General features: G+C 36.9%; 7 protein-coding genes and 2 pseudogenes across 7 annotated transcripts; 2 read left to right on the plus strand and 7 right to left on the minus strand.

The window, feature by feature from the left end:
- The first annotated feature begins 598 nt into the window (after positions 1–598).
- On the plus strand, positions 599–1,558 carry LOC101428575 (olfactory receptor 6K6-like). Its single transcript, XM_004474244.2, has one exon. It carries the CDS (start codon positions 599–601, stop codon positions 1,556–1,558), a length of 960 nt encoding a protein of 319 aa, XP_004474301.2.
- A 10,436-nt stretch (positions 1,559–11,994) lies between these two features.
- LOC101434996 (olfactory receptor 6N1-like) lies at positions 11,995–12,936 on the minus strand (annotated as a pseudogene).
- Positions 12,937–36,905: 23,969 nt separating this feature from the next.
- LOC101435429 (olfactory receptor 6K3-like) lies at positions 36,906–37,853 on the minus strand. Its single transcript, XM_004474259.1, has one exon. The coding sequence runs from the start codon at positions 37,851–37,853 to the stop codon at positions 36,906–36,908; it is 948 nt and encodes a 315-aa protein (XP_004474316.1).
- Positions 37,854–51,528: 13,675 nt separating this feature from the next.
- LOC101435858 (olfactory receptor 6K3) lies at positions 51,529–52,500 on the minus strand. Its single transcript, XM_004474260.3, has one exon. It carries the CDS (start codon positions 52,474–52,476, stop codon positions 51,529–51,531), a length of 948 nt encoding a protein of 315 aa, XP_004474317.1. The 5' UTR covers positions 52,477–52,500.
- Positions 52,501–56,109: 3,609 nt separating this feature from the next.
- Positions 56,110–57,003, minus strand: LOC101429017 (very long chain fatty acid elongase 5-like; annotated as a pseudogene).
- Positions 57,004–59,639: 2,636 nt separating this feature from the next.
- On the minus strand, positions 59,640–60,587 carry LOC101436273 (olfactory receptor 6K3-like). Its single transcript, XM_058275385.1, has one exon. It carries the CDS (start codon positions 60,585–60,587, stop codon positions 59,640–59,642), a length of 948 nt encoding a protein of 315 aa, XP_058131368.1.
- A 16,265-nt stretch (positions 60,588–76,852) lies between these two features.
- On the minus strand, positions 76,853–77,800 carry LOC101436682 (olfactory receptor 6K3-like). The gene has a single exon (XM_004474262.1). It carries the CDS (start codon positions 77,798–77,800, stop codon positions 76,853–76,855), a length of 948 nt encoding a protein of 315 aa, XP_004474319.1.
- A 15,815-nt stretch (positions 77,801–93,615) lies between these two features.
- LOC101437104 (olfactory receptor 6K6) lies at positions 93,616–94,569 on the plus strand. The gene has a single exon (XM_004474263.4). It carries the CDS (start codon positions 93,625–93,627, stop codon positions 94,567–94,569), a length of 945 nt encoding a protein of 314 aa, XP_004474320.2. The 5' UTR covers positions 93,616–93,624.
- An 11,009-nt stretch (positions 94,570–105,578) lies between these two features.
- On the minus strand, positions 105,579–106,517 carry OR6N1 (olfactory receptor family 6 subfamily N member 1). The gene has a single exon (XM_004474264.2). It carries the CDS (start codon positions 106,515–106,517, stop codon positions 105,579–105,581), a length of 939 nt encoding a protein of 312 aa, XP_004474321.2.
- Between the last annotated feature and the right edge of the window lie 15,780 nt (positions 106,518–122,297).

A 122,297-nucleotide genomic window follows, 5' to 3' on the forward strand; every position in this document is an offset into this window, starting at 1 on the left:
CACATGAGATAAAGATAGGCTATTATGAAAGAAAAAAACACACAAATAAACACAGAGAGAGAAAGTTGAATATTCTAGCTAGCTTTATCAGGTTAGATAATGGTCTGGAAGAAGTGTGAATATCAATAGAAAGAAATAGAAGGGTTCCTGAGAGTTCCTCTATATTTTAAAAAAGTCTCAAAAGGTCAGAAGTGGAGAATGGTTTGAAGGAAAGGTACAAGATTTAAGGCTAAACTTGGGGAAGTGGCTAGAGAGTGGAGCAGAAAAGGGCTCAGAAATTAAAGAATTGGACCCTCAGAAAATATTTCCAAAATGTTAAATTTGTATTGATCTTGTGATTTCTTGGTGTCAATTGTAGCTCTTTACATAAAGACCATTGGGAGAGCCAAGAGCAAATATTTCAGATATTTCTGGCATGGGGGTACCACTTGAAAGATGTTTCTAACCGGGCGTACAGCTTGAAAGATATTTCTAACTTAGGATCCCAGAATCATCTTAAGTGGCTAATTACAGAAAGGAGTGAACCAAGTTTAAATGGGCAAACATGATCCAAATTCCAGGAGTTTTTTTTTGTTGTTGTTCTCTTCTCCCTTCACAGATGACATGGTTGATGTCACATGGGAATCAAACAATAATGACTGAGTTCCTCTTCTCTCTGTTTCCACATCTGCAAGAAGGTGGTCTCTTATTCTTTATCCCTTTGCTTCTCATCTATGGTTTTATCATAAGTGGTAATCTAATGATAGTCCTTGTTATCCAGCTGGACACGGCATTGCACACCCCCATGTATTTCTTTATAAGTGTCCTATCCTTCCTGGAGATCTGGTATACCACGACCACCATCCCCAGGATGCTCTTCAATCTCGTCAGTGAGCAGAAGACCATCTCTCTAGCTGGCTGCCTCCTGCAGATGTACTTTTTCCATTCACTTGGTATCACAGAAGGCTGTATTCTGACAGCAATGGCCATTGACAGGTACATAGCCATCTGCAATCCCCTCCGTTACCCAACCATCATGACTCACAGACTCTGTATCCAGTTGACAGCTGGCTCCTGTCTCTGTGGCTTTCTCCTTGTGCTACCTGAGATTGCATGGATTTCCACCTTGCCCTTCTGTGGCTCCAATCATATCCAGCAGATCTTCTGTGACTTTACTCCTGTCCTGAGCTTGGCCTGCACAGATACATTCCTGGTGGTCATTGTGGATGCCATCCATGCAGCAGAGATCCTGGCTTCCTTCCTGGTCATCGCCCTATCCTACATCCGGATCATCATGGTGATACTGGGGATGTCCTCAGCTGAGGGCCGCCACAAGGCTTTTTCCACCTGTGCTGCCCACCTAGCTGTGTTTTTGCTCTTTTTTGGCAGTGTGGCCATCATGTATTTGCGCTTCTCAGCCACTTACTCAGTATTTTGGGACACAGTAATTGCTGTCACTTTTGTTATCCTTGCTCCCTTCCTCAACCCTATCATCTACAGCCTGAGAAACAAGGACATGAAAGATGCCATTAGCAGGCTTTTCTACTCTCGGAAGAGGGTTGGTAGGGCTGGGAGATAGATTTTAATTGTAGAGATTCTGAAAATCCTCCTGGACAGTCAGGATTTTGCTGTTCTTTTTTTTGTCCATTATTGTGCTCTTTTCTATGGTCATAGCTCCTTGCTCTATTATCATTTACAAGAATGAAAAAAATATTCTGTCCAGGTCATTGGTGATAACTGGATATCCTGTTTACATCAATGAGCCTATCATGCTTGTGATAGCTAAATGTACTATATGTGGATTCTCCAGCTTTATACAGCTGGTTGGTTTCCTCCACCAACTCTACCAGTTGGGCCCTACCCATCTTTTCTGTAGTCCTACATACTGGTGGGACTAGAAAGCAGGGTAGAAGATAAGCTTATGAAGGGCATTTTTGTTCTGAAAATTGCTACTGTCACTTTCCTTCCAGTTTCCTTTCCAGTAATAAGTCTCTCTATATTCTGTATCTCATCTTAATAAACAGTTTCCTGACCCTAGATAGAAGCCTTCTCCATTTTCAACCTATTTAGACCACAAACTCAATTAAGTAACCATGGATTGTTTCTATAAATCACATGTTTATAGAAATCTAGGCCCAAAAGAGGTGAACAAAAATTAATAATAGGGAAGCAGACTTGGCCCAAAGGATAGGGCATCTGCCTACCACATGGGAGGTCCACGGTTCAAACTCCAGGCCTCCTTGACCCATGTGGAGCTGGCCCATGCACAGTGCCGATGTGCGCAAGGAGTGCTCTGCCATGCAGGGGTGTCCCCCGCATAGGGGAGTCCCATGTGCAATGAGTATGCCCTGTAAGGAGAGCCGCTGAGTGCGAAAGAAAGTGCAGCCTGCCTAAGAATGGCGCCACACACACACAGAGCTGACACAATAAGGTGACGCAACAAAAAGAAACACAGTTTACCGGTGCCACTGATAAAGATAGTAGTCACAGAAGAACACACAGTGAATGGACACAGAGAGCAGACAACTGTGGGGGCGGGGGGGAAGAGGAGCAAAATAAATTTTAAAAAATAAATCTTAAAAAAAATTAATTATAAATAGTTGTGCACTACATTTCTAACACCTTACTATTTAAAACGTTTTCATATATGTGTTCTCTCTTGAAATCCAAAATACTCTAAAGTCCATCAGGGACCATCATTATTTAATTGTCAAAGCTCAAGCTCAAAGAAGTTTAATAAATTGCTTAAGTTTATGTAACTATTTAGTTACAGAGTTGGGACATAAACTCAAATAATTTATTTCATTCCCTATCCCCAATAAACATACAATTTCATTTAATCTTTTTGGTATTCAAGAAAATAAATATATACAATTATTTCCCAAAAAGTTTCATGAAAACTTAGCAGTTCTAAATGAGTCATAGGAGTCACTAGCTCTTTCTTTCATAAATTTTCCAGGCCACAGGTGTTTATGGAATCATAGAAAGGCAGTTTGAGGACCAGATTCTATATATTTTATTTTTGGCCATGAACCTGTGCCATTTTGGATGAGTCACTGAATCTCCTGGACTTCAGCTTCCTTATGTATAAAATCTTGAGGTTAGATTGGATCAGTTGGTCACTCAGCTGATTGATCAACAGAACTTATGATTTTAAATATCTGAGGGTGAAGCCCAGGTTTTGCATTTCTGAAAAGTTCTCAGGATAATTCTGATGATCAGAAATTCATTAGATGACCCCTGGAATCATTTCTAATTCTAGGGCTTACTGATATTCATAAAGCTAACATTTTTGGAAAATGTCCTGACCTAAGCTAAATACTTTACATATATTGTCTCATTTATCCTCACAGCAATCCTATGAAATAAATAGTATTACAGTATTTTTTTCTAATGAGAAACATGAAACACAGAGTTTCAATAACCAGTCCAAGTGAATGGAGCTGATTGTTAGAACTCCAGTATTGATGCCAGGGCCAGGTACTTAATTGCCATTATCTTCTGCCCACTGCACAGAGCATTCATCCTAGACCAATCACTGATCTCAAGAAGAGTTCCAGCACTCCCTCATGTGAAACTATCCACTATGTAGGTACCCAACGAATATCCGAACATATCTGTATACCCTATATGCATGCCCTGGCAAATTCCCTCCCACTCATGCATTCCCCCTTCAATAACACTCCACGCCAATGCTCCTCCCCTGTCATAGTTGAACCTCTCTGTGATCCAAAACTTCTTCAAAAATGAAGCCTAATAAACTGCCAAATTCAATTAGTAGGAAAATTAAATAGTAATGATATGTTTAAAGATTAGAAATAAAATATATAATTAATTTTTAAAAAATAAAATAAAAATAAATTGGGGAATTAAAAAATGAAAAATATCATTAAAATTTTGTTTGATGTTTTGCCTTTCATCACTGTAATAGGTGTTGTCCTGTATGTATAGTGGCAAGGCAATCTCTGCATTTCTTCCTCAGTGTCTTACATCTTTTTTCTTTATTATGTCTTCAAAAAAGTTTAGGTCACAGTAAAGTCACATATCCTGGGGAGCACTATCACATTCCCCAATGGAACACCAATAATCCCCTGAGTGCAAGAGCAAAGAACAGTGAAGAAAGATGGTCCAACAATGGGCCCTTGATACTGATGACTATGTTTATAAGCCTGTGTGCTTGAAATTCCAGCTTGGCCTAGAGCTGCAGTGTGCCTAACAGTTACCTCCTGAGGGCCTCCATATTGCTCAGGTGTGGCCATTCTCAAAGTCAAACTCAGCATATAAATTCATTACCCCCCCCCCCCAGCATAGGACATGACTCCCAGGGATGAACCTCCCTGGCACCAAGGAATTACTACCAAGCTTCAGCTGGTGGTGCAACTAGAAAAAAGACCTTGAATAAAAGAGGAAAATGGTAAAGACAAATGAGTTTATATGGCTAAAAAACTTAAAAATGTGTTGGGAGGTCATCAGAGGGGTCATACTTATGCACATCTCAGCAGGATTTCATAGATGTCACCCCAGGTAGTGGTGCTCCTGAGGGCTATGGAGACACCCAGATCCTATGGTCATGGCAGATAGCTTTGGACTTCAGTGCCTTTCCAGTGGACCCTACTTTGGAATTTGTCTCCTGAGTATGATGGAGTTGGACTCAGATATGACTTCTCTACACATGCCTCTTCTATCCCTTTTATTTAAACTGCAATTTACACTGGGGTTGGAATATGACCAGGAGACTTGAATCACTGGACTGTCCATGTGCCAGTTGCGCCCTGAGCCTTAGCTAAGTTGCAAAACCTACTCTACAGTTCATTGGACTTACCCAGGTCAAGGAGGTTAGAATAGTCAACCATCACACCAAGGAACCGAGAGATTCTAAAACTGAAAGCAGGAATATCCCATCCATCAGCCATGTGGGATCTAAACCCCCTTTCAATTTAGAGGTGGAATGGGCATTGCCATCCCAGTGTCCTCAGGATGGAGAAATAAAATATGGATTAGAGTGGACTTACTGGTATTCTACTATGGAATTATTGTGACTAGCAATGGAAGAAATTATATCATCGATGTCAAAACAGTTGAGTGAGTGAAGCAGAGGAAAGGGACAATCCTCGTGAAGACATCACAATTAATGTCCATACCAGAAAAGCAGTAGAAGAAGAAAGAATGGAGGGAGTATCTGCTATCCAGGTGGTGATGTGGAATTCAAAGCAGTCAAACTAAAATAATAATTCATTCAAATCTTTAATTGCTTTATTCCCAGTCCCCAACACTGAAATATTCCCAGCCCTTACCATAGTGCAATACAGGAGCAGCTCCTATTACTAATGGCACTCTTGGTGTTTACTCAAGGCCATCAGTGCAAGAGACAATCCATTTTCCCCATTTATTCTGAGCTTGAAGTTACCTAAGAAGGCAACTAGTTCTTTCTACACCTGATATAGGAACCCTTTCTCAGCAGATCTGAAAAAAGGCAATCCAGCTTCTGCTTGAACGCTTCACCAAGGCAACCTCATTCAATGTGTTTTTTTTAGGTTTTTATTACCCCCACCCCCATTGTAGTTTGCACTCACTGTCTGCTCTCTGTGTCCATTCACTTTGTGTTCATCCGTATCTGCTTGTATTTTCTTCTCATCTTTCTCTTTAGGAGGCACCAGGAATCAATTCTGGGACCTCCAGTGTGGGATAGAGGTGATCAATTGCTTGAAGCACCTCATCTCCCTGGTCTACTGCATCTCTTACTGTCTCTCCTCTGTATCTCCCTTTGGTGCATCATCTTGCTGCGCCAGCTCTCCACAGCTCAAGCCAGTTTGCATTTACCAGGAAGCCCCCTGGGAAATGAACCCAGGGCCTCCCATATGATAGATGGGAGCCCAATTGCTTGAGCCACATCTGCTTCCCTCATTCAATTTTGAATAGTTCTAATTATCAGGAAGTGTTTCCTTATTAGAGTAAATATAACATGGTCATTAAGTCAGAGGTCTTTGAAATTAGGTTATCGAAATACAAATCCTAGGTTTTCCACTTAGCATTTGTACAACTTTGGAGAACTATTATAGGTGTTCTGACCCTCAGTTTCCCCATCTGTAATAAGACCCTTTCCAGTATCTGGAAGATTAAATGTGATAATCTACATAAAATGTTGAGTACACTGCATATAATGTGTGACAAATATTAGTTATTATTAGCTAATACTTTTGTTATTTTTGTTATTGTTCTGCGCTGAAAATTATTTCCTGGGACACTGTGTTTTACAACCCTAAGAGTGCCATTCAATCTTTTTTTTAAATTTTTTTTAATTTATTAATTTTTCTCTCCCCTTCCCCCACCCCCAGTTGTCTGCTCTCTGTGTCCATTTACCATGTGCTCTTCTGTGACCGCTTCTATCCTTATCAGTGGCATCCAGAATCTGTGTCTCCTTCTGTTGCGTCATCTTGTGTCAGCTCTCCTTGTGGGTGGCGCCATTCTTGGGCAGGCTGCACTTTCTTTCGCTCTGGGTGGCTCTTCTTATGGGGCGCACTCTTTGCGCATAGGGCTCCCCTGCGCAGGGGACACCCCTGCATGGCAGGGCACTCCTTGCGCGCATCAGCACTGTGCGTGGGCCAGCTCCACAAGGGTCAAGGAGGCCCGGGGTTTGAATCACAGACCTCCCATGTGGTAGGCGGATGCCCTACCACTGGGCCAAGTCCACTGCCCTATCTGTATTTTTAAATAAGATTCCTTTAAAAATAATATCAACTTAGGTATGCCTCATGTGAAATAGAAAAATATGTATTTCCTCTTTTTGTTTGGTGGGGAAAGTATACACACACACACATGATTAAGCTTGTTAAATTTGATTTTTCCATATCCTGAATAATTATTTGCTTAATGTTTTTATCTCCATTTTCCTTTTAAGATGTTAAAATGTATTAATCTCTCTCTCTCTCTCTCTCTCTCTCTCTCTCTCTCTCTCTCTCTCTCTCTCTCTCTCTCTCTTCTCTCTCTCCCTCTCTCTCTCTCTCTCCTCTCTTCTCTTCTCTCCTCTCCCCTTCCTCTTTCCCTCTCTCCCTTCTCTCTCTTTCTCTCCTTTCTTTCTCCCCTCTCTCTCCATTTACTTGTGCAAAGTTGAGTCAATAAATCCAGTGACCTGTATTTTAGATTCATCTGATTACTTCTTTATCATACTGTTTATCTTGTTCCTCTGTCCACTATATTTCCTATAAAACAAAGAATTAGATCTAGAGTCTTGTTTAGATTTGGATCATGCTATTCTTATAAGAGTATTTCACAAATGGTGTTGTGTCCTTTATACTCCTTCAAATCAGAAGGCACTCATGTCTAATTTTCCCACTTTTGTGGTGGGAAACAAATTCATCCAGGATGTGTTTTCTCTGAGCACGTAGCCTGTGGCATCCTGTGAATATTCAAGTTGCCCTTAACTTTTCACCTATTGGTTTGAGCACCCATTGATTATGTTTAAATGGTGACTTTTTTTTCTAATTCAAAAATTCCTTTTATATATATTATGTGAAATTCTTATGGTAAAGGAAGAAATTTCTCTCACCTACTCAGTCTACTTGGCTACCTTGGAATATAGTTCATATAGATGAGTATATAATTCTTTTTCTTTAATTACCAATTTTCTGAGTAAAGAGTTGGTATTCTGTCTACTCTCAGTAGTGACAAATGAGGAAGCTTTTTGTTTTGTTTGCATTCTCTCTTTCTCTGTAGTATATCATTTTGAACTCATGGAATTTTATATTCAAAGTGTTTTGCTCAATAAAGTCATTTTTTCATACTCAAAATTTACTTTACAGATTGGGGAGCCCTCCTGTTTATATCCCATATTCTTTTAACTTCACCCTATTGATTTCTGATAATTTCATTCTTTCTAGCACATAAGAATTCTTAGGTTTTTATTATATATTTATTCTCCATATCAGCCACTCCACCAAGGAGCCTGAATTCCTTTTGGGGAGAATGGTATTTAAAGACTAAAGTCTGGACCTAAAAATGCTTATTATTACTGGGTTGTCATTGCTTCTTGATTTTTTCAGCAAACAGAAGAAGGAAATATTCTTCCGAAATCAAGTTTGTATTGCAATTTAAATTCAAATTTTACATTATTGGATTTCACCTAATATACTTGATTTTATACTTGTACTTCTTTTTCCTCTTCCCTGAAACCCTTATGTCCTAACAAAATTAATGTAATTACTTACACTAAAATACAAATAAAATAGTTTTTAAAATGAAAATACTACAGCTTCTAAAAATTAGACCATTAACTGAAGTTTATGGTGTTCTTTTGTGCTTAGAATATACCACTACATATGTTGTCAAAACATAGTTTTTTAACTCCTCTGAAATAATTATTATCCTTTGTATACTATTAGCTTGATAGTAAGTATATTTACTTCAGTTTTATTCTCCAAATATTACTTTTATTTTAGATTTTATTTTTTAAATATTTTTAAAATATTTACATACCTCCAGAATGAAAAATATATTCTAAAGTCTTGTTTCCAAATTGTCTTCAACACTTCATTTCCTCTTTCTTCTCATAGCTAGCCATGTATATTTGGGGGGATTATTTTTCTGGATTCATGCACATGTATTTTAAAAGTAAATCTGAAAATTGGTAAGAATATTTCTAAAAATAAATAAATATAATTGTATTATTTCCTTTATACAAAATGTGTTATACAAGAATCATTGTTCTATATTTTGATTTTCTCACTTGACAATATTTCTTGGAGATCATTTAATATCAAGCTATAGGGAGTTTGCCCATTAGGCTTGATTTTTAAAAAATATACATGATTAAATGATAAATATTTTTAACAAAATTCTAAGTTTCTCAGTATTTCTATACTTTCCCAAAATAAAATGTAACCTAAGATTTTATAACTCTCAGATAACACCACCACCTATTGCTACTATTTAATAACATTTTACTTTTAATATTTTACACAAAGTTTGTAAAATAATTAATTAAGTTGCATATGCTCTTCTTTTCTCTCTAGTAGATTTTAAAGATTTCCTCTTTATCCTTGATGTTCTGTAGTTTCCCTATAATGTGCCCAAGTATGGATTGTGGATTTATACTGCTTTTTAAGTACAGAACATTTTCATTATGAGGACACATGTTTTATTCAAACTGAATGAGTATCACCTTTATCTTTAATGTTACTTCTGACACTGTACATATGCTATAATTTCCCTTTAGATGAATGTTGACACTTAGGTTTTCAGTCTTCTACCATGTCATTTAAATGCTTCTTCATAATTTTAAATTGATTCATCTTTGTTTGTCCTGAGTGAAATTCTTTGGACAATCTTCTAATTCCCATATTTTCTCTTTTATTGTAGCCTTTGAGTGGCTTTTTTTTCTTTGCAAGATTTCTATTTGGTTCTGTTTTATATTTAACTAATCACTTTTGTGCTATATTTTTGATTTATATATTTTTCATTATTTTCAATGGGTGTTTTTCTCTCCTTTAGGTTTCTCAACATTTTAAAGCCCATCAAACAATTTCTGAAATTAATTGCATTTAAAGTAAACTTATGATTTTATGAAATATCTTTCAAATAACTAAATTTCTTCATATGCTTTAGAATTTTAATTTGAAGAGGTTTCAGGGTTCTTTGCTTTGTTTTGTTTACTCCCCTGGGCCCTTTAAAGATTGGCACTATCTATCCAGGCAGTTTGAAGACCTTGTTTTCTTATCCAGAGTCCGTGACTGACTTGTTTCACACAGTTTTGGCAAATTGTTCCACCAGTCTGGGTCCAAATTTCTACTTCTGTAAATAAGACTTCATCGCTGTTCTTGCTTTCATAAGGCTAGCTCTCATTCATCCTTCAGGTTTCAGCTTAAATATAACTACCTCAGCAAAAGAGTATACTTTTTCTTATTAGCAATGATCATAATTGTAATGAACTAATTGTAACTAATTGAAATTTAATTGTATTGCAATGTCTATATCCTCAATTATTTAAGATGATCCTAAGAACACGGAAGGACAGTATCTTGTTCATCACTTTATGCAGTCTCACTGCTTCTGATATATTGTAAGAGTTAGATATACATGTACTGAATTTATTGAGCAAATGAATGGATAGATAGCTTTACAGTGATAAGAATAAAATGCTTAGAGTTCTTACTAATAAGTTTTATAGAAATAAAAGATTTCTTATATTCAACATTTGACCTTCTCCTCACTAAGGCTATTCAGATGCATAAATAATCCCTAATACCAGATTTCCCATAAATTAAGCCTTGAGAATATTTTCATATTCTTTCTCATATTTAAAAGAATTAATTAACTTCAAGTAAAGTGTAAAGGCCATCCTATTCCCAGCCTCTGTCTCAACTCTCACACTTTATACTTGACATAGATATTAGGACTTCTAAGAGTAATGCATGGAACTGATCAGAATAGAAATGCTACAAACTCTAATATTCTTATAAGTAGTCTCTCTGGCTGACTTGCTCCTTTCCCTGGGGAAAAGTGCCTGGGAAGTAATTTTGTTTAATTATATTTTCCTGTACATTGTTTTAAGTCTCAGAAAAATGATGAGACATCTGGAAGCATAAAATAAAGGAAAATAATAATACACATAACATTCTTTCCTATTTTATATACCAGACATTGTGTACTATAGCTTACAGGTCTCAACATTAACTATCAAAACAACTGGCAAGAAAATATTTTAGCAAAAGTTGAAGTTAAGTCTCAGAGAGTTTGAGCTATTTTCCTGAAATCACAGAATTAATAAATGCCTGGCTGAACTGTGATTTAAATCCAGATATATCTGATATATATATATATCATAATATTCATTATATCAATCATATGTATCTTTTCTCTACTACACAATTGCTTTCCAGTGTAACATATAAATAATTGATATACATGAAATGATTAAAGGTGGTAGATTAAAATCATTACTTTTCCTTCCAAATATTACATATTTGAGTGGGGAGGAGTATACAGGAACCTCTTACATTTCTTTTTTTTAAGATTTATTTATTTATTTCTCTCCCCTTCCTGTGCCCCCCCCCCCCCCCCCGCCCTGGTTGTCTGTTCTCTGTGTCTATTGGCTGCGTCTTCTTTGTCCGCTTCTGTTGTTGTCAGTGGCACGGGAATCCGTGTTTCTTTTGGTTGCGTCATCTTGTTGTGTCAGCTCTCCGTGTGTGCGGCGCCATTCCTGGGCAGGCTGCACTTTCTTTTGCGCTGGGCGGCTCTCCTTACTGGGCGCACTCCTTCCGTGTGGGGCTCCCCTACGCAGGGGACACCCCGGTGTGGCATGGCACTCCTTGCGCGCATCAGCACTGCGCATGGGCCAGCTCCACACGGGTCAAGGAGGCCGGGAGTTTGAACCGCGGACCTCCCATGTGGTAGATGGACGCCCTAACTACTGGGCCAAGTCAGCCGCCTACATTTTTTAATGTAATATTTTTTGTGTGATGTATATATTTTCAAAAACATATAATTTACAAAAATGGTGTGGTGGGGGGGGTGGGAGTAGGTTATATGGGAACCTCTTATGTTTTTTGTTTTTTTCTTATGTTTTTTAATGTAACGTTCCTTGTGATCTATTAACTTTAATTTAAAAATACAAGCAAAAAACATTATATATTTATTTAATAAATGTTATATAGGACAAGACTAAATGTATTTACGTTAAATCAAGTAAGTTGAACACTAACATATTATTACTACAGGTTACACACATATTTGACAAAATTCCTAATTGCTGCACATAAATGCATGAGACTTAAAAAAAACACTGCACTATAACCTGTTGCTGGAGAAAAAGAGTACCTTTTCAAGTCCCTAGCCTAAAAGCTGTGTGTGACCTTAGCTGAGTATTATTGTCCCAGTTACACATTTGAAAGTCAGGCAACACTCACTTCAGCTCCAGTATCCCCTGTAGAAAAGCAGTGAATGCCTGATTCCCCATCTCTGAGTCACCCATAACCCTCGCAGCTTTCCCCATTCTCATACCCACAACTAAACCTGCCCCTTTCACCACAACATCCGGGTCCTCTCTAGCTGCTTCCTCACAGCATCCTTGACCTCCTTGTTGCGCAGGCTATAGATGAAGGGGTTGAGAAGGTGTGTGAGCACCGAGTACACCACTGCCAGGACCCGGTTATAGTCCAGTGAGTATCTCCTCTTCAGTCGCACATACATGAAGAGGATGCTCCCATAGAAGAGGAGAACCACCGTGAGGTGGGAGGCGCATTTGGAGAAAGCCTTCTGCTTGCCGGCAGCTGAGGGAATCCTGAGCACGGTGCGGGTGATCTGCACATAGGAGGTGTGGATCAGTAGAAAGGTGACCAGGATTTTGCAGGAGTTGATAATAAAATCCACCATGACATTGGCAAAAGTGTCAGTATAGGCCAAGCTCAGCACAGGAGGGAGATCACAAAAGATGTGCTGAATGTGGTTGGAACAACAGAAAGGGAGGCGTTAGACCAAGGAAATTTCAGCCACTGACCCAGCCAAGCCTCCCAGCCAACAGGCAACAGCAATCTTGATACAGAGCTCTGGGGTCATGAGGGTGGGGTAGTGGAGTGGCCGGCAGACGGCTAAGTACCTGTCATAAGGCATGGAGGTGAGGAGATAGCACTCAGTAGCCCCCAGGTAGTGAAAGAAATAGATCTTCAAGAGGCAGCCAGAGAAAGAAATGGTCTCACTGAGCAAGTTGGCCAGCATCTTGGGGATGGTGACAGCTGAATAGCCAAGCTCCACAATGGAAAGAATGTTCACAAAGTGGTACATAGATGTGTGGAGTCAGGAGTCCAGGAGGACCACAAGGCATATCAATAGGTTTTCCAGTGTAATACTGAGGTAAATGACAAATAGTAATAGAAAAAGATAAGTCTGGACATCCTGGAGATGGGGGAAGCCCAAAATGATGAATTCTGTCAGGTGGCTCCAGTTCCAGTGTCTGTTGCCCACCATTTGTATCCCTAAAATATGAAGTATGAAAAGATGGAGAAGAGAGTTGAACCGTAGAAGTCCAAACAAGAAGTTGACCCTCAGTACTTTTGCCACTCCCACCCAGATCTTCCTTAGTTAAGGTCTCTTAGTAAATACTTTGAGAGGTCAATATTCCAGTTTTCCCCTTGACAGACTCCAAAGGAATATCTACCCATTTCGGCCTACAAAATCCATTCTCTAACCTAATTGTCTTCCTTAGTGGAATCCAGGTAGGTTTTAGAAATTTAAGTATTCTTAATCCAAGGTACACATTATCATTTATACATATTTCTGCCTAAGGGCTAAATTATCATTTATACCAGTGAAATATTGAGAGTGTATTGGATAATGGATATATAATTGGTATTACATTTTCTGATTTTAATTTCAGTTTATTTTTTCCTTCAGTATTCTTCTAGCAAAGAATCAATTTATTCATCTCCTGGTTGATCCCGTTTCCTTTATATGAACTCAAGGTCATGTAGACCAGAGTTTGGACCCCTTTTGGGCACTCCTGAGAATTCTAGTCAAGGTTAAGGGTGTTTGGGTAAATAAAGGAGCCACAGGAAGCCAGGAGGTAAATCTAGCTCTTTGCATTTCTACTCCAAATATTTCTATTAATACATCCTCAATCCCTCCTACCACTTTCCCCCTCCACCAACCACAAACACACTTTTATTTTTTGCTTCCTTAGATGATTACTATTCAACTTCCATGGTATCAAAGTTAATGAAACAGAAATTTATTGAGCACTTTCTTTATTCTAGGCATTATGCTTAAAATATGGCCTAAATACATAGAATATTATTCATAAAGTTAAGACACTAGCCAATATTCTAATTGAGAAAATAGAGAGTAACTAATTACTCTGCTACTCTTTACTAGAACATTTCATCAGCATAGAAGCATGCTATTATTCTTGCAATTAAACAAAAAAAAAGTCCCTATTTTTCCTCTTGATCCACTTTCTCCATAGCCATTGCTCCTTTTCCTTCACTTCCCAGTAGCAAAACTCTTCAGAAGAGTTGCCAGTATCCATTGCCTCCAATTCCTCTCCTTCAGTTTCCTCTTAAATCCATTCTAATTAGACTTTCACTACCAACACTCCATGAAAACCTTCTTTCTCATAGACTTACTAAGTCCAATGGTCATTTCTCATTCTTCAGCTTGTTTTAACTATCAGCAGTGCTTGAGAGGATTAATCCTTCCCCTTTCATGTACACTTGGTTTTCAGACACCTAATTTTCTTCCTACCCTACTGGTCACCCTTCTATGTCCACTTCATAGTCCCTTCTCTTTTTTCTACCCTTTTAATATCATCCATGCCCAGAATTCATTCTTTTTCTTCTCTTTTCTACTCATAATGACTCTTTCATGGATATCATCCATGCCATGGTTTTAAATACTGTAAATAAATGAGGACTCCAAATACATTTTTCAGTTATCATTTCCCTTCCCACTTTCGGAGTCGTATATTCAAGTCCTTGCTCACATCCCCACTTGGGTATCTAAAGCCTTCCCAAACTGAACTTCTGTGAGCTCTGCCCACAGTCCTCCCCATCTCAGATGATGGGAATTGCAACATTTTAGCTCTTGGTCTAAAGTTCCCATAATCATCATCACTTCTATCTTTCTCTCATATATCTAGGATCTATTTTTGAGCTGCTCTCATCTCTGACTTAAATTATTGCAATAGACTTTGAACAGATCTCTATTCTTCTATCCTTGTCCCACTATAGTCTAGTCACAACACAGCAACTAGAGAGATGTTTTTAAGTTGTAAATCAAATCCTATTTCTCTTCTGCTCAAATCTGTTTAGTGGCTTCACATTTTACTTAGAGTTAAAACCTATAAGGCTTTCTATGATCTTCTCCTTACCCTGTGACTTCTTTGGGCTTCTCTTATGCTATTCTCCCTTTATTCCTCCTCACTCCAGACACACTGGCTTCCTTTCTGTTCCTTCAACATGACAGGTATGTGTTTCTCTTAGAGCCTTTGGTGTCGCTGTTTCCTTTTCCTGGAATGCTCTTCCACCAAGCATCCCCTTAGATGACTCCTTCACTAAAGTTATGTCTTTTCACAAATCTCACTTGGTCCCAGGCCTTACCTGGGGCCTACATAGTACTGAAATCTGTCCCTGCCCCCACCATCCATATCTTATACTACTGTCACCTTTCCCTACTCTACTTTTTTTCCCCATAGCACTTACCATCTTCTAACATACTGTAAATTTTACTTATTTTTTAATGAACAATAGCTAACTTTAACTATCACTTGATCCTGAAACATTGATTTCTACAATATTTTAGAAATCCATTCACAATGTCCATTTGTTATCTTAAAGAAATCCTTGGGCATTGTTGGCATCACACCCATTTTCCAGTAAATTTAGTAATTGAAACCTTTACATTTTGTATTAATTAGCCTTACGATGCTCTTTCCTAACTCCTCCTTGTTCAAAAGCTTTCCAATAGCTATTCACATCTACATGCTCACCGGAGCAGTCTAGAGTTTTGCAGGTATGTTGCTCTTTCCTTGGATATCTCCCACTCCCAAAAATTAGTTTAATCACTGACCTTGTTGCTATTGGGTTTAAAAAATGGGATAAACATGGGTGAAAACTCTATCTTCACCTACTCAGAGGTAAACAACCATGCAGAGATACTGAGATAAACAGCCTTTGTTCTTCTGTTATGTTTCTGTCCTGAGTTCCCCCCATTTAAAAGAAGCAACAGGTCCCATAATGGCTCCAATTTGGAATAAGAGTTCAGGCTGATAATTAGGAGAACTGCAATCCTAAGGAACTCCAATAGAAAACAAATGAGATAACTAGGAAACTCCAGGCAATGGGATAAACATACTCTTCTTTGCTTCTTTTTTAGTTCCTTGTCTGTTGTTGTTGTGGATGGATAGGCTTCTTAATGAACCAAAATTTTGAATATTCAATACTGAAATTTGAGGATTGCTGATATATGAGAGGGGAGGACAACAGGAGAATAATGAAAGAGGGAGTTGAATTTACTTCCTGCTTTGTTTCTAGACCATTCTGTCTAGTTTGTGGGAGAACTGGCATTCCACATGGTCTACCTGCTAGTTACATACTGAAGTCTGTGCCAATGTTTTAGCTAATAATGTATGATTTTACCTACTTTGTGCATATACCTGAGAGACACCAGAAAGAGAAATGTTTGGTGCTTTTTCCCAGAGGCTAAAGCAAATTAGCTGCTTTGTATGGTACCTCCATCAGCGTTGTTTCCACATTTTTTCATTCATTCACAAAAGAATTTCTGAGAATAAAAAGTTGAGTGGGATGTGATTCCTTTTCTTCCAAAAAAATCACTATCAAATTTAGACAATAAAAGTGGTTACAAATCAAATTGCCACAGCTGGTAAGCTCCCTAATTTACATAAGAATAACATGCCTGAAGAAGAGGGGGTACATTTAGTCTGCCTTAAAAAATTAAGAGAAGGCTTCACTAAGAAGAATCTAAGTCTAAAAGGATGTAACTTGTCCAAGGTAACTAACTTAGAAGTGGGAGAGTGAAGCTTCAATTCCAGCTCTGTGCCGCTCTTGAATCTTACACTTTAGTGTAGAAAAGGATTTTTAGAATACAAAGGGGAAGCCTCTTTCCTAAACCAGCAGAATTTGTTCTCTTTCTGCTCTTCCCAGAACTATCAATGAATTGACACTTACTGTCTCATGAAACCAGGATCAACCAGCTGGTTTTACTCTTCATTTTAGAGTCCAAGCCCGACATTACTTTCCTCAGCTCTCCTCTACCAATTGTTTTTTAACTCTAGAAGAGGTTTCTAATATCAAATATCTAAGATCCAATATCACAAAACCAAGGTCCTAAAAGGAATTTTGGTATTTGTTTTTAACTAAGCCCAGTTATTACTTACAACTATATCTGGTAATAGAGCACTTCCATACTTTTGGTTAAGGGTTTTCATGTGTGTGATTGGGGATGGGGGTGAGCGTGTGGAGAGCAGGGAGAGAGGAAATGGGAGAATTTCTGTGAATTGAGATGAGAGGGATGACATTAGAATAGTAGCGATAACAATGCAATAGTTAGCCAGGAAGCTCTAGAAGGTGGAGGGTGATATCCATAAGAAGAGAAGAGTAAATATCAGTGGTTAGAGACATCTTACAAATACATTTGTAGTTTACTGAAAGGAACATAGGCAAGCAGATTATTATGTAGATATGGCCGTAATAATAAAAGACAAAATTCATTGTTCACTTACTTTGGGGCCAGGAACTACTAAAAGAGATTTACATGAATTAACTCACTTAAAACTGGCAAGGACTATCATATATTTGCTTTCCAGATGAGGACACATGGCATGAAGAGGTTAAGTAACCTGCCCAGGCTCATACAACTAGTAAGCAGAGCCAGATTTCACCCTTAGAAGTCTGAAGTTAGAGCCTCTGCTACACTTGATTGTCAAAGTTTCTGTTATTTGAAGTGTCTCTTTTCAGCAGAGGAATAGCTACTCAGCTGGCACTATTACTTTATCTCTGTGTCACAGAGAAATAGAGTATATTTCAAGAAAAATTCTTCTCTGTTCCTTGGGGGAGAAATGATTACCTATTTTCTCTTCTCAGAGGAAAGGTGATTATAAGAGTCTCACTCTGTATCTAAACCAGCTCTCCAGTGGCCAAGACTAAAGATAGTCAATGTTAGATATTAAATTGATAGTTTTGGCTGTCTAGCAATCTGAGGAAGAGCTGGAGTTGTATCATTAAACTAAGCAAATTTAGGGATTCTTGTAGACAGTCTTTCTGTCCTATAATTATATTTTCTGACCTTGTCTGAGAGGTAACTTGGAGTACACCTTGATATGAACTTAATTTGTAGACTATATAGATAATAGCATGGATTATTCTGGTCTTTTAGCAGAGCTATACATGTCTGTGAGTGAAAAGCTTTAAGACACTTCTGCATGTTTTGTTATAATCTACTTTATGATTGCCCACTATATTAATAATGTTTAGTTGGGCAGTCACTTGATGTAACTGAATTTCTCAAGGGTCTTCCAGAGTGCTGTTCTCATTCTTGAGGCTATTGTCCCAGGCATTATGGGATGATATGGCTATGAAGATGCAAATGAATATGAAAGGCATTAAAATGCTTTTACAATTAAGAATAAATATTGTGTCTCTATTGGTAATAAAAACCTGGAGTTAATGTCTTTTATTTGTTTTTTCCCTCTGATTGTAAATATGCTTGGATAGACTTTTGTTCATATTTTTGAACATAATAAACATATGAGCTATATTTTTTCTCAATCAACTTAACTCAAATATAATACTAGTTACTTAAACAGAAATATATTTCAATTGAATGACTATTTTTGAGAGAGTTTATTATGTATATATAGATTGCATAAACCTAACTTTTAATTTTTAATCAAAGATGTATTTTCAAAATTCTCATTTATCTTTTTAAATGTTGTACCAGAACCTTTTGAAAGGAACCTTGCTTTCAGGCAACTAAATATTCCACTCTTTCCTTGGATTTCTCTTGCCCAAAGGTATTAACAAACTTTTCTTTGAAAAGTCCTAGTAGTTCCTTTTAATGAATATAATTATTAGAAAAAAAAGATCCTAGCATCAGGAAAAAAGTGATTTTTTTCCTTGAGTACTATTTTACTTGGGAACTAATGATTGGAAATAAATTTTTTTAATCAAGTATTCACAATGACAATTTTAACTTAACACAAACATTTTATTGCAACATACATAACTATTCTATTCTTTAAGTAAGGAATAATTTACACTTATTAGTTATTTATATTGTAATACATTTGTTTGTAAACTTATTATTGCATTTTAGTTCTATATACTCAATTGCAAAATCAGGTAATGACAACTTTCAAGTATTTTATCACGTCATACCTAGGAAATTTATATAGTTGCAGCCATTTGAGAGTCATTGAAAAAAAGTTCAATGATTTCATAGATTATAATTTGCTATGTAACATTTTAATATTTTTTACATTTTTCATTTACTGAAATACTATAACAAGAATGAAATATAGTTATTTTTCAATGAATTAAAATTTACAAAACAAAGAGTTCAATAGAAAAATTGACAACAAATAACATGGTGATGATTAATTTCATGGATCAGCTTGGCTAAGTGATGGTGTCCAGTTATTGGATCAAGCACTGGCTTGATTATTACTGTTAGGGTAATTCATAGATGGATTTATATCATTAGTTTAAGACTATACTGTCAGGGGTCATTTCTATAGTTGGTATATCATTAGTCAGTTGGTTTTATCTACAGGTAATTGCATCTGCAGTCAAAAGAGAAGATTGCCTCAAGCAGTCAGGGGAGTACCCCATCCAATCAGTTGGAAGTCTTAAAACAGGAACTGAGGATTTCAGAAATCAGAAAGAATTTCTGCCTTTTCTTCAGCTAGTCACCTTCTCCTGAGAAACACAACTTTGCCTTCATCAGAGTATTCAGCTTGTGTCCTGCCCTACAGAATTTAGCAAATCTCTCTTTACTTCTTCCGCTCTTACACTTGCTCTCACTATCTCTGTCTCTATATATATCCTCTTGGTTCTCTTTCTCTGGGAACCCTAATACAATAACCAAAAGGCTAAAAACAACAGCAAAAGGAGTTATAATTGGCTATTAAATATATGTGAGATTATTCTACTCCAGAAATAGCAAATACTTGTCAATTTTAATTTATTTGGTTTGCCTATTTAGATTGACAAAAAATATAAGGAATGTATTCATTATATGAAATAATGGGTCAAAATAGGTACTTTGGATTAACGTTGAGAGTATAAGTCTTTACAATGTTTAGAATGGTGATTTGGTATTATCTGTTCAATTATTAAATCATTAACACTGATGCTGCAGTTGTATTTCTGGGAATTGATCTTACAATAATATTAGTGTGCAAACAATAAGATAGATTTTCACTGTGGCCTTTGTTATGATGGTAAGTAACTGCAAAACATCTAAAATTTCATCAATAGGGAATAAATAAATAATACAGGTATAAACATAATACAGAATATTATGCTGTTGCTATTTATATAGAAACAAAAGATCATTATGCTGTAACTTGGAATGATATAAACAAATGCATTGTTAATTCAGAAACCAAATTTCAGGACACATAACGTGATCTTTCTTTTTGTTAAAAATTACATGATTACAGAATTCATATTCAAAATTTATTTTGTATTTATTTCCCTTTATTTCCATTCCTCTTCTATTTTTTCCTTCATACGCAACCATTTAATATATTTGACATAAATCTTCTCTAAGTATGAGTTTGTATAAAATGCATATTTTATTTTATATACATGTACTTTAAAAAAATTCACTGTGATGACATAGATATAAAAAATTTGCCATTTTAATCATTTTTAGTGTACGATTAGTGTCATTAATTAAATTTGTAATGTTGTGTTGCCATCACCACCAGCCATACCAAAATTTTTCACCACCTGTACATATAAAGCAATAACACCTTATCCCCCTCCTTGTCCCCAGTCTCTTAGTAATCCCTAATCAACTTTCTGTCTCTATGCATTTGAGTATTTTAGATATTTTATATGAGTGGAATCATACATATTTTCCTTTTGTGTCTGGCTTATTTCACTTAGCTTAATGTTTTCAAGGTTCACTCATGTTGTAGTATATATCAGAATTTTATTCCTTTTTATGACTGAAAAATATTCCATTATACACACACATACCACATTTAATCTATCCATTTATCTGTTAATAAATAATTGGGTTGTTTCCATCTTTTGATGATTCTGAATAATGCTGCTATGAATACTGACTGACTTATCTGTTAGAGTTCCTTATCTGTTAGAATGACTGAAATTGCTGAGTTGTGTAGTAATTCTACATATAGCATTTTGAAGAAGCAACAGACTTTTCCACAGTGACTGTACCATTTTATATAATTGCCAGCAATTCGTGAGGGTTCCAATTTCTTCATAATTTCTCCAATGCTTTTTATTTTCATTTAAAAAAATAGCCATTCTAGTGGATGTCCAGTGGTATTTCATTGTGGTTTTGATTTGCATTTCCCTAATGTCTGGTGATGTCAAACATATCTTCATGTGTTTATTGGTCATTAATATATTTTTTTAGGAAAAATATCTATTCAAATCCTTTAGCCATTTTTTAATCGGGCTGTATTTCTTTTGTTTTTGAGCTGTAAGAACTTATTAAACATTCTAAATATTAAACTATCAAATATTTGATTCATAACTATTTTATACCATCCTGTAGTTTGTCTTTTCACTTTCTTGATAATGTCTTTTGACACCCCAAAGTTCTAAATTTTGATGAAGTTCAGTTTATCTATTTTTTTCTTTTGTTGCTCTTGCTTTTTGTATCATATCCATTGTTAAATCAAAGTTAAGAAGCTTTGCCCCTAAGTTTGCATCTGATAATTTTATGATTTTAGCTTTTATATTTAGGTTGTTTATGCATTCTTAGATAATTTTTGCATATAGTATGAGGAAGGGTTTCAACTTGGTATTTTTACTTGTGGATTTCCAGTTTCTTAACAGCAGTTTTTTAACAGGCTCTATTTTCCCCATCCTTTTGATCCTTTTGAAATCAATTGGCTATACATGTGTGGGTTTATTGATGGCCTCTCAATTTTATTCCAATAGCCTATATGCTTTATGTCAGTATCACACTGTTTAATTACTATAACTTGATAGTAAGTTTTGAATTTGGGAAATGTGGGCTCTCAATTGTTTTTTTCTTTTTCAAGATTGTTCTGGAGCTATAGTCCTTTTGGAATTCTATGTGAATTTGAGGACTGACTTTTTCATTTCTTCAAGAAAAGGCTACTAGAATAGTGACAGAGATTGTGTTGAATCTGTAGGGTGCTTTTAGTTGTATTGGCATCATCAATATTGAGTCTTTCAATCTATGAAAACAAGATGTCTTTCCATTTATTTAGGTCTTCATTAATTTCTTTCAACATTGTTTTGTATTATTCTTTTGACTGTACAATTCTTTCACCTCCTTCATTAAATTTATTCCTAGATATTTTTTCTTGTTGATACTGTTGTAAATGGAATTGTTTTCTTGATTTCCTGTCCAATTATTCATTGCTGGTATATAGAAACACAACTAATGTATTTTACCATATTTTTATTAAAGTATATCATTCATACATGAACATACATCGACAATAAGTGTATAGTCCCTTTAATATGGTGTTGTATTTGGTTTGCTAGTATTTTGGTGAGATTAATTAGTTTTCCCTTATTTTTTTATTTTCTAAAGGTGTGAAGATAGATTATTTGAGTATTTTTATTTATTTATTTATTTTTTTATTGACTTTGTAATAATATTACATCAAAAATATATATGTGAGGTCCCATTCAACCCCACTCCCCCACCCCCCCTCTCCCCCCCAAAACACTCGTTCCCATCATCATGACACATCCATTGGATTTGGTAAGTACATCTTTGGGCACCTCTGCACCTCATAGTCAATGGTCCACATCATGGCCCATATTCTCCTCCATTCCATCCAGTGGGCCCTGTGAGGATTTACAATGTCCGGTGATTGCCTCTGAAGCACCATCCAGGGCAGCTCCATGTCCCAAAGACTCCTCCACCTCTCATCTCTTCCTGCCTTTCCCCATACCCATCGTCCACCATGTCCACTTTTCTCAATCCAATACCACCTCTTCTATGTGGACATTGGATTGGTTGTGTCCATTGCACCTCTATGTCAAGAGGAGGCTCAAATTCCACATGGATGCTGGATGCAATCCTCCCATTTTCAGTTGTAATCACTCTAGGCTCCATGGTGTGGTGATTGTCCTTCTTCAACTCCATCTTAGCTGAGTGTGGTAAGTCCAATAAATCAGATTGTAGGTGCTGGAGTCTGTTGAGGCTCAGGACCTGGCTATCACATTGTCAGTCCAGAGATTCAAATCCCCTAAATATATGTTAAATCCCAACGTTAACTGCACCTCCAGCACATTAGCATGAAAGTCTTATGAAGGGAGATCCCATCTGAGTCCAGATTCATCACACATAAACACCATTTCCAATGAGGGGCCATCTGCCCTGGTAGTTAACCCCATCGGCCATGGTCATAACTCTCATGGGTCTCTTTAGCCTTCAAAGGAACCAATATCTGGGGGTTGTATCTGCTTTATCTGTCTCTCTGACTCTGCTCAGTTGTGCATGAGGGAAATCCTTCTGCCAGCCTCCAGACTCTTTTTTAGAAACTCGTAGCCATATAAACTCATTTCTCCTTTCCATTTCCCCCTTACTTTAGGTCAAACAGCATTTTAAAGTCATGTTATTTTATGTAGACATGGATATTCTGCTGATCCGTATTGAACCTTCCATATAAGGTCCTTTTCCAGTTGCATCATCAGTTAGTATTTGATAGTGGTCCCTCGTTGCCAGGGAGGCTCGTCCCCAGGTGTCATGTCCCACGCTGGAGGGAAGGCATTGCATTTACATGCTGAGTTTGGCTTCGAGACTGGCCACATTTGAGTAACATGAAGGCTGACAGGAGGAAATTCCCAGGCACAATGTTGCTCTAGGCCTTGTTCTTATTTTAGGTTTATCAGCTCACAAGCATAGTCATTAGCATCAGGGGCTCACTGTTGAACCCTCACTCCCTCCAGGTCCCCGCCGCTGTACCTGGGAGACTGTCGCTGCTCCCCTAGGGACCGCGACAGAGCACGACTGGCCAGGAACCCAGTACCCCCCCTGCTGTGGTTTTTAGTTGTTGCCACTATGAGTATATCCAATCATTACGATGCCCCCTGGATATATGTTCTGTACAGCTCCCTGTCAGCCATATATCACCTGTCATTGGTATCCCATACCAGTATCCCTCCATTGCCATTGTTGAGACACTCTGTGGTCCAGAGCTCCCCGAAATTTGAAGCCCAATATAATGTCAGGGTCCCTTACTAGGGAATGGCATATAGCGATGGGTTTAAAGGATAGATAAAGAACTTGGATAAAGTTAGATAAAGAACTTAGATAAAGAATGTTGACTTGAAATAATTCCACATCCTATCCTTTTTCCCCCCCCCCCCCCCCTAATTATTCAGCATTTCTTCACAGGAGTCCTAGACCACAGCAATGCATATATATAATATACAGCACTCCCATACATCCACCACAAAACCTTTTTCCTTCCACAGCGATACTCTTACACCCTATTCACATCATATTCACTTAAGGTGATGTACAGAGTCTGAGATATTAGCTTTCTAACAAGGTAATATCTGTGCTTACATTATGGTGCATACTTTAGGATACACAGTTCTTTACATTTTTAGTTATCCTATGTTTTACATTATGGTTTACATTATCAGTCTGTCATCTCCTATATGTTATGGTGTAATATTACATGTTTTATATCCATCCTTGTGTACTCTCAAAAAACTCCTCTCTTGCCCCCCTTTTACTTTGGTTCCACACATTTAACGTCCATTTTCCCTTCCACCTTGGTGCCCACAGTGACAGCCAACCTCCGTTTCCTGAGGAGCCACTTCCAGAAATAGATGGAATAGTGTTCAGGGCCTAACTTGCTCAACTGCCCCAATGCCCTGGGAGCCACCCTTTCTCTCGAGGGATACATTTCCCTCTATTTGGTGGCATTAGTCCTCCCCAGGATGTGGGTCCACCCCCACTCTCACTACTTGAGATTCTACCCCATGGTGTCACCCACTCTGGCAGAATGAGCATTTAGGCATTCCCCAAGAGCCCGTCCTGCATCAGACCCTCCCCTCCGAGCATTCTAAACAGGTAACCCTCTTTATTATATTTTGATATGATTTTCTCGGCATTTTACTCTCCACCACCTCCTGACCCTCTCCTGTGTTCGTATGCTCCCCCTCCCTCCCCCCACTTTTGGGCAACGTTACCCAACCATCCCTCCCCAGCCACCCTCAAACCTGTAAAGCCCCAACCAAAGGCAACCCCTTGCCCCCATTTTATCTCTTCTTTGTGTTCATACTTACCACCATCTCGTCTTAAATTCCACCCCTGCAGACATCGGCTCATATCCTTCCTCCACCCTCCGATTTCCTGTAAGCCTATTGTTCAGTCTCTTGCTATCTAGGGCAGCTTTTTTATTTCATATCATTGAGGTCATGTAGTATTTGTCCTTCAATGTCTGGGTTGCTTCACTCAACATAAGGTTCTCAAGATTCATCCATGTTATCACATGTGTTTGTAGTGTGTTTGTTCTTACAGCCGAGTAGTATTCCATTGTGTGTATATACCACATTTTATTGATCCACTCATCTGTTGATGGGCATTTGGGTTGATTCCAACTTTTGGCAATAGTGAACAATGCTGCTATGAACATTGGTGTACATATATCGGTTTGTGTCCTTGTTTTCAGTTCTGCTGGGTATATACCCAGCAGTGGTATTGCTGGGTCATATGGCAAATCTATGGCTAGTTTTTTGAGAAACCGCCATACTGTCCTCCAGAATGGTTGGATCCTTCCACATTCCCACCAGCAGTGGATGAGTGTTCCCCTTCCTTCACATCCTCTCCAGCACTTGTATTCTTCTGTTTTTTTTCATAGCTGCCAATCTTATGGGTGTAAGATGGTATCTCATTGTAGTTTTGATTTGCATTTCCCTGATAGCTAGAGATTTGGAACATTTTTTCATGTGCTTTCTTGCCATTTGTATTTCTTCTTCGGAGAAGTGTCTGTTTAAGTCTTTTTCCCATTTTTTAAATGGGTTGTTTATCTTTTTATTTTCAAGATATAGGAGTTCTTTATATATGCAAGTTATAAGTTTCTTATCAGATATATGATTGCCAAATATTTTCTCCCACTGTGTGGGCTCCCTTTTTACTTTCTTGACAAACTCCTTTGAGGTGCAGAAGGCTTTAATTTTGAGGAAGTCCCATTTATCTATTAGTTCTTTTGCTGCTCGTGCTTTTTGAGTATTTTTAAATATAAGCATCTACAGCTATAAACTTCCAGCTGAGTATTGCATTTACAGCATTCGTTCAGATTTGTTATGTGGTGATTGCATTTTCATTTACTCTATGTATTTTCTAATTCCCTTGTGATTTCTTCTTTAATCCAATAGTTGTTTAAAAGTGTGTTGTTTAATTTGCACTTCTTTGTGAAATTTTCAATTTTCCTTCTATGATTGACTTCTAGCTTCATTCCATTGAGACCATAGATTACATTCTTATGATTTCATTATTTAATATTTTACTGAAACCTTTTAGTGACCTAATATATAGTCTATCCTGGAGAATTTATTTCCTATGTACTCTCAAGAAGAATGTGTATTCTACTGGGAGGAATATTCTGTATATATTTGTTAAGCCTAGTTGGTTTATAGTGTTGTTCAACACTATTTGACAAAATACAGCATTCTTTCTTCTTTTTTTTTAAAGATTTATTTATTTCTCTCCCTTCCTCCTGCCCATTGTCTGTGCTCTGTGTTCACTCGCTGTGTGTTCTTCTGTATCTGCTTGCACCCTTGGTGGCACCGGAAAACTGCATCTCTTTTTTGTTGCATCACCTTGCTGTCAGCTCTGTGTTGTGTGGCGCCATTCCTGGGCAGGTTGCACTATTTTTCACGTGGGGCAGAAAACATTTGAAAAGATAGGAATAGAAAGAACCGTCCTTAACATGAGAAAATGAATATATGGAAAACCCACTGCTAATGTCATATTCAATGGTGAAATGCTAACGACTTTCCCTCTAAGATGTGAAACAAGACAAATTTGCCCATTGTCACCACTCTTATTTAACATTGTTTGAGAAGTACTTGCTCAAGCACAGGTAAGAAAAAAGATATAAAAGGCATCTAAATTGGAAAATAAGAAGTAAAAATTTTACTATTTGCAGATGACAAGAGCATATGCATAGAAAGCTCTGAGAAATCTACAACAAAGCTTCTAGAGCTGATAAACAAGTTCACTAAAGTGCCAGGATTTATAAGATCAACATACAAAAATCAGTAACATTTCTTTATACCAATAATAAGCAATCTGAGGAGGAACTCAAGAAAAAAGTCCCATTTACAATAGCAACTTACAGAATCACATAACTATGAATATATTTAACTAAAAATGCAAAGGACTTGTGCATAGAAAAGTACACAACATTGTTAAAGGAAACCAAAGAAGACTAAATAAATGGAAGAATATTCCATGGTCATGCATTGGAAGACTAAACATCATTAAGATGTCTGTCCTACCCAAATTGATATACAGATTTAATGCAATCCCAATAAAAATACAACAGCATTTTTTTTATTGGAAAAGCTAATTATGAAATTTGTTTGGAATGGTAAGAGGCCCTTAATAGCTATAAACATACTGAATAAGAAAAATGAAATTGGAGGAATCACACTACCTGACTTTAAAGCACCCTACAGAGCTACAGTGATCAAAAGCGCATGGAGGTAGCTGCTGATGGTAGGGAGAGGGAAGAAGAGATATGATGTGGCTCATTTTCAGGACTTGGGAGTTGTCCTGGGTGGTACTGCAAGGACAGATGCTGGACATTGTATGTCCTGCCATGGCCCACTGGGTGGACTGGGGGAGAGAGTAAGCTACAATGTAAACCATTATTCATGTGGTGCAGCAATGCTCCAAAATGTATTTACCAAATGCAATGAAGCAGACTTGACTCAACAGATAGAGTGTCTGCCTACCACATGGGAGGTTGCGGTTCAAACCCAGGACCCCCTTGACCTGTGTGGAGCTGGCCCATGTGCAGTGCTGATGCACGCAAGGAGTGCCATGCCACACAGCGGTGTCCCCCTCATAGGGAAGTTCCATGCGCAAGGAGTGCACCCCATAAGGAGAGGCACCCAATGCAAAAGAAAGTGCAGCATGCCCAGGAGTGGTGTCGCACACACGGAAAGCTGACACAGCAAGATGAAGCAACAAAAAGAGACACAGATTCCCAGTGCCTTTGACAAGAGTAGAAGCGGACACAGAAGAACACAAAGCAAATGGACACAGAGAACAGACAACTGGGGGGGGGGGGGCGGGGGAGAGAATTAAGTAAATAAAATAAAATAAAATAAAATAAAAATCTTAAAAAAAAAACCAAACACAAATGCAGTGAATGTGCCATGATGATGAAAGAGGTTGTTGATGTGGGAGGAGTGGGGTAAGGGAGGTGGGGGGTATATGGGGACCTTACATTTTTTTAATGTAACATTTATAAAAATAAAGAGTGAAAAAAAAAGTGCATGGAATTGTTCCAAGAATAGACATACTGACCAATGGAACAGAATTGAGAGTTCTGATATAGATTCTCACATATACCATCAACTGATATTCTACAAGACCACTAAGACCACTCAACTGGCAGAGAATGGCCTCTTCAACAAATGGTGCTTGGAGAACTGGATATCCAGGACTGAAAGAATGATAGAGGGTCACCATCTCATGCCCTATACAAAAATTAACTCAAAATGGATCAAAGATCTAAATCTAAGAGCCAAGATCTTAAAGCTCCTAGAAGATATAACAGGGAAGCATCTACAAGAACTTGTAGTAGGAAATGGTTTCATAAACTTTACACCCAAAGTACAAACAACAAAATAAAAAATAGATAAATGGGACTGCCTCATAATTAAAAACTTTTTGCACTTCAAAGGAGTTCATCAAGAAAGTGAAAAAGCAGCCTGTTGAATAGGATAAAGTATTTGGTAACCATCTATCCAATTAGGCCCTAATATCCAACATATATAAAGAACCCCTACATCTTAAAAATAGAAAGATAAACAACCCTTTTTAAAAATGGGCAAGAAATTTGGATAGACACTTTTCCAAAGAAGAACCACGAATGGCTAAAAAACATCTGAAAAGATTCTCAACATCATCAGTTATTAGGGAAATGCAAATCAAAACTACAATGAAATATCATCTTACACTATTGGACTGGCAGCTATTTAAAAAACAGAGGAGGGAAGTAGATGTGGCTCAACTGATAGAGTTTCTACCTACCATATCGGAGGTCCAGGGTTCCTTACCCAGGGTCTCCTGGCCCATGTGGCAACCTGGCCCACATGGAGTGCTACCGCACTCAAGGAGTGTCACCCCACACAGGGGTGTCCTTGCACAAGGAGTACCCCCTGCACAACGAGTGCAGCCTCACACAGGTGTGCAGCCCACCAAGGAGATGTGCCACCCATATGGAAAGCTGATATGGCAAGATGATGCAATAAAAAAAAGGGACACAGAGAAGAGACAATATGAGATGCAGTGAACTAGGGACCTGAGGTGACACAAGAGAATGATCATCTCTCTCCCACTCCAGAAGGATCAGGATGGGTTCCCAGAGCCAGAGCCACCTAATGAGAATACATCAGACACAGAGGAACACACAGTGAATGGACACAGAAAGCAGACAATGGTGGGAGGGGGGGGGAATAAGAAAAAACAAACAGAGGACAAGTGTTGGAGAGGATGTGGAGGAAAGTGAACACATATCTACTGCAGATGGGAATCCAGAGTGGTGCAGCCATGTGGAGGACAGTTTGGTGGTTCCTCAAGAAGTTAACTATAGAACTACCATGTGATCCAGCAGTCCACTTCTGGGTATATACCCAGAAGAATTGAAAGCAGAGACACAATTGATGCATATCAATTATTCACTATTGCCAATAATGCCAATAGTGGCATTCACTATTGCGAAAAATTGGAAGCAACCCACGTGTCCATCAACAGACGAATGGATAAGCAATACATGGTATATACATACAACAGAATATTACTCAGCAATAAGAAGGAATGCAGTATTAACACATGGGATAACATGGATGAATCTTGAAGACCTTATGTTGCGTGAAGTGAGACAGTCACTGAAAGAGAAATATTACATAGCCTCGCTGGCATGACTTAAGTAAATTGAGCAGACTCACTGAGCTAGAATCTGAAAAATAGGGTAACAGGAGACAGAAAGTGAGTAGAGGTTGGTGAGCCTATGCTTAATATGGGTAAAATCTATGATAAGGTGGAAAGGTGTTGTTGGGCAGTAGGTGGGGGTGATAGTGGTGTGCAGTGATGTGATTATGTTCTTTGGTGCAGGAATGTGAGGTGAAGTAGGGTGGGAGTGTTGGGTTGGAAAATCCATGGAACTTGGAGGATTGGAGGAAGACATCATATGGACTCTCAGGATTTACATGTCTGTGGTTAAAACTACAATAGTGAAAATATTCTTCTGGTAAATATGGCAGGGAATGGTTACTGGTATAGGTGTTAGGGTTGGGAGAATATGCGGATAGAGCATATCTGGGGCGTGCCTCTATGGAATATGAGAGTGGTTATATTGTCATAGTGTGTTATTTCAGTGGGAGGAGACCCATGCAATAAACAAGAAAATGTTAAACTCCTATCCTGGGAGTCCTGTTATGTACTCAACAGAGGGGCAAGAATATCTTGAGTACATAGGCAGTGCCTAATAAAAGAAAACAGACCAATATGTCAAGTCCTCAATATTATTGCATGTAATTAGGAATCTTATTCTTCAAAAATTGAAACTTCACGGTTACCATAGGTCCTGAGAAGGAGGGGGAGGGAAAAAAAAAAAAAGAAACATAGGGCATTTTTAGGGCATTGGAATTGTTCTCCATGATCTTGCAATAACGGATAAAGACCATTTTAAATGTTGTCAAAACCTATAAAAGTATGTGGCGCAAAATCTAAACCATAACGTAAACTATCGACCATGGTTAGTAGCAATGCTTCAATATTCATATATCAGTTGTAACAAATGTACCACCCGCATGTAAAATGTTATTAATAGGGGAGAGTGGGAGAAGAGGAGGGCATTGGGTATATGGGTATCCCCTCTAATTTCTATGTGAATTTTCTATAACATAAAGCTTCTTTGAAGATAAAGCAAAAATATAAGAAACTGGAGGAATATATGGATGAAATTGTCACTGTACATAAAAGATGACAGATTGTACAGTGATGAAAAACACAAGGAATAAAATTTTTTCTTTTTGTATTTTTAAAATAATAATTATTAATTTTATTTGGGGTTTATTGACTTTGTTTATGGGGAGTTCTGGATTGCAAAAGAGTCACAACTGTGGCAGGGCAGGATCACTGGGGGGGGGTTGTCAGTGATGGAGCGATGTGTGGGGAGGGGTTCATACCTCTAAGGAAGATGAATGTGTTCAAGTGTTCATGGAACTTTGTCTCGGTGGGTGGAGACCCACATAATAACCAAAAGAATATTGAATTCCCATCCTAAGGTGTCCTGCTACATTCTCTGATAGAGCAGAAAGAATCCCTGGAGTACATGGGCAGTGCCTAGTGAAGGAAGATGGACCATTGTGCCTGGCCGTTAATATTGATGATTGTACTCATGAAATTTTTCTTGTGAAATTGAAACTTAACCTAGTATTATTAATATATATTGCCTAAGAGTTACCTCCTGAAAGCCTCCTTGCTGCTTGAATGTGGCCTCTCTCTAAGACAAACTCAGCATATGAATGCATGACCTTCCATACCCCCTCCACCTAGTGTTAGACAAAATTCCTGGGGATGAGCCTCCCTGGCACTGAGGGATTTTTACCAAGTGTCAGCTAGCAATGCATTTGGTAAAAGACCTGGACCAAAAGGGGGAAATATCAAATATAAATAAATTGTTATGGCTAAGCGATTTCAAAGTGAATTTGGAGGTTATTCCGTTACGCACAACTCAGCAGGATCTTATTGACTGCCAAAGTAACTAGTGCTTCAAACAGCAGGCTTCTGAGGGCTCTAGAGACATCTAGACACTATAAGCAGGGCAGACAATCTCAGGAATTTGGCACCCTGTCAGTGGACTTTATTCTGGAATATATGTTCCCTAATGTATCAGAGTAAGACTCATTTGTAATTTTCCTACACATGGCTCTTCTGCCCCTTTTATTTGAGTCTAATTGCACAATACTTGTTAATTATATATCCCAGAGACTTAAATCTTCAGTCTGTTCATATGTTGGTTGAGCCCTGAAGCTCAGCAAAGTTGCAACACCTACTCTCCAGTTCATTGGACTTGCCCAGGACAACTAACAAAAGGCTAATGATGAACAACGTCCATCCCAAAACAGAGACAGTATCTACAACTGCAAGCAAGACAGTTCCATCCATGTGCCCCAGGAGATCTAAGACTCCTAACAAGCAGAAACAGATTGGGCATCGCCATCCCAAATTCCTCAAGATTGGGGAGTGGACAGTGGACTAAAGTAGACATTATCATTATTCTAATATTATTCTATAATAGACTTATTATTCTAGCAATGGGAGAACTTTTATCATTAATATAAAGTCAGTGACCGCCAGAGGTTCTGAGGGAGGGAGAGGGAAGAATAGGTGTAACTTGGAGGCATTTTTGGGACATTGGAATTGTCCTGTATTACATTGCAATGATGTATACAGGTCATTATACATTTTGTCAAAACCTATAAAATCATGTGGGGCAAAGTGTAAATTATGATATAAGCTAAAGTCCATGGTTAGTAGCAATGCTTCGGTGTGTGTGCATCAATTGTAACAAATGCACTACACTAATGCAAGATGTTATTAATGTGTGAAAGTGTGGGAGGAGGAAAGGGTGGTTTATATGGGAAACCACTATACATTTTTTAAATATACTTTTTTAATTTTTAAAAGATGCTTAGATTACATAAATGTTATATAAAAAGTTTAAGGGATTCCCATATGCCCATAATCATCTCCTTTTTAGTTGTCCTGGGTGAGTCCAATGAACTGGAGAGTAGGTGTTGCAACCCTGTTGAGATTCAGTGCCCAGCCGGCATATGGACAGCCCAAAGATTTAAGTCTCTTGGACATACACCTATCAGCTCTAGCACTAACTATAGGTTCAAGCAGGAGAATCCCCTGTATTTTTGATGGCACAGGTATGTAATGTAAAGCTTTTTTAAATATAAATTTTTTTTAAATTTACAAGAAAGCGGTATATTGAATCAAGTTTCTCTGTTTGAAGAACAAGATTCATATATACATCCAACAATGCTGAGAGCTTGACACAGTCGTCTGTCCTCCCCTATTAGGAGCCACCCATGCTCTCAAGAGACACCTTCTCTTCTGTATGAGAACATCGGGCCTCCCCAGGATGAGGGTACAATACCTTCCCTCTCATTGTATGGGTCTCCACCCACTGATAAAATACACTATGACAAGATGCCAGGCTGGCATTTTACTGCCTTTCTTGCTGAACCAGAAAGGAAGTGGAGAAAGAGTCAGTAAAAGTTCCACAAGGCTTTTCTACAATTTTTGGTTCCAATTTTTATTCATTCAGTGTTTGCTTGGTTGCTGTAACCATTTGAGTATATTTTCCAGAGTTCTGAAAGAGTTGGGTTTAATAGTTTCTTCTTAGTTTTAGTATTTCCTGCAGGACAGGATTTTGAAGCTTCTTATCCCACTATCTTGCTGAAATCAATCATATATGTACTTTTTTTTTAAGATTCTTTTTATTTATTTATTCCCCCACTCCCACCCCCCATCTGCTCTCTGTGTATATTCACTGTGCCTCTTCTGTGACTGCTTGTCTTTTCTTTTGGTGGCACTGGGAACCAATCCTGGGACCTTCCAGAGTGGGAGAGAGATACTCAATTTCTTGTGCCTCCTCAGCTCCTTGGTCTGCTGTGTCTATTACTGTCTCTCCTCTGTGTCTCTTTTTTGTTGCATCATCTTGCTGCACCAGCTCTCGACTCTGGCCAGTTAGCCTTCACCAGGAGGCCCCAGGAATCAAAACCTGGACCTCCCACATGGTAGACAGGAGCCCAATCACTTGAGCCACATCTACTTCCCCATATATGCACTTTCAATTTACACAAATTGTGTCGTGTTATTTCTTTTATTACTGATAATTCTTCCAGTCAGCTTTATTTTGGGGGTAATTATTTAAGTTGATTTTTTTCCTTTAGATTTATAATATTTAATGGCCCTATGATCCCCCGAAGTATTCATTTAATATATTTAATGTATCCTTTTTTCCCCTAATAGGTGCCCAGATTTCTTTCAACCATTCAACACCCCAAACAACATCTTCATGCATATCTATTTAAAAACATGTATGAGAATATCTTTAAGAAATATTCTTAGGAGCAGGATTCATAGGGCCAAGGATGTACATGAGTTTAATTTAATTTCCACTAATTTTTTCTCTAGAATAGCTGCACCAGTTTACATTCCCACCAATCATGCATGTGAGTTTCTTTATTTTTACATACCCATTAATCATTGCCTTATTAAAAATTGTAACCATTTCTTTATTTATCAGTCTTTTGGGTTTCTGTTTTTAAAAATTGCTTGGCTATATCATTTGCTAAGTTTTCTACTACATTTTCTAATTTTCTTTTATTCTTATTGCTTTGAGGGCTTTTAAAAATATATATTGACATTTTTACCCCAGATCAAATTAAATGATTATGTAATAAAAAGTTGCATTATGGCTTCAGTTGCATATGTATGCATATTCAAAGACACCAATTTACTTGTCCCATCAGCTTCTAGGCATAGAATATCACAGAATACATTTGAATTTTGTGCCATGTTTAGATTAACCCAAAACATTTTGTTTGTGTACATATGGCAAACAACAGCACTAAAAAGTAGTACCTTCTGTAATTTTTTATCTTTTTTACACATTTCCTCTTTCTACGTTTTGAAGTGTGTGTATACCTTCTTTTATCTAAAAGATTTTTTAAAAACCATGCATTTATTTTCACATTTCATAATTTGAGTGCAAGATGACTATGAGTCACAAAAATGATGAATAAAATGATATAGAAATAAAAATACAATTTCCAAAAAATGATTGCTTTGCATCTCTCCTCTACTACTCAGTTTCAAATTTTTGGCCCCTGCACTATTTCTGAGCACTCTCAGATCCTTTAATGAGTAAAAGTGCTTTAACATGTCAAAAGATAGACAACATGACTAAATAACTCTACATTTGCCATAGGCAAATTTTCTGAGAATGACACAAAATCTATTAAAAATTGAGCTCTGAAATTCATAAAACCCAACAGAGTATCTTAAGATTCAGACACTAAGCATTGGTAATTAAATTTATGGAATCTTAAACTGTGCAATGTCAAAGGAAACCCAATCCAGAAGAACACAGTGAATTGTCAATTGTTTTACACGTGGATATTACAACAAAAGTCATTTTTCTCATTCTCATCAGTCTGTGAGTTGACTGCCCTTGGCTGGGTTTGGTTGGACTTCATTCCCTGGGATCTGGGTTATGGCTCCAGGGACCAGGCCTCAGGCTGCAGGTTGGATTCCAGTCAGCTCCACAGGTCTCTCTATCTCTGAACCAGTGACCTTCTGGGGAATGGCTTCATCATGAGGCAGATGCTGAAAAGGAAGCAGCTATCTGGGCTTTGTTCTTTTTCATGGTGGATTGCTAAATCATAGAAGGAAAACCCTACACTACAAAAGCACATTTTACAAATTTCAGTAATGTCCACTATCATCTCAATATCCAAAGAAAGGAAAATTGCCTTGTCCAAAGTCCAGGAGTAGGAAACCCTACTCTATCCACCAAGATTCCATTCATTGCAAGAGTGTAGATGTTTAATTCTGTTACAGGAATGTGAAAGACTGGGACTAAAATTACTCGACCAGTTCTCTACAACAATAGTACTATAAGTTTGACTTGTGAATCATGGATGTGTCCCACAGAATAGCCAGTCTTTATTTTATCTATATGTCAGGTATGTGCTATTTAAATTATATTGAAAGTGTTCATTAACAAATTATTTGTACAGACTTTTAGGAAACTGATATTTTTCCAAAGAGTCATAAAAATTTTTTAAATTTTTTACTAAGTCAACTCCTTAGAATATATAATGAAGCAAATTCAAAGAGAAAGCAGGAACAGGATTTACGTAAGAACATGATTATTGCCATATTTCTTATATCAGTGATAAGTTGAAATACTATAAATATTCAAAATTAGAGAAATAATTTGCTATATCCAGTCAGCAAAACATTTTAGAATCATTAAACTGATAGTTATAAACACTGTGTGGAAAAATGTATAATTCTTAGTTTATAATTTTGAATTTTAAAAATATGGATTCTCAAATTGTATCTGTATTATATTAAAACTACTCTAAAGTTGTATGTATTGCTACTAATATGGAAGAGAAAATAGATCGTGGATTCTTCATAGAGGTGAAGTAATTACTTAATAAATAGGAATTACTATAGATCTAAATTATATATATATATATATATGTATTATGTCTTAACACTCTATCCCATTGTTTCTACATAAGACTGGATGTACCCAAGAGTAAGATTCTGATCTACTAATTTTCTCTCTACAGTAGTTAAATCAATATCAAATGCAGTCCCTGATATCCATGATGATGATAGCATCACACCCAGAGCACACCAATGTATGCATCTTACAAAATCAGTGTGGCAAACAGAAAAGCAGAGCTGGGGAATAAAGTCTGCAGTTTGGGTATCAGTAAATCTTGTTTCTGCTTAACATCCAGTATCTTTCTTACTTGCATTTTACAAATCATCTTCGTATCATGAAACGTTTGCATGTACTCTCATTGGACCACATGTGCTGTTTAAGGACATAGATTAGGTATCTAAGATGTGAAAGAAGTTGAGTATTAATGATAATAACTATGAATTTTATTAATATTCAAGCTTGATATTTAAGATATTAGATTAAATTTAAAACAAAGAAATAAAAATAGAGAACCAAAAGTATATATATTTAATTGCTTCTGGAAAGGAGGGAGAGGAAGTATTACTTTGTCATCTTTGTAAATCCAGAGACTTTCTTTACCAGTCTATTCACCAACTTGTGGGAAGAAAATTAGACAAACTGTATAATTATTTTAAAGTCTATTCCCTGTAGTGATTAATGTATTGAGAAGAGATTCCATTTGTATAAGGACCTGTAGCCAAAATTACCTCCCAGATACATCAAAAACTTTATGAGAGCAAAGGAGCTTCTTAATTGCATCTTTCATTTCTTTATTTCTCAAGCTATATATAATGGGATTGAAAAGGGGAGCAAGTACAGAGAAGGTCAGAGCAATGATGGTGTCCCAGAATGGTGTATAAGTAGCAGAGAATCTAAGATACATGAGGGCTACACTGCCAAAAAACAACAGAAAGACAGCGATGTGGGCAGCACAGGTAGAGAAAGCCTTTTTGCGGCCCTCAGTTGAAGGAATGCCAAAGATCACAATAATAATTCTGATGTAAGAAAGAGAAATAATCAGAGCTGTTACTAGAATGGCAAAAGCATGTACCACATCTTGCACCAGGATCACAGAGGCATCTGTACAGGCCAAATTCAATAAAGGGGTGAAATCACAGAAGAGTTGGTGAATTTGGTTAGGGCCACAGAAGGGGAGGGTAGAAATCCACACAATCTCAGGTAGAAGGATAAGGAAACCAAAGATGCAAGACCCTGCACAAAGCTGAGCACAGAGCCTGGGGATCATGATGGTCGGGTAGTGGAGTGGGTTGCAGATTGCTACATACCTGTCAATGGCCATGACAGTCAGCAAGGCCCCTTCAGTGTTTCCAAGTGAGTGGAAGAAGTACATTTGCAAGAGGCAACCAATGAAAGAGATGGTCTTTTGTTCACTGATCAGATTAGAGAGCATCTTAGGGATGGTGGCTGTGGTGTAACACATCTCCAGAAATGAAAAGATGCTGATGAAATTATACATGGGATTATGGAGATGGGTGTTCAACCTTACAGCAAAGAAGATCATTAAGTTCCCAATGACAATGAAGATGTAGATGAAAAGTAAAGGGAAGAAGTACAGGAGGCTACCATCTTGGATTTGAGGAAACCCAATGAAGATGAATTCAGTCACTCCTGATATGTTTCTGCTCTCCATATCCCCAGCAAAGATACTTGTGAATGAGGGAGAAGGCACACACAACTAACAGAGAAGAAAATTAATACAGTATAAGCTTAAATTTATTTCAATTACCTGAAATTTTGTATTATGAACCTTTCGAGATTCAAAATAACTAATATTTTGTTTATACCTCATAATCTTTTTTTTTCTAATTCTGGAAGACAGAATACCATAATAACTATAAGTTTGAACTCAAATAATGTATCATAAGCTTGCAAACTCATTCTCTTTCTTATCAGTTGGGTGATTTATATATCTCTGAGCCACTGCTTCTTCCTCTGTAGACATGCCTATCTAACAGAGCTGCTGTATTTAATTAACATATGAAAATGATTAGTACTAAGTGATTAGTGGTTATTAGTTGTTATCATTCAATTTAGATTTCTGAAAGAATAATATAAATAATCTCCTTTAGATCTAGTTCATTCCTTACCCACTTGCGGCCTAGCTTCTTTCCCTACTTTTATATAGAAACCACTCTATTCTATTTATCAATGACATGCTAATTACTAAAGTAATGAAAAATGTTATGATTATTCTTTAGTATCCAAAACTGCTGATTTATTCACCTTGAGTGTTTCGTCTCAATGAAACTAATCTCTCCAGATTTGCCTTCTACCTATACAAAACTTACTCTGAGTTGTTCTGTCATTTCATGTTATTGATTTTCTATTTTATATGTTATGGACTCACCTTTTACAAATTTTGTAGATGGGTATGTATTCTATATCCCAGCTGTGATCCCAATCTCACATCTTCCCACATTCTCTGTGGGTGAACTCATCTTTCCCCATAGTATTTCTAAACCTCTACCATCAGCACATTATATCTTATGAAATTTAGACCCACATATTCAATATTCCCTGTCTGCCATTCTCTCATGCTATATTATAGACAGTTTTCAGAGTTCACTGCACTAACTCTTCAATCATTACCTTTTTGAATGCTAACTCTCTTCTTGGAAGGTCCTCTTACTCTTCTTCAACTGAAAAATTCCCTGGCTTCCTTCAAGTTTCAGCTCAGCCATTGCCTCCTTTAAAAGCTTTTTAACAGCTCTTTAGCTTCGCTATCTTTCCTACACACAAACACACACACACAGCTTTATTATCTGTGTGTTCTCCAGAAAGCCTCTGCTATAATCCTTACCAAGTGGTATAGTAACAATCTTTTTATTTGCTCACTTTCTCTAGATTATGAACCCTTATTAGTGCAGGATAAGTCTTTTATTTTTCAAAATTCCTGGCTTGTACTAGGTACTTGAAGGTAGTTTCTTATAATTGAACAAACTTGGATCAAATTTGCAACCATAATTAAACCCAGAAAAAAAAGTCAGGAATATAAAGAGCTAGTATAAAATTCCACTTCTAAGAAGAAACCTATTAGGGTTGGAAAAACAGATTGATTTTTCCAAGTTTAAATCTACACAGTCCAAATTCCAGAGATGGACTTTCTCAGAACCCTATTCCTAGTCTTCTGCCAAAATTCAAGCCTCTCCAAATTTTCATTAAATGAATCTTTAGAGTGTGAGCTTCTTTGTCTAAGCATAGGCAATGGATGATTTCTCCCAGGAACTCAATGAACCTAAACTTACCTGTGCCAAAGACCAGAAGGGCTCACATCTTTCCCAGGGTTTCTGCATTTTTAAATATCCTTTAACCCTCTAGAAGGGGAGTTATTGCATTCTCTTTGGTTTCTGAGGAAAATGCCAGAAGGAGGTGCACTCCACTGAGGAAACGTCCCATAGTAATGGGTAGAAAGCAGGCACTTCCCTCAAGGGGTTAATTAGCAAAGAGTTATTCTCTGTAACTCTTATCTTATTAGATTTCCAGGTCAAAGGGGAGTTATTACCAAAGGAAGATTTTCGTGTGCTTTCAAACATTGTTAACTCTTTCTTCATCATCATCATCATTTATCCAGCGACTTTCTGTCTAGGAGTTGGGAGACTTCGTACAAAAAAAAGAGTCTTGAAAGGACCCCATCCTTCTTATGTAAACACAAGAAATGGGACAATATGTCAGGCGATTTACAGACAACATGTTGAGTTTATGAATAAATGACTGCATTATAAATAAATGTATTTCAATTAAAATGTCAGTTGGAAAGTTGAGCCAATGCTGAAGAAGTGGGACAGATGTCAAATTTTCACTCTAAATAATACACACAGGGCTCTGCTTCAAATTACTCATATTGATTCTGCTGAATTTTTTATATTTCCTCTTTTTCACTGCATTATGAATTAAAAATTTGTGCCTTTTATGTAGCACTTCCTTTCCCCAATCATCACCTTAACTTCCTATGAATTTTTCTCAATTTTCTCACTTCTCTGACATGAGGAAATAGCTCCAGGAACTTTATGGCCATAATAAGGTACCATTTGAAATTGAATTCTTCCCCTTATGGAAAACTACCATAAAATATTAATACCTCTAGTGTAATAAATATTTTGCCATTCAAAAACAAACTGAGTAGGTTTTCTTGTTTTCTGGTGGTATGATGAGCAACTAGGCAAAATAATTTAAAAGTTCATATGACAGAGTAAACGTTAGAAAATAGTCAAGAAAAAAGTAGAAAACTGAAGATCACTGAGAGAAAACTTTTCACTGTTAGATAGTAAAACTTATCCTAAAGCTACAACTTTCCAATCAACATAGTATAAGGACATGACTAGACCAATAAAATAGATCAGAACAAATAATCCAGGGACAAATAGGAAAAAAAACAAGATTTTATTATAATAAAAAGCTGCTATTTTTACCATGGGTGTGTGTGATATATTTAACATAAGATCCTGGCATATGCAGGAATCCATCAAAAACAAAAAATGTTAAATCCTTACCTCCTTAAAAATAAATTTTAAATATATTTTTAAAAATGCTCACCTCCCACCATATCCAAAAATTGCCTCCAAAAAAATTAGAGAACTGATAGAAGAAAAAAAGAGCAATTGGAGGAAAATTTAGGGTTCTACTTTTATAAATATAATTCAAGACAAAGCCATAAAACCATGAAAAAGGAGAGAAAGTTGGCTTTCTAAATATTTAAAAGACAAAATTTCCCCTTAAAATGAAAACATAATTGTGCTTTTATTGATTAAAAATTTTTAATTGATAAAATATTTTATTGACTTTTTCATAAATGGAAAAGTGGGCAAATGCATGCCAGCTCACTGTACAGGCCAGGAGGCCCTGGGTTTGAACGTCAAAACTCCCATGTGGTAGGCGGACGCCCTATCCATTGAGCCAAATCCACTTCCCAGCATAAAGATTTTAAAAGCAAGCCTGACATTTAATTGGAACATTTAATTTCTTTAAATGTTATTACTAGAAAATAATATGTATTCATTAATTGTATGTGTTCACTAATACTTTCTTTGGCTCTGTCTACTATGCTATTATAGACATCTATTGACTTCTCAGTTACTGCAATTTTCAGTTTTAGAATTTTCATTTCATTCATTATTTTATATTCCAATTTAATGCTGAAATTCTTCGTTTTGTCTTCTACATTCTCAATTCCAAATTAAAGTCCGTATCTGATAACTCCAATATCTATTTCTATGTCTATTATGATGTCTTTGTTTTTTCATGAGTTTTGGTCATTAAGCTTTGTTTCCCAGTTTATCAAGTAAATTTTAAATTAAATGCCATTTTGTGGAATTGTAAATGCTAGTTTGTTTCCCCATGGTTTACTGAAAGAAAGGGGCCCCTCTTGGCTTTCCACTGATAGCCTGGCAAACTTACAAAATCATTTGTTGTTTGGTGCATATCACCACAAATTTTTCCCTGCTTCTCAAGTTTCTGGGCCTTCCTAATTATCTCTTTAGTTTTTCAGTCTTTTGGACTTCATTTTCAGTATAGTTTCTTCACTGTTCCCCCATATAAAATGCCATTTAGAAATAGGCGAATATCTTCAGGGAAGCATAAGGCTGAATGCTAAACTCAAATGTTTCCTTATTTCAAAGATCTTGGCCCTTATGTCACTTCTGCCTTAAGGATTGTACAATACTTCAGACAGTTTTAAAAAATATTTCATTCAGATTTCTTGTAATTCTCAGTGAAAGAGTAGGTCTAACAAAACACATTCTACTTTGATTAGGAAGAGAAATAATTTTTTTGTTTACTTTTTATTGTTATTATTGTTTAATTTCCAGGGAGTGAATTATTCTTTGCCTTAATGCTTATCTGATTTTAATTCTTCCAAATAAAAAAAAGTTCATTGCACTGCATCAAAGAATGGACCTCTTTCTACTTGTTCTGTTTGGTACAAAGCATGCTTTTTTTGATCTAACAGCTCACATCTTTCTTCAATTATATCTATGGCAGCAATTTTTAGTTTTTTCTCAATCTGTTCTGTTCTCTCTTTGGAATTTTTATTTCATTAATATTGCATCTCTAGCATTTAATTTTGATATCATAAACTTACATGACTCCTTATTTTTCCTGAGTTATTTTTTATATTTTCTCAGGTAAATTTTCTAAGTTCTTAGTTCACTTTTCTGCAGTATTCAATTGCTATTATTTCATCCATTGAAATTTCATATTCTGTAATTAATTTTATTTATCACGAATTTAGCCTTCACAGACTGATACATTTCATGCATTTAAATGGGGTGATAAATGCAAAACTCTGTGATTATATTAAAAGCTATTGATTGTGTACACTTTGTATGGGTTGTATGGAATGTGAATATATCTCAATAAAACTGCTTTAAAAATATGTCAGTTTCTCACCACAGTGACTTGGTTCAAGTTATCTTCATTTATATCATTATGAACAAAGATAATTGAGAAATTAATAAGTTCTATAAATTGATTTTCTAGTATTTAATGTCTTTTATCTCATTAAAAATCTCTGCTATAAAAAAGTTTTTAAACCCCATAGAACCATACAACACAAACAGTGAGCACTAAATACACAGACTATACTTAATGGTATATTTATGATAATATTGTTTCAAAAATTATAACAAAGTTATCACATTAATTTAAAATGTTAATAGGGAAAACTGTGTGTGCATGTGGTGGTGGTATGTGGTGACTCTGTTCTTCCTACATGATTTTTCTGTAATCCTGTGACTGCTCTAATTAAGAAAAAAAAAAATCTACTTTGGAAAAATGGTGAACTAGACCACCTTCACTTTCAGGACATCCTATAAGTCTCCTATTAACTTGTCACAATAAATTTCCTCAAATACCCTTTCACCATATCATTCTTTTCTCAAAAGTAACATGGACTCTTTTGCTTGTAAGATTAGCTCTGAACTCCTTAACTCTATATTCAACACTGCCCAAGTCCAATTCCAGTGCTCTGGAACTTTTCAGTATCCTCCAGTTCCTCTGGATGCATCAAATTCTTCCTCTAGTGATTCCTAGCTGGCCTCTCTACAATTTCTCCACTTAAATAATTCTTACTCATCCTACATTACCTAGTACAAGGAATTTTTCTTCCATGTAGCCTCCTGCAACTGCAGTAGGTGCATTCAAACTTCTCTCTTCTCAAATCCTACAGCACACCCTGAATATGTTATTCAAGCGGTCCTTAACATATATTGTCATGTGTTAATATTAGCACTTAAAATTGTGTGCTTTCATTCCAAAATATATTTCATTAAGTGAAAGGATTATCTCTTGGTTTTCCTTGTACCTCCACAACACTTAGGATAGCAACTTGTATAAAATGCATACTTATAGATATTTGCTGATTAGTTATTAGAAATTTTGAAATGAATGAACTTAAGTAATTTGTGAGAGAGTAGTAACAGGATTTTCTATTTTCTATTTTATTAAAACATGTATCTTCTCTCAACAAAAAACAAAATTCTCTCTGGACTTCCAGTCAACCAAGATGGTGGGGTAAGATGCTTCACGGCACCATTCCCTCACAGAACTAGCAAAAACTGACAAAGCCATCTCCCTCAAAACTCCGAAAACTGTTAAAAGATTGCAGTAACTGTGCAAGTGACAAATCAAGAAAACACAGCTTTAAAAATAGTAGGAGACACTCAGGTTACCCTTGATGGCCCCTTCCTCATCTTCTCCCCCACACAGTGTGGAGACAGTCTGTCCTTCCATTGTGGGACCCTGGTCCTGTTCTGGAGGGAGCAGACCCAAATACACATACTGAGGTACCTGGATATTGGTGCCAAAGAATCAGGCAGCAGCCTAAAAGACCAAGGCAGGATACTCCTCTCCACCAAAAGTGGAGGCTCACTCCACCAAAAGTTGCCCAGTAGGCAGAAGCAGCTTGCAGTCAGCTAAAGGATTTTAAGACCCAATTAAGTCAAAATGGTCTCAGTCAAAAGATTCCCTGCAATACATCATATAATACAGGAAAGGGAGAGAGTCTATTTCGTTAGGAGTAGAGGGGGCATTTGAATTCCTATAACCTGGGGAATTCTTAATGCCACGGGCAAATGCAAGTCCAGGACAAGTCACAGGCACAGAAAGGCAGAGACGACCCTGCACTTCACTCTCACATTGGGCAGATCTTGATAAGAGGGCTAAACTCTTAAGGAGAGCACCAGCCAAAGCAGAACCAATTTGCAAAGATTGATAGAAGTATTTTTGCATTAGTTTGTTTTTCTTTGTGAGCTCCTGGCACAAGCAGGAGCAGAAAGCTCAGGGGCTAAATCCTAGAGTTAATACTTGAAAATTTACAGTATACAACATAGATATTACAAGGCAAGCAAAGAAACATGAAATGGCCCATCCAAAGGAATAAGATAAAAATTCAGAAACCATTAACAAATAAAATGACTTTGGACATACTGGACAAAGACTTTTTAAAAATATGATCCTCACTATGCCCAAGGAGGTAAAGGAAAACACAAAACAGAACTAAAGGATATCAGGAAAACAAAGAACAATATGAAAATCTCAAAATTTTAAAAGGAAACAAACAGAAATAGTAGAGTTGAAGAAGAAAATAAATGAAATTTAAAATTCTCTACACTGTTTCAACAGCAGATTGGAGCTAGCAGAAGAATCAGTGATCTAAAAGATAAGACAACTGAAATGATTCAGACTGAGAAACAGAAAGAAAAATTAATTTATAACAGAAAACAGAGCCTAAGAGACAGGTGGGACATGATCAAGCCTGCCAATATTTGTGTTATAGGAATCCCACAAGGAAAAGAGAGGAAGGGGAAGAATGTATATTCAAACAAATAATGGCAGAAAATATCCCAAATGTAATTATAGACCTGGATAATCAGATTCAAGAAGTCCAATTAAACCCAAATAGGATAAGCACAAAGCAAACCATGCTCAGACACATAGTTGTCAAACTATTGAAAACCAGACAGAAGGAAAGAATAGTGAAAGCTGCAAGAGCAAAGCAATGTGTTATGCACAAGGGAGACACAATAAGAAGTGCCAATTTCTCTTCAGAAACCATGAAGTCAAGAAGGCAATTGGAAGAAATATTTAAAGTGCTGAAAAAAAACATTTGCCAGGGAAGTATCTGACATCTGGTGAGACTGTTTTTCAAAAATGAGGGAAAAATTAAGATTTTTACAGAAAAACAAAAGCTGATGAAGCTCATCACATTTAGACTTACCTTACTAGAAATACTAAAGGGAGTTTTTCAGACTGAAAGGAAAGGACACTAGACAGTGGATCAAGGTGGAATTAAGAAATAAAGGGTGGCAGACTTGGTCCAGTGTTTAGGGTGTCTGTCTACCACATGGAAGGTCTGTGGTTCAAACCTTGGGCCTCCTTGACCTGTGTGGAGCTGGCTCATGTGCAGTGCTGATGCACGCAAGGAGTGCCCTGCCACGCAGGGGTGTCCCCCGCATAGGGGAGCCCCACACGCAAGGAGTGCACCTCGTAAGGAGAGTTGCCCAGCGCGAAAGAAATTGCAGCCTGCCTAAGAATGGCGCCACCCACACAAAGAAATGACACAACAAGATGATGCAGCAAAAAGAAACACAGATTCCCATGCCGCTGACAACAACAGAAGCGGACAAAGAAGACGCAGCAAATAGACACACAAAACAGACAACTGGGGTGGGGGGGCGGGAAGGGGAGAGGAATAAATAGTAAATAAATCTTTTAAAAAAAGAAATAAAGAACTCTGGAAAGATAACCATATGGGTAATCATAAATGCCAATACTATTGTATTTATTAGTATGTAAATCTACTGTTTACTACTTACAGCTTCTAAAATGCAAATACATAAAATTAATGATAAGTCTATGATTTGGGATATAAAATGTATGAAGATAAAATTTGTAATGAGTACAACAAAAAGGTTGGATCAAATGTGAATGTTATAGATACAAGATGTTAAAATTTTGAGGCACATGATAACCGCAAAGAAAATATATGAAAAATATATAAAGATAAATTTAGAAGAGAGTCAAAATGCTACAATACAAAAAAATTAAATATAAAATAGGTATTAATGGAAGAATTGAGGGACAAACAATGCATTAGACTTACAAACCAAATAGGAAAATACCAAATAGCAGAAGAATGTCCTTCATAATTAGTAGTAACTTTAAATGTAAATGATTTAAACACTCCACTCAAAAAGCAGAAATTAGCAGAGTAGATTTTAAAAAGCATGACCCAACTGTATGTTGTTTGTTTACAAGTGACTCATATTAAATTTAAATACCCATGTAGGTTAAGAGCGAGAGGATGGAAAACTATATACCATGTAAACAGAATCCAAAAGAGAATTACACTAATATAGCCCTACTAATATCAGATAAAAGAGACTTTAATTTTAAAAAACATGAGGGATAAAGATCATGATATATTGATAAGGAGGTCAATTCAACAACAAGACACAACAATTATAAATATCTATGCACATAATGGCAGAGCTCCAAAATATAGAAGCAAATATTAACAGATTTGAAGAAAGAAATAGATGGTTCTACATTAATATTAAGAAACTTCAATATACTATGTTCAATAATGGACAGAACATGTAGACAGAAGATCAATAATGGCACAGAAGACCTGAACAATACTCTAAACCAGGGATTCTTAACAAGGGGTCTGTGAGCTTGAAATGAAATTCAAAAAACATTATTCTTGAGGGGACATGTTAGTGCGGTGGTGATATATTTATTAAATAATACACAGTATAGTGTGGACTTAGTAACAATTTTTACCTGACTGGCAGAGGGGTCCATAGACCAAAAAAGGTTAAGAACCCCTGCTCTAAACCAACTAGACCAAGCAGACATATACAGAAAACTTCACCCAACAGCAGCAAGATGCATATTCCTCTTTAGTGCACATGGCTCATTCTCCAGAATACACAATGTGTTAGGTCACAAAACAAGTTTCAATAAATTTAAAAATATTCAAATCATATAATGTATCTTCTCTGACCACAATGGAATGAAGCCAGAGATTAATAACAAAGGGAGAACTGGAAACTTCACAAATATGTGGAAATCAAATAATGTACTCTTAAACAACCAATGGGGCAAAGAAGAAATGACAGAGTAATTTAGGAAACATCTTTAGGGGTGATGAAAAAGTTTTGATAATGAACGGTGGTGATGATAGGACAAAATTGTGAAGTAATTGACAGCACTGAGTTATATATTTGTGGATAAAGGAAAATTTTAGGTTGTATATATGTTATGGAAAAAATTTAAAAACATATGACTCTAAAACACAAACAGTGAACCCTAATGGAAACTATGGACTACAGTAAATCGTACAATGATAATATTCCTTCATTGGTTGTAACAATGGTACCACACTATCCCAAAATGCTAACAGTGCGAGGGTATGTGTAACTCTGTATTTTCCACATTATTTGTAAACCTACAATTTCTCTAATAAAAAACATGTTCTCTTTGATTTAATTTCTGACTCAAATTAGGAATATTTTAAATTATTTTTGTGAAAGTATTTTTGTTTCTTAGTTGAGTCTATTTCAAATATTTGCTCTTATTCAGAGAATTACACTCATTTTTAGATTATTAAAAGTCCTATCCAACTGTAACATCATATATCTGAAAATGCAGATTTTAATGTAGAATTGTCAGACAAATATATATACAAAATGGCACATATTACTATGTATTTACACACACATACAGACACAATCACTGTATTTGATGAGGGCATATGTACCTTTCAAACAAACTAAATATATATATAATATAACCTACTCGGTCACTTATTCTAGAAATCATCTTTTTAAATGTGTCAGGAGACAGAAATTTACATTTTTTAAAAGAAGCTTTATATTACATAAATGTTACATCAAAAATATATCCTACACTTTCCCAGATTAACAACGTCTTTCATTAGTGTGGTGCACCTGTTAGAATCGATGAATACATATTGAAACATTGTACTAACCAAGGACTATAGTTTACATTACAGCTTACATTTTGCCACCTTGTACCTATAATTTTATAGGTTTTGACAAAATGCATAATGGCCTGTCTCCGTCATTGCAATATTATGCAGGACAATTCCAATGTCCCCCAAATGACCCCGTGTTATGCCTATTCTTCCCTCTCCCTCCCCTCAGAATCTCTGGTGCACTGCTTTTATATCAATGATACAAGTTCTTCCACTGCTAGAATAATCATAGGTCTACTTTAGTCCATAGCTGCTTTCACCCCTTATGTTTGTTCATTCCTCAATCTTGAAGATTTGTGGGATTCATTCCCACATTGTCTCCAATTGAGAGAGGGCTTAGATCCCAAGGGGCAGATGGATGGGACTGTATTGCTTGCAGTTGCAGACACTCTTTACTGCCAGGGATAGGCATTGTCCATCATCATCCTTTGGTTAGTTGTCCTGGGTGAGTCCAATGAACTGGTGGGTAGGTGTTGCACATCTTAATCTTATGAGGCAAATTATACAAGAGTTTCATGTTCTATGGAATATATCACTTTTAAAGATCTAGCAAACTAAATTTTTCTTGTCAAAAATAAATTTTGCAAATGAACTATTCTTGGGTTTTCCTTCTTTTGATTGTTTTACAATATTTTTAAATGCCTAAATGATGTACTCGCCCTTTTATAAATTATTGTGATATTTAAGGGTACGTTACCTTGGGTTTGGCCTTCCAGACAGGTAATGAGAGTTTGAACCTAAGGAAAGCACCTATCTCTCTTACATTGCTTTAATTGCTGTATGCTTTTTAAAAAAGTTTTTTTAGGGATCTAAACTAATCACTGAGCCCTTAAGGTCACTGTAAATTTTAATGATTTCATTCAGCTATAAAATAGCATCACCTCAAAAACTAGTTTTTAAATTTGGCAATTTTTCCATTTACTAATCCTTATGGAAGGACTATTCTGGTTGGATTGTGTAAGAGTTGTGTATGATTTCCAGACATCTTTTAGTAACAAAAGGGAAAGGAAAATTTCCTCCTTCCTCTCTCCCTCCCTTCCTCTTTTCTTATTTCTCTCCGTCCTCCCTCCCTCCCTTCCTTCCTTCCTTCTTTTTTTCCTAGATTATTTTGACACTCTATGTGGATATACTCTTGAGTACAGGTCCTGCAGTTAGTTTTTCACTGAAGTGAATGTTGGACTCCCATGGATTCTCCCCCTAGTCCATTTCCTCTCAAAGCCATGCCTCTGGAAATTTAGGAGTGTTTGCCTTTTCCTTTTGAATTCTGGTTGCTGATTAAAAATTAATACATATTTCCTGGGGAGGCCACCATGAAACTCTGCTGTACAAAACTTGGTCAAGAAGGGTTTGCATTGGTAGAATTTTTCTTTATTTGCCTGTTTTTGTTTTGTTTTCTCTAGTTTTAATATGCATTGTATTAAAAAATAAATGGGTACAGTTTCAAATGCCATGCAGTGTAGAAATTTGTAATTCTGTCAAAAGGCACCCTCCCTATTCCCAGCTGCCTGTATCAGGAGCCCCTTTAATTTTATGGTTTTTTGTTTGTTTGTTTTGTGAGAGTTCTGATTCTTATAATAAGAATAGGCACAGCTAGCAGAGTAACCAAGATCTACTACAGACAATCAGTATTATACATTTTTCCTCTGTTGGCTGTGGAAGACTGAACCAAGGTTTTTTATAACTAGATGTCCTGGCTTTACTTAACAAGCCATTCATTAAATAAAGACTAGGGTACAGATTATTAGGCTACCCACTTGATGAACAAAAAAATTTCAGATAGCCATTTATCCCCCATCTCTCAACCTATGTCTATTAAAATCACTGTATAACTTGGTCCAAGCTTGAGATTTCCAACACTATATTGAAAATTTACTTCAAACTATTTCCAAAATAAGACTTTCTCTTGCTTGAATTGAATTCCCTTGAAATTTATTTCGTCTGCACTACAGGGAATTATTCAGATTTGTCCATTGAAATCATCCTTCCCTGTTTCTCAGCACTGATACAGTTGTTTGATTGTTTAACAGAGAGATGAAAATGATGTATACTGGAAGGGATATTTTGCATTTTGCTTGTTTGCATTAATATATTGATAGAAGTACAACTAGATTACTTAATAGAAAATGGGGCATTATTGTCCTTTTGGGGTTAAGTCCTATACAGTTATTAGTCTGAACTTGGCTTTGGTCATTTTATTGGACTTATTGAGGAAGTTAAGCACATGATATACAATTGCTAACATCATGTCAATGTCATATTTGTGTTTTATAAAAGATAATTATAATGAGGGAAGTGGATGTAGCTCAAGTGGTTGAGCACCTGTTTCCCATGTATGAGGTCTCACGTTCAATGCCCAGTACCTCCTAAAAACAAACAAACAAAAAAACCCACTCTCATTGGGTAGGGATGTAGTTCAGTGGTTGAGAACCTGCTTCCCACATATAAGGTACAGAGTTCAATCCTCTTACCTCCTAAGAATAATTACAATTATTATTATAATGGTTATGCATAAGCTATGATAAAAATTATATTAAGACAATGATAGTTGGTTGACAAAGATAAGAAAGGTTTTAGAATTATTTATTATGAAATGTAAATGAATCCTATTTTTTAAACTATCATTCAGTAGTTGCAAAGAAGCCTTTTGAAAGTGAAAATGCTTAGCTCTAGAAAGGCAAACAATATCTAAAATTCATATCTCTGTTTACTAAAGTATATTTTGCAAATCATTTTCTATATTGAAGTTTTCTTTCAAACACATCTATCTGCTAATCTTAACAATTTACTTACTCTTTACTAAATGTATATACATGCTGTTCTAATGAAGAGTTAGTTATGAAACTAAAAATAAATGTACAATTTACTAACTTAAACATCACTTTGACTTTTTCTTACATATCTACTCCTGGATAAACCCAATCAGGTAATCCATGATTCATAATCCAAAAACACCTTTTACCTATTACCCACTACTTTATGGAGAAATAATACCTCTGAGCACATGCCCGGCATCTGAAGAACAAGTCCTACAATTCAAACCCCCAAAAGTGGCACTTCTTTTTAATTTTCAGTAGAAAGAAACTAAAGTTATTCAGTCACATAATAAAACCACATAATAAAATTCCCGATAATGTAACCAGGAAGTTTCATAACGATGAGACTAAGAGCATCAGCGTGCTTTCCTAGTTATAGGGAAAAATAGGATAACAGACAGAAATTTCAGTGTGATAAGAAGCTCCGTATAGGGTAATTTCATATTCTAATCTGTCGAGAGAATTTAAAACAATGGAAGGGAACCTGAGGCTCAGAATTAACCTCCACATATATTCAATGCCTTTTGAAGACAGAAGAGTTTTTTAATTGCATTCTTCATTTCCTTGTTTCTCAGACTATAAATGATGGGATTGAAGAATGGGGCAAGGACAGTAAACATCAGTGCAATGGCTGTGTCCAAAACTGGTGGGTAAATGGCATTGAAACGCAAATACATGAGAGACACACTGCCGAAGAATATTAAGAAAACAGTGAGATGACCTGCACAGGTAGAGAAAGCCTTCTTCCGACCCTCGGCTGAAGGAATCCTAAGGATCACACTAACAATCCTTATATAGGACAAGGCAATTATTAGGATGGTAATTATGATGGCCACTGCATGGATCACATCCTCAACCAGAATCATGGAAGTGTCTGTACAGGCCAGGCTCAGCACAGGGACCAAGTCACAGAAGATCTGATGAATTTGGTTGGGGCCACAAAAGGGCAGTGTAGAAATCATCACAATCTCAGGAAGTAAGATGAGGAAGCCAAAGATACAGGAGCTTGCAGAGAGCTGAGCACACAGCCGGGGTGTCATGATCATCTGATAGCGAAGAGGACTGCAGATGGCAACGTACCTGTCAATGGCCATGGTGATCAGCAATATCCCCTCTGAATTTCCAAGTGAATGGAAGAAGTACATCTGTAAGAGGCAGCCAGGAATGGAGATGGTCTTCTGTTCACTGATGAGGTTGGAGAGCATTTTGGGAATGGTGGCTGTGGTATACCAGATCTCCAGAAAGGAAAAGATACTGATGAAATTATACATGGGGTTGTGGAGATGGGTATCAAGTCTTACAGCAAAGAATATTAATAAGTTCCCAATAACAATAAAAGTATAGATGAAAAGTAAAGGGAAGAAGTATAGGAGACTACCATCCTGGAGCTGGGGGAATCCAGTGAAGATAAATTCAGTCACTGCTGATAGGTTTCCTTTCTCCATATCCTCAGCAGAGCTACCTATAAATGCAGGAGAGTGTGCACACCAGCTCTCAGGGAGGTAGAAAAGAAAAGAATAGGATATACAGACCATAATCACTTAAGGAATTACTTGAAAATGTTGTTGTTGTTTTTTTTTTTACTTCAGGCTATTGTACATATTGAAAATATTCCTTCTTTTCTCACTTACTCCTCTAGAAGTAGAGCTACAGAAATAGTGGTTTCCAAATGTTTTGAATAAGACAACTAAATTAAAGGTTTAAATTAACCTTTAATATAAGAATTTATAAATTAGATGCTTATACTATATTTTGATATCATAATACAAAACTTTGTTAAGCTATAAAATAATACATTCTAAAAGTAAGAAGTATGGATAAAGTAAACATTAACAGAAACTTTATTTTTCCCCACTCAGTTGGACTGTCTTGCACATCCTTCCTGGAGACCTGTCTCCTAAGGAATTAGAATGTAGACCTAGGTTCTACACTGGAACCTTGACTAAGCCTATTTTAACCTGTGTCTTTTGGCAATTTACTTAACCCCTCAGGGTCTCAATGACTCAGTTGTAAAATGGGATTAATGATAGTCCCTTATCTAATGGGGATGCAGTAGTAAGGATGCTGTAGGATTAAGTCAATGCCTGCAAGACTTGGAACGGTACCTGACATGTTACTTCTTAAAAGGGTGTTTATCTATCACAAACAGGGTTGCCATGTAAAAAATGGCTGACTTCAGATAAATTAACTTGAAACTAGGATGCTGGGTGCAATTATGATTAAACCCACAAGGAAGGCATGGATAAGAAAGCAAAGACATTAAGAACTATTTGGAAAAGGAGGTATTACAGTTAAGTTACAATAAGAGTCCTAATCATGCCTGAACTAAATAACTTCTCAAAAGATGGCATTATAAATGTGGCATCCTCTTTCACATATACTCATGCCCACTATCCCAGAGGGTAGAGCTTCCTCCTCAACTTGCCCGTTGTCTCTTAAACCTTCTAAATTACTTAATAATGGAAGCTTTAGGTTATGGCATTTTTATTCTTATTCATAAATAGTGAATTCCTCCTCCCCTAGCCTTAGTCTTCTGCACTCACCTGTGCCTAAGACCACAGGGACTCCTCCATCTCTCTGCCTTTCACATCCTTGCTACCCCTTCAGCCCCTCCAGAAGGGGACTTGTAGGCATCCCCAGGCATCCCAGGGAATGGGAACAAGAGTTCGTGGGCCATCTGGGATTTCTCTCCTACCTCTGTGGAAATCATCGCCTTCCCTCATGAGGTTAATTAGCAGATATTTCCCCGCATTGTTCTCCTCTCATTCTATTTTGGAATCAGTATTGTGAGTAAACATTTTTTTTTCCTGACTGTATCCAACTTCCTGACATTGAAAGCTACTTTCCCTGGCACCATCATTATTACTTCAGCTGCTTGTGAGTCTACCAGGTCACCATGGAAAGAACAGTGTTGTCATGGCCTGGCCCTTCTTACCCTCCTTAACACACAGCTATAGATAGCCTTGAAAGGAATATACTGACACCAGAAAGATAATCTTAAAAAATTATTTAATTGAAAATAAATATGCCATTGGAGATTTTTTGCCAAGATTGAAGAAGGTGAGGAAACAAATCAATTTTTTTCCTTTCCGTGTAAACCTGTGCAAGGTTCGACTACCCTAAAAAACTCACAATGACCTTGCTGACATCTCTCTGGATCAGTTAATAGCTCACATATTTTTACCAAATTTATTTCAAAGTATTATCTATACTCCATGGACTCAAAACTGCACTATGTTGAAAACAGTTATTTTTTTGTTTAGTTGGTTTTTCACATTTAGCTGCTTTTATCTTATCTTCTCCTTGGAAGTATGTGTCAAGTTCTTGATGGGAAGATGTATTTTCTTTGTGGGTTTTTTAATCAAAAATGTTTTAAAGATTAAAATTAAATAGTATTTAACAGTATGGGTATGTTTAGATGAGCTAAGCACACTCTTGACAGCATAGTAGTGAACGTTATATTTTCTGTATTGAAATATGTTAAGACATCTGCAAACTGATACCTAGAAATGAAGCCATATATTTACAAATATACACATTCTAGAGTTTGTAAGGTAAACGTAAATAGATACTGTGACTCCTAAACAGAAAATCCACAAGACTAATAAAGAGAACCAATGGGCTTCCTACAATGTGAATGTGCAAAACTAAAGCATGGTAAACTGGCATTTACAAATATGTCAGACCAACAATTAGTTAATACAATGTCAATTACCTTCTAAGATGTGTCAAGAGTGGTTCGATGTATGTTTTTTTCCCAATGGGGAAAGTACGCAGAGACGAAATTTCAACACTTTAAAAAATTGACACGTACAATAGTTATCTGTTTGACCATGGCCTCGAGTGTATAGGACATGATTTTATAATAAGAAGTATATTGGTTTTAAGCAAATGGTTCTGAACAATAAATCTTTCTATCAGAAGCAGAAAAAAATGCAGGCATGAGTAGATTTACATTAAACAAATTAGCTTAATCCAATTACCAAGTTTTCTTATGCTGTAGCTATCTATTTAATTTTACCTTCAAAAACATTATGGTCCTTTTTTTGCCTTTATTCATTTCGGTAAACTAAGCAAACTTCAAAAGGAAGTTTGTGTCAAAACAGATAGCAGTACAGAAATCAGTCCTAATTTGGACTCACACAACCAGCTCTTCATTGTTCAAATGGTAATTAAGCAATCATCTCTTTTGGAAAGTATATATCCTCTCTTGCATTGCTGGAAAGCAAAATGAGCTTTGTTTCCTGTCTAAAAACCCTTTGCACTACAGAAATTAATAAGGACCTAGACATGCTACACATTTCCTCAAATCATTAAGACAAAGAATACATATTTAAGTTTCATCAAGACTGCCTTAGATTCTCCTACCCACTCCCCACACCTTTCTTTACATTAATAGTGGCACTAAATTTTTTTAATTAATTAAGATCTGTTAAAAAGTTAAAACTGATTGTTCCACTAGATTTAAGCTTGCTTGATTTAAAGCCATTATTATAAAAACTGAAGGTGCCTTTTCTGATTTCACATGTACAAGCTACTTGAAATAATGAGTCACATGCTAGTTGTTTCATAAATCAAGGCTTTGATTTTTTTTAAACAGAGCTTTTAAAATGAGTAAAAACTTGAAACATACCCTACTTTAAACTAAGCAGCTTTGGGTCCTGTTGTTTTAAATTTTAAGGCATGTGTGTTTCTCTAGAGTAACAACCTTGTACAAATTCACAATCACATGCATAATCTAGAGTTTAAAAAAACAGTTTGGATTACAGTGTTTTTAAATTGTAAATCACAATTCAGCACCTATCATGTTGTAACTAATAAGGCTAAGCAGTGCTGTACACTACAGTCAATACTCCCTGTCCACAGTCTAGTGCAGGAGTCAGGTTGGGCCCAGAAATATTAAAAATCTTAGGCCTACTTGTATAATCTGTTTACATATTCTAAGGGCTTTGAACTGAAGAAAGAGGTCCTAAATGAATCATGCTATGTAGGCCAGGCTAGCGACAACAGCAGCTATTAATGAGCATCGAGGTTCAACTGGTATTATGCTTATAGTCAGCCGACTTGGTTTGGAGATTTCAGTTCTTTGTCTTCAGTCCTTTTTCTGTTTCCTTGGTTTCACATTATTTTCCAGGGGAGAAAAGCTGTTGATTTGTCTGTTCACAGCTGCCAGGAGCCACTCTGATGGTCCTTCAGGTGGTCTCTCCTCCGGGAGACTTCCTTTTTGTTGAAAGTCTAAAAGTAGAAGTTTGTGAAAAGAGCAATCAGAGAAGTCATTTATCCAATCTGGAAATATAACCATCCAAGAGAGAATGCACAGGGTCAGGTGATACCACAGGGATTCTGGATAACTGTCAGCACGAACTGAAGCAGTTGCCCCTGAGCGACGTACTTCTTTCACCAAAAACAAGGACACATGGAAGGGGCAGAGGACAGAGCATAGTACAAGTACTTGAGGACATGGATGAAGCTGTTAAGTGTGGCACCAAAATAAGAGTGGCCACAGGGCACCCCACTCGTCACAAATCACCAGGTGTTCAGCATGGAATTCAGCATGGAAGTGGTGATACACATGCAAGACCCTGAAGAGGAAGGTGTCCCTGAATTCTATAAACTGGGAGAAGTAGTACCACCAGAGCACACCTATAACCTTCACATCAGCCTCTCCCTGGTGTGTGTGTCCTGATAGAAGTTGCATTTGCCTTCCAATACTCCTGTCACTAACTAACAAAACATATAGAGAGACAGTAATGGGAGTCCAGGGTTATACATAGACCACTAAAATTCCCCGGCAAGAAAATGGCTGTTCTGTCCTTGTATTTTGATCCCAGTCATACAATTACTAAGCATATGGCAGAGCAGACAAAAGTTGGTACGTAATTGTCCAGAAGGAACCATCCTTTGACTCTGCTATCTCAGGGGCCTAGCAATGCCTTGAAATACGTTCGAAATGATGCATCAGAATTTTCCATTTTAAAACCTTTTGGTGCAAGGGGTAGCAGCGGCTTTGAGAAGCAGCAAGGCAGCAGAGAGTCAGTCACACAGAGAAGAGGATATTGGAGGGAGGAATCAGCAACAAGGAACCACCGCGATGGGATGTGTCTCTTTGGGTTTTGTCTAACTTTCTTCCAATAACTTGGTGGCCTATTTTCCTTATTTAATTTATCATACTTTTTCTTGAAATTTAAAGATTCAGCAGGACAAATTGTATTTCTAATGACTTGACCTAATGTGAAACAATCTATTTTATGCTATTTTATGCTAATCTATTTTATGCTCAAGATTCTTTAGCTCAGGAATATTTGCCATTTATTTCATTTACTAATTGTCCTTTGTCTGCTTTGTTTCTTTCTTTCTGGAATTACTAAAGCCACATGTTTGATATGTAGAATTTTTAATATATATCTTATATATTCTTTTTCTCTTTCCTTTAAGTTCTGGCATAGTAATCTTCTAAATCACTATTTGTGTTTTCTGCGGTATTCAATCTATTCTTCAATATCTCCATTCTATTTTATAACCTGTATTTTATTTGCCAGTAATATTTATTAACAAACACTATTTTCACAAGCCTCATTGGAAGTTTAGATTATAAATGTTTTAATTCGTTATTTTATTAGTGCTACTTCATTTCATGAAAGAGCATTTGCTTTCATTTCCCAAATCTCTTTGTCATTCTCTCTGTTTTTCTTTTTGTCTGTCTTTAATTACAACAATCCTTCAACTAATTATAGCGTCATGTTATTTACAGAGTCAATGTTTTTACAACATAAGTGTAGAGAAAATTAAGGTAATTAAAATAGGCATTCTGTGTGTGTGCAGCGTGTATGTGTGAGAGAGAGAGACAGAAAGAGAGAGAGAGACTGGTGGGGTGGGGAGTAGAGATTACATTATGCATTGAAAAAAGAACAAAAGATCAAGGAGCCAATGTTCTAGTTGCTCAGAGTAAATATGGAAATATCTTCCATGACATCTAATGTTAGCTATAGATGATTGCTGTTGTGTGGAGAAGTTTTATTTTCCTGTTTTTGTTTTGGCATCCTGAGGTTACCTGAGTTTTTCATCATTTCTCTAGTTTGTGTATCTCAGATTGACTTTTCATGCCCTTTTCTGAACACAGACAGTTTGTGGGAAAGGTCCATTGTGAGCTGGAAAATTCCATTGGTATTTTGATTCCGTTCCCTCCATCCAGAGATCTCAAGAAGACCATGGCTCTCAACATCTGCTTCTTTAAGCTTTGATTAGTTTTCCCATAGTTCATGTGAATTCCATTCACTTAATTGCTAGCCTTTTCTATCCTCTTTCTTCAATACTAATCTGGCAGATTACTACTTCCCTCAACTTCGTTCATACTTCAAGTTTGGAGTCAATTAAGGGCACTTTTTTTGTGGTTTTAAGATCTAATAATATTTTGATTTTCTTTTATTTAGTTTTTTGTTTGTTCTAGTGCCACTGCTACTTCTCATTTAATACACAGCTTTCATAATTTCTAGGTTACTCAATAGACAGACTCATCTACTACTTTAGACATCTTAAGTAAACAGAGACTTGCTTACTTTTTCTTTTCCTGAAAGAATGTTACATATGATATTTTAGGGCATTCAAGGAGTCATCATGAATAGGTCTTTGGACAACCTTAGGCATATATTACTCTTTATTATTTTATCTTCAACTTTTGTTCACCACTTACATCATCTAAAACTTTATCAAGTTCTGACTTTATTTCAGTAGGGTTTTTGGTGGAAGAAAATTTAGATATGTGAGTTTAAATTGTCATCCAATACAGAAGTCTAAACTTGCATTTTAGGAAATTAATTTCTGGTGGCATCGAATAGCACACATTTCAAAGAGGACAAAAATTAAAACAAGATTACTGTGGATCAGAAAACTGTATGCAGAGAGGGTTGAAAGAACAAATGCTTTGAAACAATCCTAACAGTCAAAATAAAACCAAGGTTGAATCCTACTTCATCTGGAAAAACAAAAGCAACAAAAACATTATAAACAACAACTGTATGAAGTATTCTTAAGTGTACATTTTACATACACATGTTTTGTGTTACGTACTATGCTAAGAACTCTAAAGAGTAATTCATTTAATTTTTATAATAACCATTAAAGTCCTACCTTTTTAAAAAAAAACAAGCCCTGCTTTTTATTGCTTTTATACTCACAGATGACAAAATCAAGATGCAGAGGTTAATTAATAACTTGCTCAAGGCTACAAAGTTAGCATGTGGTAGTACTCAAATATGGATCTTGATATTTCTACAGATCTTATGCTCTTAGCCATCACGTTTTATAGTCTGTAGCTATTTTTAATATTTATTATCATAATAAAATTAGTGTTCATAAAGAGCATAATTCAACAGCTTAAGCATTGTATTTCTTTTCTCTTATGTGTTCATCTAAGTAAATCTAGAGTGGTAGTCCTTGCTATCTTAGTTGTATATACATAAACAGAAAAAACATGTACTCTTAGACATGGGAAGGAATTCTGGGGTATAAAACACAAAATATCAGTGTGACAGTAAATGAATTATATTGTAGTTTTATGGTTTAGTACGTTAGAGTAACATCCAAAGTGGGAAGTGCTTATGAGCTAGCATTAGTTTGCAGATGCATTTAAGACCTTCTGAGGGCAGAGAAGCTTCTTAATTGCAATCTTCATGTCCTTGTTTCTCAAACTATAAATTATAGGGTTGAAAAAGGGAGCAAGGACTGCAAACATCAGTGCAAAGGTTGTGTCCAAAATTGGTGGGAAGATGGCTGAGAAACGCAGGTACATGAGGGACACACTGCCATAGAACATCAGAAAGACACCGAGATGGGCTGCACAGGTGGAAAAAGCCTTCTGGCGGCCCTCAGCAGATGGAATCCTCAGGATAACAGTGATGATTCTCACATAAGAGAGGGCAATAACCAGGACAGAGAAGATGATGGCAATAGCATGGACCACATCCTCAATCAGAATCATGGAAGTATCTGTACAGGCCAAGCGAAGAACAGGTTCAAAGTCACAGAAGATCTGATGGATTTGGTTGGGGCCACAAAAGGGCAGTGTGGAAATCCATGCAATCTCTGGGAGCAACACGAGAAAGCCAAAGATGCAGGAACCTGCAGAGAGCTGGGCACACAATCGGGGTGTCATGATGGTTGGGTAGCGGAGAGGGTTACAGATGGCTACATACCTGTCAATGGCCATGGTGGTCAACAAAATCCCCTCTGAATTTCCAAGTGAATGAAAAAAGTACATCTGCAAGAGGCAGCCAATCAGGGAGATGGTCTTCTGTTCACTGATGAGGTTGGAGAGCATTTTGGGAATGGTGGCTGTGGTATACCAGATCTCCAAAAATGAGAAAATGCTGATGAAATTGTACATGGGATTGTGGAGACGAGTATCTATCCTGACTGCAAAAAATACAATGAGATTCCCAATGACAATGAATATGTAGATAATGAGCAAAGGAATGAAGAAGAGGAGGCTACCATCTTTAAACAGGAGAAATCCAGAGAAGAGAAACTCTGTCACAGTTGCACTTTGATTAAGTCTCATCTGAATCTCAGCACACTTAACTGATGTGGGTAGAAGTCACAGATCACATCTTAGATGTAATATAAAAAATCAGATCTAATGGCTCATTTAAGAGTCAGATGAAGAGTATGCATTAGGCAGGCTGTTTACCTTGTTTCAGTCATTGATTCATCATTAAACAGATATTCATTTAGTGCTTACTATGTGCCAAGCACAGATGTCAGTTTATGAAATTCATCTGTGAAGAAACAGTCTGCTTTCATGGAGCTTATATTCTAGTGAAGGAGATAAATAATAGTTAAATGTATCAATAATGCTACATTTATTAAAAATATGTAAAACAAGGTAGAATTATAAAGTACTAATAATGAAAAACTTTTAAAAGAACTCCCAAAGTTGTTTCAAATCACTTACCACATAAATTTTACAATAGTTCATGGCTACAGAATAGACAATGAAAACACTTAATTTTTTTTCCTTCATTACAGTTATTGAAAGTTGTATTGTGCATTGTCCTGAATATTGTCAGTTTTAGATATTCTGCATCTTTGTCAAACCATAGAACAGACTGAATATGCTGAGGGAAGAGAGGAAGGCTTTCAAGCACAGACATTAGGGTGAAGCCTGTAACAAACTCTATTGCCAGCAGCTAAATAATTAATCTAGAAGAAGTTGGCCAGCACAGAAAAAAAGGAGCCTGTGGGAGATAAACAGTAGAAAACTTTGGAAGCACCAAGAATGCCCAGCAGGTGCATTTTCAGTTCTTTCTTTAGAACCTGAATGGGGAAATCTTTCAATCAGGCCCCTAAAGTGTGAGTCATTGTTGGGCATACTGGGAAGAAGCAGAGATTCAATCAGGCTCCTAAAGTGTGAGTCCATGTTGGGAATATTGGGAAGAAGCAGAGATTCTTAATGACTACCCAAATCCCCTTATTCGGATTGTTTATATATGTCAAAGATACTTAGGTTATGAGAAAGTAAGACTCAAATTTTGGAATTGAAGCACAATTTTGAAATCTTGCTACCATCTCCCTTGAAAATGACGTGATCTATAAAGATACTATCTCTTAAAAGCAGTGGGAGGAAACTAATCAGGTATGCTCAGAAATTGTTCTCCAGGCCAGGAAATTCAGAAACCTGAACTAACAGAGGGGTAAATAGAAAATCAGGCAAGGAAAATTTTAGAACATAAAGGAAGTATGAGAAATAAGTTCTCTTTTTTTAAATGATGTTGGGCCATATAAATATGAACTCCTCATGCAATTAAATTAGAATACTTGATTAGGCTGCATGTCAATTGTTTCTCCAATAAGACAGAAAAATACCTCCTCTGAGATAATACTATTAAAACATTCATAAAGAATTGTTTTAACTTGGAATTTCAAATATCGTTCTTCAATAAAACTACACAGAGTTGTAAATTAATTTTCAAGAATTAGATGATACATATAAATCACAGATACTGTTCTTGAATGCCAAAGTAGTCTAGAAAGAATTGAAAGGCCTGCTAATGAAAATCATTTTTTTCAGTTCCAAAATTGATAATTTATTTAGCAAATATTTATTTATTTCATATTGTGTATCAATCTGTAGTTTATTGGGCCTTGAGAATAAATAATCAAATGAAACACCAAACTAAAAGGAAACTCCAGAGAAGAGGAAGACTTCGAGAAAGGTAAAGGGATATGTTTACTGAAGTTGAATTTGGAGTATCAGTGAGACCTGACAAGGAAGATATCTAGTTAGCAGGCAGATAGACAGATCTAACATTCAGAAGGATGCCTGCATTGGTGATAAATATTTGAGAGTCCTACCCTCATCAAAGTGATATATAACAAATCAATACGGTTAAAGGTATCTAGGGACAGTATATAAATAGCAGAAAATGTGCAGTAGGCAGAGAAATTGGGCCTGGGAAAACACCATCATTTAAGAAGAAATGGATCATAGAAAACAATTTGGGAATTTAGATTAAGCAGTTTGAAAATCATCAGTAACTTTATCAGGGAATGCTCAGTGGAATATGAGTGAGGAAGGAAGATGGGAGTGGGTTAATTCATTTATCATGAAAGGCTTATTGAATACATATTGCAGAAACTGTGCAGCATAGAGAAACAAAATAAAGTAGTTAGGACATGGGATTTGGAAATAGATTGCATGGGTCTGAATCATAGTTCTAATCCTTCCGAATACTATGTGTGTTTATTTTGGCAAAGAGTATAAACTTTCTATGCCTCAGTTTCATATCTTTGTAAAATGGAAATAATAGAAATACTTAATTTGTAAAGTTGTTATGAGAATTATATCGGTTTATAGAACAGAGGCTGTACATTCAAACATTGCTTTATGGAAAACGTAAGATCTTTTTGCTAAATCTATGGATTTAGTGACACTTGTAGGAGGACAGGCAATTAGGGTAAATTTAATAAGGTCTATGAGAGGGGTAAATAATATCTTTCCTAAAATTTGAAGGATGCATAAGAATGAGGGAGACAAAAAGCTTGGTGATATGGAGAAGTGTGTTTCAGGTAGTAATAAAAACATATGCAAACATCCAAATGCCAAAGAGGATCTAGTGTATTCCAGGAATTAAAATTATTGCTCTGGGTGGAGCACAGGATGTATTTGTGTGTGTCTGTGTGTGCCTGTGTGTATGTGTCTGTGTTGCAAGTGGAAGGGAAGTTGAAGATGGAGCAACAGACAAAGTAAGCTCAAAAGATATTAGGAGGGAAAACCACCTATTCCGGGTTTCTACTGAGATAGCTCAGTATCTAGCCAAAAAACAAAAATCACCCCAAGGAGCTGCAGACCTACTCTTAGCATGACTAGCAATCCTACCATGTGCAGCTAAACCAAGCCTGAGAATACTGAACTGGCCTCCAGCCAGGTTCAGCAAGTCCACTGTTGTGCTTGAGCACCTGAGCTGAGGACAACAGCAATAAAGGCTTCTCAAAACTTAAAAAAAAAAAAAAGAAAAAAGATATGCAGAAGGATAATCTTGAAGGATCTAGTTAGTTTTATTTAGGAATGGTAAAGTTATCCTGTTAGAACAAGAGGATCCGTTGAGGCTTTAAACAAAAAAATAACTTCAAGAAAATTTTACGTTTTGAAACTTGAGTCTGGTTGTATTGAATTAAAAGCAGGGGAAACTTAAGGCAGACAAAGGTTAGAGGCCCAACAGTCAACATATAAAAATCAATAATATTTTCATATACCAGCAATGAATAACTGGAAGTTGAAATTTAAAAACCTTACCCTTCATAATAACACCAGAAAATATGAAACACTTAGTAATAAATCTAGCAAAATATATGCATAATCTGTTTGCTGAAAACTACAAAATACTGATGAAAGAAATCAAAGAAGACCTAAATAAATGGAGCAATTTGTTTCATGAATTGAAAGACTCAATAATGTTAAGATGTGAAGTCTCATCAAACTGATCTCTAGATTTCTTTGGTGCACTATCAATCAACTTTCTAGCAGGGTTTCTTTTATTCTTTTTTAAAGATATTAACAAGCCTATTCTAAAATTTGCATGAAAAAGCAAAGGAAAAAAAATAGTAACAGCATTCTGATAAAAGGGAACCTAGTTGTAGGATTCACACCATCTGATTTGAAGACTCATTCCGAAGTTAAATATCAAGACAGTGTGCTATTAGAATAGACACTTAGATCAATGGAACCAAATAGAGAAACGTAGACCCCCCATATATGGTAGGAAAATTCAATAGAGAAAGGAAATGTTTTTTAAACAAATGGTACTAGAACAACTGGACCCAAATATTTTAAAAACAATCTTGCACCACATAAAAAATTAACATAAAATGGATCATAGAACTAAATGTAAGCCAAGAATTATAATGCATCTCCAAGAAAACAGACGATAAAATCTTTGTGACCTTAGGCTAGACAAAATTTTTTTATATATGACATCAAAAGCATGATCCATAAAGGAAAAAATGATAAATTTGACTTCATCAAAATTGAAAACTTCTTCTCTGCAAAATAAAATGTTGAGAATGACAAGACAAGCCATAATGGGGAGAAAATATTTACAAAATACATATCTGACAAAAAATATATTTAGAATATGTAAAAATTAAAAACTCAATAATAAGAGAACAAGCAACACTATTTTTTCAAATGAACAAAGGATTTGACAAATATTTCACCGAAGACATATGGATGGCAGATTAACCCATAAAAATGTGCTGAACGTCAACATCGTTATTCATTAGGGAAGTGCAAATTAAAACCATATGAGATATCATTACTGTTACACATCTATAAGGATGACTACAACTATAAAAAAGAAACAAATCACCTGACAATACTAATGTCTGGGAAGGATATGGAGTAAATGGGTGTCTCATATACTGCTGGTGGGAATGCAAAAATGTTACAGTCACTGCAGAGAAGAGTTTGCAGTTATTTATAAAGTTAAAATACACTTTTCCTCTAATCTAGCAATCCTACTCTAAGGTTTTTATCCAAGAGAAGTGAAAATGTATATTCACCCAAAAATCTGTAAAGAGATATTCATAATACCTTTATTTATGAAATCTTAAAGAATTCAAATGGTTTTCAACAGATGAATGGATAAACTATTGTACATCCCTGTAATGAAATACTATTCAGCTATGAAAATGGGTGAACTTCTTATATACACATGGACGAATCTCAAATCCATTGTGCTAAATGAAAGAAGCCAAAATCAAAAGCCATATACTGTATGATTCCATTTATACAATATTCTAGAAAAGACAAACTTATATAAACAGTAAAGAGCAGTTGTCAGGGTATGGGAGAAGGTCTATTAAGAAAGGGCTCCATAAAGGAATTTGAGAAGGAAAGTGTGGAAATATTCAATATCTTGATTTTGGTAGTGGTTATGTGATTCTATGCATTTATCAAAATTCACAAAATTGTACAGCAAAATTAGCAAATTTTGCCATATGTTAATTTAAAGTGTCCTAAATTTTTAAAAACACACAATTGGAAATCTGTGTGTGTCAGAAGGATTTGAATATATATAATTAGGTGTGTTAGATAGTTATTTGGGAGGGAAAATCAGAAGATTTAGTCATAAAATTGTAAGTGGGGATTGAAAGAGAGTAAAAATCATAAATGACAATTTTTCTTTGGCAGCTGAATGAATGAACTATGAGTTGTTAGACACAATGAGTGTAAACCAACTACACTTTCAATAAATTTGATTGTGAAAAGTAGAGAAAAAGAATACTAGCTACCAGGAATGTAAGAGAAAAGAAGAAGGTTTTGCGTTATTTGCTTATTTTATTTATCATCATATGGATTTTTATATACTGAAAGGGAAGGGCCAATAGAAAAAGAAAAGTAGAAAACACAATGGCAGTGAAGCATCTTAGGACATAGGGTTGGTGAGTGCACCAAAGTCCCTTGAAAGGCAAGAGAGAATGAGACAGAAAAAGATAATAAAGTATGAATATAAATTGAAGTAAGAATTTACATTAAATAAAAATAAAGCAAATGTGTTTGTACTTCATTATATCAAGTTTCTCAATTGAATTCAGATGAGATAATTTTTTTAAGAATAGGACAAAACTTTTAAGAAAAGAGGATTTTGGAAAAATGTCTTGAATGACCCAAGGTAAAAATGAACAAATTAATAGATTCACTGGTTTCCAAAATATATTCATGGCCTACTTGAGGTTGGAGAATATGCTTTTCTTTTTTTCTTCAACAATATTCAGGAGCTTAGGTGTAGTGTCTGTAATGTTAAATTGTGATATTGACCTAGGACATTCAATAGAGTAGGTAAGATTGTTGTCTTAAGAGAGAAAGAAAGTTAGAAGTAATTGTAAAAGGCATTTGGATTTATGGATCCTGGATTTTAGGATGAATAGATAAGAATGTGAAGACAAAAGGACATTGATGTGTGAAAATATAGGGTATAGAGACTGAAAATGTCAATGGGCTTCAAGAAGAAATATATCAGAAATAACCCAATAATGAGCTAAAAGGAGAGGATGTTATGCTTAAAAATTGAATATGGCCTCTTGCCAGTGGGCCCTAATCTGGTATTTATACTCCCCACGGTGACAGAGTTAAACTCAGCAGTGGTTCCCCTGTGCATGACTCTTCTGTCCTTCTATTTGAACCTATAATTAGTACTAGAGTTGGTAGGTGTACATCCAAGATATTTAAATCTTTGAGCTGTCCTTGCGCCAGCTGAGCCTTGAATCTCAATGGAGTTGTAATTACTACTCTCCAGTTCAATGGACTCACCCAGGACAACTAACGGGAAGGAGATGATGGACAAACAACTTACTGAGGAACAGAGAGTACCTACAACTGCAAGCAAGAGAGTCCCATCCATCGGACGTATGGGGTTAAAGCCTCCCTTAATTAATGGTGAGTGGGTATCACCATCCCAGAGTCCTCAAGATTGGAAAACAGCCTGTGGACTAAAATAAACTTACTAGTATTCTACTATAGACTTATTGTGATTCTAGCAATGGAAGAAATACCATCGTAGTGGAGCCAGTGACCCATGGATGTTCTGGGGTTAGGGAGAGGGAAAAACAGGTGTAATAGAGGGGCATTTTCAGGACTCGGGAATCATCCTGGATGATATTACAATGTCAGTATATCCTGCCATAAGCTACAGACTAGAATGGGAGTGAGTTATAAACTATAATGTAAACTATAATCCATGCTTTGTGGCAATCCTCCAAAGTATGTTTTTCAATTGCAATGAATGTATCACAATGATAAAAGATGTTGCTAATGTGGGAAAATGTGGGAGCTGTGTGGAGCGGGCCATGTGGGAATTCCCTATATATTCCTCGTAATGTTTATGTAATCAAAGTATCTTTTGAAAAATAAAAAAGTGAAAAAAAAAAGATTGATGTATTAGAGTTAACTATTTTAAAAATTAGGATGGTCCAGGACCAAGTGGAGAAGAATCAGATTATTTGTCTGAAAGAGAAAAGGAGGAGATAGATGAAAGGAAGTGAATTTAAGAATCTAGTGCAAAGGAGTAAACGGTTAAGGAAATAGAAGCTCACCCTTCATACACATCTATGTACGCACACACAAACACACTTAAAGAGATTAAGGGAAGGGACAAAGTAGATTTAAGCTATCTCCATTTGCGAATAAGTATAGAGAAAAGTATTATTAATTCCTGAGAAATGAGTATATTGGACCTCTGAAACAGTCACAATTATTGCCTCATTGTGTTGCTGGCATCCGTACTTATTTCCCAGAAGTAATTGGTCTCAATCCTCTTAAGAGAATTTGGGTACGTGTGTTTTGGAAAAATCAGTGTTCTACTATACAATGAATAATACATCAATTAGAAGTGTATCTGTTGGAGACTAGAAGGAGAGAAGCAAGTTGACCTAATCCTGAGAAAAAGGAAAATGTGCATTAAAAAAAAATTGATCTGGGGAGAGACTATGTTCTGTCTGAGTCAGAAACTAATGTGTGAAATGCTGGTCTACTGCATAGAATTAATTTAGAAAACTCTGAGGATATGAAACCAAATAATATCATACAAAGGAAATAGTCTGAATTATTCAATCACTCATACCTCAAACAAAAGAACAATTTTTATCACTGGTTTTTAATCCTATAAGCATATCTCCTCCCTCTAAGCCTAATTTCATTCTTTCACTCATGCAAGCTCAAATATTGTTGTTTAAATCAACTGAAGGAACTCTAGCTAAGTGTCCTTTTCCCTCTAGCTAATAGACAACTTAGTTTCTCCTTGACACAAAACAAGCCTTCATCCTGGACCCAAGTGCTTCTTCTTCTTACCTCTGGCAGAGAAAATGGCGGGCGAGGGATCTCTTTTCTTTCCAGCATCTATGCAGTATAAGGTTCCTTCAGACTAGAAGGAAAGACTGTTATACTTCTTCTAAAGGTTTCTTTGGGAGATTTCTGTATTGAGGAATTTCCCATTGGTGACTAGAGAAGAACAGCAATTCCTTTTCCCCATGGGTTAATTAATAGAAACCTTCTATGATCTTTTCTCCTTATATTCTCCTTAGTGTTAGGAACTCTAAGAATCTTAATAAAGTATGGGCTTCCTTTGATAGATTTGCTCAGAATCAACAGATTATATGAATACATATTCTTATGAGGAATTGCTTTCATTAGGATTAGTGTTTTTTTTTCCTTCTCTCCTAACCTCTGAAAGGTCAGTGGCACTTTTCAAGGTCTCTTTGGTTTACTTTAAAAAGACACAATTTCCAATGCAATAATATTTTTGACTATGTGAGAAGCAATGCTATAGTTTCTTTTTTTAATTGAATATACTCCTTTACCATCAAATCTAAATATAGATCACAACCCCACCCTTTTGGCACAGCACATACATGATTAACTTCAGTAGTTCCAACATAGATTTCAACATAATATGAGGATACCAATAATCTCTATTTTGCAAAAATAGCACAATTTTTAAACCCTCCCTTGCCCCTTGCAAGGTGACTTGGCAGCTCTCTTCAAGAGGTGGACTCTCTTTCCCTCTCCTTACATCCCCTTGTAATTTGCTTTGGCTGATAGCATGAAGCAAAAGAGATTGTGGGCCAGTTCTGAGCCTAGAACTGAAGAGGTCACACACGCTTGGACTTTCTCCACCCTCTAACTAGCTAAGCCATGAACAAACTCAGACTAGCCTCCTGGAAGATGAAAGACCACGTGGAAAAGAGTACAACTGTCTTAGCTAATGTTTTCCTACTTCAGCCAACTCCAGCCAAGCTGCCACCGATACTAGACACACAAATGACCATAAGAATGACCAATTTGATTACAGCACAAATTGTCAGCCTACAAAATTATGTGGTAAATAAATATTAATACTTACTGTTTTACCCTCTAATTTTGGAGGTGGTTTGTTCCCTATCAAAAGATAACTGAAATGGTCTCTGAAATCATGTTTCCCAACTTCAATTTTGCTCCACTCCAATCCATATACTATACAACAAGAGTGATATTCTAAAAATATAATTCCTTACTTAAGTCTCTTCAATGGTTTCATTTGTAATTGGAATAACCTCCAATATCTCATATGTGACCTAAATATTTCTGCATATGTTGTCCGTGACCATCATCTCATGACTCTCTTTTAGACTTTCTGTCCCATCTGCATATGCCTCCATTTGTCTCTTGTAATGAGCTCAAATATTTGTCACCTCAGGGAAGTTACACAAATGATGTCTCTTTTCTGTTTTTCTGGCTGGTTCTTTCTCAGCTTCAGGTTTCAGCTTAAATGTTATCACATTCAAGAGATCTTTCCTGTCTCTTTTTCTAAATGTAATGGAGGAAAAATTCCTGAGAGTGCAACTGCTGGATCAATAACTATCTAAGTTTGTTCATTCTTTTGACCCAAATTGCTAAATTGCTCTAGAAAGGATCATATACCATTTTGAAATCACATAAGCATTGCTTGTCTGAGAGTGAATATTTCCTTCATCACATCTGAAATTATTATAATTTTTTAAAAAATAAAACTTGGTTTTTAGTGAAATGCAATATTTATTTATTATAAAAAAGTTAGAAACTGTATAACTAAACACAAAATTGAAAATAGAAATCACTTGTTAAATTTATATGCAAAGGTAATCAAAGTTAAAGACCTAAGTTTATTTTCTTTTCAAATTGAGTGTCACAACCCATTAGAGAGTGATTAAATCCATTCCAAAAATGTTTTTAATGAAATCAAATAAGAATAAAATAAAATAGAAACATCAGGGGTATCACATAGAATAAGTGTCAAGTATTGTTTTGTAAAATGTTTCTGTTATAAATAAGGATATAAATATGTAAATATTTACATGTTTGCATATATATTCAATTATTATTTTAAATACTTATACGAATCAATGTCAACAAAGTCTTTTAATGATAACACCTGCTCCTCATTACCCTGTTTCTCTGCTCTCATTGGTAGAAAAAATCCATGCAGGAATTGTCTGTACTTAAAATCTCCAATTTTTCTCTGACTCTTTTCTATTAAATTATTCCAGCCAGGCTTTTCCTTCCATGACTCCATGCTGACATTTCTTATTAAGTTTGCCAGTAACCTCCAAGTGGTTAAATCCAATTATCAGTTTTCAGTTCTTATCTTATTTGACTTTTAGCAGGATTTAACAATATTGATCTTTTCCTCCTCCTTGGTGTATTTTTATTCACTTGACTTTCAGGACACTCAACTCTTGGTTTTCCTTCTATTTCATTGACAGTTCCTCCTGAGTCACATTTGTTGGTTCCTCCTGTTTTCCCTGAATCTGTAACATCAGACTGCCCGATAACTCAGTCCTTTGTCCCCCTCGGCATGTGCCTTTGGTGGTGTCATCCAGTCTCTGGACTTTACATACATAATATATGTTGTTCATTCTAAAATAATATCTCCAGCTCAGCCTTCACTCCTAAACACTTTGCTTATACACCGGCTTACACAATGTTTTAATTAGATGTCTGATAGTCTACTTGAATCATACAAAACTAAACTCCTAATATCTCTTGTCCCATCATTTTCCTTTTTCAGTAACCTCCGCTCTGTTAATGACAACTTCATCATTCCAGTTGATCATCCATGATCATGTCTTTGTCTCACACTCTGTTTCTAGTATGTCAGGAAATCCTGTAGGCTCTAATGATCAAACAATATCTAGATTTGAAACACGTTCTCCCTCTACACTGCTACCACCTTAATCTGAACCATGTCATCTCTCTCCAGGATTATTGCAATAGCCTCCTAAGGACTCTCAGCTTCTACCCTTGGCCTTCCTTCATTGTCTTCTCAACACAGAAGCTGGCATGATTCTGCTAAACTCTAAACTAGACAATGTCCATCCATTGATCAAAAATCTCCAATGGCTCTCGAATTCTCAGGGTAACTTAGGAATTCTAAATCTTTACAATGGCTTTCAAGTCTCTACATGATCCTTCTCTCTTTTTATTTCTCTGACCTCATTTTCTAGTTTTCCATGCCCACCACGCTCTGTTTTAACATGCTTTGTTTCAACAACAGTGGCCTCCTTGATTCCTCCTACAGTGAACACATTCCCACCTTAAGACTTTGCTACTGAGGCGGCAGACTTGGCCCAGTGGTTAGGGCGTCCGTCTACCACATGGGAGGTCCAGGGTTCAAACCCCGGGCCTCCTTGACCCATATGCAGCTGGCCCATATGCAGTGCTGATGCACGCAAGGAGTGCCCTGCCACGCAGGGATGTCTCCGTGTGGGGAAGCCCCACGCACAAGGAGTGCACCCCGTAAGGAGAGCCGCCCAGCGCAAAAGAAAGTGCAGCCTGCCCAGGAATGGTCCTGCACACACGGAGAGCTGATGCAACAAGATGACGCAACAAAAAAAGACAGATTCCTGTGCCGCTGACAACAACAGAAGCAGACAAAGAAGATGCAGCAAATAGACACAGCAAACAGACAACTGGGGTTGGGGGGGAATAAATAAATAAATAAAATTAAAAAAAAAAAAGACTTTTCTACTAGCTTTTACTGCTGCCTGAAATATTCTTCCCCCATATATCATCTATTGCTAATTCCTTCATTTTATTCAAATATTTTTTAAATATGACCTCCCAAATGAGGTCCAACTAGACCACTCTATTTAAAACTATAAACCTCCTACCCATTCTGGGTCTTCTTACTCTGCTTTATTTCCTTTTATGTTTCACACAGCACACAGAATTTCATGTAATTGCCTTTATTGTTTTTTTGCTTATTTTTAATAAATATTTTTTGTCTGCCTTCAGCACAGCTAAACAAGGGTAGAAAATATTTTATCTATTGTATCACAAGCACTTAAAATAGTACCTGGCATAGTAATCTCAGTAAATATTTGCTGAATGAATGAAGAAATGGGTCACATAATTATTTTCTTAGTGGGTTGGCATCTTTTAAAACCAGCAAGATTTTAATGCTAACCATAGAAACATTTAAAAAAACCAATACCTGTTATTTATATTTTGCATTGGATATTTTATTTAGTGTTTTATGTATTTGTATTATTTAAGATAATTTGACCTATTGGAATGCCTGATGAGTATGTAATTCTGATTTTAAACATGTAATACAGAAATTGATTTAGACTTGTGTTTTAAAGACCTATATTGAGATAAAATTTATAATCAATAAAATTCACAAATTTCTGTGTACAGATTGATGTAATTTTATAAAAGTATGTACCATTGTAGCAAACACATCAATCCACATATTAGGGTTGTCATTCAAGTTGAAATCATACCACATTTATCACAAGTTTGAAACATTTAAGAGGATTTTAGATTAACCATATTTATAAGTTATTTTATATAAGAAATGTTATTTTAAAACCCTGTACAGGATTTGCTTGTTAATTCAGAAAATTGAGTTACTTAAAGTATCGATTATAGCATATTTTAAATTGAGCTTAAAATGTTAGAGGGATTTCATTGCCAAATTTATAAATTGGACCATCTATAATATTAATCAAACATCTTTAATGGTTATTAATAAAATCTTTTAGATTTATAAGCAGAATATTAAAATTTTAAGCAGGAATTTAAAAATTAAAGAATATTTGGTTTCTGAGTGCTTACTTCAAATACATGTGATTTTAAATTTGTAATCTGAGTAACTTCTAAATGGTTTTCTTCACACCAACATTTTCATTAAGGGTGTCAAGAAACAAATGTTAATATAGAAGATTGAAACTTACAGGAGTGAGAGGGTATGATGAATTAGACCAGAACTCTATTAGAGGGAATAGGGTTTGGCACATACCTGAAGTTAGGAACAAGGTCAGTCTTCCACTTTACTACTCCCATGTGGTCCAGGGACCTGGCCACAGCTAACTGAGACTTTTTCCTACATCCTTTGTCTATACTCCACTCCTTTTGTAAAATTAATATTTATTTTTTTAAAAAACACTTTCAATTAAATAAATGTTATGTAAAAAACATAGGGGATTCCCATATGCCCCACTCCCTACCCCTCCCACACTTTACCACATTAACAACATCTTTCATTGGTGTGGTAAATTTGTTACAACTGATGAACACATATTGGAGCATTGCCACTAAGAGTGGGTTTTGGTTTACATTATAGTTTACACTATCTCCTACAAATTTTTGTAAGTTATTACAAGATATACAATGGCCTTTATCTGTCATTGCAATGTCATTCAGGACAATTCCTCAGTCCCAATAATGCCTCCAAATTACACCTATTTTTCCCTCTCCCTCCCCTCATAACCTCCAATGGCCACTGCCTCCATATCAGTGATAAAAGTTCTTCCATTGTTAAACAGCAATAGTCTGTAGAAGAATAACAGTAAGTCTACTCTAGTCCATCATTCATTCCCCAATCCTGAGGAATCTGGGATGGTAATGTCCTCTCTGCTTTTAATTGAGAAGGGGGTTAGATCCCATGGGACAGACGGATGGGACATCTTGCTTGCAGCTGCACACTCTCTCTGTTCCTTGGAATGGATGTTATCCATCATCATCTCCTTGTTAGCTGTCCTGGGTAAGACCAATGAACTGGATAGAAGGTATTGCAACTCTGTTGAGTTTCAGGGCCTAACTGGCACATTTATAGCCCAAAGATTTAAGTCTCTTGGATATACACCTATCAAGTCTAGTACTAACTGTAAGTTCAAATAGAAGGGGCAGAAGAGCCATGTGTAGGGAAACCACAGCTGAGTCCAACTCTGTCACACCGAGGAGCATAAATTCCAAAGTAGGGCTCACTGGCAGAGCACCAAACTCCTAAGCTCTCTGCCTTGCCTATAGTGTCTGGATGTCTCTAGTGCCCTCAGGAGTCCTGCTATTTGAGGCAATATTTACTGTGGCAGTCAATGAGATCATGCTGAGATGTGCATAAGCATAACCTCTAGAATGACCTCCTGACTCACTTTGAAATCTCTTAGCCATAAAAACTAATTTGTCTTTATCCTTTCCCTCTTTTGGTTAAGGTCTTTTTTCAGTGCATTGTTTAGTTGGCACTTGGTAATAATCCCTCAATGCCAGGGAGGCTCATCCCTGAGGGTCATGTCTCATGCTGTGGGGAAGGTACTGCATTTCTGTGCTGAGTTTGGCTTAGAGAGAGGCCACATTTGAGGAACAAGGAGGTTTTCAGGAGTTAGCTCTTAGACAACATTTAATACTAGGCTAAGTTTCTATTTCAAAAGAAAAGGTTCATAAGTACAGTCATCAATATCAAGAGCCCATTCAGAAGAATCACCATCTGTTGCTTGGTAGTAATCCCTGGGTGCCAGGGAGGCTCATTTCCAGGAGTCATGCCCCTCACTGGAGATAAGGTAATGCATTTATTTGCTGAGTTTGGCTTAGGGGGTGGACATATTTGAGCAACATGGAGGTGCTCAGCAGATAACTCTTAGGCACCCTGCAACACTAGGTCAAGTGGAAATTTCAAGTGCAACAGGCTTATAAGCATAGTCATCAGTATAAAGTGCCCATCATTGGACCATCCTTCTTCACTGGTCATTGCATCTGCACTTGGGCGATTGTAGCTATTCCATTGGGGAATGTGGCAGAGCTCCCTAGAACTCCCTCAGTTGCTGTGTGAATCACTATGGTAATACCCAACAATCATCCAAACATATCTATATACAACATAAGCATGCCCAGGTGAACTCCCTCCCATACATCCCCCATCAATGACAGCCCACACCAATGTTCCTCCCTGCCATAGCTGAACCCCTCTGTGGACCAAAACTTCTTCAAAAATTTTTAATGTTTTCCCTTTCATCACTGTAATAGGTATTGTCCTGTATGTACAGTGCCAATCTCCTCCATTTCTGCCTCAGTGTCTTACTTTTTTTTTTTTCCATTATGTCTTTAAAGAATTTTTCGGTCACAGTAAAATCACATACAGAATATAGGGGACTCCCATATACCCAACTTCCTCCCCCTTTTCCTCCTTCCCCACCAATGATCTTTTTACATGTGGATGTTACATTTGTTACAGCTGTACATATATTGAAACATAGCTACCAACCATGGTCAGTAGTTTACATTATGGTTTACATTTTAGATCGTACACTTTTATAAATTTTTGGTGAAATTTAACATGGGTTATATCCATCATTGCATGATCATGCAGAACACTTCCATTGCCCCCCCCCCAATTATCCCCCTTCCATCTATTCTATTCCTCTCTCCCCCTCCCCTCAGGGCTCACAGTGACAATCAAGCTTCACTGCTTGAAGGACAAGATGCATAGATACTTGCAACAATGATGAGGGCTCTACACACTAGTCTGTCTTCCCCATTAGGAACCACCCATGTTCTCAGAAGACACCCTCCCCTCTGTTTGAGAACATCGGGCCTCCCCAGGATGGCAGTAATATACCACTGACTCTTGTTCCGCATCTCCCCACATAAGCTGTAAAAAATTATTTTCTAGACATGATTTCCTCAGCCCATGAAACTACTATTGTAGTTTGTGGGGGGAAGGCAAGTATATTCATGCCAGAAGATAAAATGCATGTGAAAGTTTTAATGGTGAGTACCAGTTACAAAGCAGAAAGAACAGGAGGAATATTACACAGCAGAAAAGCAATGGGAGCAAAGGCATCAAGGTATAAAATTGGCATGGCATTTTAACATAGCAGAGAACAATTCATTTTTAATAATAGTTATGTTAACTTTAAAAATCACATCAAGGTATAACTACATATCTCTCTAAAATTTATATATTTATGTTAATGGTCTTAACTTTATATGCTGTATCCATTTAATCTTCAAGCTCCAAAGAGTTTTTGCTCTGTGCAACTCATTAATCTTTTTTTTTTTGAGGTACTAGGGATTGAACCCAGGACCTTGTGCATGGTAGCAGGTGCTCAACCACTTGAACTACATCCACTCCCCTCATTAATCCTTCTAGAGTGGAAAAAAATAACTCATAAAAGGATATTGTGGATATAGACTGAAAGAGAAGATAAGGAAAAATTTAGATGTACAAGTAATACATTCGTTATTGTTTAGTCAAGTATACTTTATTGATTCTGAGAAGATAACAGCATACTATTTGGAGTTACAAAGTGGAGAAAATACTTTATTATAATCTTTGAATGATATCAAAATAGGTAAATCTACAGAAAACTTTTTTCTATCTGGTCAAACAATAGTTGTTAGGTAAAACCTTAGATGAAGAACACACAGCTGACAACATGAAAACAAAACATGCACAGTGATTTTAGAAATTGATTTATTAGTCTATTAAACTTATGAAGATGAGAATTCTCTGAGCAAATGTGTGTGAACTACATTTACCTCCCAAAGATATTGAATATTTTTTGAGAACAAAGGATTTTCTTGATAGCATTTTTCATGTCTTTGTTCCTCAAACTGTAGATGATAGGGTTGAAAAGTGGGGCAAGGACAGCAAACATCAGAGCAATAGCCTTGTCCACAAGTGGTGGGAAAGTGACAGAGAAGCACAGGTACATGAGGGACACACTGCCAAAAAACAGTGAGAAAATAGTGATGTGTGCTGCACAAGTAGAGAATGCCTTCTGACGGCTCTCACCTGAGGGAATCTTTAGGATCACAGTGATAATTCTTACATAGGAAAGGGTGATGATAGAGACAGAGGTCAGGATGGAAATAGCATGGATCACATCTTCAACCAGAATTATGGATGTATCTGTACAGGCCAAGTGCAGCACAGGTTCAAAGTCACAGAAGAGTTGATGGATTTGATTGGGGCCACAGAAGGGAAGGGTAGAAATCCACACAATCTCTGGCAGTAACATAAAGAAGCCAAAGATACAAGAACCAGTGGAGAGCTGGATGCACAGGCGAGGGGTCATAATGATTGCATAGTGGAGAGGGTTGCAGATGGCAACATATCTGTCAATGGCCATCACTGTCAGAACTAGGGCTTCGGTGACCCCAAGTGAGTGGAAAAAATACATCTGCAGGAGGCAGCCAACGAAGGAAATGGTCTTCCGTTCACTGACCAGATTGGAGAGCATCTTGGGGATGGTCACTGTGGTGTACCAAATCTCCAGGAAAGAGAAAATGCTGATGAAATTGTACATGGGATTGTGAAGGCGTGTATCCAGCCGGACAGCAAAGAAGATCATGAAGTTTCCAACAACAATGAAGACATAAATAAAGAGCAAAGGAATGAAGAATAAGAGGCCACCATTCTCATACTGAGGGAAATCAGAGAAATAAAACTCAGTCACAATTGTCTGATTCTCCTGATCCATATTTCAGCCACTTTAACTGCTGGCGAATGGAATCAAGCACAAACAGTCAGACTCTAGGTATATTTAAAGAACAAATAAAAATTTCCTTTTGTTTTTGTTACCAACAAATCAATTTTATTGATACATATTAATAAAGCATAAATCCATCCAAAGGGTACAACCAATGCTATTCGATATATTCACATATTTGTGCATTCATCACTTCAGTCATTCTTAGAGTACTTGTATTATTCCATTAATAATAATAAACAAACAAAACTCATCACCTCTCATTCTCTCTATACTTCCTCTACCATATATAGCTGCTATTCTTTGTCCTTCTCTTTAATACATTTGCATTTATATTTCATAAACTCAGACTTATGTATGCAATATCACCGTATTTGTGTTTTACATGTAGTTTTACTGTCTTATACAATCCCATGTTACAGTTTTTAGCTTTCCTTCTAGTAATATACATGACCTTAGATTTCCCTTTTGACCACTGTCATAACCATATAATAGCCCTGCTAGTTACAAACACCATGATATGCTTTCACCGTAGAAATTTCCTTTGAAATAGCTCAACAGACCAAGTGAGGTTGATGGGATAAAATACATTTTGTGCACTGCTTTGCAAATTATAAAGTGATTCTGTCCAGCTTGCAAATATGTTTAAGCAATTATAATACCTTATTTTGTCAACTGTTCTGTTAAATGAACAGAAAATTTTACTCTTTGGACATATATATTGGTACAAACATTCCTGAATAGCAATTTGGCATTTTTTATTGAGTCTTAAAACTGTTGAGACTTTTGCTGTATAACATAAGAAGAATATTTTATATATAAAATGAAATATGTACAAAGATAGTCAGAGGGACATTTATTATAATAGCAAATTAAAAACAACTTAAGTGGACATTTTTTAATTTTTGAGATGAAACATTGGGACACAAGATGAGTTGTAACAAAATGATTCCCTCTGTGGATAAGGATAAGACCATTTTAAAATGTACATCATAAAACCTAAAATGTAGTTATCAGATTCCTTTGGTCTGCCTCATTGTTATGCTATCTTTTCAATGGAGTAATAAGGAAAAGACAAATATTACATTGAATGTTATTTATTTTAAACACAACAACTTAGACTTGCATGATATATATGTGTGTGTTTAAGTTAGTTTTAATCTTCATTCTGCAGGGGGCTAATTAAAGGTTAAAGTACACTGATGAAGAAATCACTCTCCAGGAATGGTTTGTTATTATTTGAGAGACTTCATCAGCAATCCACGGGTTTAGCAAGAGCTTCAAATATTTACATATAATCCATACCTTAGGGTTCATTATTTGCGTAGAGTAGAGTTCCTCAACTTCAGCACAAATGCCACTTTGGACTACACAATTCTTTGTTTGAGGGTATGGGTCTGGGGGAGGCGCTCTAGGACATTGTAGGATATTTACCAGATGTCAGGAGCACACCTCCCTCCCCTAGTTAGAACACCAAAATTGTCTCCAGGAACTGCCAAATGTCCCCGGGTGGATGGGAGGGGGCCTTACCCTTAAGTTGGGAACCACTCAGTGTTAGAATGTTAGATAGGTAGATAGATGATAGATAGATAGATAGATAGATAGATAGATAGATAGATAGATAGATAGATAGATAGATAGACAGACAGATAGATGAAAAACAAGGTGATCAAAACATATATATATATAGGCTAGAAACATACCTGAAGCCTGCCTCAAAGGGTTATAAGAAAACCAAGAACCAAGCAGCTTATAAACCTTGGAGGGACGTAATCTGCCCAGTGATCACTCTTTCCTGTGATCCTCTCTTAATGGAGAATTTTTTTGTCTCCTGGTCTCAACAGATTAGCTTGTCTACAGGGCGGAGTTTTGTCAGTTTCCCTTTGAAAAAACAGTTCATTCATCCTACTACTCAGAGACGCTAAAGGATAGAGAGGTGGGGCTTCTCCAACAAGCTCTCAGCGGTAGGTTTAATAATGGTTGCTGTGCCTGCTTGGTAATATATGCTTATATACATGGTAGAATTCTGAGACTTGCTTTCATCATATAAACTGCTTGATAATGAAGGTATTGAAGATGAGACCTTTAAATGTAGGAAACTACCGATAGCTAAGAAAGAGTCAGACAACTGTGAAGAGCCAATAGACAAAATAGATAAAATAATTTTGAAACCTGTAAATATTTCTATTTATGGCTTTCCATAAATAGAAATTTAGCTTGGCATATAGCACCCAAAGTCCTTTCATATATTTATTTAATTTTTTGTGTGTTTTTTAAAAAGATACAGCCAATGAGAGAAGTTTTCCCATTGTTTTTCCTTAAGTAAACTTTTACCTTAAAAAACAGATTCAGAAGAAAAAAATTATTCTCAGATCTTTTCTTTTCTCAGATCTTTTAACTGGATTCACTGTTTTCAGACTTTTATTCCTCCAATCCACCCTCCATTCAGCTACCAGAATAGTCTTTCTTAAATGCAAAGCAGTCAGTCAATCTTCTGTCCAAAAACCTTATAGTAGCTCCCTAGAGATTTCAAAATAAAATTTAAATTCCTAAGCATGACAAATAGTATGAACATATATGCGATACTTTAAATAATTTTGATATCCACAATATTTTTTTATTTTATAATCCTTCTGCCTTCCTCGTCTTACTGATAATAAGTCTTATAATGTTCTGAATTCCTTTTTTAGTACAATAGGAAAATAAGTAGGGAAACTCTCATTATGCTCTGTGGAAGGATATTTTGGAATTAGACAATTGAAACTTGGAAAAAGGGAAAATTGACAGGTCTTTAGGAAGACTCAAGTCCTTAGGAAGGAAAGAAGACACAAATAGGAAGGGAATTTGATGTCATTACTTAAGCCCAACATATCTAACAGGAGTCTCACTATATTTTCTGAGAGAATGGATTTGCCAGAATCTCAACTAGTAAACTCTGCTGGCTATTCTGGCATTTGTCTATTCACAAAGGTTTTTCCTGACTCCACTAAATGAAATACTTACATATTGTATTAGAATTTACTCAGAAATCAATGGAGGGGGAAAGAATGATAAGCTTAACAGCCCAGGCAAAATTTGATAGGTGATTTTTCCATTTCTTTGTTCTTTTGTGACCAGCTCTCATCTCCTGCTCCTCCCCCAGCCCTGAGTTATGATCTTTTTCCTTACCTCATGTACCTGCACAACCTCCACAAAGTTCCTATAAGTATTTCTTCATTTAAGTCCAATAGAAAATTTCCATGAGAATCTTCCCCATTATACAGCAGAGTACATAGCCCACCTCTCATTTCATATCCAAGAGGGTTTTCTCCGTTTCCCAAGTTTCTTCATCTTCATTGTTCTGCAGCTCAACAAGTAGGAAGGTTATAATTGCCACCACACTTCCAGCTTCTCAGGAAATAGAAAAATGGGAGAAAGGCTTTTTTTCTGAAGGGTTCTCTTCCAGTGCCTACAGAAAAGCAAAACCATGCCCCATGTGGCTAATTAGGGAAACACCTGCAGCCACTCTCCACTTTCATGAAGTTAGCACACCTATGGGAAGCTAGGTCTCTAAGTTAGGCCAGAAACTGGAGGAAAAGGGATACTTGGTTTTCCATTCTGCCAGAGAAGTGAAAGAATTGTTTATATAAAAAGTGCCCGCTGAAACAGGAGAGGATAAGGAAGTAGTACGTGCTGGTATCAAGGAACAAAATGTGGTTCAGTGGTTTTCTTCACTCTTCCCTGAAGCAGATTCAGAGCAGTTCAGTGGTAGTACATCACAAATCTAAAGTGTACTAGAGAAGATTCTGCCAGCAGCTGCTCAGCACAGCTCAAAGGACCTTCTTCAGAAAGATCCAGGGAATACAAGGACCATTAGCAGAAGTGGCAGGAGTAAGGGGCTCCCATAAGATTTCACAAGCTTCAGTAGTTCCAGCAGCAGATGTCCCCAAGGAGCTGGACTCAGGAGAGAGTTCAAGGACAACCTTTCCTGCTTCATGAGAGCCATATTGACAAGTACTTATGAGCTGGTACCCAGAGACAAAGTCTCCCAAATAGGGAATACAACCAAAGGGATATTTTTCTTGTTTTGTATCTTTTCCCTTTCTAAAACTGAAATTGGGACTGAAATTTACCTCCAGGTGAATACATCAAAAGAAAACAAAATATGCAACACATAGCTTTTATTTTTATTCTCTCACAAAAAAGATACATAAAACAGGCATGAAGTGTTAAATATCTAATGGTTATGTAATGGAATTTAGAAACATATGAGATAAAAAGAAAACTGAAAAATGTGTATATATATGGTACAAAAAGGAGTCAGAGCAGAGGTGACTCTCTATTAACCTGGAATTACTATAAAACATATTTAAAAACAGGCCCTCAATAAGAATTGGATGAATAAATATATGGTTAGAAGAATGAATAATTGAATGAAAGAATTAATGACTTAAGAATTTATTAGGGAAGTAGACTTGGCCCAATGGATAGGGTGTCCACCTACCATATGGGAGGTCTGAGGTTCAAACCCCAGGCCTCCTTGACCCATGTGGAGCGGGCCCATGTGCAGTGCTGATGTGCGCAAGGAGTGCCATGCTGTGCCACACAGGGGTGTCCCCCACGTAGGGGAGCCCCACGCGCAAAGAGTGTGCCCCGTAAGGAGAGTCGCCCAGCGCGAAAAAAAGTGCAGCCTGCCCAGGAATGGTGCCGCACACACGGAGAGCTGACACAACAAGATGACGCAACAAAAAGAAACGCAGATTCCCGGTGCCGCTAATAAGGATAGAAGCGGTCAGAGAAGAACACACAGCGAATGGACATAGAGAGCAGACAACTGGGGGGCAGGATGGGGGGGAGGCGGAAGAGGAGAGAAAAAAATAAAATAAATAAATAAATCTTTAAAAAAAAAAAAGAAACTTTCTAAGTCCTTGCCTCATGTTCTGAAGCTCTGTGTCTCAGCTCATACAGAAATATTGCTTCTTTGGTTGTCCTACTTTATCTATCATCTATCTATCTCTCTATCATCTCTCTCTTTCTATTTATCCATCCATCCTCAAATTCTTCCTCTCTTTTTACTCTGTCCCTTCAGTTTATAAGCATGCTTAGGTATATCCACCTTAAAATGAATACTCTTTGTCTATTCATTGCTGCTTTCAGGCCATATGCTACCTTTTTTCTCCTCTCTGTTATTTTTTAAAAAGAGTAATTTACCCTTTTATCTCCAGTCTGTCTCAGTTCGCTTCCCATTCAAAGAACCTATCACCCAACTAATGAGATAGAACAATATCAATAACTTTGAAGTCTACCAATATGCTTCTAAATTTTTCTTTCTTGCCATTGTATTACATTTCCTTCCATCCTATCACCACCAACCTAAATTTTGTATTTATTGTTCTATTAAGTACGTGCATATAGTAAAAATAAATACATTATATACTTTTGCATATTGGTAACTCTATAAGTAGAATCATACTTTATGTATTATTTTACAACTTGTTTGTTTTTTCCCCAGCATTATGTTTTTGAGAATCATTTATGTCAGTGTGTCAGCTACAGCTTTAAAAGAAAATCACGTATGTATTGTATAAATGTGACACAATTTAATTATCTTTTAGGCATGAACTTTATGTGATATAAGAGATTTACAACTTCAATTTTATTAAGTACTGCCAAATTGCTTTCCAAAGTTTGTATCCCATCAACAGTGTATGAGTTTCTATTGCTAAACATCTTTTTCAATACTCTGTGTAGTCATATTTTTGGCTATTTGGTTGTTTCATAGATAATATGCTATTGTAGTTTGATTTGAAGTTTTCTTCATTTCAAAGTGATTGCAATTTTCCTTACATATATTTATTAGTTATGTGAAATATATATCCACACATGGTTTTTTAACTTTGTCATAAGCAATGTGTAAGAGTTCTTTATATATTTCGTATAGTAATTATTTTCAGATTGTTAATGTGTGTATTGCATTTTCATTTTCTTTATAGTAGTACCACTTAAAGATATTCTATCTTGCAATTCCAATATTGTCTATTTGTGTTTTCTTTCTTACTTTGACTCAGTCTTTTAACAGGTTTGCCAATTTCATTTGCCTTTTCAAAGAAAAGAATTTCCACTTATAATATTGTTAATCACTTGTATTTTTAGCTTTGAAATAGTTTTTTGTTCTGTATCTTATGTTTACATCCTTCTTCTTTCTTGGGTTTATTTCCTGTCTTCTAATATTGGAATTTAGCTAATTACTTTTTTGTTTTTCTTCTTTTCTACTTTAACTCTTTACAGGTATAAATTTCTCTTAATGTACCATTTTACCTTTATCATACAAGATTTGGATATCTAGTATTTTCCAAATCCTGTTCATAATTTCTTCTTTAAACAATGCTATTTTTAAATATATTTTTAAATTTCCAAATGTATGTGATTTTTTATTTAGTCTTTTACTTATTCTTCTCTAACTTAGTCCAATGTAGTCAGATAACAAGGACTATATGGTACCAATTATTTGAAATTTGTGGCAACTTGCCTAAAAGCCTAAGAGTTGGTGAGTTTTTGAATGCATTATATATACTCAAATAGAATGTCTAGTATGGTTATTGATTGTCGGGTTCTATATAGTGCATGAGATCAAATTCATTAACATTAATTTCGTTATTCTCATATTTCATATCTTTACTGATTTGAGATATCTACTTGGAAATGGTTAAAATTCCTACCAGAATGGCAGATTTGTACGTTTTCTCTTGCAGTTCTTTTAATTTTCCTTAATGTGCTGTGAGAATATGTTAAAAAGCACATCCACATGTAGTGTTATGCCTTCTTGATAACACAACTAATTTAGATGATAAAGTGATCCACTTTACATCTAGAAGTGCTTTTTTCTGTAGCATCTATTTGTTTCTGTTGTTTTCATATATTAACATAGATCTTTATGTAAATTTGTGTTTAGTATACCTTTTCCCATCATTTTGCACTTTAACTCTAGGGTTTCTTTTTGTATTGTCTATAATTTATTCAGAATACTTAATTATTTAGATAAGTGAGTCAAAATTGTATGTACCCTCTTCAGAAATACTGTTATTATCATTTTAAAAACCCAACAGGCCTAAATTCAGCAGTGACTGACAGATATGACTGTAAATTATTATAATGAAATTAGAAAAAAATTTGAGAAATCAAATATGAATCAACATATGTTTGTTGACTAGACTTTTACATCAGCATAGATTCCTATGCTGATATAAAAGTATAGTTTCTTTAGTTTCCTATTCCCTTCAGAAAAATTCCCAGGACCTGAGATTCCATTTAATAATGCATTCCGTTTGCTTTAGATTTTTCTGTTGCCTGGAATGAGAACTCTAAACTACCACTATGGTGTGGTTGTATCCACTTCTAGTGAATTTTTCATGGAAGATGCTTTTCTGAATGTAAAACCTGAGATAAAAACCTGGGACTCCTCAAGATTGTAAAATAGCTTCTATGTCTGCTTTTCTGTCTGCTTGATAGGTATTTGTATGTGAAGAAGAATTGGGTCTGAAATTCTCTTTCACTTTAACATACTAACTGGTGGCAAATTGATTGTAGCAGCAGTCTATTTCTCTCACCTACATCTAAATATTGGAAATTCCTGATATACTACCCTCCTATTTGATTTTTAGATATTTCCCTTGAAAAGAATGTATACCTGGAAAATTTTAAATTTGTCAGAAAATTCCACACATTTTTAAAACAAAGAATTTAGTATATGCATGATTATTGGGATTGTTAACATAATTGTATCCATTACTATGGTAGACTGAATAGTGACTTTCCAAATGTGTCCATGTTCCAATTCCAGAACCTACAAATGTATTACTTTACATGGCAAAAGGGACATTGCACATGAAATTAATTAAATATTTTGAGGTTGCCAGGTTATTGTGGATTATCCAAGTGTTCCCAAAGAAATCACATTGGAAAGTAGAAGGCAGGAGAGAAAAAGAGTCAGAGAAGGAGATGTGGCAGTGGAAGTAGAGGTCAGAAGGAGAAAGAGATTTGAAGATGCTACACGTCTGGATTTGAAGATGGAAGAAGGAGCCATAAGCCAAGGAATGTGGGTAGCCTCTAGAAACTGGAACAGAAAGGAAAAAGATTCTACCCTAGAGCCTCCAAAGAAACACGACCCTGCTGACACCTCGATTTTAGGATTTTGACTACCAGAATTGTAAGATAATAAACTTGCATTGTGTTGAAATTTTACACTAAGTTTTTATTTGTATGTATGATTTACCCTAGGAATTTTTATACATATATTTAGCTTAAATTCTTGAGTTATTGTCTATTCACCTTCTGAACAATTACCTTGCAATACTGTGATTGACACTGATTTCCTCTTATTTTACTCCACCTTGATTATTTTAAAGATTCAAGTGAGATATTTATTGTTTTTACAATTGATATTGATTTATATTTATCTGAAATACCTCTATTTTATTCTAGTATCTTTTATCACTTAAATATATGTATCTCAATCACCCTTAGCCTTGACTTTAACTAGTTAAGTCAAAATTTATTTTATGTAAGAATTATAGGAATAATCTTCTCCCTGATCTCCCTACCTCCTACAAATATTCTCTTCATTGTTGTTAGATACAATACAGTTAAATATGTCTTACTATCTTGTTAAAATTCTTTGTGTGGTTTTTCATGGCTTTCAAGATAAAACCCAAGTTTTAGCAGGCCCTTCAAGGACCCTCCTGATAAAGTCCCTTCATACATCTTCAGCTTCTTTTCTTTCTATTGTTACTCTCACTTTGTGCCTTGTGTTTATGATGTCATGCCAAACTGCTACTGCTTGCAATTCTTTGAATATGCTGTGTCATCTTCCTGCTCTTTACAAAAGAATGTCTTGTTTTCCTTTTTTTCTTAGCTAATTTCTGCTTATCATCCAAGACCCAGTTCAAGTACCACTTATTCTAGGAAATAGCTGCTGATATCCTACAATGTCTCTGGGGTGCCCAGGATTATGTGTCATTTCTTTGAGCTCTACATTATCTATCTTACAAAACTTAACACATTTTACTGTAATTATCTTTAATTCTCTTAAATTATTATAGTCATGTGTTAACTTGGTACCCCATACCCTCACTGTTCTAAGTATATAATTTTGTCTCTTTGCCCTTTCAGTTCAATGACATGGCATTTCTTGATTGGCAGTTGTGGGCCAGGTATTGCATTGAAGATACAGCAGAAACTAAAAGAGAAACAGTCCCTGACCACCTAGAGCTTACGATATAGGAGAGAAAGCAAGTAATGAACAAGTAAGCGGAAAGTGTAAACTTTCATGAAAGGAAAACTATCCCTTCTCCTTTCCAAGATCATTCCTTCTACCTCTGTTTTCATATTACACCTTCCGATTTTCTACTCGCTCCATTTATTATGTCCACAATTGCCAATATCTTTAGATTTTCTGTAATTTCTAATTCCCTACCCTCTCTTTCAAACTGCACATATCTGCTACATCTTAGAGAAATTAAGCCTTAATTGCATTATCAAGACTACTTCCCTCATCCTTTCAGTATCAAATTTCTCCCAAGTGAATAACACTATTTCATTGTTAATACTTTTGTTTTTTGGTCCTCTGCAGCCTATGCAAAAACTTTCACAACTAAAATTGCTTATGCTCTATATTTACCAATTATTCCCTAATCACAAAATTTAATTGCCATTTTTTTCAGTTCTCATTTCCCCTGACAGCTAAAGAGTCATTCAAAAATATATCTAAATAAGTTTCTAGGCACTAAGCATTGGGAATAATAATAAAAAAGTAAGACAATTTCCAAATTTCACGTTTTGATAATTTCTTTGTTCTTATTATTGTCTCCGTTAGTTTCACTAACACTCCATTCTCCTTGTCTCTGTTAGTTCCCTGAACTTTGGAGTAAGATAGTAAGGTAGACCTAGGTAAATTCTGACTCTGCTATTGACTTAGTAACATAACTATGAGAAAGGAACATAAGTCATTTAAATTTTAGTCCTCATCTTTAAAATGACTATAATAAATACAGGAATATTGAAAGGATAAGGTGAGATGAAATATAAATGCCTTAGCATATTTATGGCACATACTTAGTAAATGATCATAATTATTTATCATTAATATCAATCCCATTTTCCTCCTACCTACCATTTATAATCCTCTGATCTCTTTTATTTTTCCCCACACTCTTTTGCAAATATCTAATGAAACCTCAGAGCTTCAATTACCATCCCTACTTAAATAATAATTGTGTCTTCAAGCTTGTCATCTTTTCTGAACCCTAGTTCATCATCTTTAATGGCAATTGGACATTTCTACTTAAATGTTCTCTCACATATTGAAAACAATGTACCTATGACTCATGTTCTTGGAGTTGTCTCCCTACTAGTGTCTTCCGGCAAACTCTCAATCCCAAAACTGTCTTCTTTAATGCTCTTTTTCCTTCATGCCCACACATATATAGTAAGTTGTCAAGGTTTGTTAATACTTATAATTTCACTTATCTCTTTTATCCTAAGTTCTATTGTTGCTGTCCTATTTTAGGTCTTCACTGCAGACTTTTGAAGAGAACAGTCTTCCACCTGATAGGTGATCAAAAAAATTGCTGGTTAAATGAACTAATACTGCTTTTTCCTTCCATAATACACACATCTTGATCCTACACGTAAAGATGATTTTTATTTTGCATTAATCCTATACTCAGAAATTATCTAATGATCTTGTATTACCTGTGAAATTTATTTTTAAAATCCTAATGCTTATTAAAAGATTAATAAGAATTACAGAGGGGAAATAGGGTATATATCTTGTGGAGGGAGAAGAAAGGCAGGCTTGAAATTCCAAAAAGAAGAAAGAACAAAAATGAAAGTGCAATGGTTCAAAACGTACTGTAGGACTGTAGTTACAAGCAGTTTAGCTTCTGGGGCTTGATGTGTAAGGCAGAAAAGAGTGAGAATTAAAGCAAGAGATGCTAGTAAAAGCCAGCTCAGGGAAGTCCTTTATTTTTCCTTCATCTTAGATAAGCCAAGAACTGTTAAATGACACCAAAGGTGAAAGCAAAAGGCGGAGTATATATATTTAGGAGTAAGCAGTACAGGTGTAGCTGAAAGGTGAAGTTAGTGTTCAGGTATATTTGAACTTAGAAGATCTAGGTTCCATTTCTGCCCTGCCTTGTTTCGTCGAGGTGAGCTGGATCAAGACTTTGCTTCTCTGAATCTCTCCAACAGCAAAATAGGAATAGTAACTACTGTCTTGCTTATCTCATTAAAAATAAGCTTTTAAAATTAGTTTTATTCACAAACACCCCATATCCATCAAACATATACTTTCTCTTCCCTCTCCTCCCCTTCCCTGGTATCCTATCATTTACTTTCTATCCCTGAGAAATTTGTTTTTTCTATATATCTGTTGTAAGTTCTAGACATCATACAATATTTGTCCTTATTTGTCTTTTTTATTTCACTGAGCATCATGTTTACAAATTTCTCCCATTTTGCAACATGTCTCTGAACTTCAGTCTCTCTTACGGCCAAATATTACCGTATTTTGTCTATATACCACATTTTGCTTATCCATTCATTGGTTGATGGACACTTCGGTTATTTCCACCTTTCGGTTATTGTGAAAAATGCTGTTATGAACATCGTTATACAAGTATCCATTTGAGATCCTGCTTTCACTTTCTTTAGGAATATAACTAGAATTGCTGGGTCTTATGATAATTCTATATGCAACTTTTTGAGGAGCTGCCATATTGCCTTTCACAGCAGCAGTACCATTTTATATTTCTGCAAACAATGTGCTAGAGTTCCAGTTTCCCTAATTATTTTCCTTTCTAAAAAGTAATAGTCATCTTGTGGGTTTGAAGTAATATCTCATTGTGGTTTTGATTTGCATTTCCCTAATGGGCAATGATGATAAGCCATTTATTATGTACTTATTGGCCACTTGTAGATCTTCTTTGGGAAAATATCTACTCAAGTCATTAGCCCATATTTTAATTGAGTTGTCTTTCTTTTTGTAGTTGCATTGTAAAAGTTCTTTATATATTCTGGATAGTAAGCCCTTATCTGATATATTGTTTGCAACTTTTACCCATTCTATAGGCTGACTCTTCACTTTGATAATTTCCTTCAATGCACACAAGTTTTAATTTTGATGAAATTAATTGATCTATATTTTTGTTGTTGCTTATAATTTTGGCTCCATATCTAAGAATCCAATACTGAGCTCCAAGAAATAAGGATTTGCACCTATGTTATCCTTTAACAATTTTATAATTTTAGCTATATTTGTTATTGATCCATTTTAATTTTTGTATATGGTGTGAGCTCAGGGTCTAACATCATTCTTTCACATGTGTATATCCAGTTTTCCCATCACTATTTGTTAAAGAGACTATTCTTTCCCATTGCATGTACTCAGTACTTTGTAAAAAATCAATTGGACATAGATGTGTGGGTCTGTTAAAGGACTTTCAAGTCGGTCCCACTGGCCTACATGTCTATCTTTATGCTGGTATCACCCTGTTTTGATTATTGAAGATTTGTAGTACCACTTGAAATTGGAAGTGTGAGTCCTCCAACTTTGTTCTTTTTCAAAATTGTTGTGACTATTCAGGACCTTTAGCATTTCCATTTGAGTTTGAGGATTGGCCTTTCCATTTCTGACAAACAGTTTTTTAGAGGATCAAATGGAATAAAGAGTATAAAAACCTTTGAGAAATTTATTATCATCATTACCATTAGTATTATTATATCAGCAAAGGGAATGGAAAACACTGAGAAAAAAGGAAATCAATGCCTACTATTTATGTCCTTCAGAGAAGCAGAATGCTGACTGGAGTCTATTTTGACTCTCACAGCTATTCTAGGCCCCAATGCCCAACTCTACAATCCCTATGAGAAACAAAATTACGTAACAACTGCAAAGCTTTTAAGACCGGACCCTGGGGAATGTAAAATTACAGTGTGGCACTTTTCCCCTAATTTGTCCCTTAGAGAGGAGAATGATTTGAGAGATTTTCCTTTGGATCCAGCATCATGTATAGAGAAATTCTGAGGAAAGACAATCTCTCCATTCTAGGTGTTCCCCAAAGACTTCAGAGACATCCATATCCTCAAAGACAAACTCAAGAATGGTAAGGTGGATGCGAAGATTTTGAAGAGCAGTTCTTATTGTCTCAGGCAAGGGTAAGTGCCAAAGATTGCAGAAAGAGAAGGTATCATCCAATCAAGACCTCTAGTTTGCCTTTTACTCCTGCTGTGTCTGCTCAACACTCTATATCCTTAACTCTTAGAATCCACCTATTGCCATGGTCTTTCAGGGTAAAGTTTTCTCAATAGTTGAATAAAAGCTCAAAATTTCCTCAATAGATTGGGTTAGGCCACATGTTCTTGGAACTTATCACATGAATAAAGAAATAAGAATAATGAGACATTAAACTTAGAAGGGCCAGTGGAAAGAATATAGTACAGATAAAAAATGAAGATACTGATAGTATCTAAGGTCTTTCCAACACTAAATTCTGTTGGAGCCCAAAGGATTATGCACCTCAGGCCAAAAGGTTGGTGGGAAGGGGTGCCTCACAGCAAATTACTTCTATTGTTCAAGACTAAAATCTAATACAAATCTCTTTTCTCTATACAAAGAATATTTGTAGGCTGAGCAACTTGGACACTGCAAGCTTTCTGTCATCCTAGGAATTTTTTAATGTCTGTATGTTTTTCAGGAGCAAGAATAATGTTTTATTCATTTCTGGGTAGCCCTTGAACCTATGGTACTGACTGTCACACAGCAGAAGATCAGTCATTATATGAGTGCTAGCTGAATAAATGCATGAATGGTAATGATACCAGACTTACTAAGGAGGAGCTCCAAGCTCAGAACAACAAAAGAGTCATGATTATTATAAGCCATTTCATACTTAACCATTTTACTTTTCTCATAGGCAAATGGTCTTCCTTGTCCATACATGTCCTGCATAATAACTGCCCAGTGTCTCTTCTCTGGTACTTTAGGCTGAGAAAAGACAAAGCCAGAAGGAACATGAAAATGAATGTTTTAGTCAGTATCACCTCAGATCTATCACAATTTCCACTCAGGCACTTGGTCCTTCTGCTGAGCACAGTTGCCTGTTCTTTTCCAAACCTTATCTCTCCTATCTTTCCTCTTCAAGGCTTGAGAAACAAGGTGAGAAGCATCCTCCATAAACTATTTTTTTTCCTAGCCAGAAATATATTTATTTGAAGACACTTTTTTTAAGCTTGAATTAAAATTTTTTTAAATAGTATACATTGTTAAATAATATTTTTTAAAAACGTTTATAATTCAGAAATAATTTTTTTAATGTGGAAAAAGATCCTCAAAGTATACTCTTAACACAAAAATAAACAATGCAGTAGCATTAGTTCATTTCTCTAGACTTCAGTTATTTCATCCACAGGAGGGGGAAATGAATATGCTTTTGACTGCTGCATTCCTACACCCCACCCTTATAAGACTGGGAGTCTCCGGAAGAAACTACATCAGCTCATGCCTATGAAAAGCAATAACATTATTTCATTTCCCCTTCTGTTTAATTCCTCTAAAGGAACTTTCAGTCTACCTGAGGAGATTATGCTGATATGCAAATATTTAAAATGTAAAGAAGGATGCTTAGAAGTTAGAAAAGAAAAAGAGGTAAAGCACTCTTAGAATTCAGAAAAGGAAGGATTACTTTTGGAAGTGGGGATCAGTGAGAAATCCAAGGAGGGGGGATTATCTCATGGACATTGGCAGCCAGGATTCAATAAGAGATCAAAAGAGTAGAAGGAAGGAATGGCATAAGCAAAAACATTCAGGAAAAGTTTCCTATTTTACTGAACTGTTGAGCATGCCAAAGGAGATTTTGCTCTAAAAATTTATTGGAACCAGTTCAGAGAATGCAATGAATTTCAGGCTACCATCGTTGGGCCTCAACCTTAAATATTTTTTAAAGGAAAAGGGACAGAAAAAGTCATGCTTAGGAATGTTCATCTATAGAACAACTTCTCAGAAAATGATAAGTAAAAAAGATTTTAAAGTAGTCAAGGTGAGGGGCAGTTCATACTATCACTAACTTTAATTAATTTTGCAAAATTTTAGTTGTCCTTCCCTTGAACAAGTGGATTCTCATCTGATTTCTGTTGCAACTGATGTTTACAACACTTCTTCTCCAAGACAGCCAGTTATGATAAAACCGATTTTTATTCTGAATGAATTCATTCTCTTGTCTCTTATATATTGCCTTGGTAGGAGGGGGGGGGGGGGGGGGGAAGCACCAGATCGATAAAGGTGAATACTCTAGCTAGCTTTATCTGGTTAGATAACAGGGCTGGGAAAAATGGGTAGAGCATTATGAAGAAGTAGAAGGGCTCCTGATAGTTCCTCTATATTTTTAAAAATTATCTGAAAGATAGGAGTGGAGTTTGGTTTGAAGGAAAGGAACAAGATTTAATCCTAAACATGGGGAGCCGGGTAAGGAGTGGAGAGAAAAAGTGCTCAGAAATTAAAGAATTAGACCTCCAGAAAGTATTTCCAAAACATTAAATTTGCATGTTCCTTTGTGGTTTCTTGGCCTCAGTTGTAGCTGTTTACATAAAAATTTGGGTAACCAAGAGCAAATATTTCAGATATTTCTGGCATGGGGATATAACTTGAAAGATATTTCTAACTGTCCTGTTTAGGACCTCAGAACAGCTTAAGTGACTAATTACAGAAAGGAATGAACCAAATTTAAATTGGCAGTCAGGATCCCAATTCCAGGTGTTTCTTTTTGTTTTTCCTCCCTTCACAGATGACATGGTTGATGTCACATGGGAATCAGACAATGGCGACTGAGTTCCTCTTCTCTATCTTCCCACATCCACATGAAGGTGGTCTCTTATTCTTTATCCCTTTGCTTCTCATCTATGGATTTATCATAAGTGGTAATCGATTGATAGTCATTGTCATCCAGCTGGACATGGCACTGCGCACCCCTATGTATTTCTTTATCAGTGTCCTATCCTTCCTGGAGATCTGGTATACCACAACCACCATCCCCAGGATGCTCTTCAATCTCGTCAGTGAGCAGAAGACCATCTCTCTAGCTGGCTGCCTCCTGCAGATGTACTTTTTCCACTCACTTGGTATCACAGAAGGTTCTGTCCTGACAGCAATGGCCATTGACAGGTACATAGCTATCTGCAATCCCCTCCGTTACCCAACCATCATGACTCACAGACTCTGTATCCAGTTGACAGCTGGCTCCTGCCTCTGTGGCTTTCTCCTTGTGCTACCTGAGATTGCATGGATTTCCACCTTGCCCTTCTGTGGCTCCAACCATATCAAGCAGATCTTCTGTGACTTTACTCCTGTCCTGAGCTTGGCCTGCACAGATACATCCCTGGTGGTCATTGTGGATGCCATCCATGCAGGAGGGATCCTGGCTTCCTTCCTGGTCATTGCTCTATCCTATATCCGGATCATCATGGTGATACTGGGGATGTCCTCAGCTGAGGGCCGTCACAGGGCTTTTTCCACCTGTGCTGCCCACCTTGCTGTGTTCTTACTGTTTTTTGGCAGTGTGGCCATCATGTATTTGCGATTCTCTGCCACCTACTCAGTATTTTGGGACACAGCAATTGCTGTCACTTTTGTTATCCTTGCTCCCTTCCTCAACCCTATCATCTACAGCCTGAGAAACAAGGACATGAAAGATGCCATTTGTAGGCTTTTCTACTCTCAGAAGAGGGTTTGATAAAGCTGAGAGATAGATCTCAATCCTGGAGATTCTGAAAATCCTCCTGGACTTTCAGGATTTTGCTGTTCTTTGTTTTGTCCAATATTGTGCTCTTTTTGTATTGTCATAGCTCCTTGCTCTAATACTATTTACAAGAATGAAAAAAAAAATACCCTGTCCAAGTCATTGGTGATAGCTGGATAACCTGTTTACATCAATGAGACTATCACACTTGTGACAGCTGAATGTAGTATATGTGAATTCTCCAGTTTTATTGTGCAGATTGGCTTCTTCCACACACTCCACCAGTTGGACTCCTATCCATCATTTTTGTAGTCCTACATGTTGGTGGGGACAGAAGCAGGGTAGAAGAGACACTTATGAAGGGCATTGTTGTTTTGAAAATTGCTACTGTCAATTTCCCTCCAATTTCCTTTCTAACAATAAATCACTCTACATTTTGTATCTCATCCTAATACACAATTTCCTGATACTAGATAGATGCCTTCTCCAGTTTCAACCTATTTAGACTACAAACTCAATTAAGTAACCATAGACTGATTATGTAAATCACATTTATAGAAATCTAGATCCAAAGTAGGTGATACAAAAATTAATAACAAATAGTTGCCCACTCTATTTCTCTAGCACATTACTATTTAAAATGTTCTCATAAATGTGATCTCTCTTGAAATCTAAAATACCTAGTCTATCAGGGACCACCATTACTTAATTGTTGAAACTCAAGTGCAAGGAAGTTTAATAATTTGCTTAAGTTTATATAGCTAGTTAGTTCTGAATTGGGACTTAAACTCAGATAATTTACTTCATTCCCTGTCCCCAATAAACATGTAATTTCATTTAATCTTTTTGCTATTCAATAAAATAATTATACAAACTTCTTTTCCCAGAAGATGCATGAAACCTTACTCATTCTAAATAATTCATGTAGCTCTTTCTTCCATAAATTTTCCAGTCCACAGGTGATTATAGAATCAAAAAAAGAATATACTAAGTAGTTTGAGACCAGATTATGTACTTTTTTTGGCCGTGAACCTGGGAGATTTTTGATGGGCCAGTTAATCCCCTGGCCTTCAGTTTCCTCATCTATAATATCTATTGAAATCTGAGGGTGGAGTCTAGGCATTTGCATTTCTGAAAAGTTCTCAAAATAATTCTCATGATCAGAAACATTCAGGAACTGCTGGATTAGATGATCCCTGAAATCATTTCTAGTTCTAGAGCTCATTAATATTCATAAAACTAACATTTTTAGATAACGTCCTGGCCTAGGCTAAATACCTTACATGTATTGTCTCATTTATCCTCATGGCAATCCTGCAAAATAAATAGTACTATTTTTATTTTCAAATGAGAAACATGAAACAGAGAGTTTCAATAACTAGTCCAGGTGCATGGAGCTGATTGTTAGAAATTCAGGGCTAATACCAGAGCCAGGCTCCTCATTGCCATGATCTTGTGCCCACTGCTCAAAGCATTCATCCTAGACCAAGCAGTGATCTTAAGAAGAGTTCCATAGTAAATCTGATACTCAGTAAATGAATGTGATCACTAACACTTGTATTAAAAAGTGATGATATGGTTTATTCTTCCAATTTCAATATTTATTTATGATGAAGGAAAATAAAGTTTGAGGAGCTACTTTACATCAGGTGCTGAAGAGTCACTAATGACTATCAGGCCTTGGTCTTGGCCTTTCAAGGACTTGGAGTCTACTGCATCATTATTGCTGCTATTAATAAGGATGTCATTATCCACTGAATTCCCTGTTTTCCTTGTCATGAGATGTGATGGTCCCAATAGACTCATTATTTTCTTTAGGATTGTTTATTTCCTCTAAACTTTACCAACTTTAATATTTGTGTTTCAGTCCTCTTTGAATGTGAATGACCTTTTGTCCTCTCCTCTCTCTCAGTCCGATGCATTGATTCCTTTCACAGAATTTCCTTAAACTTGGGGTATAAATTCAAAAGTGATCATTTTTCCCAGTATTGTTCCCTGCTTCTCAACTTTACTCTGAACTACTGAAATTCTCAAGAAAAGTTCCCCACACAAATATCCCCAGCACTGATGTCAAGACCAATATCCCATTATCCCAATATTTACCCTTATTTAAAAGTGACTTATTTTCTGTCCTTTGTTTTTCTTGCTATATTATTTTATTTGCTGCTCATCTCTCATTAGACTAAGGGCCCCCAGATACAAGAATATGTTCTCCTTCTGAATGTCAGAACACTCTGAGTAAGGTTATGTATTGTTGGAGAAAATACAGTGCTTACTGGGACACGGAGACTGATATAACTATAGACAAAGAAAGATTTATTGAGAAGCTCTCCCAATGGAGGGGATCTGAAGAACAGACTTCAGCCCACTCCTGAAAAGAGAGGACTTGAATTTATACAGAACTTTCCTAGGCGGGGGAATGACAGTTGGTGGGAGGGGGGTGAGGGTCTGAGTGAAATGCAGGGGCCAACAGGAAGGCCTAGAGATGAAAACTTTCCCTGACAGTGACTAGAAGATAGTGGGTTAGGGAGTTATGGTTTCTTGTGCAGGAACAGATGTTTCTTTGTTCTGTAGGAATTTTATCTCCCTCTGATATGTAGGTAGGGAAGGTTTCCACTTCTCTTTACTCCCATCCCTATGTGGATTCTTTATTTAACCTGTGTGGAAGTGCCATGCCCTTAGACACATAGGCTTATGGGGGATGGGGTTAGCCTTTCCCCAGTGCATATCAGGGGAAACTGAGCTACAGCTTGTTAATTATTACAAACCTCTAACATGTATACTATTCAAGTTTTTGATCTTGGCTAGTGGACAAACTGACTGGCAGGCTGGGCTGCCTGGCTGAGAGGACAGGTGAGCCAATACCTGTGAGAGTGACTGAAACAGAGGAAAGGGACTGTCCTCATGAAGACAACAATGACAATTAGCGTCCATACCAGAAAAGCAGTAGGAGAAGAAAGAAGGGAGGGAGGATCTGCTAGCTGGCTGGGAAGGTAGAATTCAAAGTAGTCCAGCTAAGATAATAATTCATTCCTATCCTAAATTGCTTTATTCCCAGTCCCCAACCTTGAACTATATTCCCAGCCCTTACCATAGTTCAATATAGGAGCAGCTCCTATGAGTAATCCCACCCTTGGCTTTTGCTCAAGGCTGTCAGCGCAAGAGAACTTCCATTTTCCCCATATATTCTGAGTTTGAAGCTACCTTCAAAGGTATCTAGTTCTTTCTACACCTGATGTAGGAACCCATTCTCAACAGATATGAAAAAAGGCAATCCAGCTTCTGCTTGAACACTTCACCAAGGCAAGCGCATCCAATGTTTTTTTTTTCTAATTTTTTTTTTATTCCCCCCAACCCCTTGTTATTTGCGCTCACTGTCAGCTCTCTGTGTCCACTCACTTTGTGTTTTCTGTATATGCTTGTCTTTTCTTCTCATCTTTCTTTTTAGGAGGCAACATGAACTGATCCTGGGACCTCCAGTGTGGGAGAGAGGTGATCAATTCCTTGAACTATCTCATCTCCCTGGTCTGCAGCATCTCTGTCTCTCTTCTGTGTCTCTCTTTGTTGCATCATCTTGCTGTGCCAGCTCTCCACAGTGTGGGCCAGCTTGTCTTCACTAGGAGGCCCCCCGAAATGAACCCAGGGCCTCCCATATGATAGATGAGAGCCCAATTGCTTGAGCCACATCTGCTTCCCTCAACCAATTTTGAGTAGTTCTAATTATCAGGAAGTGTTTCCTTATTAGATTAAAATAACATATTCACTAAGTCAGAGGTCTTTGAAAATCAGGCTATCTAAACACAAGTCCTAGCTTTTCCACTTAGTGGCTGTACAACTTGGAGAACTATCATAGGTATTCTGAGCCTCAGTTTCCCCATCTGTAATATGACCTTTTCCAGTATTTGGAAGATTAAATGTGATAATCTGCAAAAACCGTTGAGCACAGTGCATATAATGTATGACAAATATTAGTTATTATTAGCTAATACTTTTGTTATTTTTGTTATTGTTCTGAGCTGAAATTATTTTAAGAGACACTGTGTTCTACAACCCTAAGGGTGCCATTCAATCTTTAGTTTTTGCTTTTTCGAATCCCTGTGATAAATACTGAATTACCCAAATTTTGCAAAGCAGGTTACATAGTCCCAAGAACAAATACTGTGATTCAATCTTTTGGCACAAACAAAAGAATGCCCTTCTATTGCACAGAAGGAAAATGTCCCATTTAAGATGCTGTACTGTTTCCCCAGGCTGGAAATTTACTTCCCTTAACAAGAGATAGTTCTCTTTTTTTTATTTTTTAACCAGGAGACCATCAGTCCAGTAACACAACCCCTGAGCAAAGGAGTCAGGCACTCCTCTTTAGATCGCTCCTCTAAAAATAGAATATCTCCTCTATCCCTCACTTTAAATCTCATTTCTTTCAGACAGGAATTGAAGGAGCAGGGAACAGTATTATCTCCTCATAAGGAACATGCATTGGCCATGCAAGATTCAGATATGGCCAGAGATGGCCCTAAACTGATGTATATTTGCTCTTTAAAATATAAATAAATGGTTTATTATTTACCTTGCTTCACTACACTTGCCTTCTGTGTATCTTAGAATAGTAACTCCCATATTGGGTAAAGCAAAAATATTCAATTATATCTTCCCAATGCATCCTCTTCATTCTCCTAAAATCACTACTATGTTTGGAAAATATAATCAATTTATAATTTTACAAATTATGTGAATTTACAAATGCTTCATGTAAAATAAAAAATATTTATTTCCTCTTTTTGTTTGGTGAGGAATGTACACACACACACGATTGAGATTGTTAAATTTGATTTTTCTGTATTCTTACTAATTATTATTTGCTTGATGTTTTTATATCCATTTTCCTTTGAGATATGATAAAATGTATTAATTTTTTTCATAATATTATCAGGTTTTCTTTTTATATGCTTTGAATCTCTGTTATTTGATGAGAATTTTTTTCAGTGCAATTTTCATTACAATACTCTAAAATATTTTTTTCTGTATTATAATTGTTTCTTTGTCTTAAATTCTATTATGTCTATTATTAATATTGCTACCCCAAATTTTTATCTACTTGTATTTTCCAGGTCTTGTTTCTAGTGTCTGTGTGTTTAGGTATATATTTTATGAGCAGCATATATCTAGATTGAAGTTCTAATATGATAATCTCTGCATTTTAATGGATGTGCATAATACATCAGCATATATATTGTGATTATAAATATCTTTGGAAGTATTTCTGCCTCATATTTCCTCTTTTTTAATCTTTTGGTGATTGAGATTTTTTTTTTAATTATTATTATTCTTTTCTGTCTCTAATTGGATTGACAGAAATTTCCCTAAACTATTTTTCTCTGCTAGTTTGGAGATAAAAATAATAATTTATTTACTGGTTATTTTTGTGATTTTTAATGTGCTTTACTATGAAATTGTTTAAGTATTCATGAAAGTGGAGAAGAAATTTAGTTCACATACTCAAATTTTAATGATTTCTAATATGCTGTCATTTTTTATTCATCTCTTTTTTCCTAAAGTATTTTAAAGCAATACCAAGCATCCTGACATTTCCATCTAATTACTTCATCATACTGAATACTTCAGCAGACATATTTTTAACTACCTTAACCATTATCACACTACAACATTAAGAGTATTTAGTTCACAATCAAGTGTCTCTAAATTCCCCCAAATATGTCTTTTTACAGTTGGCTTTTTTGAATCAAGATCTCAAAAGCATCCCCAATGTTATTTTTGGTTTTATGTCTCCTGTTTTTCTAAATGCAAAATAAGTTTCCCTAAACCTGACTCTCTCTCTCTCTCTCTCCCCCTCCCCCCTTCTCCCTCCTTTCCCTCTCTCCCTTCTCTCTCTCCATTCTTTTCTTTCTCCCCTCTCTCTCCATTTACTTGTGGAAAGCTGTGTCAGTAAATCCAGTGTCCCATATTTTAGATTCATCGCATTACCTTCTTATTCATACTGTTTATCTTGTTCCTCTACACACTATATTTCCTATAAAACAAAGAGTTAGATCTAGAGTCTTGTTTAGATTTGGATAATGCTATTCTTACATGGGTGTTTCAGAAATGGTGTTCTCACCTTCATACTGCTTCAAATCAGAAGGCACACGCCTAATTTTCCCACTTTTGCGGTGGGAAACTGATTCATCACAGGATGTGTTTCTCTGGGCAGGTAATCTGTGGCATCTTGCAAATATTCAGATTGCCCTTATCTTTTTTTATTTAAGATTTGTTTTATTTATTTCTTTGCCCTTCCCCCCTCCCTGTTGTCTTGCTCTCCGTGTCTATTCTCTGTGTGTTCTTCTGTGACCGCTTGCATTCTTGTCATGCGGCACCAGGAAACTGTGTTGCTTTTTTTGTTGCATCATCTTGCTGCACCTCTCTGCTTGTGTGGCACCATTCTGGCGCAGGCTGCACTTTTTTCACACAGGGTGGCTCTCCTTGCAGAGCGCACTTCCTGCACGTGGGGCACCCATATGTGGGAGACACCCTTGTGTTGCATGTCACTCCTTATGTACACCAGCCCTGCACATGGGCCAGCTCACCACACAGGTCAGGAGGCCCTGAGTGTCGAACCCTGGGCCCTCCTTATGATAGGTGGATGCTCCATCAGTTGAGCCACAGCCGCTTCCCTGCCCTTATCTTTTCACCTATTGCTTTGAGCACCCACTGATTGTGTTTAAATGGTGACATTTTTTCCCCAATTCAAAAGTTCTTTATATATATATTATCTGAAATCCATATGGTAAAGGAAGAACTTTCTCTCACCAACTCAGTCGACTTGGCTACTTTGGAATACAGTTCACACAGATGAGTACATAATTCTTTTTCTTTAATTACCAATTTTCTGAGTAAGGAATTGGTTTTCTGTCTACTCTCAATGGTGAAAAATGAGGATGCATTTGTTTTGTTTACATTCTATTTCTCTGTAATATATCATTTTGAATTCATGGAACTTTATATTCAAAGCGTTTTGCTCAATTAAGTCATTTATTTATACTCAAACTTTCCTTTGACCATTTGTGGCCCTCCTGTTTGTATCCCATGTTCTTTTAACTTCACCCTATTGATTTCTGATAATTTCATTCTTTCTAGCACATAAGAATTCTTAGGTTTTTATTATATATTTATTCTGCCATATCAGCCACTTGACCAACGAGCCTGAATTCCTTTTGGGGAGAATGGTATTTAGAAACTAAAGTCTGGACCTAAAGAATGCATATTATTACTGGGTTGTCATTGCTTCTTGTTTTTTTCAGCAAACAGAAGAAGGAAATACTCTTCCCACCCCAAGTTTATTTGCACTTTAAATTCAAATTCAAATTTTACATTATTGGATCCCACTTAATATATTTGATTTTATACTTGTATCTCTTTTTCCTCTTCCCCGAAAACCTTATTTCCTAACATTATTAATGTAATTACTCACACTAAAATACAAATGAAACAGTTTGTAAAATGAAAATACTACAACTTCTAACAATTAGACTATTACATGAAGTTTATGGTTTTCTTTTGCCCTTAGAATATATGCCAATACATATGTTCAGTCAAAATATTGTCTTTTAAATCCTGTGAAATAATTATTTCCCTTTTTTATATTATTAGCTTGATAGTAAAGTTTATATGTTTCAGTGTTTTCTTCTCCAAATAGTAGATACTTTTATTTTAAATTTATTTTTTGTATTTTAAAATATTTATGTGTCCAGAGAATGAAAAATATAATCAAAAGTCTTATTTCCACATTGTCTCCAAATCTCATTTCCTCTTTCTTCTCATAGCCAGCCATGTTTATTGGGGGTGGGAGAGGGGATATTTTTCTGGTATTTATTTATAAAAGTATTTACATATATATTTTTAAAGTAAACTTAAATATTGGTAAGAATACTTATAAAAATGAATATATTTGTATTCTTTCCTTTATACAAAAGGTGGTATACTAGAATCATTGTTCTATATTTTGATTTTCTCATTTGACAATATATCTTGGAGATCATTTAATATCAAGTCATAGAAAGTTTCCTCATTAGGTTTGATTTTTTTAAATATACATACTTATGATAAATATTTTTAACAAAATCCTAAATTTCTCAGGATTTCTATACTTTCCCAAAGTAAAATGGGAAAACTAACTCTCAACACCACCACCGATATTGTTGCTATTTAATAACATTATGCTTTCAATATTTTACAGTTTGCAAAACAGTTAAATTGCATATTCTTTTTCTTTCTCTCTAGCAGGATTTAAATATTTCCTATTTATCCTTGATGTTCTGTAATGTGCCCAAATATGGATTTATGGATTTATCCTGGTTTGTAACTACAGAACATTTTCATTAAGGGGACACATGCTTTACTCAAAACTGGAAAAGTATCACCTTTTTATTTAATATTACTTCTCTGTCACTGTACACATTCTATAATTTCCCTTTAGATGAATATTGACACTTAAGTTTTCAATTCATCTTCCATGTCATTTAAATGTTACTTCATAATTTTGAATTGATTTGTCTTTCTTTTGTCCTGCATGAAATTCTTTGGGCAATCTTCTAATTCACATATATTTTCTTTTATCATAGACTTTGAGTGACTTTTTCTTTCCAAGGTTTCTATTTCGTTCTGTTTTATATTCAGCTAATCATTTTAATCTATATTTTTATTCACATATTTTTCATTATTTTCAATGGGTGTTTTTCTTTCCTTTAGGTTTTTTAACATTTTAAAGTCCATCAAACAATTTCTTAAATTAATTGCATCTAAAATAAACTTATAATTTTATGAACATCTTTCAAATCACTAAACTTCTTCATATGCTTCAGAATTCTAATTTGATGAGGTTTTGGGATTCTTTACTTTGTTTTGTTTACTTCCCTGGACCCTTTAAAGATTGACGTTATCTATCCAGGCAGTTTGATGACCTTGTTTACTTATCCAGAGTCCCTGACTGACCTGTTCATCATAGTTTTGGCAAGTTGTTCCACTGGTCTGGGTCTAAATTTCTACTTTAGTAAATAAGACTTGGGCGAGGGACTTGGCCCAATCGTTAGGGCGTCCATCTACCATATGGGAGGTCCGCAGTTCAAACCCCGGGCCTCCTTGACCTGTGTGGAGCTGGCCCATGCGCAGTGCTGATGTGCGTGAGGAGTACCCTGCCACTCAGGGGTGTCCTCCGCGTAGGGGAGCCCCACATGCAAGGAGTGTGCCCCATAAAGAGAGCCGCCCAGTGCGAAAGAAAGTGCAGGCTGCCCAGGAATGGCGCCGCACACACGGAGCGCTGACACAACAAGATGACCAACAAAAAGAAACACAGATTCCCGTACCACTGACAACAATAGAAGCGGACAAAGAAGACACAGCAAATAGACACAGAGAACAGACAACTGGAGTGGGTGGGGAAGGGAGAGAAATAAATAATAATAAAATAATAAAAAAATAAGACTTTATTGCTGTTCTTGCTTTCATAAAGCTAATTCTGATTCATCCTTCAGGTTTCAGCTTAAATGTAACTACCTCAATAACAGAGTGCACTTTTTCTCATTAGCAATTATCCTAATTGTAATGAATTAGTTGTAACTAATTGCAAGTCAATTTTAATTGCAATGTCTATATCCTCAATTATTTAAGATCACCATAAAAACAGGCAAGGACGGTATCTTGTTCATCACTTTATGCACAGAGTCTCACTGCTTCTGATACATTGTAAGGGCTAGAAATACATGTACTGAATTTATTGCACAAATGAATGGATAGATAGCTTTAAAAATGATAGGAATAAAATGCTTAGAGTTCTTACTAATAAAAGATTCTTATATTCAACATTTGACCTTACACTTATGAGGGCTATTCAGATGCATAAATAATCCTTAATATTAGATTTCCCATAAATTAAACCTTGAGAATAATTTCATATTCTTTCTCGTTTTTAAGGAATTAACTAGCTTCAAGTGAAGTGGTTCATCATAAAAAGCCATCCTATTCCCAGTCTCTGTCTCAACTCTCATACTTTAAATTCGGCATAGATATTAGGACCTCTAAGAGTAATACACAGAACAGATCAGAACAGAAGTGCTGCAAGCTATAATATTCTCCTAAGTAGCTTCTCTGGCTGATTTACTCCTTTCCCTGGGGAAAAGTGCCTGGAAAGTATTTCTGTTTAATTATATTCTACTGTACATTGTTTTAAGTCTCAGAAAAATGATGAGAGGTCTGGAAGCATAAAATAAAAATAATAATATATATAACATTCATTCCTATCAGTTATATGCCAGACAGTGTGTATCATACCTTGTTATTATAGCTTACAAACCTCAGCATTAACTATCAAAACAACTTGCCAGAAAACATTTTAGCAAATATTGAAGTTAAGACTCAGAGAGCTTAAGTTACTTACCTGAAACCATAGAATTAATAAATGTCTGGCTGAACTGTGATTTAAATCCAGATATAGCTGATATATATATAAAGTTTTTCTCTATTACACCAGTGCTTTCCAGTGTAATATATAAATGACTGATATACATGAAATGATTAAAGGTGGTAGATGAAAATCACTACTTTTTCTTCCAAATATTACATATTTATTTAATAAGTGTTATTATATAGGGCATGACTAAATGCATTTACATTAAATCAAGTAAGTTGAAGATTAATGCATTATTACTACAGGTTATACGCATATTTGACAAAATTCCTAATTGCTGCACACAAATGCTTCGGATTTAAAAAAACACTGCACTATACCCTGTTGTTGGAGAAAAAGAGTACCTTTTCAAGTCCTTGGTCTAAAAGCTGTGTGTGACCTTAGCTGAGTATTATTGCCCCAGTTAAACGTTTGAAAGTCAGGAAACACTCGCTTCAGCTCCAGTATCTCCTGCAGAAAAGCAATGAATGCCTGATTCCTCATCTCTGAGTCACTGATAATTCTTGCAGCTTCCTCATTATCCCAGCAACCAAACTGGCCGCAGTCACCACAGCATCCGGGTCCTGTCTAGCTGTCTCCTCACAGCCTCCTTGATCTCCTTGTTGCGCAGGCTATAAATGAAGGGGTTGAGGAGGGGTGTGAGCACTGAGTACACCACTGCCAGGGCCCGGTCATAGTCCAGCGAGTAACTCCTTTTTAGTCGCACATACATGAACAGGATGCTCCCATAGAAGAGGAGAACCACCATGAGGTGGGAGGCGCATGTGGAGACGGCCTTCTGCTTTCCGGCACCTGAGGGAATCCTGAGCACAGTGCGGGCAATCTGCACATAGGAGGTGAGGATCAGTAGGAAGGTGACCAGGATTTTGCAGGAGTTGATAACAAAATCCACCACGACATTGGTAGAAGTATCAGTACAGGCCAAGCTCAGCACAGGAGGGAAATCACAAAAGATGTGCTGAATGTGATTGGGACCACAGAAAGGGAGGCGTGAGACCAAGGAAATTTCAGCCACTGGCCCAGCCAAGCCTCCCAGCCAACAGGCAACAGCAATCTTGGTACAGAGCTCTGGGGTCATGAGGGTGGGGTAGTGGAGTGGCCGGCAGATGGCTAAGTACCTGTCATAAGCCATGGAGGTGAGGAGATAGCACTCAGTAGCCCCCAAGGAGTGAAAGAAATAGATCTGCAAGAGGCAGCCAGAGAAAGAAATGGTCTTCTTCTCACTGAGTAAGTTGGCCAGCATCTTGGGGATGGTGACAGCTGTATAGCCAAGCTCCACAATGGAGAGAACGCTCACAAATTGATACATGGGTTTGTGGAGTCCCGAGTCCAGGAGGACCACAAGGAATATCAGCAGGTTTCCAAGTATAGTAGTGAGGTATATGAGAAATAGTAAGAGAAAGAGGTAAGTCTGGGCACCCTGGAGATGGGGGAAGCCCAAGATGATGAATTCTGTTACCTGGCTCCAGTTCCCAGTGCCCATTGCTCACCATTCGTGTTCTTAAAATGTGAAGTATGGGAAGATAGAGAAGAGAGTTGAACCATAGAAGTCCAAACAAGGAGGTGACCCTCACAGTACTTTGCCCTCCCTACCCCAATCTTCCATAGTTAAGGTCTCTTAGTAAATACTTTGAGAGGCTAATATTTCAGTTTTCCCCTTGACAATCTCCATGAGAATATCCACCTATTTTGGCCTCCTAAATCCATTCTTGAACCCAGTTTTCTCCCTTAGTGGAATCCACATAGGTTTTAGAATTTTAAGTATTCTTTATCCAAGAATACATTATCATTTATACATATTCCTGTCTAAGGGTTAAATTATCATTTATACCAATGACATATTGATAGTGTACTGGATTACAGATATATAATTGGTATTACATTTTCTGGTTTTAATTTCAATTTATTTTTTTCTTCAGTATTCTGCCAGCAAATAATTCATTCACCTCTTACTTGATCCCATTTCCTTCATAGGAACTCAGGTCTAACATCATCTTCCAGGGTCATGCAGACCAGAGTTTGGGCCACTTTTGGACACTAATGAGAATTCCAGTCAAGGTTAAGGGTGTTTGGATAAATAAAGGAGCCACAGGAAGGCAGGAGGTAAATCTAGCTCTCTGCATTTCTACTCCAAATATTTCTACTTCTCCAATATCTCCTACCACTTTTTCTCTCTGCCAACCTCAAAACACACTTTTCTTATTTATTGCTTCCTCAGATGATAAATATTTATGTTTTCCTGTATCAAGGTTAATGTAACAGAAATTTATTGAGCGTTTCCTTTATTGTAGTCATTATGCTTAGAATATAGCCTAAGTAGATAAATAAGATATGGTTCTTAACATTAAGACACTAACATTCTAATGGAGAAAATAGAGAGTAACTAATTACTCTCCTGTTCTTTACTAGAATATTTCATCAGCGTAGAAACATGCTAGTAATCTCACTATTAAACCAAACAAGTTCCTAATTTTTTTTCTTGATCCACTTTCTCCATAGCCGTGGCACTTTTCCTTCACTTCTCCATAGCAAAATTCTTCAGAAGAGGTGCCAATATCCATTATCTCCAATTCCTCCCCCTCAGTTTCCTCTTAAACCCATTCTAATTAGACTTCCACTACCAACACTCCATCAAAACCTTCCTTTTCATAGACTCACTAAGTCCAATCATCATTTCTCATTCTTCAGCTTATTTTAACTATCAGCAGTGCTTGAGAAGATTAATCCTTCCCCTCTTCTGTACACTTGGTTTCCAGACACTGATTGTGTTCCTATCTTACTGGTCACCCCTTCTAAGTCTCCTTCATAGTCCCTTTTCTTTTCTCTACCCTTTTATTTATTAATTTATTTATTTTTAATGTTTTCTTCCCTTTATTCGCACTTCTTTTTTTATTAATTATTTAAACTGTTTCTCTCCCCTCCCCCCACCCCATTGTCTGCTCTCTGTGTCCATTTGCTGTGTGTTCCTCTGTGTCCGCTTGCACTCTTGTCAGCAACACTGGGAATCTGTATCTCTCTTTTTGTTGCATCATCTTGGTGCACCAGCTCTCCATGAGTGTGATGCCACTCCTGGGCAGGCTATGCTTTTTTCTCACTGGGCTACTCTCCTTGTGGGGGCACATTCCTTGCACATGGAGCTCCTCCATGCAGGGGACACCCCAGTGTGGCACAGCACTCCTTGTGCACATCAGCACTGCACGTGGGCCAGCTCATCACATGGGTCAGGAGGCCCTGGATTTGAACCCTGGGCCTCCCATAAGGTAGGCAGATGCTCTATCAATTGAGCCAAATCTGCTTCCCTCTCTACCCTTTTAATGCCATCATGCCCAGAATTCAGTCTTTGGTCTTCTCTTTTCTATTTATAATGACTCTTTTGTGGCTATCACTCATGCCATGGCTTTAAATACTATATGTAAATTGAGGATTACAAATAAATTTTTTAGCTATCACCTCCCTTCCCAGCTCCAGACTCATATATTCAATTTCCTGCTCACATCCCCACTTGGGTATCCAATAGCCATCCCAAACTGAACTTGTGGGAGCTTTGCCCTCAGTTTTCCCCATCTCAGGTGATGGGAATTGCAACATTTTAGCTCTTGGTCCAAAATATTCAATTATCATCACTTCTATCTTTCTCTCATATATCCAGAATCTATTTCTGAGCTGTTCTCATCTCTCACCTAGATCATTGCAGTAGACTTTGAACAGATCTCTATACGTCTATCCTTGTCCCTCTATAGCCTAGTCACAACACAGCAACTAGAGTGATGTTTTTAAGTTGTAAATCAGATCCTGTTTCCCTTCTGCTCATATCTGTTTAGTGACTTCACATTTTACTCAGGGCTAAAACCTACAAGGATTTCTATGATCTTCCCCTTACCCTGTGACTTCTTTGGGCTTCTCTTATATTACTCTCTGTGGGAAACTGGCTTACCTATTAGTTGCTTCCTGTTATCGTAAACGTTGCAGTTCCGATAGCAAATAGCTGCTCATTAGTTTCTAAATAAATACGTTGTGGAAACTAGGGTTGAGGCGCTCAGTTCCAGAAGCTGTGAGTCCCCTGGTCCCATCTTTATCTCCTCTCTTATGTGTGTCTCTCTTTATCCTTTATTTCATAAAGTTGTGTGCTGCCTTCCCTTCGAGACAACCGATTGCTGACTTAGCACAGCAACTGGTGCCCAATGTGGGGCTTAAAGGGAAGCTCAGCAACTGGTGCCCGAACAGGACCCAAAGGGAAGAAGGATTGCCTCTAGTGAAACTAAAGTTGGTGTGTTGGCACAGAGCCCCGACTGGTTTGAAAAACCTTCAAAGTCCTCCAGGGTTTGCTTGTATTTCCCAGGAGATGGAGAACATGCTATGTAGGTGCCAGCTCAATGGGTGGAACCATGTCATGAACACCAAGAGACAACAAAAGTGGAACCCAGAACCTCTGGTCATGCAAATGGAGAGACAGAGGCTGGAAACTGCACAGCTGGGTCTCATTCTGAAGACTAGAATGACTTTACATCAAAGTATCTAAACTATAGAACTTGTTTAAGCATGGAATCATAAAGCAAATATGGCTTCAGTATAGAAAGAAATTAAGAAGAAAATTGAGAGGAGGAAAACTAGAAAAGAAATGTTGGATTATAAAAGAAACCTAGAAGAAGAGTTAACAAAAAGGATGTTAAAGGAAAGAAACAGAAAAGGCAGAAAACAGGGCAGCTGAAGAGCATATAAAAAGTCAAATTAAAATCAATGAAGAAATTTTAGGTTTGTAGATTTGGAACTGTTTTTGTGTTTGTTAAATGTCAGCGTGTGTGTTGTAATTGTTTCAGTATGTGTTAAAAAGAAAAAAAGAAAGAAAAAGAAAAGGGCAGGTGCCCAGAGAAGGGTGAGTGCCCAAAGCAGGGCAAGTGCCCAGAAAGAAAGAGAGTAAAAGGAAAGAAAAAAGAAAGAGAGAGAAAGAAAGAAAAAGGAGGAAAGAGAGAAAGGAAGGATAAAATGAAAGATGTACAAGTTAAGTGAATATTGAAAAAGGTAAAAAGTTTGTGGGAATGGTAACTGAAATGTTACAGGTGTATTTTGTCCTAAAATAAAATGGTTAGTTTTATAAAGTCAGAAAATGGAGATATGGGAGACAGAACTACTATGCATATAGCAAGTTGTAAAAGTATTGTGGTAGCATTCAGTGAAAAAATGTGTTTTGTAAAAAGAAAATGTGCATGAATGAATACCAAAAGTATAAAAACTGTGTGAAAAGGTCAGCAATGGATTTTTGCAGTTGTTTCTCAAGCTTTCTGCGCTGACCTGATGGCAATGAATATGGCTGCATAGAAGAAACCTGTGGCAGTGACCCTAAGAAACATCAGAGACAATGGTATCTTAAGGGCCTGGAATAGGCAAAAAATTGGGAGTAGCTGCAAGGTCCCTGCTACTCTATCACATTATTAAATGTAGTTTGATTGAGTAAGACAAAATTGTATTCTCTGCTGTAATTGATAAGAGTACAATGTTTTCTCATGATTAATAGAATTTGTAATATTATTGGAATACTAAAAATCTTTTATCCCTCACTAAGATGTGTTAATTAGGAGATGCCCTTCATGGGAGTAGGAGGACCTCCAGCAGGCTGCTTTAACAAATAAAAAAAAAGGGAGAAGGCGGATATTAACTTAGCCTGTGAATTGGAGGTGGCTCCAGGTCCAGTGACGATGCTAAGAGCACTATACAAACTCGGAAAAATGAGGTCATTTTTGATCGAGTACTGGCCTATGTAGCCTTGCTGGTAGGAAATCTTAAGCCTGTGAGAAATAAACCATCTGCTAGTTGGAAGTTTGTGTAATCTGCTGTAGTTATGGATTATGTATAAAATGCTGTTCTCTGATTTGACATTATTACTTAAACGATAAGCACGCAATGAGCCCTTCAGCATATAAGGCAGTGAGAAATTACCAAATCTGCCTTCGTTGCTTTATAAAAACAAAAAGGGGGATATGTTGTGGGAAACGCTTACCTATTAGTTGCTTCCTGTTACTGTACATGTTGCAGTTCTGATAGAAAACAGCTGCTCATTAGTTTCTAAATAAATACAATGTGGAAACTAGGGTTGAGACTCTCAGTTCCAGAAGCTGAGAGTCCCCTGGTCCCATCTTCATCTCCTCTCTTGTGTCTCTCTGTCCTTTATTTCGTAAAGTTGCGCACCGCCTTCCCTTTGAGGCAACTGATTGCTGACTTAGCGCAGCAACTCTCCCTTTATTTCTCCTCACTCCAGACACACTGGCTTCCTTTCTGTTCCTTCACCACGACAGGTATGTGTTCAATTTAGAGCCTTTGCTGTCGCTATTTCCTCTTCCTGGAATGCTCTTCCACCAAGCATCCGCTTAGATGACTCCTTCACTAAAGACCTTGCACAAATCTCACTATGTCCCCGGCCTTACCTGGGGCCTACATAGTACTGAAGTCTGTCCCTGCCCCCACATCCATATCCTATACTACTGTCACCTTTCCCTACTCTTCTTCTTTTCCCCATAACATTTAACATCTTTTAACATACTGTAAATTTTACTTATTTTTCATTCCTATTATTTATTAGTTCTCTCCTTTTCAAGAATTTCAGTTTCATGAGGGCAGGGAATTCTGTCTCTTTTGTACACTGCTGTATCTCACATACCTAGAATTGTTTCTGGGACAGGGTAAAAACTCAATAAATACTTGTAAAATGAATAAGCAAATTCAGTAAGATAAATACTAATTTGTATATGTGATAGAGGTTGGAAAAGCAGTAAATGAGCTACAGGATGGCTATAGAGATGAGGAAGATCTCAAAGAAAAGGTAAATTTTATCTAAAATTTAAGGAAGATTCGGGATTTTCCAGATAGCAAAATGAAAGGAAAGGGGAGAAATCATGTTAAAACAAAAACGAATGAAAGGTACTGAGGATCCTCTGTCTGTCTTTCAGGGTTCTTATCACTTCCTCCCTCTCTAAGATCCTCCAATTTCACCCAAGAGCTAACTTCAATTACTTTGCTTTTCCCTGGCATAGTTTCTTCTAAACTCAGGCAACATCCCCACCCTTCATGCAAGCTTTTCTCATTCGGAGACTTGAAACAGATGTTTCTCTACTAAGATGTCTGCTTTAGCCAGGGTTCTCCATAGGAACACAACTGGCAGGATATAAATGGGGGCAGAGATTTACTATTAGAATTGGGTCATGCCACCATGGAGATTGGCAGGAAAAGCTGACTGGCTGAATTAGAGCTAGAAATTCTTCTTCCTGACTCTTGAAATTCTCAATTCTCTCCTTAAGGTCCTCAATTGATTGGTTGAGAAGATTCTTCTCATTCCTGAAGGCAATCTCCTTTGTTAATTGTGGATTTAATTAGCCATAAATGCAGTCAAGTGACAAATGGTTTAAATTCTCAAAATACCCTCACAGGTAACAATCAAGCCAGTGTTTGCTTGACCTAACAACTGGACACCATAACCCAATTACAGTAATAATCAGGCCAGTACTTGCTTGACCTAACAACTGGACACCATAACCTGGTCAGGTTGACACATGAAAATAACCATCACAATGCCAGAGGACTACTTTTGGAGAGAACTCTCCTATGGATGACTTGGCTTTATCAAATCAATTTCAAAATCAAAAGTTTACTCCTTACCTTAGTTTTCTTCACTTCAAATCCAGGTTGTTCACTGCCCCATTCTGCCTTCTTCTTCCTTCACATCTTGGGTGCACACTTGCCTCCTATAAAGGACGATCCCTAATTTTCTGTTCAGCTCAAACTCTTTTTTCTAGATTTTTAGAAAGATTTATTTTTCTTAAAATGTAAACATAAAACCAGTTCCTGGAGTTTCCCCTTTCTGTATCTGTCCTCCCAACCCCATTCACAGACAAGTTGTCTAGGGCCCTTAACTGAACTTCCAGATCTACATGGGGTAGGAGTTGGGGGAAGTGGCCTCAAGGCTGAAAATCAGAAGGTAATACCTTAGCCCTTTCCTTTCTCAGAGGTCAGGGGTTCGGCATGGCTCAACAAACATTCACAAACCATGCATTGCTCCATCACTAATTGATCTATGGTGTTCAATCCCTGAATACTCTAGGAAATCAAGGTCATCATAATCAGGTCAAATGTTATTTCCCACTGAAAACCAGCATCCCCACACTCTCTCAGTTCTCTAGTAACCAGTTCTCAGAGCTCTTGTATTCCCATCTCTCCTTCACAGGGCACTCAATGACAAAAAAAAAAAAAAAAAAAATGCTGATGGTTCTCCCCTTACATTGTTTATTATTTTACTTTCTTTTACCATATTAAATCACTATTATAATCCAGTTTCCAGCACCAGGAAATATCAAATCAATGTTGGAAGGACCACAATGAACTATGTAGCCCAATGGCCCCTGTAACTTTGGATTTTATTGAATTATTAAGAATATTTTAAATTCCCCAAATATTCCCACTAATTCATAAAACTAGAAAGTTTCTTAACACCTCAGCAAAGAAGTAAGACTGAAATTGCAGAATACAAAGGAACAGTCTACACCAAGCTTTATGCTGACCCTATTTTTCCCATTTTGATTCACACCAGTAAAAACTCACTTCTTCTCACGCATGAAGGAATTCATGCAGTGACTGCTCCCCACAGTAGGCATCCACCTTCTCCCTGTACTGACCATGTCAGAAGCTCCCTGCCACTTTAGTCAGTGCCTCCATTGTTGACATTGTTCAGTATGATAAAACTCTTCCTTCAATTAACCTGTAATATGGTTTTTGCCCATTATTCCTAGCTTTGATCTGTGGAACTAACTATTTCAAAGACATCGATCTGGTGTCTCCTGCTTCTGGTCCAGAGTTGTGCTTTCAAACATTATTTTCATCATTATCACAGAAAATTCACTGCTAACCAAAAGGGCCTCTAAATTTGGTATTTATTCCTTTGAATAAAGAAAGTGTATCCTCACTAGAGATAGACTTTCTTTATTTTAAACACCTAAACACCTAACCACCTAAACAACTATAAACACCTATAAACACCTAAAACATTTTCTGGGTCAAGCCTCTCACTTTCTTTCCTTGACTAACCAAGATGAGCACTATCTTTCCCATTTCTAAATTTCCAGTAGTACTTCTTCACTATTCCCCCAATTACATTCTATCGTACACTGCAATTACTTTTGAAACATACATGCTTTGGCATCTCAAAGCGATTCTCTGTTACCTTTTTGAAGTTAAGAAAGAAATTTCATACTATATCCTACTTCCCAAAGTTATTGGAACAATGCCTGATACATCATAGTTGTGGGGGCTAATGAAGAAGATGATGATGGTTATGATGAATTCGTACAACTACCTAGCTAAACAGTTACTCATCTCCTTCCATTTATCTCCTAATACTGGAGTCAGATATTAGGACTGAATGTACAATTTACCATTCACCTTATTTTAGTATTTTGCAGTCATATTTTATTTCCCTTGCTCCATGAAGACTTTTCTAGAAAATCTCTTGCATTCTTGTTTACACAGTTTCATTTTCCATAGGCCTAATTATTTAGGAATAGGGTCAAAGAGCTAGGGGTGGAAGTGGGGTGAATCATCTCATTCAGTGTCTTCATTTTACTGCAAAGGAAACTGGTATCTAGTAAGGGTAAATGATTTGCATAAGGTCAATAACTAGTTAAAAGCAGAGTAAATCTTCTAAGTCCAAGTTCAGACTTTTCATTATATCATTTGGAAACCAGAATATCTGTTTTAAAAAAAAATTTCTGTGTATTAGATGAACGTCCTATGAACACTTATTATTCAATATCTCTCCCTATTTCTGAATGTTTTTGGTCTCTTTCTATAAAAGAGCATGAGGGTAAAACTGCTAGACTGACAAAATACTTACCTAGAGCTTGAGGATGTTGAGGGCCCTGCCAAGGCTCAACTCTGGGCACCCAGCTACTGTTCACAGGTCTAGAGTTGGGAGAGAACTCTGCTTACTCACTATTTCTCATTTACAGTGTTATGCCCAGCCACACCTGGGACCTGGAGGAGTTGAAGTTTAGCGCTTTGATGGAACCTGTGGGAGAGCATTAAATCATGAATCCCTCTCCTATGACCTGTATTCTTGATGGTCCTTATAGAGGCAGAAACCCCTGGGTTCTCTGCACAGACCTCCTGGGGTTGCTAAGTGTTCTCTCTGGAAGGGAATAGATATATGGTAAGGTCATTAGCTAGGGAGCAGTTCTTTATAACCTATTAGCACATCACAATAATAATAACTACCTGCCCACATTGAGGGAAAAAACACCTTCTCAGGGAAATGATTTTCCTAAAAAAGAAAAGTAACAATTAGCATGAAGCTCTAGGTTCAAATCCCATTTCCTTTGGTGCATGACCTGCAAGTAAGCATATACCTTCCAGTGTGACTAACTTTCTTGGACCCTGGGAGAGTGAAGACAGGGACAGGCTGAGGACATGAATACTGTCATGACAAACCTTGACCCAGTATGCCACTCATATCGATAGCAGTTATAATCTCTCTTATACACAGAAGCTTTCTGTTTACTCTAGTGTGATCTTGCACTCAAAAGAGTTCTGCCTCAGGATCTTGAATTCCAATCACGGTTGCTCTTCCGGCCATTTATGTGATATTGGCCTTCTCACTGAGTGTTTGATTTTCCATATTGAACATGAAAATACTACTTTTCTCATTTGAAAGTTATATCAATCAAATGTGATCATGAATATGAAAAATACATTTACAAACTGTAATATATTCTATAAAAGGAGTTAAAGAATTATTTTAACTTGTCAGTTCAAACCAAACCTTCAAAGTTTTTTCCTCCAAAATTTTCCTTCTCCATTTCCTAATCTCTTCTTTGAAGATTTTTTTTCAAACTGAATTGAAATGGCTACTTGATTTTTTGTTGTTGTTTTGGAGTGGATACATTTTTAATTAATAATTTAAATTGAGTCAAAAGGCTCACTTGATTCTTTAATTGTGGGTATATTTTAATTAATAATTTTATTTATTTAATGATTGTAGCTATATTCAGGTTTTCTAAATCTCCATAAGGAAATTAAGAACTAATAACCATAACAACTTTTATTAATTTTTCATCCTTCTCTAATTTTACAGCTCTACTTTTCTATGTACCAGAGACTCCTCTCTCTGTAAATGATCACCACCAATTCTGTGACCTCCCCTCCAATAGACATCTTATCTCTACTGGTATGCAGTACTGTTATATGTTTATCAACTAACTCTATCCAACCCCCCCCCCATCCCGAAAAAGGTCCTGTTTGTAGCATTTTCTGATTTTCATACTCCCACCACAGCTAATTTTAAGCTACTGGCTCAAAGAATGCCTTCCAGTTTTACAAAAGTCTCTCACAAACTGGTCTCACAAGCATCTCCAGCTGCCCATTCCTCTCCTTTACTTCCTCAGATGTGTTGAACACACAGCTCCATTTGTTTCCTCAATATGCACTAACCTAAACATGCACAAATCCTTGCAATGCCTTTTACTTCCACCCGTTTATAGTGACTACCTAACAGGAAGAATCAAGTCATCTAACTCTTCATTTTCTCTTATTTCTCTTCAGCATTCAGCATTTAGCATTACATTCCTTGTTTCTTGATACTGAATGCTGCTGGTTTTCCTCCTTCTTGAACTCTTCCTTGACTATCTCCATCATGAGGCCTCTCTCTTTTAAAATTTTATCTCAATCTTTTACTGTTTGTTAAATTTCTCTACAGCCTAATCCCAACATAACTTTCCAGATTAATAATCCACTACCCATGTGAGACTCGATTAAAAATACATGACTTCAAAGTGATGGCGTGGAAGACAGCAGAGTAGGAAGTTCCAGGCATCACTCTCTATACCAAAACAACTGTTGAACTGTTGAGAAGTGTTAAAATCAACTGTTTAGAACTCTGGAGTCTAGTGGAACAGTTGCAGCTTCCAGTGTAGTGCTACAAAGAAAGAGGCAGGTAAATTTTGGTGATTTCCAGCAATTGGCATAGCAAATAATATCCCCTAGGGAAACGGACTTGGCCCAGTGGTTAGGGCATCCGTCTACCACATGGGAGGTCTGTGGTTCAAACCCCGGGCCTCCTTGATCTGTGTGGAGCCAGCCCACATGCAGCACAAGGAGTGCTGTGCCACGCAAGGGTGTCCCGGCATAGGGGAGTCCCACACGCAAGGAGTGCGCCCCGTAAGGAGAGCTGCCCAGCGCAAAAGAAAGTGCAGCCTGCCTAAGAATGGCACCACCCACACGGAGAGCTGACATAACAAGATGACGTAACAAAAAGAGACACAGATTCCCGTGCAGCTGACAACAACAGAAGCAGACAAAGAAGAAGATGCAGCAAATAGAACAGACAACTAGGGCAGGGGGGTGGGGAGAAGGGGAGAGAAATAAATTAATTAATTAAAAAAATAAATATATATCCCCTAGTCCCCAGTCCCACAGCAGGCAGCCATGAGGAAAGTGGTTCATATTCCTTTATTGCCATGTTGGGCAATAAAGACCTTGGCCTCCAAGGATCAAGGTTGAATATTTTGCTCTTCTTGGTAGTACACTGAGGGATTAGTGCAGAGACTGGCCAAGTGTCAGCACCCTCAGCTGAAGTGGCTTCCCTGGAGGTGTCTATTGAGGAAATTTAAAGACACATTATACTGCTTTTCTTCCCTTCCCTTTCTCTCCTTTCCTTTTCCTTTCCTTTTTTATTAGATCCAGACATTCAAGGAAATCTCTGTCAGACTACTGAGACAATGGAAGAGACTTCAGTGACCAGACATCACAAGGAATATAGCAAAAATAGCTTATAAAAGTCACCAGTCAAATAACTCAACACCCCAACAAACAATCCCTGGAGAAGTGGGAAAATCTCGATTCCAGAGTTACCAAAATACAATATCCACAGTGACCAGTTCATAACAAAAAATTACAAAGCATATGTATTAGTCAGGGTTCTTTTGGGAAACAGAATCAACAGGAGATATCTCTGAATAATATGAGATTCATAAGATTCTCTCATGTGGCTGTGGGGTTGCACAAGTCCAGGTTCTGCAGGGAGTCTGCAAACCAGGAACTCTGATGAAAGTCCAATGAAGATCCTTGATGAATTTTTGGGGAACATTGGCTCTCCAAAGAGGCACTGGGAAATTCTCTCTGAATGCTGGAATCACTTCACCTTTTAAGGCATTCAACTGATTAGATAAAACATCACTCATTGCTGACAGCAATCTCTCACATTGATTAAAGAGATAATCAGCCATCTATGCAGTCAACTCATTCATGGCTAAAGCCCATACATATCCTTGTATTACAATTAGCCCAGTACTCGCTTGACCAAAAACTGGGCACAGTTACCTGGTCAAGTTGACACATTAGCTTAACCATCAGAGTCCACCTCTTTCAGCTCAGCAACCATACACATTACTTTAAGCCTTACTTAGTCTCTAAGTGAAAACAACAACAGGCATGCATATATATGTGTGTGTGTGTGTGTGTGTGTGTATGCTTAACAATGTTCAACTCCTGCATACAACTAGAAATGCATTAATTCCCTACAGAATAGGGTGCAAGTCCTTGGGTAATATTCACTCTTAAACTTGACATCCTTAAATATTTGACATGAAACTAGTACAACTTGCCATATGATAAAGGAAAAGGTTGGGGAAGAAAACAAAGAAATTCATTTAATGTACAAGTACAATCATACTCATAATGAAACAAGGAAGAAGGATTCATGACTACTGTAGTCCTCGTTTCTATAACTGGTCATGTGGTGACGTTCATATTTATCACTACCTTCTTCCACTACCATTCCAAGCTCCCATTACTCTCAGCAAGCACTTCAGCTGGCGTGTTTCTTTGCCTGGTGGGATGACCCAGACTGAAGATTCTGTGCCATTGTTAGACCTGCTTGGATTGGGTTGCTGCAATTTTCCATTGACTTTAATCACAGGGCCTGAGTGTACTAGGAGACTCCCTAGAGGATCTCCTGTATTCCAGGCAAACTCTTCTTTACCCTTATTATGTAGATGCTGTTCTATTCCCCCTTGATAGTCAGAATCAATCACCCCAACCAGTACAGTGATTCCTTTCTTTGCCTATTGATTCAGAGGTAAGAGGAGCCCAAAGTGACCAGATAGCAGTCTTAACTTCCAGTTCAGTGGTATCATTATTGTGTTCCCTGGTGGCAGCACTCCTCCTTTTGGAACTAAGATCTGTATACTGGCAGAGCTTAAGGTTGCAGGGACAGGAAGCAAAAATTTCCCTAGTAGGTCACTAGGGGTAATAGTGAGTGGTGCCACTACCATTTCCACCCCTTGATTCCTGGACTTATGAATCCTGCTATGGGAGAAATAGCACCATAGAGTGGACACTGATTTAGAGCATACACAGCCTCCTGGAGAACATTGGCCCAGCCCTGCAAGGTATTGCCACCTAGTTGGTGCGATAATTGAGTCTTCAAAAGACCATTCCACCATTCTATCAATCCAGCTGCTTCAGGATGATGGGGAACATGGTAAGACCAATGAAATCCATGTGCATGTGCCCATTCCCACACATCATTTGCTGTGAAATGGATATCTTGGTCAATAGCAATGCTGTGTGGAATCTCATGGCAGTAGATAAGACTTCGATAAGTCTACAGACGGTAGTTTTGGAAGAAGTATTGTGTGCAGGAAATGCAAACCCATATCCAGAGTATGTGTCTATTCCAGTTAAAACAAATCACTGTCCCTTCCATGGTGGAAGTGGTCCAATATAATCAACCTGCCACCAGGTAACAGGCAGGTCACCTTGAGGAATGGTACCACATCAGGGGCTGAGTGTCAGTCTCTGCTGCTGGCAGATTGGGCATTCAGCAGTGGCTGTAGCCAAGTCAGCCTTGGTAGGGGAAGTCCATGCTGCTGGGCCCATGCATAACCTCCATCCCTACCTCCATGGCCCCTTTGTTCATGAGCCCATTGGGCAAGGACAGGAGTGGCTGGGGAAAGAGGTCGAACATTAACCACAGAGCAGATCATTTTGTCCACTAGATTATTAAAATCTTCCTCTTCTGAAGTCACTCTCTGGTGAGCATTCACATGGGACACAAATATTTTCATGTTTTTGCCCACTCAGAAAGGTCTAACCACATACCTCTTCCCAGACCTATTTGTCACCAATTTTCCCATCATATTCCTTCCAAGTCCCTGACTATCCAACCAAACCATTGGCAACAACCAATGAATCAGTGTACAAACACACCTCTGGCCATTTCTTCTTCCAAGCCAAGTGTTCCCTATCATCCTGCTTAAAGTTCTGTCCACTGGGAGGATTTATCCTCACCACTGTCCTTCATGGATGTCCCAGAAAAGGGCTGCTGTGCTGCAGCTGTCCACTTTTGGGTGGACCCACATATCATGCAGAACCATCTGTAAACTAGACCCGAGTTTTCTCTTCCTCTCCCCAAGAGGACAAAGCTGTGGGCTGAGAAAAAAAAAGGTAACATGGCAGTGGTGGCCATGGGCATTTGGGCTACTTCCTCACGCAACTTACTTGTGCCTTCAGGACCTACTCAAGCCCTAACCCGTATATACCACTTCCACTTTATCATAGAGTGGTGCTGTGCACACCCAACTTTACAGTTTGGTGGGTCAGATAATACCCAGTTCATGATAAGAAACTCAAGTTTCATGGTATCTTGATGGTCCATGGTTAAACCTTCAGTCTCTCTTAAGGCACAGTAGCAGGCCAAAAGCTTTTTCTCAAAAGCAGAGTAGTTATCTGCAGAGGATGACAGGGCTTTGTTCCAAAATCTGAAGGTTGCTTTGTGATTCTCCTATAGGGACCAGCCAAGGCTCCAGATAGCATCTCTATTTGTCACTGAAACTTCCAGAACCATTGGATCTGCTAGATCATATGTCCCAAGTGGTTGTGCAGCTTGCACAGCAACCTGGACCTATTGCCGACTCCTCTTGTTCTGGTTCCCAATCAAAACTATCAGCTTTTCTAGTCACTCAGTAAATGGGCCAGAGCAGCACACCCAAATAAGGAATGTGTTGTCTCCAAAATCCAAAGAGACCAACTAAGTATTGTGCCTCTTTTTTGGGCATAGGAGGGGCCAGATGCAATAGGTTATCTTTTAGTTTAGTGGGGATATCTTGACATCTCCCATACTATTGGACACCTAAAAATTTCACTGAGGTGGAAGGCCCTTGTATGTTTTTGGACTTTTCTTCCATCCTCTCTCATGCAAATGCCTTACCAATAAGTCTAGAGTCTTTACTACTTCTTGTTCACTAGGCCCTATCAACATATCATCAATATAATGGATGAGTGTAATGTCTTGTGGGAGGGAGAGATGATCAAGGTCCCTGCAGACAATATTATGATATAGGGCTGGAGAGTTGATATATCCTTGAGGCAGAACAGTGAAGGTATATGCTGGTCTTACCAGCTTATAGCAAACTGTTTCTAGTGGTCCTTACTAATGGCAATTGAGAAAAAAGCATTTTCTAGATCAATAGCTGCATACCAGGTACCAGGGGATGTGTTGATTTGCTCAAGCAATGATACCACATCTGGGAAAGCAGCTGCAGTTGGAGTCACCACCTGGTTAAGTTTCTGAAAATCTACTGTCACCCTCCAAAATCCATCTGTTTTCTGCACAGGCCAAATAGGAGAGTTGAATGGGGATGTGGTGGCAATCACCACCCTGCATCCTTTAGATTACTCATGGTGGCATTAATCTCTGCAATCCCTCGAGGAATTTGGTATTGCTTTTGATTTATTGTTTTGCAAAGCAGAAGCAGTTCCAGTGGCTTCCCCTTGGCCTTTCCTACCATAATAACTCTTACTCCACAAGTCAGGGATCCAATGTGGAGATTCTGTCAGTTACTGAGTATGTCTATAGCAATTATGCATTCTGGGACTGATGAAATAACCACACTATGGGTCCAGGGTCCCACTGGGAGGAAGATTAACATACAAATTTTTGGCAGCTTAACAGGATCCTTCCCCAAAGAGACCTGGCCTTCTCCTCATTTGAAGGGCTCTGGGTCTGTAAACTGTTTCAAGTCTGGGATTTGATTAAGGGGCCATGATTTTCTTTATCTGTAATTTGAGTTAGGGTTTTGTTCACTTGACCTAGAATCCTTCTGCTTATACAGACCCAGAAGAAATTTAGGAGACTGTCCATCTACTTCACTTCTAGGTACTTCATGATCTATTAGCCAACACCATAACTCTATGCAAGTCAGAGTATTTTGAGTGCAGCTTTGAATCT

The sequence above is a fragment of the Dasypus novemcinctus genome, chromosome 13 (genome assembly GCF_030445035.2).
Source record: "Dasypus novemcinctus isolate mDasNov1 chromosome 13, mDasNov1.1.hap2, whole genome shotgun sequence".
In the NCBI taxonomy this organism is placed as follows: domain Eukaryota; kingdom Metazoa; phylum Chordata; class Mammalia; order Cingulata; family Dasypodidae; genus Dasypus; species Dasypus novemcinctus.

Excerpts from the sequence above, each read along its gene's own strand:
- LOC101428575 (XM_004474244.2), top strand. The coding sequence starts at position 599 with ATGACATGGTTGATGTCACATGGGAATCAAACAATAATGACTGAGTTC.
- LOC101435858 (XM_004474260.3), bottom strand. The coding sequence starts at position 52,476 with ATGGAGAAAGGAAACCTATCAGCAGTGACTGAATTTATCTTCACTGGA.
- LOC101436273 (XM_058275385.1), bottom strand. The coding sequence starts at position 60,587 with ATGAGACTTAATCAAAGTGCAACTGTGACAGAGTTTCTCTTCTCTGGA.
- OR6N1 (XM_004474264.2), bottom strand. The coding sequence starts at position 106,517 with ATGGGCACTGGGAACTGGAGCCAGGTAACAGAATTCATCATCTTGGGC.
- LOC101435429 (XM_004474259.1), bottom strand. The coding sequence starts at position 37,853 with ATGGAGAGCAGAAACATATCAGGAGTGACTGAATTCATCTTCATTGGG.
- LOC101436682 (XM_004474262.1), bottom strand. The coding sequence starts at position 77,800 with ATGGATCAGGAGAATCAGACAATTGTGACTGAGTTTTATTTCTCTGAT.
- LOC101437104 (XM_004474263.4), top strand. The coding sequence starts at position 93,625 with ATGACATGGTTGATGTCACATGGGAATCAGACAATGGCGACTGAGTTC.